Source organism: Pyrgilauda ruficollis, unplaced genomic scaffold (assembly GCF_017590135.1).
Source record: "Pyrgilauda ruficollis isolate IOZ18807 unplaced genomic scaffold, ASM1759013v1 scaffold8, whole genome shotgun sequence".
NCBI lineage: Eukaryota > Metazoa > Chordata > Aves > Passeriformes > Passeridae > Pyrgilauda > Pyrgilauda ruficollis.
The window spans coordinates 6,890,332-7,034,510 of NW_024529932.1; the positions used below are offsets into that span (position 1 = coordinate 6,890,332).

Consider the following 144,179-nt stretch of genomic DNA (forward strand, 5'->3'; position numbering starts at 1 on the left):
CTTTTTATGCTTGTGAGGTGGAAAAAATTAATCTGCTAATATCAGCTCAGCCTTCTTGTTCCTAAATTCCCTCAGAAGTTTAGAATGTCTGTGGAGTTAAAACCTTGTACTCAGTACGGGCAGATTAACTCTGAAATAAGCCAGTGATTTCAGTGGAGGCATAGATCATTTAAAATAAGAGAGGAATTGTATTCAGTCTCTTGCTACCTATTTACATAATGTCAATGCTGAGATGTTTTTGGGGTTTTTTGCTATTTTTAAAGCAGTTTCATGATTAAGATTTAGCTGAAAACAACTTTGGCAAAAATGGCTTGAGGAGACTGTTGTGGAACATCCCCTTTAAAGAGGCAATGGAGTTTTTCCTCCAGGCATTTTTGCATCTTTTGTGATGCTACTGGAATGCCATCAAAAATGTCCCACATCCGGAAAACACAAACCTATTTCAATTTTCACTCTTCCCCCTCCCTCCCCCCTCAATATATATAAGAATTAAAAAAAACTTCCCATACTTAAAAGAGGCTGGATTTGTGAAAAAAAAAATATGTACTTCTATTTTGAGGTTTTGACATCTGTATTTTTGTAAAACTGGGAGATGACAAAATGTTGAGAATATATTTTGCCTGAAAAGTTGTAACACTCCTTCTATGGTTTTGCTTATTTCTACTTGTTAATAAAGAAGCAAGTAAATGCAGTAAAATTAGAAGGGACTAGGACCTAAAAATGGTCCAGTGATGGATTCCTAGTAAAAAGTTCTGCTTTTTATTATGATTTTATTTATTCACAAAGTTTATGGGTGTCTCTCAGAATAGTGTACATCCACCTTAGAAGAAACAAATAAAAAACCCACAAAACACAAACCCAACTATAACATAACCCCAAAAATATTTGCTTTGGCTCTAACAGGTGTATACATTTTTCAAATTTTCAAACACTTGCACCCAATTCCCTGGTAATCACATTAATTTTTTTGGGTTTTTTGCCTGCAGAAATAGATTCTTCAAAAAAGTTGTCTGGATTGATGTCTTTAAGTGCTTAGTACATTACATAGTATTTATTTTGTTATAACATTATTTTGCTGAAGTGAATATGGTTATCAATGACTTTGGTTTCCAGTGCTATGGACATGACACAGCTACTGCCACAATCTATCTAAATAAACACCACCACTAAAAAAACAGTGCTGTCACTGCAGAACAACTTGTACTTGTCATAATAATTATAACTATGAATGAGATAAAAATATTAAGTGGACGCAAGCAGGAACTGCAGCTAAGTGTCAGCTGTTGGATGACAACCTTATGTATCAGTGAAGGCACATTTGGGTGACACGACACAAGAGCAGTGACATACAAGAAATCAGACAGCTTGCTTCAACCTTAACTGCAAGCAGCTTTATTTGTTAACCTGTCTCTTGTGCAATTACTGAGGTTAAAAAAAAACAACAAACCATAACATTATAAAGGTGATTGAAAGATTGAAATAATAGATGGAATGTAAGTGCTGCATAATACACACTTGATGTACAAAAGTTAAATGAGCAAATTATTAACAAGTGATATGAATACTGATTCACTTAGAATGAATTGCTGAGATCTATATTTGGCACTTAAATAAACACAGTCCTCTACAAGTGATTCTGCTACTCCCTGTCTTGAGTAGAAAATGTATTAAGATTTGACTCTGCGGTAGGTGGACACCACTATGGTATCTTTGCTGTAGTACCAGTGACTAAAAACCAGGGAAAAGCCAAAAATCTGTTAATGGAAGAAGTCACCATGTGTGACAGACCCTCAGTGATAAAGCCTTTGGGCTTCTTACTCACCTGGGTCTTAGGCTTTGGGTGAGCACAGTCAGCAAGAGAAACAATGTTCTTAAATCTTACACTGGCAGGAATTGATTGGGCTGCAGGACAAAGCTTTTTAAACAATCCTTTGGATTTTCAACGGGAAAGATATGTGCTGGCCAGCCAGGCTTCACAGTCAATATCAGAGGCTAAGTCTCCTCAGCTGGGTGATCAAATCAATGCGTGAAAGACAGAGCCAGCTGCCAACACTGCGGCTCAATCCACCACTGATTTCACTGTTCTACCACTGTTGTTCAGGTGTTTTGTCCAGGCTTTCGGGTGCTGATCTGTCTCTTCTGTTCACTGTGTGTCTCTGAAGAGGAGCATTCCCCTTCCATGTAGCTTTCTGCACACTGCATCTGTCCTCCCTCATTACTTGTGCAGGGGATTGTCCTGGACATGGACTCCTGGCCTCCTTCACTGGAGCTGTGCCCAAGTGCAAGATCTCGGCCCTGGAGGGCACCTAAATAAACTTCACATACCCATAGTATTTCAGAGAGGGAAAACCCAAATTCCCCAGGATCATGCCATATTTTCCCTTTTGAACTTGATCAAAGCTAAGACTGTACATACACATGCAACGAAGGCAACTTGGAATTCTCAGTGTTGCTACTGGAACCCTTTCATTTTTATTGGAATCTGGTATGTTAATACCATGCATGAAAAATAATTTTTGGAATTAGATACATTTTGTTTTAAATGACAGACAAATTTAACAAGAGACAAAACCTACTACTTTAGACATTTATTGTAATTTCACCAAATATTTAAAATATCTGTGAATTGGATTTATCTGATGACCACAGAATACTTTAAATTCCGTTTGCTTCTAGCAAAGACTTTAAAGGGCAATCTAACGTACTGTTTGGAAAAATAATTATTAATGTCCATTAGGCAATGTATCCTTTTAACAAAAAAAAAAAAAGGCAATTTGGTTTTAGACCATGCAATTAGTAAGAGTAAAATTACCCTGCAATAATGTTAGACAATGTCAGGTCTGCTTCTGTAAACATATTAATAGCTGAGTATGTGTGTTGAGTCATATGTATAATTATTCCCAGAATGGCTGCCTTCCAGGCATGTAGGCTGAGTCCATGTATAACTCTTCACGTTAGGGGCATGGTATGGGTAGCACTACACTTCTATCCAGGCTGCTGGCATAAATCATAATTGAATTAGGTAAGGTCAAGGTGTTTTGCATACCATTTTAAAATAAAAACTCAGAAATTTCTCATGGTGGTTTTTGGGATTTTTTTTACTTCTCCTTTCCAAAATGCCTTGTCTAGTAAGTGCCCCTTGAACTGTACATTTGGCTTTAATAAAAGTAAATTCCGACACACAACTGGGTATTCACTGACTGGCGCTTTATGCTTTTGCAGGTGCACTGAAGAAAAGAGACCTTGGCCCAACAATCATTATTTTCTAAAAGGATTCTAAGATTGATTTCGCAGATCAGGCAATAGAAGTTTAAAATCTGTTTTTTAATGAAGAGCTGGGTTTTGGCATTACTGCTGAAAGACAAACTTTTATGTCTTGCACTTAGGGCATTCTTATCATTAGCTTTATCTTTATAACCTACCTCTTAAAGAACTGTGTAATTTAAGTTGATAGGGGTATCTGAAAGCTCTCTTTATTGCCTGTAGTTCTTTCTGTAGTTTCAGTTTCATGGCTACAAAGAATATGATCTCTAACTACACTTCTGTTTTTACTGCCCTGTTTTATCAGACAAACTGCAATTTTACACCTTGTTAAGGAAGCAAGGTGAGAAGAAAACCACATTATACTGTTGACAAGGAAGATAAGACTATTATTTACCTTGACATTTCTGAGCAATAATATTCTTCATGTAACAGGATAAGAGATAAAGCATGTCCTGCAGTGATAATGCACAAACTGAAAGGAACTGGCTTCCACAGGCTATCAACGCCAGCAATGAAACCGAGCCCTAGTGCAATAATCCTACATTTGAGCCCGTTCAGAACGGACTATTTGAGAAGAAAGCAAGCCTTTAATTCGGTCAGCTAAAGTAAACACATTTTATCTGTGCACTCCAGTGAATCATAGCCAATTTATTTAAGTGGCTGAATGAAACAGGGTTTGTTTTTCTGCATTTTGTTTGTTTGTTTCATTTCCCTTGCTCTGACCTGCAGGTAAAGGCCATCTGAACGGGGAACAGTACAATGCACACTAAGGGTGGCTGGTCCGTGAAACTGTGTATCTGCAGACACTGCAAGATGCCTTAGAAGTTTAATGTGCTGCAAAATACCGTTTCACACCAGGATGTTCTTCACAATGAAGAACAGAGACAAGAAGGAATTGGCCACCTTCACTTCTCCCTTGGAGCAAAACGGCACAAACAAAGCTGGAAATGAAATTTAACCCATGTGAGGAAATTGAACATACCTTTCATAAACTGAAATGTTCAGATTCTGTGATGATGACTTAAGATAAATGCCGGTTTGAAATATACAAAAAATGCATAAAAATATCACAAATTAAACTTAATGTTTCCCGAAAAAGTAATTATGTTCAACCTTATATTAATAATTAATTTTATAATAGTTTGTATTATGTTGTCATTTACCTTATCAGAATGTTCTTTAATGTTCTTTTTTATTCTTTTTGAAAATGAATGTTCTTTTAATTCTTTTTGAAGCAGCTTTTAATTGAAAATTCCTCACAGTTCTTCCCCCAACTTCTCTTTATCAGACAGCCAGAGGGTGAGGTGTATTAATAGCAGCTGCATGACTCAGAGCTGGTAGCTCGAGTGGATCCCTTTGCACCGAGCTTTGCTGTTTGGCCTCCCTGCTTGGGCTGCCACTGAGCTCCGGGAGCACCTTCACTTCCTTGCAAACAAAAATAAACTGAGAAAGCACAGTGGGGGCTGGGATTGCCTCAACCTCTCTGTCCTTCAGAAGGATTCTCCTCACTGCTATTTCTTCTACATTCCCATTGTGACTGTATGAAAAAAAAAAAAAAAAAAAAAAAGAAAGAAAAAAGAAAAAAAAGGTGCGATCCCATCCACCAGCGTGACTGTTTCACACGACTGAGTGATGAAAAGAGAGAACGCCCATCGCTGCGATGATATGGAGAGGAAGAGGTCAGTGCTCTCCACTCAGACTGCATTCCACGCTCTTTCCCTGAAGGCATCCCTGTTCTCACGAGCCACCACAGCTCGACCCTTCCCAGCCCCTGGCTCACCGCTCACCCCGCTCCTGCCCGCCGCACCCCGGGGCTGGTGGCATCGCCCGCTCCGAGCCACCCTATCAGGGGAGGCACGCGGCCTCCCACCGCGCCCCGGAGCACACGCCTGCCAAAGAGGCGGCACTATGCCTAGCGGGGAAAAAAACAAAAAAAAAACAACAAACCACGCCGCCAACTCCCCCTCCCTGGCTCAAGCCTTTTTTGAGATTGTCCTTTCCCGCTCGCCCGCGCTAACGGGAGAGCTGCTTCTGCTCATCCCCTCCTCACTCCAGCGAGCAGGGGTTTCCTGGAGGGCAGCTCCGCCGCTGGAGCAGCTGCCACAGGCCCCCACGACACGGGCAGGGCTGCGCTCGGGTGGGCTGCGCGGGGTCCCCGAGCACCGGCTCCGCCGGAGCGCGCGGAGGGGCGCGCAACTCCGTACGGAAGGCCCTCCGTCTCATAAGGCGAGCGCTCGCCGCCATCCCCTCACGGGAGCTCCGTGCCCCCACCCCCGCCGGGAGCCGCGCTCCCCGGGCCGTCCCCGTCCCTCACGGGAGCCCCTCGCGACCGCCGCCCCCGCGCCCCTCCGGGCAGCGGCTTCGCGCCGCGCATGCCCGCCCGCGCCGCGCGTGCGCAGTGCGCGCGCAGGAGCCACATCTGATAGGGGGGAAAATCCGAACGGCGGCGCCGGCCGCCATATTGCGGAGCTGTCACAGCGCCCGCCGCGCTCCGCGCCGCATCCCCGGCGAGCAGCGCGGGGCGGCCTCGCAGCGCCTCCTGCCCCGCTGCGAGGGGGCGGCGGGGAGGACACACCGCCCCGAGCACCCTGCCCCGCGGGCTCGTCGCCCCCTCGGCTCGGAGCCGCGGAGGGAGCGGAGAAAAAAAAGAAAGGGGGGCGCTGAGGCGGGGGCGCTGAGGCGAGGGGTGCGCGGGCGGCTGCCGGTGGGGCCCCGGGGAGGGCAGCGCGGGGGCGGCAACCCCGGTTGTGAGCCCGCCCGCAGCCCTCGGTGGGCGGGGGGCACCGGGCGACTTGTTGCGGCGGCGGGAGCGCGGCACCGCGCCGCTCGTGTGCGGGACACCGCCTCCGCCCGGGACCGGGACCCGGCTCGCCGAGCCCCGGCTCGCCCCGCTGTGTCGGGGGGCCCCGGGAGCGCGCCCCGGCGTGCCCGCGCAGCCTGCGCTGCATTATTCATGTCCCCGAGCGGCGCGGCTCGGGAGGTTACACCGTAGTAGACATGTGGCAGTCGGGTCGGGCCAGCTGAGTGCGGCGGTGTGGGAGAATAATAAGGAATTACTTCATAAACAAGTGCTGTGGAGCATCTGTTGCTGTCTATTGTTTTCGACAAATGCGCGTTTTTAAGAGTCCTTAAGTACTGACCGACGTAATGGGCGCAGCGGCCCTGAATGAGCCTTTGTGCATTGTTTTTTTGAATGGATTAATGTTTTGTACAAGTCGTGGGCATTGGTAATTAACCTTGTCGCTTAAAGTTTAGCGCAGATAAGGGGTTTTAGTTTCAACTTTGTGGAATTCACTTGTCTTTTGTCAGTTTGTTAATCTGAACACGAAAAAAAAAACCCTCTTTGGACTCCATGCCAACACAACTAATCACTTTGGTTGTAAGGTGCTCTTAAGCTGTCTTTTCCAGTCTGTGTAACACCCTAGACAAGTATTTCGTGTTCCTCTTTCTAGTACAGACTTTAAAAAGATTCCATTTTTCAAACTGAGTTACGGGAGTGGCATTTTCTGAGTTTTAAGTAGTTCAGTCTCTGTGGCTGGTTCGTGTCAGCCTTCAGATCTATCGCTGCATGTGGCCCTGGTTTGTTTCCATCGGAGGTGCCTGTCGCCCTGTCTGTGCCGCGGGAGCATTTTTGGGGATGCGTGTGCCTGCGCAGCGCCTCACACGTGGAGAGGATTGTGGAGATGCGGTTGTTGCTGTCAGCTCGGGCTGCGTTGGCACAGCGCTGCTGGGCAACCTGTGCTCCCAGGGAAGATGTGGAGTTGGTGTACAGTAACATTATGGCTACTGCAATGAAGTTGTTTTTTAATCACTGAAGATGGCACAAGTTGGAACTGTTGGATTAAAAGACTTGCCTCTATTGATCTATTGATTTAGCATGAGGGACTGTGAGAAAAATAAACTGCGAGTCAGTGCAATGTTCCCAGATAAGCAGACTCCCAGCAAATGGCAATTGCAAAGCAGTGGCATATTTCCAAGCTTTGTACTGAAGTGACACAGTTGTTCTACTAGGTTGGGAAACTGGAGAGCAAAAGCAAAACATCTTTAGAAAATGCATGAAAAAATGACATGGTGTGACATGTCTGGAGCTGTCCAGAGAGTTTTTGTTGAGTGCTGACTCAAAGAAAAGGGGTGAAAGTGTGTGTGGAGATGACAAAAAGAGTTCTGCTCTGGCTGTTTCTGCCATTGCAGGGCTATGGTAATAGTACTGCCAGCAAAAGGTTGTTTCACAGAAAATTGGGTAAAGCTGTAAAGAGAGTGAGGATTTAGATCCACCTACAAGCTGCGAAACCAGGAGGGTAAGACATGTAGATGTTATGACGTGAGAAGGCTGTTCCTGGCAGCGTTCCTTTAGGCTTTGCCAGGATAGGTGAACGGCCTTTCTTCTTCAGCAGCCTCGCTCCGCTTTTTGAGAAGGGCTGCCTCTGTTGCCAGAGGTGAAGAGGAAAGTTGTTGTAGGCATGACATCTTTCTGTTGGATGTGTTAAATACATCAAAGCCGTCCTATCGCTTCATATTGCTTTAGAAGTCTGTGGGAGTAGAGGAAAGGGAGGATTTTCAAGTTTGTAAATGTAAACAAAGCTTTATACAAACTTCTGGAGAAAGAACTGATTGTGGAAAGATACTGATCCATTAAAGCAGCATCCAGTGTATCCTGCATGCTCAGCAAGTTTACTCCAGAGCTGAAGGAGCCTAGGTAAACTCTTTCATTTCAACACTGAAGAACTGCCATTGGCTAACTGTACCAATAGGCTAATACTTAGCTGTACTTTGAATATAAAAAATGGTTCTTTTTTCCTTTCTGCTTTAGCTATTTATTAATCACTCCGTGAAGTGAAACCTTCAAGTCGTGTAGTACAAAGAAAAATAAATATTACATTGGCCCAAAACAGCAGTTAATCTTCACACTAGTACATTGCAGTTTAAGAACTCTAGCTAGTTTATATGGAGAATGATGAGTGGCCAGTTCATAGGTTTCCTTTATTTTATGGAACTAGTTGTTAAACTAAACAGAGATTTAACAGCATCATTCAGAAAATACCATACTTGCCTTTAATATGAGATATACCCAAAATTCTGGGTACATGTCCTACTTCTTTGCTAACTGTATGTTTAGAGACAGGATTATTACACTTGGAAGCAACAGTACTTCTATCAGTTTATATTCATGATTTCCATTTTTGATGGTGCATCCAATGGTAAGATTGGCCGTTCTATCATTGTCGGACTCTTCAGAATCTTTGAATTATTTCCTGTAGTGCATTTGCGGGTGTTTGAAGTTAAGGTTACTAAACTCAATAAATATTAAGTGTATGTAAATCATGTAGCACGCCTAAAACATACCAGTTAATAAACTGGCAAAACTGCAAGTAGTGCACCAATATTCTTTGACTGGTATGAAGTTGCTTTTAATTGAATACTGTGTTGGCAATTGCCAGGTTTTCATTTTACTTCTGAAGTTCGTAGGAAGTCCAGTTTAAAAGAAATACTTAACTCTTCAAAATGTATTTTCCTATAGATACGTTGAATACATAATCTGTACTAGTTCTATTGCTGTTTTTTTCAGACACAGCAAGCCTATTTCAGGTGTTTCAGAGAAGGGTGGGTTGGGGGAAATGGTGGTTTTAAGAAGGGAAGGATACAGTATATAAAAAAAGTTAGCATGTAAAACTCTGCATGTGATGTCTAGCACTGGTCAAATGTCAATTTTTGCATATTGGGTGTACAGTTCAGGGTTGGGTTTTTGGTTGGGTTTTTTTTTTTTTTTGTTTTTTTGTTTTGTTTTTGGTGAGATAAATGTCTTGTTTTAGTTCCCGCCCTGGTTTGCTTATATTGCAGACAACTGTGTAGGCGGTCGCTCTGTCCGTCTGAAAAAGATTTATGCAGAAGTAAAGTCTGTGGCAAATGAACTTCTTTATTGGATTGCAGCAAGTGTGTCATTAGGGAGCTGTTAGTGTGAAAGATGATTGCCCTGCAGACATTTACAGACTGCTTTGGAGTAGAGACATTTTTGTAGAAATCTGAGACCAGTTAGTCAGGTCCAATGGCCTGTGAGTTGCCTATTGCTTCCCCCGCAAAGATCTAAAACTTAGGTACCACAAAAAGTGGAATGAGATAAGACTTTGAAAAGAAAAAGTGTATTATTTTTAAATAAGTTTCTGGTAATAAATGAGTGAATTATATTGCTGTGGGTAAAGCTCTGTGGTCCCTGACATCTATCTGTATTTAGGGAAACAGATGGTAAACCTCTTGCTCAAGCTTAGGAGTGATGCTGCTGGAGGGACTGCTTCTGAGAGAAGGCCCTAAGCTATTAGACAGGGATCCTGCTTTTGAGTGTTGCTTCTCTACCAGCCGAGCATCCTGCTCGAGCTTTCTGCCTGCTATCCCATCCTCACCTGACCTAGACCCATGGCTGTGTGTATGAATGTTTCTTTTGAAAACAGCTGCTGCATAAATTATTTGACAGAATTTTGGCATCAGGCATTTTATGCACCATCATTTTCTGAAGAAAGCTTTCATTGTCGTCTTTCAACAATTGCTTTATTTGTTGCTTTCTGTGGCATAACTTGAAACTTGGATGATACTGACTTAAAAATCTCAACTGCCTTGTAGTGAAACTACTGTAATTGAAATCACAGCTTTTCACTTCAAGAGAGTTCTTGATGTTCTGGATGATTTTTTATCTGTTTGTGATGTGGAGCCTGCTGATACTTTTGTTGTTTTGGTCCAGAGTCCAGATTACTGCATACGCTTCTGAATGTCCGGAGTGTTGTAGCAGTAGGAAGTCAGCAAAGTCACAGCCTTGTTAATGCTGACTTGGAAGAGGGACCTTTAGGATTTTAAATGCTGAAGTGATGAGCCTTTATGCCTTGTAGGTCACAAGCTGGTTTCAGAATGCAGGAATCAAAAGGAATAACATTCCCAATCCCAGTTGACTGGGATCTTTCCCCCCCCCCCCCCCCCCCCAACTATTTGCTATGCCATTTCCCATGAGTGTTAAGATTAAAGTAAGTGTAAGTAATTAGTTGCTTCAAAGTTAAGAATTTTGCATCTGCTAAATACAAATTTTTCTGAACTGGCATTAGTAGCAAAAGTGAACTGCCACTCCAGTAATAACAGTGGAGATACACGATATTTTGTCTGGCTGCAGTTTTTGGTTTCTTTTGGCCCAATGTTTCCCTCATGTTTGTTTTGTTTTTAATGTTAGCTGGTGCCAATGATTGGGAAAGATAGGGTGATTTTCTGTTTTTATTCAGTGCTTATTTGATGTCAATGTTTGCAGTTTTAAGATCTGTGAACTTCTTGATTTGTATATAAATATAATAATTACAAAGCATTCGTGTGAATGTACTGTTTCAAAATTGCACAATATTTTGAATATGTAAGCATATTCAGGCTGACACAGTAAGACTGGCACAGGTTGGTTTTTTTGTATTATATATAAAATGAAAACAATGAAAATAGGTTCAGCATAGTTGACTATAAATTTATATTTGGCTAAATTTTTTAAAAAGAAATTATAGATTTTTTTTTTTACATTTGTGAAAGATACTGCAAGCAGACACTTCAACAAAAAATACATGGGATGATGTTTGTTTTGCATAGATTTTAATTTTTTTTTTCCTGTTGCTCATATGCTATGATAATTTCTCAGGTCCATGAGATCTGTGGAACTAACAGGGAAACTTAATTTTTATTGAGTTTTACTTAAGAGCATTCTTACTTTTTGCTGATAACTTTGTTCTCTTGCATGCAAAAGCATGTCTCCCAATTGTGCTTTGATGGCATAGGATTAACCTGTAAAACTCTGTAGTAATGTTTCTGATTTTAAAAGTTATCTTCAGGTATTAAAGTAAGTTTTCAAATAAATAATTTATGGTTTGTTGGTAGTATTATAGCAAAATGTTTGAGTAAATCCCAAAGCAAAAATCTGGGACATGTTTATGAATGAATTTGTGGTGATAAAGTGTGTGAGGATATGACAGTCATTGCAGAAATTGCTAGATGCGTTGTCTCTTAGAAAGACCTCAGAAAGGAATCATTTGATAACACAGCTCTTGGTCCTGTGCCATGTGCTGTCATTGCTCTCCTGGAGACTGGACTCCCTTATCAGTCATCTTACCGTACCCCTTCTTTTCAGTGCCGTGTAACTAAAGGCACAGGAAGGTAGCTGTGCTACTTTCTGTTCCTTTCGGTACTGTTGAGTTGGCACGCTTACAAAATGGTGGATGAGAATCTAATTTAGCTTTTGCATCCTTAATTAACTGAGTGTAACTCTAGGGCTTCAATCTGCCTTCAGTTTTTCAAGCACTGAGCCTTTGCTGTCAGAGGTGAGGGCAGGGATTACTACAGCTTGGAATCCTCCTAACTGTTAGCAGATATTAGAGCCAAGCTTGTTTTGCTTTCTGTTATTCTCTTGAATTTTTCCAAGGTGTACATTAGGGAAAGAAGGGAGAAGAGGAGGCAGTCTCTTCTCTGAAAGGGAAACATATAGTTGAATTTTTATCAAAAGCCATTTTTTTTCTTCCTCCCTAGGAAGCTCTTGTGGTTAAAAGCAGGGGAGAGGAATAGAGGAAAAGAGCATTCATAATGTTCAAGGATATAGTTAACAGTATCGTAGAACAGTAGTCTTACTGCTGATGTCCAGTTGTTAGAAAGATAAATGACTTGTCAGTAGAATTGCCTTGTTAAGGTTTGGGGCTTGACATTCTTCAACCATCTCAGACCCGGGGAAAGTTAGCAAAGTTTGGAAGAAGGATATTTCATTGATAGTGGGCACAGGGAATGCAGAATTCACGAGCCACAAGGACATTTGTCAGAACTTCCAAGATATGGAAGAAAGAAACAAAGCCAACTCAGCAACTGTGTTGAATCAGCTCCAAGTGGAGAAAATGTAATTCTGGCAGGAGGTGACTGTGACTACAGCTCCGGGCCCGCTGATTCCCTGGGCCCACGACTCCAGAGAGCAATGGCTGAGCATGTGGCGTGATTGGCAGGAGAAGTGAGAGAATCACTGAACCAGTAGAAGGTAGAATGTTGATCAAGAAGAGAGCCATGTGACCTGTAGCCAATAAAACGTGACTGCTTTGCTTGCTAAAATGTATGAAAGGTGTGAAATTTGGATGATTGGGGTGCCAGCCTTCGGTGGGTTCCCACCCAGCTCCCTGCTCTGAGCAGATCAGAATAAAGAAATGGAAATGCCTTGGCTCAGTGCGTAAATTGGCACTGCACATCAGGCAGTGAGCCTGCATTTGGGACATGACTGATACTGTCCAGTTCTCTAGAGTATCTTATGTAATTAAAAAAAATCTAATGGGATGTAATTGTCTTTATGCTAGGCAAGCAGAGTATTATTATACCTTTAGAGTTGGGCTGGATTAGTTATATCATAGTGAATGCAACTGCAAGATAGTGTTTTAATGCTTTCAGGCTGATTGTTCATTAAACACAGTTTTGTTTCGTATCTGAATTATGCTGTTAGATCTCTGTTTCTGTAATCTTTAGTCTTTACATTTGTTTTCTTTACCAGCCAACAACAATTATGCTTCTTAAATTCTGTTTTCATCCTTTACCTGTTTTTTTTTTTAGTCTGTTTTCAAACGTATCTCTACAGATTAGAAGAAGAAATAAAGAATAAAGTGCTAGTGCACCTTAAATTGCTGTGCAAATGTTTCTAATATTTACTGTATTTTTATTGCCAAGAAGCAAGGAAAATTTTCTTCTGTAATTTTTTTGGTAAAAATACTTTATTTTTTCATCTTTCTTTATGAATGAAAGATCAGTTATACAAAAGCTTGTTTTTCATAACTGGATTGCTCTCAAGTATTCTGTTTTTCTCTTGCTTTCTTTTAAGCACTTCTGAAGATTTTATTCATCTCTTGCAGCTGTGGGGTTATAATAATGAAATCTCATATTATTCTGACACTAGCATGTCACAGTCATTTTTTTTAGTATAAGTGTAATTCCAGTTAATATTATTTTTGAAGACAATGCAGTCTTTGATGCTCCTTGCAAACCAGCAACAGTCTGATTTGTGGAAGTCATTACTGTAAATGTGTGCAGGAAGGTGACTAGCTGCTTGCTCTAAGTTAGAAGGAGTTGAAAAGGAGGAGGTAGGATGATATCTCCCAATAACTTTGCAAGCATATGTTTTCAAGATGTAAAAACTTTTTTTGGAATACAAAACAATAGTGAATACTTTCATCACCACATAGATATAACTTATAGCCTTCTGCTTAAAAGGAAAAAAAATCAATGTTATTTTAAGTACAGCAGAATTTCTTCCTTTTTTTTCCGTTGGTGTATTTGCATTTCTTTTCATTTGGGAAAAATTACTGTAATTCCTTTGCTGAGAGAAAGAAATTATTTTATAGGCAGGAAATAAAAGTTTTGATGCTTGAAAATTATTAGAGTGGGATTTTTGTCTTCATGATGTTTCTTATAAATAATGTTAGAGGTTTTTAATAGTCGATGATGTATGATAACAGAACCTTTAAAAGAATTTTAGCACTTGGGGAACTGTTGTCTCTTTATTGTAACATTACTGCATAAATGTTCTACAGAAAGTAGGAAGGATGTTACTGCTTAGAGACCTGTAGATTCTGACTCTGGCTAAATTAGTTGGTCTTTCTATATGTCACCTATTGAGAAGTGTATTTTGTACATGTAGAGCACTTGCATACTTGTATAGGAATTTTTATACTATTTATACTATTTACTGTGATTATTGATTAATTTAAAAACAACCCTTTTAATTTTTTTTTTGGCAGAAGGGGGCAAACAGTTTTTGGAAGATTTAATTGGACAGGAGACTACAGAAAACAGGAAAAATGCCGAAACCAGTAAGTAGCAGATTTATATTCATCTAAAATCTAGGAAGGTTTTTTTACATTTTAGAGAGATAATCTTATAACTGTTCCAGTTATTTTAACTCTGCTCTTTCTAGATTTCATAAGATTTGATCATGTACAATTGAAGTTGAGACAGTTTAGTACCAACATGTGGAAAGAAAGATCAAGAAAGCTTGGTACTGCAAATTGCATGGAGGACAATTGGAAATGGGAGCAGTACTTGAAGCCCATTTGGCTGGCAGAAGGAGTGACTTTTCAGGAATTGTTGACTTTGCGATGAGCTGACTGACAGTAGTTACTGAAGGCAAAATTTGAGCCTGACTCAGTATCTGTGGGAATGGGTGGAAGGGTTTGCTGCAGGATTTGGCAGGGGAAGACAGAACACGTGTAAAGTGTCTGCACTAAGTTAGTAGTTTTACCATGGTAGAGGGTATCACATAAAAAGTAAGTTTGAATGGAGGAAATAAGTAGAGTTTGTGCTCTCCTGTTTCTCCCCTTTCAGCTAAGATAAGGGTTCATCCTCTTACTACCCAGGGGGAAAAAAAAGATCTCCATCTTCTGTTTTGGTAATAATTCTAGAAGTCTTTGAGGAGATAATTATTCAGTAGGTTGATTCTTTTTCTGTTAATGTTATATTGCTACCTTAGGATTTAATCTGCCATGTGTTAAATGACTTTTGCTTGTCTCTTCCACTTGCATCCAGTGAGAAAAGCACTCACAAAGGGAACTGAATTGTCAGATTATTTCTACTCAACTGGGTTGGTTTATGTAATAACCTTTGGGCTTTCTTTGTTTACTGATGTTTCATTTTGGTAGCAGATTAGGAGCAGGGCAGGTCTATTGCTAAGAATAAATGTGTCTATGTGCATGTGTATACACATACATCCTGATATGTAGATACAGAAAAGGTTTTTGCTATTAATAAGAAATTACCCATGTAAATAATCAGTTTTGTGTATTTGGAACTGGTTAAGCTTGATGAACAATGTGAGCATGGGACTAAGGACTCGAAGTTCTTTCTGAGCTTTGCAGTTGGTCTGATGACCAACTGGTCATACCTTGTTTCTGTAATTTCTTCTTTTCCTGCCAGTGGATTAGGGGCAGTATCTTGGCACTTTCTCCAGCTGGAAGTAGCTGTCTGTATCCTGCTCATTGGTGAGAGAAAGCTGCACTATAAAGGGCAGGAAAATGAATTAGCAGTGTACTGTTTTCTGACCTGTTTGAGTGCTGGCTATGAGAATTGAGTACTGCCTTTGGTGGAGCTTCTCAGCTTTGGAAAACTGTGTTTTAAGAATGAGGCAAAAAGTCATGGTGAGCTCATGCAGTTTCTGAGGCCATCAGCTCCATGCAGCGGGAGACCCATGGAGCCACAGAGGTCATGACTAGGAAAAAAAAAAAGCCTGGGTGAGGTAACTTCTTTTTTAAATTCTGGGATTGGAACCATGAAATTTAGGCAGGCAGGGTTCTTTCTATTTTAAGGACCAGAGAAAATTGAAGGAAATAAGAATTTTAGGGTTGTTCACGAGGAAAGCAATATCCTTAGAACTGAGATTGCAGGGGTGTTGAAAGAGTGCACAATCCACCCTAATACTGGATATTAGCTACCAGATCTTGGCAAAGAAGCTGGCCTTGTGCCAAAGATAATATTTTTCTTTTATAAGGGACTTTTTATAAAGAGTTCATGTGTCTCTTGATGATGTAGGTGCATGTGAAATCCCAGAAGGAAGACAAGCAAAAGGAGCCATTATAAATGAAATTGATTACATTTCTCAGTGTCTTCCTGTAAACTGCAGGTTGCTGTAATTATAGTTGGTAATCAGTGAATGAAGAAGTAGCACACTTGCTACTTCAGTAGTATTACCTATAAAAATCAAACCTCAGATTTTGTTCTGGTTGCTTCTTAAATGACAGATGGCTGTGGCGCTCTCTTCCTTCCCCCTCTTCTTTTTTCCCCCCCCCTTCTTTCTTCTTTGGAGACTGTAAGAGCCTAGCCATGGTTATGTTTAATGAATCCGACGTTGTTCTTTGAAGACTCTTGCTGTTCTGCTCAGATTTGATAGTACTGGACAGTAGGAGGTCTCTTGCTATGGGTATTTACTGGAGCTCTTGGGAGCTGTCTTTATGGACAATCCACAATAACCAAAAGTACTTCTAGTCCAGAAACTATTTATGCTTTAACTCCTTGTTGCTTTTTTTTGACAGCTGTTGCATTAAGACAGGGTTCTGTAGCTTTATTGCTGGAAATCATTTAACCTGAAAACTAATGAAATAATCATGGGGAAGAGCTAAGAAAACCCAGTTAACATAAGTGGTGAGATTTTTGACAGTGTTATTTTATCTCTTCTGTATTACTGCGACCTATTTAGGTTTTCTTTTTTCAGACTCTGCTGTGATGATCCAATTGATTGTTTTCAGAAAAGTCTGGTAGTCTTGTAAATATGTAAACCTATGTAGTACAACTATAAATTCTTCATGGGTTTATGGGATTAATTTTTGTTGAGAAAATAACAAATAAATAAGCCATAGATCAATTTAAATGAAATCAGTACCCACTGAACCACAGAGAAGGCAATTAAATTGGTTTTGGTTTAACTTTTTTTTTTGTTTCACATTGAAAAGTTACATAGTATTCCAGACAAAGTAAATGATGACCAGTGGAAAGCCTTAGTGTATTGGAATTGTATAGCAAACATCTTTCATTTTTCTTGGAAGTCTCAGTCTGAAATAAGATTCATGCCACTGTGAATGATTCTTTTACATGGCAGTAAAAGGTCATGTGTTTCAGATTTTCTCTCTTAGAGGCTAGTAGGTTAAATAGTTTGGGTGAAGAGTCTGTTTTGAAAAGGTAAAAGCAACTTTATATATTGTCCTGGGATACTGAGGTAATATGTGACTGAAAAGTATACATAATTGAAACATTTTCATTTTTGATTGCTTCAGTAGAAAGTCTGTTCCTTCACTTTGCCTGGGTTTGTGACAAAGTGGCTTTCCAGTTTTTCAACTGTTACTCAGCATCTACTCTGATTTCACAACCAAATAGGTTGTTTTTAAAAGAGGCTTAATATTCTCAGTTCTGCCTAGCAGTGTGAATTTTAGTTTCATGTAGCATGTTGTGATCCCTCTGAATAAAACTGATGGCTTCTTTGTTTAATTACATCTTTGCTGCTGTAATCAAAATTTGAGCTGTTGCAAGTGCTGTTCTCAGTATGCTTAGTTCTCAGCTTGTGGGAGAACAGAATATTTGTTGACTCTTATTTTCAGTGCTTTCTTCCTAAAAGAATAGATACAAAATGTTTCTCAGCTGTGTGGCATTCTCACAGATCTGCACTGAAAATAGAAACATAGAAGCTAAAATTAGACATCATGGGTTACATAACTGTTAATCATTTCATACGCTAAGAAGATTAGATTTAATTGACTGAAATACTGTATTTATAGGGTGTGGAAGGAGTTAAATTATCATCTGCTTTTGGTGATAATTTTCAGTACTTTTGTACGAGACTGCAATGCATGAAAGAAAGCAAGCATTACACTAGGGAATAACAGACAGATATCAAAGTTACTGAGACTAAAAAGGATTTTTTAGGTTTATTCAACATTTTATGATACGGCGTATTCAGAAGGATTAAATAACAAATTCTGGAATAATATTGTGGTTTAAAATTCTAATATTTGCAAGATCAAACTAATTTATGTAAGGTGGTTGAACCAAAACAGTGTATAATTTTTTTTACTACAGTGCTGTTATCCAGGAAAATCTTTGAGTCTGTGTAATGCAGTATTTGAATTATGGCTTGAATTTATTATTTATGTAGTATAAATAGACAACTGATCTCAGCTTGGAGGACTGCTTTCTTGATTCATCTATTAGTAAAATCTGTTTGGCATTATTCTGTAGCCTTCTGTTCCTAATGCTGTTTAATCCTTACCTTTTTACCTTCTTCATAAAGTCTTTTTTTTCATCTCTTCCTATATCTACTTTGATGTTGGTATGGAGGGAGTGCTGTGCAGTCTGTAAAGCAGTGGGACTAATACACTGCTGCTCTTAACACAATTTAATATGCAAACTTGAGATTATAAATGGCTGAACCAGTGTGAGGAAGCTCTTTGAACAAACTTTTTTTTTGCAATATGCAATTTTCTTATGAATCAGACTGGTTTTTGTGGCTTTTACAAATGACTCATTTGTATTGCATTTATTAAACCAAAGCAAAACCTCTGGAAACCATTTCAATGTTATTTTAAATGGCTTTTTTTTCCTCAGTGTTGGTGCCTACTCAGTTTTGGAGTTTATGATGAAGTGCCATAACTAATATTTGCAAAGGATGGCTGAAGTACAGTAATAGAAAGTTTTAGATTATTAAGCTTACAGCCAGGTTTTGTGCATGTTTCATGGACTGTATCTGTTTGAGGAGAGGTTCAAAGGTTAATGTAGTAATGGTGTAATAGTCCCATAAATTGTGAAGGGTTGAAGTTAGGTACTACAAGAAAATGTAGACATACTTTTTCAAGTCCTTAAAGGTGAAAGAATGCATGCAATAAAAATAAAATTCCCTTATGAAGTGCGTGCTTTTATAAAGTGCACATCTGTGTTTGTTATTCCAGATATTTTCAATGACTGTACTCTTTATTGGTTTTGATAAATTATTTATTAGATAACTTGCTGTGGAATATTTTTCTATAAATAGTAGTTTGTGAGCTGTGGCAAATATTCTCATAACCCATTAGCTACATTTGTTATCAAAACATCAGTTGCTCCCTTGGCAAAGAGTAATCAAAGTGTAATTCTTTAGTGTGTGTTCTTCCCTTTCCTTTGGCCATGTTTAATCGTTCTGAAGCAATCGTCTGGTAAAATACAGATAAACTCAGCCTGCTGCTGATGCCAAGGATATGGACAAGCTCAAGAAGTGGGACAATGTGAATCTCCTGAGGTTCAACAAGGCCAAGTACAAGGTGCTGCACCTGGGCTGGGGCATCCCCCCATGTCAACGCAGGCTGGGGATGAGCAGATGTAGAGCAGCCCTGCTGAGAAGGGCTTGGGGGTGCTGGGGGGTGAGAGGCTGGCCATGAGCTGTCAGTGTGCTCTCACATCCCAGAGAGCCAAACGTGTCCTGGGCTGCACCCAGCGGTGGGCAGCAGGGCCAGGGAGAGGATTCTGCCCCTCTGCTCTGCTCAGACCCCACCTGCAGGGCTGCTTCAGCTCTGGGGTCCCAGCACAGGGAGGACATGGTGTTGTTGAAACAAGTCTAGAGGAGGATCACAAAAATGGTTCGCAGAATGGAGCATCCCTCCATATGAGGAAAGGCTGGGAGAATTGGGCTTGTTCTGCCTATGGGAGAGGAAGGTGCAGGGAGACCTTATTGTGACCTTTCAACACTTAAAGGGAGCTTGTAAGAAAGGTGGGGACAAACATTTTACCGGAGCCTGTTGTAATAGGACAAGGCTAATGGTTTCAAGCTAAAAGAATATAGATTTGAACTACATATAAGTAATAAAGTTTTTATGTTGCAGGTGGTGGAACTCTTAACAATTGCCTAGAGAGATAGTAGATGTCCCATCTTAGGAAATGTTCAAGGTCAGGTTGGATGTGTCTCTGGGCAACCTGATGTAGGGGAAGGTGTCTGTGCTCATTGCAGGGGGCTTGAACCAGATGACCTTTAAAGGTCCCTTCCAAGCCAAACTATTCTGTGATTCTATTTAATATGTAAACTTGAGATAGTAATTGGCTGAACTATGTAAAGAAGGGAGCTGTCAGATTCTGTAAGAAAGATGTGGGATCCTGGTGAGAGCAAGTTTGAAAAGCAGGCACTGAATGGATCTTGTGGTATGTGTAGCAGTAGCCTTCCAGTACTTGCTACAGGAAGCCTTTATGTGTTTCTCTTGTCACCATTGCAAGAGCTCCTTCCTGTTTCCATATTTGTGTGGTAAAGTTGGTTCAGATTAGTGCCTGTCCTCGTAATTTGTGGTTCAGATAATTTCCCCACGTAAAGAGCATTGCTTCAAAGTATGTATATACCCAGCAGAGGTTACATGAGTGACTGACCATTGCTGAAGCTCCTGGACCTTCTTTCTCTGTCTGTTTTCTCAATTCCATGCTGTATTTATGATGTGGAAACTTCCCCAATGACTCTTGTTAATGTAGTTTGCTAGCTTTATTTTACAGACAATGCAACTGATACCAGAGGTTTGATTTTTGTTGAGAGGATGCTCTGTTGCCATGGTTTGAATTAGATAAGTAGACCTTCAGGACTCTTCAGGTTTACGTAAGAAAAGTAACTTTCTTATGTTCCATGCCCAGAAATAATTGAAGGTGTGAAATAATGTTACAAGTTCATAGAAGCCTGGTATTTGTATGCCAAAAATCAAAGTCGGTCCAAATTCCTTCAGAAAGAAAATGAACTGTAGTGTTAACTTTTGTCTTTTCTTAAGTAATTCATATCACAAAAGGTAATGTTTTAACATTGCCATCATTTAATTTTCAACTTTGTTATTAAAACTGAATGTGTAAATACTGTTTGGCAGCTGAGTGATCTGTTAATTGGAAGTACAAAGATAAACAGAAATGCTGCAGGCTGAAGCAGTTACTGTAATGTGTATAAGTGGCTAGGTACTCTTAAGTTCTGTTTGTACCTGTTGGAGGTGTAGAAGCTCTGTACTCTTAGAGCACTTAGATTTTTTGGGGCAGTAGCATCCAGAAGCAGACAGAATTTAGAGCTGTATTGTGTTTGTCTCTGTATTGCAGCTATTATTTTACTGTTTGGGTATTCTAGTTCTTGTGAAGGATAAACTTTCAGGTAGTATTTCTTGCATTTGTAGATGACGTTTGTTGTAAGGATGTTTATATAAGAAGTTTTTGCTGCTGCAATTAGTTTTGAACTTGCTGTGCTTTGTAGATCTGTGACACTTCTTGTTTTGGCAGTAGTGTTGTTATATAACAGAGCACTTTGGCATTTAATAAAATTATTTTTTGGCCTTATTCTTTGTAACTTGCTTACTTGTGACTGCCCTAAAGAAGGCTTCATTTTTTTAAGTAGAAAAACTGTTTTCAAAAGTTAATATTTTTAAATTAAGGGGCAATCCCTCATGCTTAAACTAGTGTAACTGGCAGTGAGTTAGAACTACCATTTAAAATTAGTTATTTTGTTAGATGAATTCTATTCTGTAAGGTTGTTTTTTTTTTCTTCTCTTGAAATAGAGAGACTGAGAAGATCTACAGAAAACATCTTTTTCCCCTCTTCCTGACACACACCCTCTATTTTTAAAATTTTTTTTGCAATAAAACTAAACTATCTTTTACTCCAAAGTCTTCAACTCTTATTCTTTATCAGTGTTTGCACGTGCAAGTCTATGACCTAGAGGTCCTTGGGCTCCTGCTATTCTTGTCTTGTATACCCCCCTCGTGTTTGATGCTGAAAGGAGCACTGGTCAAGCTTCATCTGTTGCTTGAAGACAAACTGCTCTGCAGTTTTCTTTTCCCCACCTTAGGTTTCCCTTCCATGTTTTGTCTTTCCTTCTTTTCCAGACAATCACTTCTCAAAGTATTCCACCTGGTGGCAAAATTAGGGAAATAGTTAATGGAAATGGTTCTCACATGCATAGATCAAGTAGTGTAAGAACCTGTAATACAAGTCCTAATTTATTCCTGTGCCGTTTTTTACAGTAGAGAGAAATTAGAGTAGATCTGTGTGAGTTTGGTTTTTCTGCATTTATAGGTAGGTGTATTTGACCTTTAATACTTTATATTTTTATGTATGAAAGATGAATAAAATGTGACTGATATCCTGGCAGTAGGAGTGGAGGACTGTTCTAACGCTGAGAAGACAGTGGTGGGCATTTAAAACTTTGTTCTGTTTCGTGGAAATTCTCACTTTTGTATGTACCAGATGAAGAGAAATTGGAAAAGACTGTTGTATTTACAAGTAAGGCTTTCAATTATCTCCTGCAGTAATTTGACTTCTTGTTTTATAACAAATAAACCCAGTGGTTGTCAGGAGTCATCTGGAAAATGGTCTTTCCTTTCAGGAGAAGGAGGTTCATTGAATGGTGGCGACTTTTTAGTCTTGTATTAAGGGAGTTGAAGGAGGCTGGCACTAAGGAGAGCTAACTGCTGTAGTTGTCCTTTCTGTTGGTGAAAACCTGTTTCTTGTCTGTTCTGAGATGTACAAGCTCTAGTCCTAAATACTTTGACCATCGAACTGCTTGATTTTAGAGATGGCAAGCAGCAGGCTGCTTGTCTTTTTATATTCCTAGCCATAAATACCTTAAAATGACATATATGTGACCAAGAACTTTTGCATGCATTTGGGAAGCCCTCTGAAAGATAGTGCCCAGTAGCTGAATATCCCAATGTTCTTCAGCTGTTCAGTAGTGATGTCAGCTTCCCCATTAAATCAGTTTTGAGCTATGTTCTCTAATTTACCTTCCAACCTACTGGTAAGTACTATGCTGATTATGCTTTCAGACTAAATAAAGATGAGAATTTTTTCAGATTCAAATTTTCTGTTTTTCTTACTGCTATGTTCTGTGTGTGCACATGACCATTAAAATTGTTGAGCTTATTGTTTCTTAACAGACTAATCACAGGATATAGAAGCATTACACTGTTACAGTATGATTTAAATATTTCCTTATGTTCTGTAGATCAATGTCAGAGTAACAACAATGGATGCAGAGTTGGAATTTGCCATCCAGCCCAATACAACAGGCAAGCAGCTCTTTGATCAGGTAACTTACATGTCTCTACGTATATATGAGTACAAGCACATAAGAGTATTGTGGTCATTAAGGCATAGTCTGAAAAAGTGGTAGTGTTCTCATGTACAGATTGTTTTTCCTTATGTTATCTAAGCTATGCTCTGAGCTAGTGTGAATTTCCTCATTACTTCTCATGGAACATACTGAATTCAAAGACAACTCTCTAAATATGTTAGCAGTGAGGCTTTGGATAAATTGTGTATGGAACTGCTTTGAAATGAATTGGGGTTTTTATGTCTAATAATATTATAGTTGCTACTGCAATATAGTTGTTAGAATTGCATATTTTAGAAATATGTATATAACAGTAAATTCATTAATGAAAGCTAACACAATTGCTTTCCAACAATAGACACTGTAAGATGATTTTCACTTCCCAAATGTCAGAACTAAATACTGTTGTCCTATGAACCAGTTTGGAATTTATGTTAAAAAAAAAAAAAAAAAAAAAAGGAAAAAATAATAGTTGAAAATTATGGCCTTAATGTGCTTACAGACTGTGAGTCTATCACAACTGCACACTGTCTCTTGATGGTGTGTTGTACATCGGTCAAATGGACCAAGTGAACGATTTCTTAAACAGGGCTGTTCTTGCACTCATGTGATGTTAGTCATCAGAATCTTGAAACAAGTTTTTGACCTGTGTTGTGGGATGTTACAGGAAACCTTAAAAATAGTCACAACCTGTCAATGTGTTGTGTCGTTTTCCAACAAGATACCAATAAATATGTTTTATTATCTAGATCCAAGATGTATGCCTTTATTTAGGAAGTGTGGAAATATCTGAAATTGCTCTTCAAAAATAGTTTAAGTAGATCAGCAATTATGTCTAGTAATTGTTTCTGTCCATTCCACTGTAGATGCTTGAAATATGTAATGATGAGTACTAAGAGAAAGTAACACATCAAAAAAGTTCTTTAAACTTTTAGTTGACCTTTTAGAGTCAATTAAATGTCTTATTATATAAATAGAAAAGAAGAGAATGTTTATTGTTTTAATACTGAATTTCAAGATGAATGAAATCGCCTTTGCAGTTTTTGTTTGAAATGACTGACTCTTAACACTTACTGCCTGCTCTTTTCTCTAATATCAGTAGCAGTATAGGGGTATACCTATGAACTAGGTCTTCAGCCCCTACATAGGAATAAACTTCATGACTCTTAAAAAGATGTCTTGAAAAAAGAGCCTGTCTTGCTTTTTGTCTAACCAGCATCATCAGCATCAAATAAAAGTATGGTATTCTGTGGCGCAGAAGGTTCAAGCTGTTACTTGTCTTTTGCCAGCCTTTGCTATCTTCTGCCGCTCACTGTTGGGTGGGGTAGCATTCTGCTGTGTAATGTCTTGTGCCCAGGTAATCAGGGTCATCCAAATTGGAGCATTTGCAAACAGGGAACAAAGATACAGTTCTGAATTTGTCGTCATGCTCTTTTCTTTGTTCCTCAGCTCTCTGTGTGGTGTTTGACATCTCACCAACTCTTACCTCTGGAGTTTTAAATTGAGAAAAAATATAGGTTAAGAAAAATCGACCGGAGTAGTGGTGTGTGAGAAACACGTTTTAGCCTGATCTTAAATTCATGTGTGAGTTCCACTATATAATGTCAAGAGCTGAACTGTATTGTGAAACCAGCATGAAATTTCCAGACAAAAAGTTTTCTCCTTTCTCTATAGAAATAGAATTGAATAGCACTGTTACTGAAAGGATTGGCCTTCAAGGTTTATGCAGAAGTGGTGAACATGACAAGCAGGTTGGTTATTGTTTGCAAAAAATAACCTCTCTATGGATTCAGCTGTTATCTAGTGCTGCCCTACATTTTTGGTGAATAACCTTTTACCAGCCAGTGTTCTTTTAGGCTTTTAAGTGGCATTTTCTGGAGTTCTTTATTTGTTTCCCATTCCATATCTGTGTTCTCATCATCTTCATCTGCTAGCAGGCAAGAATGCAGCATTTGAAATCTGTGGCTTTCTCTTTTCTCTTCCATTGTCAAACTCAGTAAACTTCTTATTTATTGCACAAGCTTTTTTTTTAAATTTACTTGATTACTTGCATTTTAGAAGGTGTACTAACATACTTATCATTGGTCCCTCTGTCTATCCTGTCAGTGGTCAGAATAGGCAAGAGGAGATCTGTCCTCCTCTAGTCAACCAGTTAAGCATCTGTAGCTTTCCTGAGAGAGGGAGAACCCTGTGAGGGATGTTTCCACACACTGGTAGTAATTGTGGGGGAGTTATTTTGTTAGCACTGTGCATTAGTAGCTTTTGGTTGACTGTAGCTGCCATCCAGAAGGAATATGAGGGTTGTCTCCTTTATTTCATGTTGTAGCTTTCCTTTATCCTTTTTCCATGGTCCTTTCCAGATGTCTCCAAAGCCTTCTTTACAATCTTGTGGAAGGTAACCATACGAAATCCTTGTTAGGTTGTCGTACGTGTATGTTGTGATTTGCCCAAACATACATTGTTCAGGTTGCCTTTCTTCTTCAAGAAGTTTTTAGTGCCTATTAATAGTCAAGTTGTAGGATGTGATGGTGGATAAATCTGTTTTACAGATGGGATGAACACTTGCCTGAAGCTACTTAATAGAATTTTGGCCAGAATCAAACTCTAAAGTTTTTCATTCTCTACTTACTTTTTTATTAACATGCTACTGCAGTGCATAAGTGTACGTATTATCTTGGTACAAAGTTTCAGAAAGGTTATTTCTCTTTCCTTTGAGTTGAGAGGCAATGTAGGCAATGTTTTTTCCTTATTTGTACATTCTGCTGGTTTTAGTGTTGATTTTGCAAAGCTGTGTAGCTCTGCATTGCTGTACCCAGTTGTCTGTATTTAAATCATGTGCATGTCAGTGGCCATAGTTAGTGGGTTGAGAGCAAAATGTTTTGACGTGAGCATAAGCACTTGTCTCCTTATGCCTTACAGGCAGAGCTGTTGAGCATCTGCAGTTCTCTGCAGCTCAGAGAGCTGATAAGGTACAAGGGCTCATCTTGGACAGCTGCTAAGTAAAGAGCATTCTCAGTCATCTGATAAAGCCATAAGTAGTTTGGTCAGCATTGTATAGGAGATCTGTGCCAAAAGAAACAGCAGGTCTGAAATTCCTGAGTCGGGGCACCAAATTTAATGCTGTTTGGGACCTTACTAGTAACATACATCTGTTCTAAGCATTTCTTACGGTCTAAAGTAAATGATATGGGAATTCTAGAGGAAATAACCGTGCTTACTCAAGGCATCAATCAGGTTGGATCCACAAACATTGTCCGTTTTGTGCTTTGGAGTTTGAAGGTGAAATGATAAAAGAGGAAAAAAGGTGCATACTTGAATGGTTGTTAAGTGATTATTCAAATATGCAAGGCAGCAGAAGTAAGTTTGCATAGTTATCCTATGACATTTTCTAATTTTCAAAATCTTAATTTTGCAACCCGATAGTACTACTTTAAAATGGAGGAGGAACTATGTGTAAAATTCTATTTACTTCACATGCATCTGAATGCTTCCATAAAACAGCCTTCAGTAAAGCAGCTTGGCACCATGGTCCAACCTGAGGACATATGTAAGTACTACCATACGTGATCTTTGGAGCCAGAGTTTACAGTCATTTAATAATCTTTGCTGGACCTTTCTGATTAATTGCTTATTAAATCCACATATGCTCTTGCCGTGCAAAAGACTTGTGAAACAGTTCCACAGTTTCATTATACTCTGTAGTAAAAGTGCTTCTTTTTGTTTGCTTTGAGCCTGTTATGTCATGATTTCTGTTGATTCTCTTGATTCTTACATTATAAGAAATAATGAACAATCATTCCCCGTTTTCCTTCTACATGCCATGCAAATTTTATAGACCTGTACCATAGCCTGCCTTATTTTTCTGTCAGTAGCCCTAGTTCGTCTTAGCTATGCAGAAAATGTTCCAAGTCACTGATCATTCTTTTCAATATTTCTGAAACATTTCCATTGCTGCAGCATCCTTTTTTATAAGTTGATGTGACCAGTCCTTATGTAGAGATTTGTGAATACCATACGTGTGTATAGTAGTGTAATAGCTTTCTTGCCTTTTTGCTTCACAGCTAGAACTTTGTTCACATAATTTAAATTTTTGTCTTTTATGTACAGTGTTTTGCTTCTATTAAATATGATCTTTTATTGAGGTTCATCTTTTTACTGTTACTCACAGATCTTTATGTAAGGATTTTTGCAGCAGATTTTTGTCACATCACTTTCATCCTTTTTTGAAGTCCTGGGGGGCTTCCCTAGTGGTTACACTACAATTCTATTATGAAAACAGCTTGTGTTTTTCATCCATCTTTTTAAGCAGTGTATCCATAAAACAACCTTTCCTCTAGTCAAGGACAATTCTGCTTCTTTAGTGGCTTTTGGTGATAGACCTGGTCTGAAATCTTACAGGAAAGTCATGTATGTTAAATTAGGTCGATCATCCTTACCCCTTTTATCAATAACTTTTAGAAGCTGGCAGAACTATTTGAAGGAAGCAGTTCATCCTCATTACGTTATAGTTGTCCACAAATATTACTCTTTATTATCATTTTACCGGTTGTCTTCTGTTGAAGTGTACTCACTTCCCCATTGGGCTGTAGGTCACTTCCCAGATGTGCTTTATAACCTCAGGGTCCTGTTACTACCTTCTGTTCCTCAGGTGCTGATCTACGCAGTGGGATGCACGCTCCAGTTGATAGCTTGGAGCGTTTGAGTTTATTTAGAGCTCTGGGGTTCTCTGAACCTGATGTTTTGCTATTACTTTATCTTTTTTTGTTCTTGTAAGACTTGATTACATTTCAGTTTGAAATTGTTCACGTGGCTTTATTAAGCTACACAATGCCAGTTAAAAAAATGTATTGTAGTGATTACTGATGATTATGGCTCATTTATCTTTAGGTGGTGAAAACTGTTGGTCTTCGTGAAGTCTGGTTTTTTGGGCTACAGTATGTGGACAGCAAAGGCTACTCAACCTGGCTGAAGCTAAATAAAAAGGTAACAATTCCCTCATATTTAGCCAAGTGTACAGTTTGAATATATTGTATAAGTTTTACCGATTTAATATCTTAAGTGAGGTATAGCTGGTTTCAATTTTAGTTGAAAAATTGCTTTTTGTGTGCTTTAAATGACAAAATAGTGTTAAGTTAGATTAGTTATAAAGAATGTGCAAAGCTGCATCAATATTTAATTTGAGGAGCTAGTTTCCAGTACTGTGGAATGCATGCATGCATTAAGAAAGCTTGAATTCGTATGATTGTCCCATTTTCATGTAGCAGAACATAGTAGAATCATTGTTTTACAGTTTGAGCATGTGTACGGGAAGTATTTCAGCTTCAGGAATTTGTATGCATACAGCTATGAATCATTAAATAAGGCAAAATAATTGGCTTCTAAACTTTAGGTGTCCGATAGGTAGATTATAGGATAATACCATTTTTTTTTTCCCAAACGGCATTGAGTACCTTGTATCTCCCAGTTATTGGGAACTGGGTAATTTTACTTTAAATTGTATTTGTGAATTTGAACAATCACTTCTTATTTTAATATTGGCTGTCAGATTATTTGTTAATGTCACTGTTTAGAGTGGAGATACTTGTTTTTTAGTTCAACCTAATCAAGAATACCTTTTTTATCCTCAATATAAGGAGGCAAATTGGGTGGGTTTTAGGAGCAAGTCCCACTGTCTGCACTTACGTAATCTTTGCTTCTCCTCTGTGGTAAATCCAGTGAGTTAAGCCTGCTAACCACCAAATCCGTCTCCTAGAATTTCATGTGTCTTGTTTCATCCACAATAAACATTGTAGTGCTACAGATACACAGGGAGAGGAACAAAGCACATATATTTATTTCAATAGTTGAAAGACTTAAAAGAATCCAACTTCATACTCACATTGAAGAAATGTGCTGTAGTTCTTGCTGAAGAACCATTGTTAGACCCTAATTTATTACTTCCTGCAAATCATCCTTGGATACAGTTTTGATCTTTTTAATTTCTTGCAGCTTCTTAGTTTCCAGGTCTTTATTGTGATCAATAAAAATTCACACAAGCCTACAAAAAAAAAAATCTCTTAATCAGTCTTTTAGTATTTCAGAATTGTCTGGTTTATTCAAATTGACAAACTTGTTTGTCAATGTGAACCTTTCAGTGAGTTCCACAGTGGGCTTGTCTGGAAGCTCTGGGTTTCAGTGTAGAGGAGCTAAAGAGTTAAGTACTATTAAATCACATTTAATTTACCATTTAGTGCTCTTTTTTATTTTTCTCTTTATTCATCTCCCCCAGGTAACACAGCAAGATGTACGGAAAGAAAATCCTTTGCAGTTTAAGTTCAGGGCCAAGTTTTTTCCAGAGGATGTATCTGAAGAATTAATTCAGGAAATAACTCAGAGACTTTTCTTCCTGCAAGTCAAAGAATCAATCTTAAATGATGAAATATACTGCCCACCAGAAACTGCAGTTCTTCTGGCTTCCTATGCTGTCCAGTCCAAGTATGGAGATTACAGTAAGGAGATCCATAAACTGGGCTACCTAGCCAATGACAGGCTTCTCCCCCAGCGGTGAGTGAGAGGGGTTTTGCACCAAGTGCTGCACGTAAACTTAACTATAGCACGTTTTTTATAAATAAAATATTAAGTGATAGCATGCATTTAATGGTGGCTTTCTTAGAGTTCCTCTTTTTCCTGGTAAAATGTAGAGATCCTGATCTAGACTTTAACAAAGAAGCATCACAGCCACGTATTTCTGGAGATGTTTTTCCTGTCCACAAACATCTGCACAGATTTAATTTTACACATTTCCAAAGTACTCCAAAATAATTTAATGTTAGTGGAGGCCTGCTTCTGCTAAATTAAAATCCAAATACTGCAATACAGAAGTAACAAAAATTAATTTATTACTCTCTCCTTTTCTTCAGTTTTCATGTTTTTGCACACTTAAATGACAATCATTTCCTGAAAGTAAGTGTACTGCAAATAAAATATATTGCAGTGCTTGAGTACAACACAAATTCATATACTTAAGATGTTCCTTTTCAGTAGACAACTGCTCAGGTGATCTTTTAATTGTCCTTTAAAACAGCTTCTCTAGAAACACCTGAAATGCTGGGTGCATGGAATGAAAGCATAATAAAGTCATCATATGCAACTGATTTCTTCCTGCAGTACTACACTGAAAGTTCTAGTAGGCCAAGATATAATTCCGTCATTGCAGCCTCTTGTAGATTAAACATGAAATAGCTTTCTGAAGCTGCTTCCCTATTGATTTTATTCAGAAAGGAAAAATAAAAAACCCCAAAACTACAAAAAAAAAAAACCTCAGCGAGGTTGTCTGCTAACTTGTTGTAATGTCTTACCTTGTCTTTCAAATGACAGCAGAATGAAAGCTTGGGTGTATCTTTGCATACCTAGAGATTAATTAGCAGCATTGTTGCCAGAGGATTTTATAGGTGTGCATTTTCAGCTGTTGTAAAGATTACATTTTATGACTTAGCTGAGGTATGCAATGGTGTGACTTTTATATTATAAAGAATATAGAATACCAAGAAAAAATAAGTTACTTTCACACTATTTTAGTGTGAAGGTCACACTAAAATTTTAGTGTGGGAATTTGGAAATACAAATTAGAAGGGAATTTGTTGAAATACAAAGCTTTTGTTTCTGTGCTGAAAATATGAGCAGTATGTAGGAAGTCATCTTTTAAGTTTATTCAGTTAAAGCATATGTTGTGCTGTGCAACAAAAGAGGTTAAGTTTGTTGTCAGTGTCATTTAAGAGCAACAATTTCTATTCACAGCGTGTTAGAACAGCACAAACTGACAAAAGAACAGTGGGAAGAAAGAATACAGAACTGGCATGAAGAGCACAGGGGAATGTTAAGGTAATTATGTAAAAAATGTTCATGACACCTTTCATTATTATTAGGGTGTATATGGGGAGGTATTTGTTTGGGAAGTGGCTTTCTTTTATTCTGACCATGGTAGGTAGTTATGAAAGACTTCCATGAGAGTTGAGTTTCCAGTTAGGTTGTTGGTTTACCTATATGATTTCTGGTAACACTGTCAGCTGCCTTTGTCCACAGTTGCCTGCCTCTAAAATACATTTAGTATTTGCTTAGCTCATGGGGCAGAAAGACAAAGTGCAATGATTGGACTCTACACGGATATTAGAGTGAAGAGCTCTTAAAAATATCTGAGCCAAACTATTTTAGAGAGAAGTTTAATTCATAACTAATTTTACCCTAGCTGTTTGTCTAGTTCCCTTATCCTTACAATGTACTTATGATTTGCTGTCTAAACGATCCCAATTTTTCTTCTTCATTAGGGAAGATTCTATGATGGAATACCTTAAGATAGCACAAGACTTGGAAATGTATGGAGTCAACTATTTTGAAATAAAGAATAAAAAAGGAACTGAATTGTGGCTAGGAGTTGATGCTTTGGGTCTGAATATTTATGAGCACGATGATAAGTAAGTGTGAAATACTCATTTTGCAGTTCTGTCCTAAGAGTTGCTATTTGAGATTGTACAACCCCCACCTTGCTGCATGTTCAGTAGGACCTGGCAAAACAGGTTCTCCTTGTAATCTAAGAGGTAGCAAAAGAGAGAGAGAAGTTAACTGCCAGAATGTTTGAATTTTCAAGATAAGAGATGCAAAAGAAGGGAAAGGAAGAGCAGTTCTATGGGAGTTTAAATATACATTGCTTTATATAGATTACTACAGCTAGACCATCTTTATATGATTTCTTCCAGTACTTTTCACTCAAAACATTCCCTTGGGTCAGGATGAAAAGGACTTTTTAAAGCTGAACAATGTATTTAATGAGAAACATTTGTAAGAGCCATAACAAGGGTTATAGATGTTGGGGCATGAAAAACCTAGATATTTATATGTGAAAGCTTTTAGGCACCAGAGAAAATAGATCATTCACGTGTCCTGGTAAAGAGATCAAATCATCTCTTCTACTTGAAGAGAGAAGAGCTGAAATGTAGGAAATATGAAGAATTTGGAAATACAACAACAGACTTGCTCTTTTCTTTACAAGCACTTGTTAGTAGTCAACAGACCGTTCACAGTGATTTGAAGTCACATGTGATATGTCAAATTCCAGATGGGAGCAGTCAACTTTAAATGTATATACTCTAACAAAATTCTGTAAGCCTTAATTGCCATTAGATGGCAATATAACTCCTGAAAGCAGGAAATATTCAAAATGTTCAGATCAGATTGAGCTGTGAGGCAATTTTTTGGTATTTCCTGTCTCCTGATAGTTAGCAATCAAAAACTTAAATATTTCCTGATATTTATAGTTAAGATAATATGAATTGAAAAAAACTTCTGTGCTGACAGAAAATATTTACTGTTATGTGGTTGATGCATAACATTGTAACAATTTCTGAATTTAATGTGTTTTGCTTAAGATGCAAGGGAAATAAATTTAACTTAGAATTCTGAAAATGTAAGAACACAAATCTAAGCTAAAGAGAAGTGCAACATGACTGAAAGTTACTTTAATTTCAGTATTTGGAATGGCAATTTCTCACATTTCAATTGTTACTCTTTCAAGTGAAAATACAGTTACCAATGCTACGTAAGGAATGAGTAAATGATCGTGATGTTTAGCATCTAGGTAATAGTAGTAGAATAAGTCACAAATCAAAAATTCTATTGTTACAATGCCACGTAATTTATTAAAATGTAATTAATTTAATGGAATATTTGTAAAAAGAAAAATCTACCAAAATATGCTTGAACTGTTGTTAATGTTTACATTATAGCATAATGTTGTAATATTCTAAATGTTGCTAAGTGTAATAGTGAGAATGGTGGAGTCTTAAGCCTTATTGAACTCATATATATAAAGTGCACATCCTTGCTGCCTCTAATGAGAACTTTTTCTCTCTGAAGGCTGACACCCAAGATTGGTTTTCCTTGGAGCGAAATAAGAAACATCTCTTTTAATGACAAAAAATTTGTCATAAAGCCAATTGACAAAAAGGCCCCTGTAAGTAGTGTGTACAATAGTATCACTTGCTATATGAAGGGATTTAAGCCTGCAGGGACTTGCTCTGGCACTAAAGCATGAGTAAATATTGGTGACATTTATTATTTTTGCTGATAGAATAGTCAGTAATCAAAAGAAAATGTTCATTTTGAAATATGGTGTGTTTGTTTTCTCTCTTTTCCTTCTCATTGATACTTCTAAATTGTTGAGGGGTTTTAAGTCAACCAATACTTCCTGATGCATTGACAAGGCAGCATAAGATACTGAATTCTCTACCTCTTTCCTCTATTGTTTTTATTTTTGCTTTTTTTTTTTTAATTACAACAGCACATTTCATGATACTTTCTAGGTCAAATGACTTCAGAATAGAGAATAGTCTCATTAAAAAAAATATTTTATATAAACCAACTAATTTCTGGAGTATTCAAGGTGCAATTTTGAATTTATCTTATAAGTCTCTGACAGTTAAGTGGGTTTATAGATTATGGTGTTCATTTGCTCAAAATATCAAAATACTTGTAAGTTTTAATTTAACCAATGCAAGAATGCAATAATGCTTTGAATCCTGCCTAAGTGTATTTTTTTAGGTTAATGGATATACTGGAATTCGTTTTTTCCTAGGATTTTGTTTTTTATGCACCCCGTCTGAGAATTAACAAGCGAATTTTGGCACTGTGTATGGGAAATCATGAATTGTACATGAGGCGGAGGAAACCTGATACAATTGAAGTGCAACAGATGAAGGCCCAAGCTAGAGAAGAGAAACATCAGAAACAATTGGAAAGGTAATTAACAAACTTCTGTGAAACAGAAAAAAAATTTACCTTTTTAAGAAGTTATAGAATATAGTATATCTTGGAATTCTAGAAAAGAGAGAACCGCTTTTCTTTCTGCACTGTGTAAGCAGGTTTGTGAATTGGCATGGCTCTCCTGTCTTAATACAAAAACGTATCTTTTTTAAGCTTTCAGCACAGCAATAGTAGCTGCACTGTTGTTCCCTGCTATGTATTTTGTGCAAGTCTTACCTCTCTGTTGCTTGATTCTTAGGGAATTTTATACCCTACGGTGAACCCTTAAAGCAAGTTCAGTGAAGAATGTCCTGGCTTACCTTTCGTGTATTTAAAAAATACTGTTGCTATTTCTAGCCCAGATGAAACATAATGCCTAAAAAATGCAGATATAATTGTGGGTTTACCTGGCTGAACCAAAACCAAGATTGATTATCAGTAATGTCCATAAATTGTTCTTCTCTACAGTATTTTGAAGCAGAAACAGGATTAGAAGCATTTAAAATTGTCTGTCCTTGCTAGCTGAGTAAACTGAAAAATTGGATACCTGCATCCAAAGAGTATCTTTTAATATGTTGGAGAGTAAAAAAAACCTTTTCACTATTTTTTTTCAGAGCACAATTAGAAAATGAGAAGAAAAAAAGGGAGATAGCAGAAAAGGAAAAGGAAAGAATAGAGCGTGAAAAGGAGGAATTAATGGAGCGCTTAAGACAAATTGAAGAGCAGACAATGAAAGCTCAGAAAGGTGAGGTCATAGATTTCTTAAATCTAGTGACAGTGTTTAGTTTAGCTGGGTCGTTCAGTTCCACAATTCTTTTTGTATGTCAAAAGTGTCTTTTGTTACTTTGGGAGGGGGATAAGTGTATTTTACTAATAGTGGCAAGAATTTAGCGGTGTTTTATTTGATATGAGAGATACTCTTTTTCAGTGTTTAAATAACAGTGTGCATGCTTTTGTCTGTATCTTTTTAATATGAAACCAATTTCTGATGTAGCGAAGGTTTTGATTTAGAAAAAAAAAATTCATACATAGTTCAACTCAGAGTTATGAAATGCTTAAAGTGCTGAACACCTGGAGTTGAAGGGAGCAGGGAAATTAGAGGGGAAGGGTCAAAGTACTTTTTCTGGGATTTTTTTAAATTTAGCTTTTAATTTGGAAATTCCTTGTTCCTTCCTCCTTTCCTATTCCCTTGTAAGATTTGAGAAATTATCAGACATGAGTGACAAAACATGTAGTTTCACCAATCACAGTTCTTTTATCATTAGAGCCAGCAAAGTGCTTTAGAAAGACTTTTTTCATAGTCACCTAGTTTTTCTCATCAGGGGAGGAGTATAATTTTGTCTGTGTAAACCTAACCTTGCAGTACTCCTAGATTATTACTTCTTCCTATTTCGCTAAGGGTTCTGCCCTTTAGGTTTCAATATTTTGCTATGCAGGCAGCTGGACAGCTATTATCTCTCCCTTGATTTAAAATTTTTCTCCTCTGATATACAAAGAATTTTTCTGACCATTCCAGTGGGTCTTAAGTCATTTTGCTGGAGGCATGTGCCTAAACTTTCAGCTGTGATTAAGAAATCTGTCAGGCATTTCAATAAAGAAGAAGAGTTTCTTTGCTTTCTTTAAAAGAGTGATTTAATGTACATGAAATATCCTTATGGCAGGACCACGAGCAGGTATATGTATGTGTATTTGGGTGTGTTGTTTTATCAGTGAGGTGACACTTTTCTGAAACACTAGGCTTTCAGAAGTGTCAAGTGAGTTGAAGGATATTCAAAGAATGTCTTAAAATGGGGGGGAAACCAGACATAGAACGGGGTAAATGCTCAACAGCTTTTCTTAGCTGGAGGTAGTCTTGTGAATCTTGGTTAGTGTTCTAGGTTACTTTATTTTGGGCATATTACAGCTGGTATCTGTGATAGATATGAGGAAGAGCTAGGTAGTAATACCTTGTCTGCAAACTTTCCTCTTGTCAGAGCTAGAGGAACAGACTCGAAGAGCTCTAGAACTGGATCAAGAACGGAAGCGTGCAAAAGAGGAAGCAGAACGCCTGGAAAAAGAGCGTCGAGCAGCTGAAGTAGCCAAAGCTGCTCTAGCCAAGCAGGCAGCTGATCAAATGAAGAATCAGGAGCAGCTAGTAAGAAACATTTTTTCCTCAAAATAGGATTAAAATTGGAGAAAGTTGGAAATTTAGCCTTTGCCCTTAATTATGTCAAATGACGAAGTACATTGAAACACAAAAGTACTTGAGATACTGTTTACAGAGTGTTGTGGGAACTGTTAGAAAACTGCATTAGACTTGCCACTACTTTGCAAGGCAAAAATAAAACTCTGGATCTGTAGGAGATTAAAAGACCACCACCTTTCAGACTGACAATACTCATTACATTCTCTTTCTAATAGTCTCAGGCTTATGCAGCTGAGAACAAGAGTAGCTTCCTTCTGCAGCCCTCTGGGAAGCTTGTTCTCTGAGGCAGGTTTGTTCTGAACCTTGATGGTGATGGTGGAGAGCTGGTGACACTGGGGTTTGTTAGGGTATTTTTGTTGCTTTTCCTCTCCCATTGCCAGTATTTGCAGTGTCTTCTCACATTGTGTTAGACTACTTCTAATTCAAGATTTGTGCATAAGAATCAAGAAAGCCATGAAAACAGAAGAAATTATTTCTCAACTATAAATGAGCTTTTGATCTTTTGATCTTCTGTAAAATTGGCACATAATTCTGATGACAAGATTTAGCTTAATAGTACTGAGATTATGATCCAGAATCATAATCTTAATGGTGGGACCATTAAAGTTGTATTAGACTGAAACAGCCTGAAATGCTAGTTTGTAATGACAGCTTGCTGTTTCCCAGGAAGCTTTGGAAGTGCAGGAGAGAAATATTTTTTTTTCTGGATGTATTTCCGTTAGGCAAGAGTACTCTGATTCATTCCCTCTGTCATGTATGCTTGAAATTTCTATTTTTCACAGAGAAGTGGTGGATGGTAACTAACTCTTCTCAAGCTGGATCATAGCAAAGGCTCTGCTTTCTTCCATTGCAAAGCCAGACTGATACCAAATTAAAACTTCTTCTTTGTTCTTTTGTTTGTTTCAGGCAGCAGAAATTGCTGAATTCACAGCCAAGATTGCACTTCTAGAGGAGGCCAAGAAAAAGAAAGAAGAGGAAGCTTCAGAATGGCAGCACAAAGTAATGAGCCCATGCTGTGTGCAGTCAGAACTTCAAAGAGGCTAAGGGAAATGAGTGCGGAAATTTCACTAGAAGTCCATGGGGTCAAATCTCTCTCTTTCTGTTAGGCTTCAGAAAAGTCTTAAAGGTTTTTGTCCTCCAGTCTGCTGAAGCCAGCCTGTGCTTCTGTTTAGCTCATCTCTTGATATTACACAATCATGAAGGGGGGGAACATTCTCATGACAAAGGTATGGTCAAAGATTAGAAATTGCTTCCTTTTGTGTGATGGTAAAATAGATTGGAGCTTTGTAATAGAGAGGAAAACACCTCAGGATAGAGGTGTATAAAATCATGAGATTTGATGGAAAGCTGAACCAAAACAGTTAACAAAGGCATGTGAAATGCAGCTGGGCAAACATTTAAAGCAAAATAATATATCTTAATAAAATCTGTAAATAGCTATGCACTGTGAATAGTTATTGTGCATGGGTTCCAAAAGGGTTTGAACAAATTTTCTTAAGTTCTGGTTAAATATGAAATTTGAAGTCATCACCTTTGATCTAGGAAATCCCTGAGCCTTAAATTAGCCTCCTTAAAAGGAGACTAGGAAAGTTGGAAAACAATTGGTATGATTGCCCATTCCTTCACTCTTTTGTTTACTGCTGGAAATGGCTGGACCCTAGTACAGCTTATTTTGAGCCATATCTGGTGGTTTTTACTCTGTCTCTATTTGACAATTTTCAGTGTGTAAGCTAGTCATGTCAGTTATGAAGAACGGTTTTGTGTGTCTGAGAACATCTCAAATTTTTATTTTTCTGACTCTTGAAAAATCATTTTAAAAGATGCTAAGTACTGTTTACTGTATTTAGGCTTTTGCAGCCCAAGAGGACTTGGAAAAGACCAAAGAAGAACTGAAATCTGTGATGTCTGCTCCTCCTCCACCTCCACCCCCACCAGTTATTCCTCCAACGGAGAATGAACATGATGAACATGACGAGAACAATGCTGAAGCCAGTGCAGAACTGTCTTCTGATGGTGTCATGAATCACAGGAGTGAGGAAGAACGGGTAACAGAAACACAGAAAAATGAACGTGTTAAGAAACAGCTCCAGGTAATGAAGATTCATAGTTGTATGAGCACAATTCAGGCTTTGGGTTTTCATCCTTCTTTTCTAAGAAATTTCACTGATGTTATGGTCTGCCAAGGAAACGGCTTCTTTGTCATTTATTAGGTTTATTACCAGTTTACTAACCAATATCGTTCATAGTGTTCTAAAAATGGAGTATGTAGCAAGATTGAATGTAAGATTGTGCTTTATTAAGTGTAAGTATGCTGTTGCATTGGCCAGTAAGTGTTTCTAATAATTATATCATTTCCAGAACTCTGCATGTTAAAACATAATGCTTTCATTTTTCAATACCAAAACTAATTAAGTGGTATGAACAGATGCTTGCTTGGTAGTATTTATGTTTGTTTGTAGTCACTCATAGGTGTTGTAAATGCAAAAACTCAAATTACGCCCATTTTGGATTATTCTTATTTCCCTAAAATTGAGCAACTCCTCCCAGGCTAAGTCTTATTCCTCGAAGCATAATAATCTGTAACCCTTTTCCTGGTTACAAAATGTTTATTTGGGAAGAAAATAGAAGAAAAGGAAAGCTGCTACTTTATCTGGCAGCATTGTCTTAGTAGCTTGTATGTGTAGTATTCTTGCTTGGTCAGTCACTGACCAGATGAGGGAGATAAGTCTTTAGTTACAGAAAAATTGGAAAGTAAGGTGGTTTTCCTGCTTTATCCTGCTGGTCCCTTTCTGCTTGGATTTTATGGTGTATGAGGCTTTTTTTTTTATATAGTTTGATGTTTACAATCATGTAAGGAAAGAATCCTATGCTCTCTTTATCTTTCCTTCTGCATTCCTTCTGATAGACCTCACAACCTGAGTTACTGAGGAGCACAACAAGCATTCCATAGGTTGGCATTTAAGAAATTCTTATCCACGTTGCAGAATAGTTGTTATCAGAAACTCCAGAACTGTTAAAGGATTAGTCAAAGCACTTAAATTCAAATATTTTATTCAACAGGCTTTAAGTTCAGAGTTGGCCCAAGCCAGAGATGAAACCAAGAAAACACAAAATGATGTCCTTCATGCTGAGAATGTTAAAGCAGGCCGCGATAAGTACAAGACTCTCCGGCAAATCCGACAAGGCAATACAAAGCAGCGTATTGATGAGTTTGAAGCAATGTGAGAGCTGGTATTTTGCATATATGTTCCTCGTAAAGCTGAACCACCAACAGAGAAAAAAAGCAGACCTTTGCAGAATTTGATGGATTGCACCCCACTTTGCCAAAGCACTTAATACCAGGTTGACTACAGTGACTAGAAGACAAATTTAGGGGAAGCTATTCAACAGTAAGGCAGTCTGTTAACCCTAGGTTTTGGGTGGGGGGAGGGTGTGGAGGTTAAGAACAGGTTTTTCCCCGTTGTGTTTTCAGTTTCATTGTTTGTTTGGGTTTTTTCCCCCCTTTGGAAACAGATGTGAAGTATTTAATGACTGACAAGTGTATATATTGCTTAAACATTAAAAAATAGAAAGAAAAATGGAACTGTACCTAAACTGGATAGGTACTATTTCAGTATGAAGTTTGAAATTAGTTTTCAATGTAGCTACTCCATTAAGAGCTTAATACTGCTCACTTTCAGTTTTGGTTGGATTTTTTTTTCTTGTTTTGTTTTGGGGGGGTTTGTGTTTGTGGTTTTTGTTTTTTTTTTTTTTCCCCAAGTGAAATTCTTTGGTGTTTCATGTCCTGTCATCATTGATGGTTTTCTTTGCCTACCTGTTCACAAAGGTCTGGATGGCAGGTGGTAGTTCCAGAAAATGTTTTTAAATGGAACACTACCTGCGGGCAGCACATGGCTGCTGATAGGCTTGAGTAAGTATTGCTTTTCCTAGCTGATTCTTTTAGATGTGCAAAATGTTCCAATGCAGCAAAGAGGGAAAAAAATAAACAAAGCTTAATGTGCTATTTGCTTGTAATTATTTTATTTGCAGTAGGGAGACCTGGACCTTTCTGGCAAGGGAGCATATGAAAACATCAGTCCCAGGGAGGGGACAGTATCCTACCTCACTACTATGTACATGATGACTGGTCCTTCAAACACCATGAAAATAACTGTTTAAATTGACTGTCACTACACAGTAGCATCAAAGATTGCTAGGAGCCCTTACTCCTAGGATTTTATTTTACTTTATTATGGATTTATAATGCTAAGTACTGTCTAACTGCCTTCTGTTGAGTTTAAATTGTAAAAGCATCTGGTGTGTTTTAAAGCTGTAACCTGTCACTGGTATACTATATTCTGGGAGGGGTGTAGAATGTGTGTGTCAGTCAGTTTGGGTTTCAAATACAAAATGAAACTTCCCAGAATTGGAGTAAAAGTGTTTGTAGCTTCAGTTTTCAGTGAAGCTAGTATTGTAATTGTCATATCTGATGTCAGATTATTAAGACCTTTCCCTCTTGAAAAGGAAACCTGCTCTTTTGAGAAATTTGCTTAGAAATTGAACTTGAGTAATAACTTTACAGTTAGTGTGGACTTCAGTTACTCCCTGTGTTAGAGTACCCTAGTAAATATCGACAGTGGAAGAATCTAGGTTTCTCTGAGGATGGTTCAGCTTTTTTTTCTGTTTGATATTATGCACTCATAAATTTACACTCATCTATTAAAATTTGCCATTTTATTAAACCTTTTTTTCATGCACAATAGGTCTAAATTTCTCATGAACAGTCCAAATAAGTTTTTTTTATTTTGCGGAGTAAAAGTTTGGCTATGTGGGGTGACATCATGAAATTAAATAAAGATGCATTAATATATTTTTGGTTTGTGGGGCTAAACATATCTGCTTGACCTTGAAGACTGATGTGCAGATGCTGTGCACATGCTTTAAAATGCTTGGTGGAAGTTGGTGTTTCAACTTGCAGTGCATTGTAAGAACAGTTTTTGTTTCACAGGCTTCATACACCGAAGCTTAAGCAAATTTCTGAAGTATTTGAACAGTTTGGCATGGCAGGTGAAATACTGTGCTTCCAGTGAGTTTTCATTTTTCCCTGAAAAGTGTGCACTAACACTGATCCATCAGTTTCAGTGTTTGGAAAAAACACCAGTAAAGATTGTTGTTCATAAATCTACAACATGTAGAGTAGGACTGAATGGATTAGATCCATTTATAAAGCTGTGTGATTTTTTTTTTTTTTTTTAAATTCAAACAACCAGGAACAACCATTTGTAATACAGGTTTTCACAATGAACAAAGTGGTAATAGCTGCTGTCACCAGCAGTTGGGAACACTTACTGGTGCAGAAATACTAAGAATACATCTAATGATTACTCGGTGAAGTAATTTTCCAAATGCTTTTTCTTTTAGCATCATGTTTTGTGTTGTACAATTAAGCTACAATTACATCTACTATTTTGGATAACATTCATTGGTTAACAATAAAGAGATACAGTTAATTTCTCTGAGGTCCATTGTTGTTATTTAATGCCCCTTTTTTCTGACCGCTTTACTGAGCACAGTCCAATAGCCTCTCTTTCCAGAGCAGTGTAGAAATTTTGTTCATCTTTTTGTTTCACTCTCTGGTCAGAATGAAATTTAAAAAAATCAAATTGTACCCCTAGAGAATGGTATTTTGCTTAAGAAATTAGCACATACAGTTAGGAGGAAGCACTGGTGTTTGTCGATTCAAAACAGGATGTGAATCATCACAACAAATTTGCTCTCTTGAGAACAGAGGGTAATTTGGCCATATAAGAGCTCTGTGGGTAACGTAAGAACTTTCAATCACTGCCTACTTATTGCATAGCCCCAGGTTAAGTGAAATTTAGTTTAATGGGTCAATATCTTAATTATTGTGAAATCTTGATCTGTTTGTTTTTTGGCTTTTTATTTTTTTGATACTGTGCCTTATAGTAGACAGTGCTGTCAAACACATGCATGGCCATGTGTTTTAAACAATGGCAAGTTAATGGGCTTTTCCTGTTCTTTATGCACTTGATAAAGACAGGAACAGTCACATGTCAATAGGTGTACAAGTAACCTGCTAAAATGTTCTCACATAAATTAGACCTCCTCGCAGGTGCCATTCCATTCTCTCTTGAATTTGTTTGGCCTTGCACTTGATACAAGCACTTGACCCTATCTGTTGCTCCATAGGGCAGAATTGCCATGAGGAATTAAAACTTGGTACTTGTAAACGTGCATATTTCTAGTTTGATACCTCCCTCTTGTTGGAGCCCCTCCTGCTGAATCCTTAGCTCTGAGGTTTCTCACTTGTTAGAGGGGTTAGAGAGCTGCTGCATAGGTATGTAGCTTCCCAATAGCGTGGTTGAAAGGGGAGGCAAGTGCTTTGCAAGATGATTTTTTCAAAAATATGCTCTTGAGTTGGAGAGAAAAAGATGCAAAATAGTGCCACTATTCACAGACTATTACAATCAAACAGAATGCCTCGTTGTGCAAGAAGATGTTCTGTCTTCTTGAAGTAGTCCATTCTACACATCCAAACCTACATTTTCTTTCACTTGTGCCAGTTTGGAAAGAGGTATAGTGCTTTTGCATTTTTCTTAAAACATGTTCTCTAGGGTTTTTCAAATTACCTACTTTCAGCAAAAAGGAGAAAAAAGGAGGTTTGTTCTAAATGAGATATTTCAAACTTCTGAATAAAAGTACCACAAATATTTTCTCTAAATTTTTGAAGAAAATATAGAGATTAAAATAATTAATTGAAACGTTTTGCTTTTGAAGAGGAACTTATATGCAAGCATTTTCCATGTCTGTTTACTTATGGATAATCTAAGGAGTTGTTCTGCCCAAGACCTCAGGGGTTTTAACAACGATGATGTATCCAAGTGGCTGAGGTAGTTGATCCTGGTGTTTGTAAATATACTTCGAGTAAAAATGGCAACATGAAATTGAAAGCTTCCTTACAAAAGAGCAAAGTCTGCTTATTAATAGAAGTTGTCTCATGCACATAATTTATCTTGGCTGGGAGATAAGATTTTTCTGGAAAATGTAGTACAGAAAGTGTCAATGTATAAGCATACAAATGGTGGTTATTTCTTTGACCCCCTTGGGGCACATTCTGCTGTTTGTGCTTGTAAGTGAAGGGTACCTGCTTCCCAGTGGGAATGCTCTGCTGCCTGGGTGGCTGAGGAGATGCTTCTGGCTGGTGGCCATGGGCACCTGCCAAGTGCCGTGTCCCACTGCTCCCTTCCCAGGCAGCACAGTCCAGTGCCTTTCCTCCCCACAAAATTGGTCTGCAGGCAGGGGAGTTCTGCCTGGCTGCTCCTTTTCCCAGTTTGGGGACCCAGTCAGCAGCAAGGGGCACCTTAAAGCTGAAGGGCTAGTGTGATGGTAGAGGGCTCAGAGAGGGGGAAAACCCCGAATTCAGATGTGCACTAGATTCCCTTACTGGCTCATTTATTTACTTGTGTGGAGGACTCCTTTTCAGCATAGTCCTGTGGCAGGTGTGTGACCAATAATCTGCTTAGCAAATTTAGCAGCCAATTTTCTGGAGCAAGTTGTACTTTTCATTTCACTGAGCTGAGTCTCGATCCATAGGCATAGGCCAGTTGCCTGATTTTGTTTTGATTCATGGAGTTTGTCACCTGTGTTCGCTTTACTGTCTGAGTTGATAAACTGCCACTTTGGAGTGCTATTAAAGAAGCTTTGCTTTGCTTTGCTTTTTTTTTTTTTTTTTCCTTCCTTCCACCCAAGAGATTGCTGCCGTATCAAATGTATATGTTTTGTTCAGTGTGAATGAAGTGGACTCACCAAGCCCAAAAGACTTTCTCACCAAGCTATCAAATTTCTTCAGAAGGGATCACAATACTTGCAGCAGTGCCTCAGGAAGAGACAGATTATGCCCACGTAGCTCATACTTTAGGGAACAACAAAGTTAGCAGGAGGAAACAGAGCATTTTGAATTGCTGGTATTCCATGAGGTGTTTATATTGGCTTTTGCAAATAATATGTCAAGAGTGTTTCTGTTCACAGCAGTAGGCTTTAGGCAGCAGAAGAAACGAGGGGAGATGGAAATGCACATCAAAGGAGGCGGCCTGGTTGGTGCATATGTTCCTAATGCACGTGTGCATAAGAGTTAAAGTTTCCTGTGCTATGGATAAGTGGATCAGGTGAAAAGATCAAGCTCAGAGGTAGGAGAATTGCACTGCTTTTTCTGCTTATTTGTTTTTGGTTTTTTAAATTTGTTTCTTTGTTTGCTTTTAAGCTACCTTATTTACAGAGGAGGAGTTGCCATTATTTGAAGGCTTTTAGAAAACCTGCTGCCCAGCACTTAAAGGTCTTGGAGTTCTTAAGGCCAAGTGCTCCCAGCCTGGCCTCTGTGTTATAGTTATAACTTCCTCTGCAGTGTGGTAATTTTGCACATTTCTGCAGGGCCAGGAGCCATGCGCATGCAGGGTTCTGCTGCCCCACTGCTTGTTCCAGCAACACAAAACCCATGTGTGCCCCTGTGAAACAGTAATCCCTCCACAGCCCCGCGGCTGCCTACACTCAGCTCAGTGGGATCTTGTATCCACAGCTCCCTACAGCCTCAGCTTTCACACCTCTTTTTCACCCTCGATTTCTTCTTTAAACTTGATACAGTATTTAACTTCTTAATCTGTGGCTTCAGTAACATTCTGCTGAACTAAGCTTATGGTGAATGGTTGACTACTGTATCAAATGCTTTCTTAAAATATATCAATGATCCACACTTTTATTCAAATACCACTTCTGATTAATTAATGATCTCTGTGAATATGGTAATTGCAGTTGTGTTGCCAGAAATAGATTCGTTTGCATTGAGACCATGGCGCAAAACTTTTCTGCCAAGTCCATTTCAGTCTTCAGCGAATTTGAGAAATAACATCGAGAATCCACAGATGAGTCAGTCCTGATCCCAACTGCCTTTACTGCTGGGAACAAATTCATTTACTTCCAAGTGAGCAGATTCAGTGTTTGAGATTCAGGTAACCTTGTTCACACATCAGAAAAAACTCTAAACATTTTAAGAAATCTTCACACCATTAATCAGCACTCCACTGTTTGTTTCATGTCCTTAATAGTGTTTCTTCAGTTTTATTCACCTTTTGAATTCTTGGATCTTTTCTCTTGTGAGCAGTGTTCTGGGCATCTGTCACTGCTCAGTGCCAGTTGTACTTTTCCATACCATTTGGAAACACAGCTCTTTCTTCTTTTGCATTTGGGATCTTAGTGTTGTTTTCAGCAAAGCCAGTGAACTCATCATCTTCAAATTTATAACTATTACTTCTGCTTCTCAAAATAGTCTTTGGATTAATTTTGCATGCATGTTCTCTTACCAGACATGCATGGCATATGCCACCTTATAGCATAAATAATTGTATTGATTAGGTAATAATTGCTGGTAGCTTTCTGGAGAAAATGTCAGAAAACAAATATGTTAATGTAGAATGTGAATCATGGTGTTTATACCCATGAGGCTCAGCTTTGAGCCTAGCTCTGCTCACATGCACAAGGGAGTATGTGGGAGAGAGAGAAATTCTGTGCTTTCATTGTGTAGCTCATCTGGCTGTCTGGACTAGGCAGGAGAAAGCACTGGGGCAGGATGGTTATTCCTGCTCAAACAGCAGAGCTGTCAGGCACAACTGCATGGTGCTGCAGCTTTGCTTGCTTTGCTTTTCTGCACAACAGGTGTCCTGGATAAAAAAAAAAAAATAATAAAAATGCAGCCATGAAATAGTTGGCTTTTCCTGTGGAGTCCTAAATTAACTGAGAGCAGGAGTCAGGTATCCCATGGTTCTTCAGCCTGCCCTGTTGTCCTGATTTAGGGCAAATTTAGGAGAAAACGTCCAAAGGGGCTCCTCTAGAAAGCAAATTCAAGTGGTCCCTGCCATCTGGTTTGGGAAAATATGAAATATTTCCTTGGAGAAAAGTGGAAAAACCTGTTTATTTAACAGGCAAAGCTTTCACCAGCACAAAAAAAAAAAAAAAAAAAAAAAAAAAAAAAAGTATTAAACAATAAAACTTCTCGCCACTCCAAAGAGATGACAAACTCAGAAAGTTCCCTTCGTGGGCTGTAGCTCGCTATCTAAACCTAACTAAAAAGCAAAAGGAGAGCTCTGTCCTGCTGTCTGTCTGTCCGTCTGTCCACAGACAGCCCAGTCCAGGAGCAGGAATTTGGAGTGAGTGCAGCTTCTGAAAACAAACTGCACACTTCTTCTCTCCCCCAGCTTTGCTCTCGGAACCAGTCTTTAAAGGTGCACAACTTATTTCTGGGTTACAGATGAAAGGGAATACGAGCATCGTAAAGTCACCCCAGGACATCTGTCTGTAAAAATAGCAGCAGGTGTGGGGGAAAACTACCTGTCTCTGTTCATTGTAATAGAGGGCCATGAAAGTAAATTCTGGAATTCTGCTTCTTTCTGGCAGTGGCTTCTGTATGCTTTGGGATGGTCCTTTCATGTGTGCTTCTCCCAGTCTTCTTTGAACTGGCTCTTACGTCTCGCTTCTCTTTGCTGCTTTACTGCTTGGTTTTGGTTTGGGCTTGTCTTTGTTGTTTTCTTTTTTCTTTTCCTTCTTGCTAACGTGTCATGCCTTTTATTTCATCTGAAGAACAGATTTCAGTTTACATCACCAACAGTTTCAATGCAATTAAATAACTTTGTTTCAATATGAGAATGCAAATTAAGACAGGGAAGGAAAATGTTGCATAATTATTAGTTTAAAAACCTTGTGAGGGTAAGTTTAAGCCTGAAGTCCTAGCAAAAAAATATGGTGCACTTAGCTAACTAATTAGACCTTAGACTCAAGGTGAAAAATGGAGGCAGACAGCTAGGTATGACAAGGTGGACTTCTCAAACTAAATTCATGATAGAAAAGTGTTTTGGTAAAACTCACGTGGCTTTTTATTTATTTGCACTTGCTGGATTATTTTGAGAGCACTGGAGGAGAAAATACTGACTCATTCTTCAGTAATATTTCCCTTAATTACTTCTGTTGTGTCTTATTCTACTAATTTAAGAGTAAAAATGCTTTTTTTCCTCTCCAGCAATTTTGTAAAATTATGTTTTGCCTATGACACTGAAATTATCTTTGCAATCTGGAGCTTAATGGAAGAAACTATTTTCTGAGGAAGAGGTATCATGATTTGTTTTGTGTTTAACTGAGCTTGTTAATTTATATGAATGTATATATATGCACATATATATAAAAAATATATAGATAGCATTGTTAAACTGGCGATTTCTAATACAGCATGTGGCCTTGTAATGGCTGTATTAAAGTGAAATGTACACATTGCTACTTATAGGAACTTTGATCTTGAGTAGTTTTAAAAATGAGACTTTTTAAAACTGTGTTTAAAATACAATTTAAAAAATGTCACATCAGACAGAGTGAATATGGTTCAGTTTTATTCTTGATCTCAGAATCAAATCTACTTATCTGCATGTTTGATTTTAGCCACCTGAGAAGGACAGCTGTTCCTGGGGATCCCTTAGTACCAGGAAACATTTCACTGGTTTCAGTGGTGCCTTCCCAGACTATGGTTTCACTCACTGGCAGAAACCTGTTTCTTCTCCCCACCCATGTCCAGGAATTGCTGTCTGACTTTTAAAACACCAGTATTAACCACATGCCTTATTTGCTTATGGTCAAGCCCTGGAAGTTCTTGCTGACTTTCTGAGCCAGAAAATGATCTGTGAGGGAATCAGGCTGTGGCATAGAATTTTGATGTTCCTACACGTTACATGCTGTACCTGCACTCATAAATTAAAAAAAAATCCCATTGAAGGCTTCATTGTTTTGAATAGATGCTTATTCCCCATGCTTACTAATATCAAAGAAATTTTGCTTATTTGCTGTTTTTCCTGATTAATTTTGTAGAGTATTATGATATATTGCTACTTATAGCTGAAGTGTTTCTTTCTCTAAAACAATCAGAATGAGATGTTCACAACAAAGGAAGGTTCACATAGGAAGGTTGAATACAAAATACAGGTTATTCTTTGCCTAGTCATAATATATTTAAGTGAGACATTCTCTGAAAGGAAAACAATTTTCAAGCCACTTCAACAATGTTTTTCTCTACATGGAAAGTATAAACTTTTGAAATGTGTCTCCACTCAAGTAAGTTTTGACTCATTGTAAAGATTTCCACCAGAGAACTTTAAACTTTAGGAGAGAAATAAATTTTAGAGAGATTCTTTATGCTGTCCTCACCTTTTCTCCAAAAGGCTCATGCAAAGGAACAAATGGAATCAACTAAATGCCAGAGCTTGAGCAGCAAACAGCACATGTGCTGTGCTAAAAGGAAACTATGTCTGAAATCATACTGGCTGTGATTGAATGTTCTACAAATATGTCCTATATTTGGTGTATTTGTGCACAAGGCATTTTATTTCAGCCATCTTTGGGAGCAGTTTTAACACAATATCTGTTGCACTCACATGTGGTTTGTGTTACCTGCAAGAGCGGATTGGTTCTTTAAAACTACCCTGGGTGGATTTTCAGTTAGGTTCTTTGTAATGCTAAAATTCGATACCAAAACTGAACTGCTATGTGCAAAAATTTGGCATAGAAGAGTATGTAGAGAGTTGGACCTGCTCTTCAAGATGAAAGCTTGTGAAGATGGGTTCTGGGTGTCCCTGGGTGCCTTGGCCACAGGAATCGTGTGTTTCTGAAATCACTTTGTTTCTGATGCTCCCTCGTTCTGTTGACACCTTAGGAAAAAAAGTTCAGTCAGAAATTAAATATGGAATAGCTGCAGGAAGTGAAGTATGGCTCATATGATGTTGCTGCATATTTCTGTCTATTGTTTGGTATCCTTTTGCTAAATCTGTTTGATCTCTCTGTGTCTTTCTGTGCAGGTTACAAAAGTACGATCTCTTGCAACCCTTAGGATAGGAGCAAGGTAAAGATCTGCAGAAGACCTGGGGTCTGCCAAGGCCTGCTATTGCACTTCTGTAAATCTGGACAGTGTACAGTGCTTTAAATTAGGTGCCTGGTCTGTGAAGAGTTTTTGGAAGGACCAGGAAGTGCTGTTACAACATTTCATTAGTGTTTGATTCTCTCATGGTCTCTAAATCTTTCCTTTGTCGTCTTTTCCCAGGAGAAAATTAGCTATTTGAAGTATTTAAGCTGTTGTTCTTTCCAGGAAAACAGGAAATAATACTAATGTGTTAATCTTTAACTTGTAATGGGATGTGCTAGAGTAATGTGACCCTCCAAAGTGCTTGGGGCATCCTCTAGGCTTTGTCCACAAGTGATGTAGTGTGGGAAGCCTGAATTACATCCAGCCTGGGTAAAGTGAAATGACAGTAGATACTTTCCAAGTTTTATTGGTTTTCTACACAATTTCTAATAGCCTTGATGATACCTGAACAGTGTCAGATAATTTTCTAATGTAAAAATCCCAGTTTAATATGTCTGTATATACATTCCCAGTGTAAGCACCCGTTGCTCCTTGCCTTTTTGTATGCTGTCAGGATGTGCATACTGTGTATACGTAATTGCTGGACTGTGCACCCTGCACAAAAGCCTGAATAAATGGGTTTTAACATTCATCCAAAGAATCACTATTCATTTGATGATCAGTGGTGCTAGTGGATTTTCTTTCACTTCTCTGAGAAGGTTTAATTCATTTTGTAGCACCAATCCAAAGTGGAGTTTCCAGATAAATATCTGGTGCTATAACCAGGTAAGCCAATGAGAGACTTTATTTACAAAGAATGGATTACTCTTGAAGGAAAAGACAGCTGTTAATTAAGGAAGCTGTTAACTGAGTAAATAGACACCCAAATTGTTCTCAAATCCAGCTAGCAGCCCCGGGAATATGCCAAACCTTGGTATATTCCTCAGAGTGAACTTTGTGTTCCTTGCAGTGCCTTCTTGCACAATGGCCTCCTGCGCTGGGAAATGTGCCAGTAGATCCCTCAGAGGACTTGGATCTGAAGCAGCAGCTGCCAAAGCCTCCAGCATATGCCCAAAATCATTGGGTGGTAGCTGCCCAAGGAGGAAGCTGGCCCGGGACTCTGTAAGCATCCCATGGACCTGGGACCTGCCTTGGAGCTGCTGCTGTGCCTCCTGTAGGCAGAACCTCTGGCAGCAGCGCTCCAGCTTGGCTCAGGGAGGAGGGGCTGTGTGCCCTGGACCCTCCATCCTGGCAGGATTGGGAGCCACATCCCCCACAGCTCAGGGCTGCAGGTGGGTAGGGTGGGCAGTGGGTCGTGGCCAGCCTCCTGCTGAAACCCTTGCAGAGACAGGGGCTGTCGAGCAGGAAGCCTCCCCTGCCTCTGACTGGCAAACCAGCACACCACCAGCTGAAACAAGGCCCTGGCTCAGCCCTTGGAAGACAAAGTTTGGGTTTAGGATGTCAAGAGGAACACAAAATCCAAAGCTGTGGAGTTTTAGGGTCTGATTTGCACACATAGGCCAGCACTGGGGTCGGGACTGGCTCAGCACGTGAGTGATTATTTAAAATTGTTTCTGCAGCCTCCCTCTCCCTGCATGACTGCTCTCCCTGTGGGACCCATGTGGGGGCTTAGAGATGTTCCTGTTGCTCAGGGGACCAAGGCACAGCGGCCTCCCTGGGTTTTATGTCTTGCAAGTGTTTCTGCAATAGCTGCTGCTTGGAGCAGCCTTCGTTAGGACTGTGCTTGCTTCAGGTACCAACAGTTAAAGGTAGTAAAACCCTTCTGTGCAAACATTTCTTTAGTACCACCATGAAATATTCCTGAGGATTTTGTCTAGTGCTGCCCTGGCTGCCTAGGATGCTTTCTAGCTTCTCTAGTCAGTGTTGAAGTTCTCTGGTGGATGTCCTGCAGAGCGGGAAATGGGCAAGATGAAGTGTACCTTAGCAGCCAGGTTTAAAACCAGAAGCATGAAAATGGAGTTTGTGATACAAGGAGAGCTCTGGGCTCCCTCTCACTGTTGATGGTAGCGTTGCTCAAGCTGGCCTGGTCTGGCTCTGACGGTCGGATTGGCAGCTCGTTAGCTGAACGTGCAGGGTCGCACCTGCTGCTAGTAGCCAGCAGGAGCCGGTCTGGGAAGGGGTGGCAGCTCTCCCCGGCAGCTGCTGCAGGACCCAGCCTGGGAACAGCGCTTGCCCTGCTGCGGCAGCTGCTTTGGATGAGCAGGAGTGGCCGGCAATGGCCGCAGTCTGCCCTGCTGGGGAAGGGGATGGGGACGCGGTCCTGCCTCTGCTCAGACACAGGAGCTTTCTCACTCGCCGCGGCAGTGAGGATTTTGCCCTGGTTAGGATGTTGTTGGAATTGCAGATTGGTAATTACCTGTAGGTAAAGGTCTGTCTGAAATGATGTAGCAGAGTTGCACGATGAAAAATGCTATCCAGCAGGGCAGGAGAGAGTGAATTCAGTCGTGCCTGAGAATGGCTGGCAAAGAGCGGTGCCTGGTCTGTAAGGCAGGAAGCAACTTGATTGCCACTTGAAACGGTGGTGTCCTTCCTTGTCCCTCTCTCCTCCATGCTATTTCCACATTTGATGGCTGGCCAGCAGCTTTGCTTCCCCTTGTAGTTCATCCTGGATCTTTCCTCTAAATTCCCTGGTGGTCTTTGCATCTGTGCCTGCAGCAGGGTGTGGATTTGGAAGTAGCAGGTGGCCCTGGCTAGGTGGGCAAACAATCGATGGAGTGCAGACACCCTGAGTCTCACAGCTGAGCCACCTCACTGCCCTGACTGCAGAGGGCAAGGTTGTAAACCTGCAGCCATTTGAGGTTTTCTTCCCAGTTTTTGTTGTGGTCTGACTGAAGTTCTGCTGCTGCTTGGCTTTCTGTAGTGGATGTGCACTGAGGAGTTAAGACTGGAAGCCTGCCCGCCTCCTGGGGCAGCACTTGCTGGCCCTCAGCTGGGGGCGGGTATTCCATTCAATTCTTTTAAATGGTAAAAGGTGGGGTGAACAAGTTAACTTTCATTAGAAGTCTGATCCAGGTTTAGAATAGGGTAGCAGCCCCATTTCCTGGCAGCACATGGCACGCTAACACTTTCCATTTTTATCATGCTGACGTTTTCCTTTTTCCGAAATCATTCTATAGATGTAGCCCGTGCCAGCCGCGAGCAGCTTTGCCGCATCCCGTGTGCGCAGCTTCAGCGTTAATTAAATCGCTTTGTCGCAGAGGAACCAAGGGAAGCTCATTTAATCAGGTATTAAATGAACGAACAAACAAACATAACATCATCCCTCTCTGCAGTTCCTGGAGCGCTCCTTGCCATTGTGACCGTGATGAGACCAGGGCAGAACATTGGGGGCAGCTCAGTACTGAGGACCACCATGGTCTGCAACTCCCAGAAAACCCAAAATGTTTAACGGGGTTTGAGCCCCAGCAGCTCTGTGCTTATAGGCACTCTGCAAACATGTGACTCTTGCCAGAGTCCCCAACAACTGCTGGAGGTGGCTGCAGTGGGAGAGCAAGTAGCAAAACACTGCCTGAGACAGGCAGTTCTGTCATTGAATTCAGTTCACTTTTTCCCCCCCACCACGGAAAATAGACTTTCTATTCCTGAAATTGGTAAAACATAAGTTAATTCCAGGTTTGTGCATGCCTGAAAGTTTTGTAGAGCTGGATGAAACCCAAAAATTCCTTGTCCCAGGCACCCTGGCCAGACCCCAATGCATTTTTCCCCCTTTTAGGCCACTTCCTGAGGGTTGGAATGTTGGGTCACCCAAACCACCATTGCAGCTCTGGTTCCAGGGTACAGTTGGGGATCTCTGTAAGGTGAGCCTGGCTGGTGTAAGGAACCTGCCTGGAGAACATTGCCAGCTCCTTATCCCCCACACAAACTTCTCTTGCTTACACTTCACCCAGCTCATGCAAATTAATAGCAGCGTTGAATTTCTGTCATATCTACCTGCTGCTCCTGGCACTTCAGCTGGGAAAGAAAAAGCCTGACTGTTGCTATAGAGACCATCAGATGGAGTGGCACCAGAACATCTGCACCACTGCCACCGAGTGCTCACCTGTGTCCCAGCACCCGACTGGTGGCCATGCTGGGAGTGGGACACTCCTGCTCCTCGAGCCATCCCTGTCCCGCCCTGCAGAACCCCAGGGAGGACTGATCTCCTGGGTCTCCTACAAGCTGGATTTATGCAGGTCCTCCTCAGCGTGAAGCTTCTCCCAAGCTCTCCTTGAACAGGCTTGTGGGTTGGACATGTCCCCAGGGATGGGCAGGGAAATGCAGGGCAGCAGCTCCTTCTGGTGCTGGTTGTAAGACTGTGGGAGCCTTTTGGGAAGGCTGAGTGAAACAGGGTGTGTGACAAAGCTGGCTGGTGGAGGCAGCTTCAATCAATTCCTACACTTGTGCTGCAGGCTCTGCCATGCCGGGTGTCCCAGGAGTGGTTACTGAGCACAGGTCCTCTGCTGTGACACTGAGGAGCAGGGTGATGCTGGTGCTTAATGCACGTGCTCATAATGGGCCCAGTTCCGTGCCAGCTTTTTCTTTACAGTTACAGCAAAGGGGGCACTTTATGCAGCAGGACACCAAATCTCTAAATGTCCCTTCCATTTCTTCACACAGAATGAGCTCAAAGACCCTGTGAGGCTGGAGGATGCTGCCCAGAGCAGCCCAAGTGGCACTTTGTCCTGCTTGGAAATGTTCTCGCAAGGAGCATCCCTGTGTGTTTGTACAGCAGCCTCTCCTTAGCTTCTCCAGACAAGGTCATGCAGGTTGTCAAGTTCAGGTTTCAGCTCCAGGATGAGTGACAGAGCCCTTTCATCTCCAGTGTCACAACACTTCTACCTGCATCAGGGCCTGCTGTGATGCCTGCCAGGCTCACAGGCATTTTGTTAAAGCTTTTGCAAGAGAAATTTGTCAACTGGTGACAGGGTCTCTAGGCCTGCCCTGCAGGTAATGTAGGCTGATCTCGTGGGATTTAGAGAATTGACTGAACTGGGGAAACTCATGGTCCTTGATCAGCCCAAGGGAGAAAGCAGAGCTACAGAGGAGAAGCCTCAGCCTCATCCAAAGAGACCAAACCAGATTATACAAACACCAGCAACTTGATGTTTTGAGAAAAAAATTGGCTGTATTTGGCATTCTTGAAGCAATCTGAAAAACTGAAATCCAACCTGTGCCAGCAAATCACCCATGAAGAAACCAGCATGTTCAGGGACGTGGCAAATCACAGTTGTGGCTTTATAACTCCTAGTTATCCAGCACACCAATTTCTTCCAAAATGAGGAATGAGTGTAAGCATGGTAGTGGCTGTGAGGTCTCACAGAAGACAAGAGTTACAGCTGGAATACGGATGTTTAAAGCAGTTCATCGGTCAAGATCAGCCAGAGCACTTCTACTGCCCTTCCCTCAGAGTTTAGCACTGCTGCTGCCGCTGAACACCCTGTGTGGAACAGAGGGGGTGAATCTTTACAACCACTTGTGTCTGGAGGCTGGGCTCTGGGGGTGCTTGGCCCCCTTGCAGGGGAGAGGAGCATGCTGGTCAGCCAGCATCCCACAGCTCAAGAGCTGGAGCCTCCTATAGCTGAGAGTCAGGGAAGTGAGCAGCTATTCTTTGGAAAATAACTTCAGTGTGCCAAACACCTTAGTAACAGAGAACACATCAGATGATAATCTGCTAATTCCATTTTGTATGGTTTTACAGTCCAAACTCTGGACACACCCCAGGCCCTGCTACCTCTCACTCTTTGCAGGGACAATGAGCTGATGGTTGTTGTTGGTTATCCACCCAACCCCACCATCTGCTCCTCAGCTCTCAGGAGTTACAGCTCTGAGCTTTGGAACAGCACTGTGTCAGCAGCACTGTCAGTTTCTTCTGCATCTGAAACTGATGATGTGTTTTTTCTTTTCCTTTCCCCATAAGCAATGCCTTTGAGAGAACAGGGATTTGCAAGGAAAGCAACACATCTTAACTTGCTGGAGTGGAGGCTGCAGAGCAAGTGGAGCAGGACGGAGCATCATGAGACATGTAGGGCCTTGGGACAGCTCTGCTCAGCAGGGAAATGCAGCAGAAGTGATTCATAGTCCTGAGCCCATAAAGTGAACCCTTCCTTTACTTGTGCTTTGAGGGATTTTTGCCCTCTGAAATTGCATTTTCTTGCCAGGTGAATAATATGACTTTTAAAAATAATTAAGGAAAGTACACAGGAGACGTTATTTGATTTTCTCATCTACTGCAAATAGAAGGTTTCTGGATCCATCACGCAGAGGCACAACAAAAATACTTTAGAGACTTTACGCACTGGGCCAAAGGAACCAGCAGTTCTGGGCTGTGCAGATCAGCAGCCAAGGAAACCTCACCTCAGACCGTCAATCCATCTCTTTTCACCAGAGATGTGATCATCCACTCAGATTCCTTTCTGCACAAGCTCCAAGCACTGATTTAATGAAAAGTAGCTATGACAATTCAAACAGCGTAATTCAGAAAAAATTATGTATTTCCATGTGGAGAATATGAGGGCTCAGCTGAGCTGGAGGCAATGGGAGCACCTGGGCCAGCACTTCCCCAGCCTGAATTCTGACAAGGCGGCAACAGAGGTGCTCAGTGTCCAGCAGCAGATCAGAAAAATGCAATCTTTGCACTCACTAGAATAGTTCTTAACCATTCTACTCTAAATTCTATTCTGTTCTATTTATCCCTGCAGCATCCAGAGCTAGGCCACACTAACAATTATGCAGTGGAAAACAAATAAATATGGAGGAGTACCTAAGAGGAGACTAGGTCCACTGGCACAATGTCTAAGTCTAAAATTTGCTACTATAAATGAGTGATGTGTCTTCTTAACCCCAGAGCCTTTTTTCTTGGTAAATAAGATGAAGGGAAAGAACCTAGTAAGTACAAATTACTACATTAAAAATGAACTGATAATCTATAATCATGTATGTTAGTGTATGGTCCCATGTGACACTCTTTGCTCTCAATTAGAGAGATGTGTATTTGATGGCTGGACTGTTCAGGAGGTAAGGAATTGGCTGGATTGGTGCAGCCAGAGGTTTGTGGTCAATGCCACAAACCAGATGAAGGCTGGTGAGATGGGTGGTGTCCCTCACAGCTCTGTCCTGGCACTGGTGCTCTTTAAGACCTTGGCAGCACCCTGAGCAAGTTCACATGTGGCACCACGCTGGGTGGTGCAGCTGACATACCTGGAGGATAGGAGGCCATCCAGAGGGAAGGTCAGCAAGTCCAGGTGCAAGGTAGGTCAGAGCAACCCTAGACATGAGTACAGACCAGGAGAATTTAATGACAGAAGTCCTGTGGGGATCTGGGGTTGCTTGTGCAAAAACTGGATGAGTCAACAACGTGGCCTCATAGCCCAGAAAGCCACTTGTATCCTGCCTGTGGCCAGCAGGGTAAAGGAGGGGATCCTGCCCTTGTGAGACCCCACCTGCAATGCTGCTGCATCCAGCTCCGGGGTCCTCAGCTCAAGAAAGATGCTGACCTGTATGAGCAGGTCCAGAGGGTCACAGAGATGATCAGAGGGCTGGAGCACCTCCCCTGTGCAGACAGCCAAGAGAGCTGGGATTGTTCAGCCTGGAGAAGAGAGGCTCCCGGGAGGCCTTACAGCATCTTCTGGGAGCTTGAGGAGGATTACAGAAAGGAGGGAATTGGACTCTTTGTATGGGCAGACAGGACAAGGGGCGCAGTGGTTTTGAACTGAAAGAAAATAGGTTTAGATTAGATGTTAGGAATAAATTCTTCACTGTGACAGTGGTGAGGCACTAGAACAGGATGCCCAGGGAAGCTGTGGATGGCCCATCCCTGGTCTTGTCCAAGGCCAGGCTGACCAGGTCCAGTGAAAGGTGTCTCTGCCCATGGCAAGGGGGTTGGGACTGCATCATCTCTGAGGTCCCTTCTAAACAAACCTTTCTATGATTCTGTTTTTGAAACTGTTCCACTTCACTCAAAGTGAGCAGCTTTGTTGTAGGTTTTGCGCAGGTAGGAACACAAAGCTGTCTATAACTCACTGCTAACTGCTCTGGAGATTTTTTTTTTTTTTTTTTATGAAACAAAACCAGCCCATCAATGAGGAAAATGAATCTTTATTTTTTTTTTCTCTAAAAGCAGAATCCACGTACATGGTTTTTTGTATGGTTTAGAGGTGGTACTAAGATGTGAATAGTCACATCACAGAAACAATACAGAACAACCAGTGAAGGAATGAAGAGCCAGTTTGACAATTGCTTTATCAAGTAGCCCAAACATTTTTAGCTAATGGTTTTGCCACAGTGGACTTCGGGACAATATTAAAATCTCACCTACTCAACACAAATACAGAGATAATGACTGGGAAAAGAGCTACAAAATACAGTTATTGCTGCTGTATCTGCATTGCTTCCTCGCAGGATACTCTACTGTATGCTGGGAAAGCAGTTCTTAAATTTCAGTTTCATTAAGAAGGTCATTTAGATAAATTAAAAGTAATGAACCAGCCAATCTCACAGGGTTAATTTATCTGAGACCAAAAGAAAATGGGTTGTTCTACAAAAAAAAAAACAAAAAAAACCAAAAACAACAACAAAAAAAAAACGCAGAGAGGTTTTGTTTTATAAGGCGAAGAGTAGATTGTTATACTCTGAAAAAGAGAGGATGGATGTGCTTAGATATTTAAGTAAATTTGGTTTGTAGGTGTTCCCAAAGCCTGCAAAGGACAATCCCGGCTGAATGACCTGCCAGCACCAGTGAGATCTCCCCTGTGCTCGGGAGGAGCGGCTCTCAGCTGTGCCCCTCAAGGTCCCAGCCCAGTTGCACTTACACACACGCCAGTCTGCCTCAGGTCTTCTCTCACAGGACTGAACCAGCCCACACCTCTGCTCTGCTGAAGTCAGGCTACGTGCTGGTGTTTGGGAGACTGGGCCCTCCCATGGCTATTGAGTGAGAGAGGGAACGAGAACTATTGCAATCATTTAGCTTAAAGAGCAGACAGAGCGATAAACACTCCAAGCACAAGTTATGACAACCCTTTAAGACCTGAAAATGGAAGGTGGAAAAGCACACTGATAACTGTGAACCACACATGGTATTTGGAAGTGCCTCTATAAACATCTGTGAGAGACTTGATGTGCACCAGCACATTTCCCTGTACTGCATGGCAAGGAAAGCCCAGCTCTCTGTAGGATGCTTCCCATGCAAATGTGCATTTCCCCGGTGATTGGGTGCCTAGGTCAGCAGCTTCTGATGAAACCTTGAGAAATGTATTCTAGAACACCTAAAGATGAAATTTGAACATCTCTCGTGTTACCAAGCAAAAGGTTAGCTGGAAAAACCATTTAATACAGGTGATTCTAGGTTTAGTTACATGATTAGTCTAAACAATGTGCCCAAACATACTCAATTTGAACAAAATTCTTAAACTATGCCTCTCTAAAATTTACAAAGTATATAAAACATGTGATTTGACATTTATAAAACCTCAGCCCTTTTACAGAAAACAAAACAAGGCCATAGAATTTTAAGTTTAAATCTATTGGTTTTTCTTCTCAGCAGTTTTAGTTCCTATGATAAAAAAACTTCAACAAACAGCATTCCACCATGGCCTTATAATGCAAGGAATAAATTAGCAAGTCACACTGTAAATAAAAATAAATAATTTCTAAGTTCGTTTTTTTTTTTTTTTTTAACATGGTCTTTTTAATTGCACAGTATTTTAAATTTTCAGTAGCAATGAAAAGTCAGTTGGGTATTTTTCTAAATGCTCCAGAGAGCAGGAAAGCATTGTGTCTCATTTTTCAAGCTTTACACATTGAAAATGCCTTGGTCAAGCCATCAATTGATAAAGCTGGTAGATGTTTTGGTAGTCTCTTACTGTGGCAAGACGCTGCAGTATCTCTCCCCCAAGGCATTCAGTCCCCCGGCGCTCACCCTGCTGGGGCAAACGCCCCCAGTGTCCCCTTCCAAGTGAGGTACTCTGGTTTACACTGGCAGCTTCGGTATTTTTGGGAAGGTGTTCACCATTAGCTACAATTTCACAGCAGAAGTTCATCAACATCTCAGCTATATTCTGCACCCCCGAGGCGGCGGGAGTCTCCTTCGAGGGCTTCCCCAGCCCGGCACACCTTCTCTTTTCGGGGCGTCACACGAACACATCAGGGTTTTGGCTCTCCCCAGAGCTACTCTGCAATGCAGGACCAAGCTACAGTTCAGCCATACCAAAGAAAATGGGACACCTGGAAAGGTGTGATCTTACCTCAGACCATTAGCAGTATCTTAAACCCACCTGCCAAATATATGTGTGTATATATACAAATATATATATATTACACATATTTGAAAAAATAAAAAACAACAAAGAGATTAATACTGTCATAGCCTGGGTATATTTAGCTCAAAGTTAGTTACCTACAGGACATACTTAAAAACTCTTAAATATTTGCAACATGTTGTTGTATTGAAAACAGCTGTGGGAAGATGCCTAATGTATGTGCATTAAAAATACTGTATATCTATATACTATTACTGATGCAGTTATAACAGCTTGGGATTTTATCTAAAAATACAGAGTTTCTGCTAAGTATCAAAACAACTCTCAAGTACTGAAGACTTGGGAAAAAGGGAAGTTCTGCCCTCTTCTTAGGTGAGGGACAGCTCTAACTTGAAGGTACTAAATCCTTCATTGCATCTCTGGCACTCAGCTGGGGCCAAGACAGTATCACTGAGTTAGCTCTGCTGTTTAAGGATCATGGGAGGTTACAGCCCAGTTATTTGCATCAATGCAATTACACAGACAAAGGTAGTATTTGACCAGCATCACTGCATCCGTGTTTGTTACTGGTACACTCTTTAGAAGTTGTTAAATATACAAACTGATTTCATCATGGAGAAGTTCACACACAATTCCTCCATCTGTTACCACAGCAAAACAAAAGGAAGTATCAAGGCAAACATTTTGTCCACAATAAATTTCCTTTACCCAACATAAGCGAGTCTAAGGGGAACTAGCACATCATTGCACAACATTAAAATCCACCAAATTACTCCTGCTCTTGTATTTTTAAAGCATTTTCAGTGTTTGGGTGCAAAGCACAGAACCTATCTCAAGAATTCCCTTTGGGGATGCAGTACTGCCCTGGCTGTGTGCAGAGGCAATGGACACGGGTAACTCAGGCCTGGGCCGTGCAGCTCCTCATGGATATCCCAGTGGCTGAGCCTGCTGAGCCCCTGCTCTAGGCCAGACTGTGATATGTGCATGGCAGGAGCATCCTGGTGCCCACACCACAGGAAAAACCACAAAACACTTCTATTACATATGCACGTTTCAGTTCATGCTTAAAGGAATTGAACTTTTGGCAGAAGTAAATACCTACTAATAAAAAATAAACTTAGAAACCCATTAAAACTACAAACACAATAACTGCATTATTAAAACAGCTGCACCTACACTATGGTGTAGTACTTCAGTGTAATTCAGTTTAACCAAATCTTAGCATACAACTAAGATGAGACCCATTTCCCAGTCCAAACCTCAGCGTCAGCGCTGCATCAGTCTCTACATTAAAACACGCTCTACGGATGGCGACCAACCAAATCCAGGGAAAAACTGTTGCCACAGGTGAAGAGGTCTTCTCCCTGAACAGACAACGCAGGACAGATGGTGTAGAGCCCCTCTGGCCATGCCACGGGGACAGGCAATGGCAGAACTTGCAGCGCTCCAGCAGTGGAAGCTGCAGGAGCTCCACGTCCTGAATTGGTTTGCTGAACATGGTTCAGATTATTGGATATGTCTATAGCACAATGCTCTTTAGAAGCATTTACTGTATACCCAAACCCTACTTGCTGCAACACATGGTGTCACACAAGTAGTGAAAATGTCTTCGTATTCAAAGGTGCTTGGACATCATTTTCAGGCAGCATTTTACCTTTATTTTAGTGAGTTCCCACTACAAAGATTTTAGAAGGAAGATGCCAATAGCCTATTTTTTCGTTTTAGTATGTGAAATTGAGACAGACACCTAAATAAATACCTACTTTTACTTGCCTATATCTATTCTATGTCTGAAATCCCTAATTTTTAAATAAGGGATAAAATGTTGCCCAAAAGACTAGTTATAATTTTACATTTGTGTTTCTAATCTACAAATCAAAATAGTTCTCAGTTAAAAAGATACAATTTGTATCAACAGTAAAAGGTACTTTCTGGTTCTTCAGGGCCTTACTTAAAACTCCAGCAAGTGTACCAAAATTATCAGCTGTAATAGTGTAAACGAGTGACGTTTTTTTAACACTGAACATCATTGCAATGGATGGAAACCTAAAACTGTCGGCAACTGATCATGTCATGGAAGTACATCTGACATCAATTGCAAAAACTACTTCTATTTTTCATATATATATATAAAAGCTAAAGAGGTGCTAGTAAAACCCATGACTTTAAACCAGAAATATCCCTTACTAATGCTAAAACAGACTTGGCTTGTCTGTTTCTAAAACTACACTATTTGTGGCAAGAAACAGGCCTATACAATGCAAAAAGCGAAAAACTAACTCCAGGAACACATATGGTATCTTCTCTCCCCAAAACTCTCCCCTCCCCAGCCAAAAAGGAAAAAAAAAAAAAGTTTAAGTTATTATTTTGAGCTACAATATCATTACCATAGTGCAGATAATAAATGTTGCATATCCTGAACACACAAAACCTTTTCAGGCCAGCCTTGATAAATAGCAAGAAAAATCAAACAGTATCTTAAATACAAAACTTGCATTGAGATAATTAAATTCATTTAAAAACAGGTAAATACTTTATGAAAAGCATATTTTATCCAGTACAGTTGTGCAGCAATACAAAGGAAAAACATACAAAATAACTAAACAGGGCCCTATGATTTCAGGTCCCCATCTACTGACCAGAAATACACAGAGCTGGGCAAAAACACACGGGAACTGAAACAGGGTGGCCTGGTTTTGGGTGGTTCTGAGCATTTGCAGCTTCTCTTAGCTTCCAAAGGGGCTGCAAATTCTCAATACCTCTGAAATCAGGCAATAAGGCTTTCAACATATCCATAAATAAGTAAAAAAAAAAAATTTCCTCCTCTGTTTGCATCTGATCTTACTAATTGACTGCATCAACAAAAATGTGTAACTATTTAAGCAAAACAAAGAAAGCAACGAAAAGTGCCATACTATAAATTACCAATATATTGTTACCCATTTCACTGTTAACTGGTAACTTAATTATTTGTTTCAAAAAATGAAGTCAGTGCTGTAGGAAATCTTTGTTTTCTACAAACAGGTGATTACAGCACAAAAAAGCTCACAAAACCAAACAAACATACATCAGACATACTCGTGGCAGTTTAAAAACTTCAGAAACTTGGCTTGAAAATTGCCTGCCAGAAGTAGCAAAATCCTCATTCTTCAGGTTAATATCTCACAGCCCAAGGATAAGCATCCAGCAAGTTAAAAAATGAAACCAAAAATCCCAACAAAATGTAACAATGATAAGAAAGTGCTGCATATAAACCCCTGATGCACCAAAGATTATAACCAGAGACCACAGATTTTTTTTAATATATATATATATATATTAATTTAAACTGGAACATCCCTCCAGATGTGAAAATAGCCATTTAAAAATTTTCAAACTAGAACACAAAACTTATCTGGTACTTCCAATGCATGGGGCTATACATACAGACTCCATGATACAGTATTTCACATAACCGGATTACTATATAACCTCCTTGCTGAGAAGGAGATCCCAAATGCTATTGTAGCAAACCTCCCTCAGCCTTAGAGCTGAGCTGAAAACTACGAGACACCACAAAGATGCGTCATCTCTCAATAACCTAGCTGAGATTTCTCCACTAAGATGGCAGCAGCGAGCTGCTGAGCGTCCGTCACGTGAGGGTTCTTCTTCATCACCATCCTCACGAGATCGGGGGGGAAGATGTTGCAGAGGTTAACGTAAACCTTCTCCCGGGTGTCTTGGAGCCTTGGGGGGTCTTGCGGGATTCCACAGTAAGGAACGCGCCAGGGCTGGTCCTGCTGCTCGGGAAGGCTTTGGAAGGCGAACTGCTCGTAGCACGGCTGCGTGGGGTTGCTGGGCAAAGAGTACGTCTGGCGGTAGCCGTAGGCATCCATCCCGTAACTCTGCCTATCCCAGCCTCCCAGCCCCTCCTGGCCAGAGTAAGGCTTCCTGTGTCTTAACGGGGAGTTTTCGTACAAGCGCGAGTCGGAAACGCTGTCTATTCTCGTGGACACCAGGGCTCTCCCCAGATGCAGCGTCTTGGAATGAGACGAGCTCTGAGGCGCGGAGTAGTCGTTCGGACAACTGGAACGAGCACCGACTGCTGGGTGCTGCAGATGCACAGCCATATACGGAATGGGAGATTTGTGGTGATGCTTTGGTTCTTCGTGACTGTAGCTCTGCACTCGAGTGAGGGGCTCGTGGTAGCCCTGCAGGAAGGGCTGAGCGTTAAGGCGGCCGTGGGCGTGCATGTGCTGGCACTTCAAGTTCTCCTCCAGCTGCGGGTCAGGCGAACTCATGTAGGAGCGGTCGCTGTAGCCCACGTAGGAATCGCTGCTGCCGCAGCTGACGCTCCCCTCGCTGCTGCAGTCGGAAGCTACAGAGCTAATCCGATAATCTGTGTCCAAGGAGAAGCGCCTCTCGGGACTACGCGGCCCAGATATGCTGAGATTGGAATATGCACTCAGCATAGAGTAATACCCTACATCCACCGGAGACTCACATTTTGGATACTGGTCATAAGGCATTGGTGTTCCATGATTTTTGGTTGCCATCATCACTGTAGGATACTGTCCCTGTGGTCTTTGATCCTGAGGTGGGAAGTGAACTCCGGATGGAAGGCCGTTAGTTAAAGGTGCAGTACTTTGGGGTTTTCCAGCAGAGGAACTTGGTATGCTAACTAAAGAAGGTACAGACCTGGTTTCCAATTTGTTTTTGGTGGGAAGCTTTTCCTCCAAGTCTTGATAGACTTGAGTCCTTATACTAGGATCAGACTGCCTCTTTGGAGCAGCACGCTTCAGCTCTGAAGTGCCATCGCTTTTAGTGCTACAGGGAACGCTATTGCTTTTTACCAGTCCTCCTTCACTTGTAGTTTTGGCAGCTGTGCTTCTAGACATGGCACGAAGTTCATCAGCTACGGATCGCTGAGGCTGATTTCCTCTTTCTGGATGATAGTATTTGCATTTGTGTCCATAGGTACATTTCTTCCCTATTAATACAAACATAATCAGATTTTAAAAACTTCAAACAAAATCTGTTAGCCATCAAATAACAGAAATGCCCCTAGTTTGAAGTTTTACTGTTGATTTGAAAGATCTCACAAACAAGATTGGCTTCGTGCAACACAGGGTGTGCTCTAAGAGCTCCCCTCCTGTTTTTTGGGGAAAAAGGAGGTGGTAGTGTCCTGCAGCTGGTGCTCTGGGAATGCAGACCAACACTACCAGCCATGTTTTGAACTGGATGTGGCACTGCCAGGGAGGCTGTACACACCTGCTGTGTTGGGCCAAGGCAATATACAGGGAGAAAATTTAATTGGGAAGTCCCACAGCCAAGGCCAGCAGGCTTCAGCTCAGTCAAGATGCCTGTAGGAATGCTCAGTAGCTAAACTTCAGATAGCTCAATTTATTCTCTGGAAGAAAACCTCAATATCTCATGACACTAGAAAAGGGCTTCTGGAACCTGCAGAATTTAGGTGCTGATTTGGATTTATTCTAATGAATGATTAATTAAGTAGCTCCTTTAGTTCAACTAGTAGACAGAAATGGTTTTTAAGTGGTACATGAAAAAATCGCTTTAGTTTCCACCATCAGCTCAGCATTTCAACCCATCTCAGGCTAAGACAACAACGTTAAAACCAGTGTTAAAGAGTTTTAAACACTTTTGGCAGTGTTAAAATAAATATTATGTACTGGGACTAGTTCCCAGTCCCAGTACATAAAAGTGATGGGTTAGACCAAATTACCATATGGACATGGCTGCTTCTTATGTTCTGGCACAATCGGCTTCTTCCTAAGAAAATTATCCAGACTTGGACCATGGCGGCCAAGAGGATCATCAGGAGGCATAAATCTACAATGAAAGAACAAAGTATTATGGAAGCAAACAAGCCTTTTCATACTTCTCATGCAATGACCAAGAATCTCATAACTATGCTACACCATAACTTGCCATCCTGTCATTTTTAAATCTGGGAACCTCAAGAGCAGTTTTGGAAGGCCATCTTTCTGCTGCAGGTGCTGCCTTAGAGGTAGGTCACAGGAAGAGCCTGTGTGGACACCTCTAGACTGCTACAGACACCTTTGGTCCAGCTCAGCTGATGCTTTGTGGCAAAGCAGGGCTGCAAATAACCCATCCCCAATTCCAAAGTAAGGGCTGCAATACAGGCAGCCGTTTCTTAAAACACCACTTCTAGCTTTGCAAAACTGTGCTGACAGCCTGGGATTCTTGCATCAGCATTCAGGCACCTCAGCACAAGTGCCCGCTTAGGGGAACACTCCCACCACAAGAAGTAACTGCAGTTGATCTGTAGGCTGGGGTACAGTTACTATAGATGGATCTAATCAGACATTTGAACTACAGACCCCCTGAAGTTCATTCCAATTTGGGTTCTTCTATGACTCTAGGACTTAGGAGTCTAACCACAGGCACTCAGAAATGTTGGTTCAGTATATCAACACAGTTGGAATATTACACCATAGCATACATCAAATATACATTGGCATACACCAAAGAGGAAAAAATAGCATAAAAAGACATAAAAATGTTGCTGCAAAAGCAATTCCAAGTACTTCTAACCAGAAGACCAAATTTATGATTGACTATTCCTCCCGTTTTCCTACATATACCTAATGATCTGGGTGTAAGATGAAAAATTTGCACAAATCTTCAAACTGTCCTTTCCTCAATTATTTTAGTGGCACATGTAAAGACAGAATGACTTACTTGTCATTAACAAAAGAATACATCAACAAGCGTTCATCTATGAACTTCTTCCATTCTGGCTTTTCATTAGCCAGGTCCCTGTAGTTATCATTAGAGACAATGATGCCATCTGACTCGAAGGCCAACTTCACTATAAATCGGTCATCGTAGCACACCACCCTTCTCCCTTGCACGCGCCGGGAAGGTGTGAACACGAGAATCTTCTCCTTCTCTAATTTGCGTAAGATTTCTTGATCTACAAGGAATAAGAATCAAAAGCCAAACAAGAGAGAAAAGAAAAAAGTTTGTTTAATCTCTAAAGATATTAGATTCGAGGAAGAAAATCCAAGCATTTAGGACTAAAAATGTCTTATATGTTATAGTCCACATATGATATCTGAACTTATAGTCAGAAATCAGCTGCCAATACTTTCAAAAAACCCTAAAAACAAATCAAAGCCTCCTGCTCCACACCATTTCTCTAAGACTAACACAGGGGACCTTCTTCATGTTCCTGTGGCTCAAAAGAAGAGCCATTTTATCAAAATGCCTGTGCAAAACTCCTCCAGCTGAAGAGGTCATTTTAAACACCACTGAATACAAAGACTACACCCTAGTACAGCCACAGTTTTCCCATAACTGAGATCCTTGGTAGAGCCCAGCAAGAAACATCTTTTGAAAGAATTCCAGTAGCTCTTATTAATGGGACTGTCTCATATTAATGGGACTGTCATGAAAGTCTCTGCCCATCAACAGAAGGGGTACTCACAAGGACTAGAAAACCCACATTCTGTACAAGCACTCAGGTTCTCCACAAATACTAACAGCATTCCCCAGAAAGGCATCTGATTTAATTTTGTAACCAAGAGCAAAAATGGTGGTGGTTTGTTTTAGTTTGGTTTTTTTGTTAACACCAGTAATAGTTTTGATTGTATCTTTCCTTGAATGGTTTACACATGTATATATAAATTCTTATCAAAGCCAGACAGATTTCTCTTCAATCCTTCTAAATAAGCATATTTAGCATTTTATGTAGTTCCTTCTTGTTCTACACAATCTGTCACTCACATATCCCAGAAGTATTTTATTTTCCCTTTTCCTGTGTAGAACCTGGAGTTCCCAAGGAGCTTTGAAAGACTGACCTCAGGCTACTAAGGAAGCTGTACCTAGTACTGGGGCACCTACCCCTTACATTGATTCTCCTACCCATACCCTGGAGCAGAGAAGCTATGAAAGAAAAATACACTAATAAACTGGGCAACATCTAAAACAGCAGAAGATGTTTGCATAGTGAATATGAGTCATGGCTATTAGCAATGGTTAAGATCTCAACTCAACTGTTTTGTAGCATAAGAAACTTGATAGGGAACATGTTCCATCTGGGAAAAAAAAAGATTCCAACAGGGAGAAATGCAGCATTAATATTACATATAAACAATATATTTAATACAAGCATTTATTTGCTTAGTAGAAAAAGCACAAAATTTTACATGAAACTACCACCTTTTTGTATTCAATCCCCAGCCCAATAAGTGAGATGGAAGGTGATTTTTTTTTCCCCTGCTAAGAAAGAATAAAAAAATCTGCCATGTGATTACTGGTGGGCACTGGTAAGAAAGATGAGGCTGTTGTTTAGTCCAAGAGGCTTCTCAAGAATGCTGACAGTCTAGAACCATCCCCATACTAGTCATCGATGGCCTTTTCAAAACTCCAGCTGGCCGTGTATTTCAGGTGCGTATCTCTGGAAACAGAGTGTCAGCACCAGGTATTTTACACGCCTGGCAGCACACAGGTTTCCTGCATCTTTAGAGGAAAACAGAAGATGCAATATTTTTACAGAAGATACAATAACCTGCTCTGATCTTTCTCCCATTTTCAGGGTTCATGATGACACATGGAAAATTGATTTCTCATTGCTAAATAATTGACCATTGCTAGACAACTGACCATTGCTAGGTCAATTCTAGCTCTGCTGCTTTCTTGAAACACGTTTTGGGGCATTTAGCCCTACACACACTTCAAGCAGATGTCACAATTAGAAGTGGTCAAATTTTTATTACTTAGCCAATGCTCTTCTCACACCCCAAACACTAGTAAAGCAAAAGAGAATGGCTTCAAGAGGAAGGCTCCACACTGCGAGTGCCAACAGGGTAACAGCAGCTTTCCAAACGTTTCCTTGTGTTAACGCTCTATATTCTAGTAGCAATCAAGCAAATGGAATGAAGTGTTGAGAGGATATTTCCAGATATTTGAAAATGCATGTGGCAATCAAAACATGCTCTGTATTCTTTTAGAAGCAATGTATATTAGTCTCAAAAGTTTTCCCACCTTTAATGGCAGCTGTGTTGCCCCCAGCTAAAATAAACAAACCCTTCCTCCTCTTTAACTTCTAGGGGGTTTTTTAACGCCCAATTCCTTTCTATTTCAACTTTAGGGCAGTTGGAGGATGTCTCTCCAGCCTTCACAAAAAACCTGTTAGTTTAATGAAGGAATAAATACCTCTATACCAGATTTTTTTCTAGATAAACACGTTCAAAATCAAAATTTTCAAAAGTTGTCTATCTGCTAATAGTAATGACAAAGAGGGGAACCATGCCCTTTCTCTGTGGATAATTCCCATAACCCAAAGCATGGGCAGTGTCAGGCCAGCCTGGCAGAATCTGCTCACCACAAGAAGTAACACCCAACAAATTACTAACTTCAAACGTCTTTGCTACTAATGCTGCATGGACACAGCAGATTTTAAAAAAGGCAATTACATTCCTCAATAAGTAAGTAGCAATGGTATAGAAACTTAAGTACATGATCAGAACAGGAGGACTTGGTGAGGGCATTGCTTTGTCTTTTTCCTGCCTATAGATCACAATGAAATTACTGCACCAAAGATACTTTCTGTTACAGCCTTGATGAAGATTTACTCATTTGAACAGCAGCACTCCTCCTGGGCAAAGCACTGAACAAACAAGCAAAGATGGAGCTTACCTGTTATAAGAGCATCTGGTCTCGACTGCTCTTTCCTCCATGCTGGCACAAACACAGTAACATCCTTGTGGCCTCTTTCCAAAAACCAATCTACTGCCAACTTGATTCCTCGACAAGAAAATACTTCTTTGTTCCCATGGCTGAAACACACACATTAAAATTCTTTATTAGATGACTTTTTCTATGACCATAAATGGAGCTCAGTAAAATGCAGATGTCATAGCCATGCTCTTCACTTGCTCCATGGTTTCTAAAGGCAGCTGGGACTCTGTCTGAGCCTTGCCCAAACACAGCCATCATTTCCAAAATGGTGTGGGAGAGGGCTGCTAAATCTTCCAAACATATTTATTACCTGTACACAGATTTGACATGCAAAGAAAAATATAAGTAGGAGTTTTTAACAATCCTCAAAGCCCACCCAAAAGTATGGGGTGTAACAGGCAGCTGAAAGACTTGCTGAAGGAAAGCATGAGGTCCAAAATACCAACATGAGAGTGCACCGTGCTTAGGAAATGGTAGCAGATGAGCATAGGTGTGCACAGCCGCAGGGGAAGGGACAGCAAAGCCAGCTGCTGCAGGAGCTCCACAAGGTCCTGTGTGAATGGGGAATGAGAGAGGAGAAGGCCTCCAAGCCCAAGGGGATGGGATGGCAGGCATTCAACAGGACAAATTAGGCAAACTGGAGAGACTGTCCAAAATCAACACTGGCAAAACTAAGAATGTGCTTAGTATGTACTTCAGAAGGAGAAATTAATGTGTATTTAAAATGCTGTGTAGAGACAATTAACTGTGATCAGACAAAAGCAAAACAAAATATGTGTCTGTTGTGCAATAACTGTCTGGGGTAAGGCAAGAGACACAATTATGTCATGTTCTAAAGGCAGACAAGTCCTTGCCCTACTTCCACATCCAGTTTCAGGCATGACATTATAAAAGGCATAGATGAAATAGAAAGGATTCAAAAGAAAGTGAAAGGAGACCTATGGGGAAAAGCTGAATGAAGCACATTTAGCTAATCTGGATAAAAAAAAAAAAGCAGCTTGTGGAAGAACAAACCAATCTTCCATCTATAGGAAGTAACTGAACGGGAGAACAGCAATCAACCAGTGGGTGTCCATAGGAAGGTTCTGGGAGTAGGGAGCTGCAGGGTGGTTGCTGTGAGAAAAATCTGGGATTGCCCCAGGATGGGCACACCCAGCTCTAGCCAGCTCCACAGTGCAGGAGATGGGAATGAGGGAACACCACGGCATGAGGATGTGGAGCTGCTTCATGAGGAGCAGGTACACCCCCAGAGGGACTTGCACACTAGAGAACAGGAAATGTGTAAGAAGGAAAGAGCAGCAGAGAGAAAATGTGACATTCTGACCGTAGTTCCCTGCACTGCTCACAGCTGCTCTGAAAGGACTGACTGCCACCTGCAGCTGTGACAAGGTGTAAGAGTGATGCCGTGGTGAGGTAGTGAGGAGGACACATGTTTGGAGTGAAGCAAGCCTGGAAAAGGGGAGACAGTCTTTCCCCTAAATATTTTAATGTTTGTCTTTTTTGTTTCCCAATATCTGATTTGGAATTAAATATTTATATTAACAGGCTGTAAATTAAATTGAATTGCCCAAGCTGAGTCTGCCTGACATAAAAAATTACATGATGAGTGACCTCCCTGTCATTATTTTGAGCCATGGGTTTTCTTGCTTCTGCTCCTCCTGTTTTCTCTCCCATTCTGCTGGGAGGCAAGCCACAGCCAACCCACTACAGTCCCACTGGATAAGGACAGAAAAGTTCTTAATTAGAGCTAGGAACAGTTAAGCACTATATTAGTAAAAGCTTTCCCCCTGATCTGTGGGACAGTCTGGCCATGGATTTTGGGATCTCCTCATTGGACACTTTGCAGAACGAGGCAGACAGCTCCTCTGAGGCCTATCTAGGTTCACCATGTACAGAAGACAAGCAACTTATGTGATGTCCCTCCCAACCCTGCAGCTCTGTGTAGCAGAAGAAACACAGGGGCATAGAAAGAAGCCATCACCTTTCACTTGGCTGGCTTGTCATGTATAGCAGGTATGCCACAATCTGCTTTCCAGAAGGGTAAAAGACAATTCTTTGTCTGTGATCAGTGAAAGGGACAATATTATGACAGATAGCCACAGGAATTTTAGAAGTCCCTTTCTCCTTCCACGCTTTGGGGTAAATAGAACACCAGAAAGTTATTTAAAAACTTTTTCCCCCCTCAGTAGGAAAGTAAGTACCTACTTTTTCCACCTTTCTAAAACATAGCACTGCTGTGTCTCTCTTGACACTGGGAGCTTGAGTAATTGCGCAACAGACCAAGTGCCAAACAAGTGAGAAAACTTTTGCAAAAATGTTCTGATTTCAGAAGCCTGTGAAGGAGGTGGCGTGCACTTGCACCTGAGTCAAGAGAGAATGAGTCATGGCTAACACTCCTTACAAAGCATCGTTCTCAGCAAAGGCTGTGTTGAACGTCACAGATCCAAACAAAAGGGGAAAAAAAAAAGAAAAAGGAAACGAAGGGCCCACTACCATTAACTGGATTTAAGTGAGGAAGTGTCCTACTTCCTCTTGTAAAGAAATTGGAGACAGTACCTGCAAACATAAGCGTATACTCTGATATTGCAACTGTTGCCATAATGATCCAAGCTTGTAGATTTTAGCTGCCATGGGGCACTCAAAGGATAGTTTAAGCCCATCCTCTGTGCCTTTACAGCTACACTAGGAACACTGTCAGGAACAATGTATCTATGTACCTCAATATCCTATTCAGCTACAGTTATGGGCCTCTGCAGTAACACATTCCCTGTTTTCTATGATCACATCACACAATATTGTATTACATCATAACAACACTGTAATAATAAAACACAGACCACTATTTTTTCTAGGCATTGTTTTATACTATACCACTATTCTCCTGCTTGTTTGGCTGCAAGAGGTATCTCTGTGTATTTCAGAACTTACCAGGAATAGGAAACCAAACCACACACAGATGTGACACACTTAAAGTGCACGTGCACACAATGCACAGCAAAAATGGCCAACAGTATTTAATCCATGCCCTAATTCCATCTTCCCTTGACAACACAAGATTGGGACACTTGGTGCACATTGAATGCCTGAGGGGCAGCCATAAGGGCTCCTTTGCAAAGCCTGAGACAAGAGATTACTGCTCATGCTATCAGCAGGCTGGGTGCAATCATAAACATATTGTAATCCATTTTAAAATAGTCAGGAAGATCTTGTTCCAGCTATTAAATTCCACTGGAATCACTGTACTTTGATTACGCTAAACAATCTCCATGGTTTCAAGTGGATAAATCCACTTTTCACTCCTGACAAAGAAAAAATGGTGTGTTAGACTACATTTTAGCAGTGCTATGTTTCTTTCGGCAAATCTGAGAAATAATTTCAGGAAAAAATCCTGGACTCTTGGGAAAAAAGGGACATTCTTGCCTATTGCTTTCCATCAGGTTGTAGTTCAGTCCATGCTTTTTAAAGGCAAAGGGAGGACCAGTCAGTTCAGCTCCTTAGTTTTCTATTGCATAGTACAGACTATTAAAATTCTTTCATCCAGAATAGAAATTTTAAATATACATAAACTGTATGAAACAGAAGTGGGGAATGCATTACAATGCATATCAGCTATTCTGCACTGCTGAACAAGTGAATTTATAACTTGTATAAATCTTCACTCTTTTTTCTGCTCCTTTTCAGGCACATGCCTAAGCTTGGATCTGAGTGGATACAAATTCCAAGGAATTGAAATCATTAGTGAGAAAATCTGCGAAAGAGATATGCAATTAAAATTTGTTCTTTTGTTTTGTTGTTAGGCAGATTTGATGCTCTTCATTTTGTGATCTTTGTGCTTCATCAGCTTTATCATACGTCATATGATGAAAAGACTGAAATCATGCTGCTGCTTCTGACTTTTTTTCCTTCTTCTTAGTTGTGAAAAAGATGAGAAATGTTTGTACTTCTTTGTCAAGAAACTTCCTTTTAAAAATCTCTTTCCAGTCATTAGGAATATGAGAAAGCTCAGACCAGTCAGGCTGACAGCTGTAGCCCTGGGTTACATACTGGTTTATAGTGCTTTGGTTCTGTTTGCTGACTATTTTTCATCCACCACTCTCAGTTGCAAGATAAAGTATATTCCTTTAGAAGTACCTATTTCTTTTTCACATTGTGTATGAACGATTCCTTTTACCATCATATTTATATTTGGTCTGTTGATAGTTGTAATTTTATTTTTAAATGAAGGAAAATAAAGCAGCATGTCTCCTAAGCAAAAAAATTAACCAAGCATTTTCTAAGCCAGAAGAATTAGTAAAAAGTGTAAAACTTCTGATGAGAACACTTCACTTTCATTTTCTGTTTCCTTCCTAGACCCCAAATTAGATTTCCTAGTGACCGTCTTGGAAAGACTTGTGGTATACATGCTTAAAAGACTATTTAGAATTACCTGCAAGACTTCTAGTGTGCTCTAACACAACACCCAAACCAACGCTCAGATTCTGGAAGCTACAGAAAACATGCACATTGATGACAAGAGGTGAGGTCTACAATAATGTCTGCTGCATTACAAGTTTTTATACAACTGAAATCTGGACACATCCACACACCTACCATGTAAAAGCATATTGACTAAAAGCAAGAACAATACTACAACACATACCTGCCCATTACAAGTTATTACAGAGTTACCAAACTATTTTCTTCTACCATATCATGGGAGGAAGAGTGTTCAGTCCATAGCATGGACAGAGAAGAATTTCCATCCTGTATCATACCAGTGACTCATAACCCTGGCAGCCTGGCTTTGTAACTGGCCTCATCCCTTTTTAATTACTTTTTTTTTAAGCTCTACTAATTTCCTCATCACATGATTCATTTATACCATTTCTCATTAACCTGAGCCCGCATTTGCTCCCTCTATATATGTATATTTTGGTGCTGACATGAAGCAGATAGAACAGGTGCCAAATGTTTTTTGTGGTTTTTTTTTTTTTTTCCCATTAGCCCAAATTACTTCAATGCTTTGAGGTGTTTTAAAGAAAAAAGCCTTGGAAGCTGTCACATATTTCAAGATACCTTTTGCCTGTAGGGCTTACAATGCTGGAGCACTCTCCAAGCGCAGCAGGTGCTGTCTCCAGCCAGAACTGCACGTCAGTCTTTGTTGGAGCACGAGCCACACACTCAGCACTCCAGGTCAAAACAGGCAAAGAGAAGCTACGCTCAAAGCTGCCAGTGACAAGCTCCTATCCATATGATTGTTACTTGCTGGAAGAATATTTTTATCTATTCCTTACAGTGACTTCTCAAAATAAACTAAAAAAATAGATAGATAGTGGTACTGAAAGATGAATGTCTGAATCAAGGTACCAAGATACAACCACATCTACCAAACTCAGCAAAACAATCTGAGGAGAAGTTAATGCAGCTACACTGCTAGTTTGTTAAAATAAATGAGCAATTAAACTGTCACATGAAAACTCCACATGGCATAGATAAGACAAGTGAGCCACCATCCTGACACAAAGGATGTCGTTGTGGAGAACCTTCTGTGTCAGTAGGGTATCAGTGAACCTTTTAGTACAGCCAAATGACCTGCCTCAGGGTTAACACCCGGGACCAAGGCTCTGTCTGAACAGAGATGTCTAACACTGGTTAGACACCCCAGTGATACCTTCTCCAGCAGAATGCCACTCTTGAATGGCACTGGGGACTCTGCCCATGACTGTCAGGCATGGGTGTGTGTTTCTGATGCCACCAAGCACCTACAACATCCACAGCTGGCTGGATGGCTGGGCATGAAAGCTGGAAGAAAATTGTAAAATATCTGTCTTAAAACTGGGACTGTATTTAACTAACAACCAACTCCCCAAATCAGCATCTTCCTCCTCCCAAACAAAAATTAGTACACTATTTATCTCAGGCTGTGTTTTCCTTTGTGCAATGATGCACAATCAAGGACCACTTAAATACACAGGCCAAGGTTTCCCAGAAAGGGAAGCTGAAATGTATAACCTCCATGGTCTGAGAATCCCAAGGGTAAAGTTTTCAGAGGAATCTAATTGACCAAAACAAGATCAATTGATTTCAATCTGAAAAACAAAACAACATGATCAAAATACTTTGATTCCTTTGCCCATAAACTTCTGGAAGTTGTTGTCTAAAACTAACAATAAAGCAAGTAATCAAATAATTTTATATCACTGTTATCTTCATGTTGCACTTTCTATAGGCAAAGCAAACTTATTTTCTGCCAATAAGTTTTCAGCATAAATTTATATATATATTTGAAACATTCTTTTCACAGTCAGCAAAGAAAGTCTGAAGGCACCCAGGACACCCAGGGAAAATTATCAAGGTCCACAATAGCTCTAGGGGATTATCTAATTTGGTGTTCAGCTCTGATTTTAAGTTTATATACACAGAAAAATCAGTCTCATCTATAAGAGTATTCTAACAAAAAACCTTGATGTTTAAGGCTTAAACTGTGGGCATCTTTCCTCTTCCGAAAAAGATTAATTCAACACCAAGAAAGGTAGAATAACTAAACAAGACCAGACCTGAAGTATCCTATAGGAAGCTAAATAGCAATTCTTCAAGTCATAGCTTGCAAAAGCCTCCTTTCTGCTATTCAGTTGAAAGAGGGTGTTCTCTTTGTTTTTAAAACTTCAGCCAATTCATATTATTTAGACCATATTATAGCTTTAAACTTGATATACAAAAGATGCATTTGATGACTCACTTACAGTTTAATGCACAAACGATAAGCAGTGTCATATGAAAGTTTAAGGAAAGCTTTCCAAATGATACCAAAAGGTAGAAAAACTGACTGTTGGGTTTCTCTGAATCTACAGTTTGCTAAAACAGCTTGTCTGTAACAGGAGTAGTCACCAGACGACTGGCATACACGTGGGCTCTGGCTTGCCAGAGTAAGTTGTTCTGACCCAAGCCTTTTTCCGTGCTGCTCAAAAGAAATTCATGAATCCATCAGCTCATTAGTTGCAACCAGTTCCACAAATATGAACATCCAGTCACATAATCAGACATATTCTTCCGCCTTTGTGTCGGATCAAGTTGTTCTCCCAATGACAAAAACATCAGGTTATGTTAACTGGTCTAATGGAAAAATAATTCTTTCTGATTCCCCTGGTCTCTGAATTAGGAAGGTGAATCAACTCATTTTGCAGCCACCCAGTCACTAGATGAGATGCAGACAGGAAAGCAGCCCTGGCAGTGGGATAGAGGCAAGCCTAAAAGTAAATCACTCTGTGTCACTCACCGGATGTCTTGTGAAACTACATCCTTAATTAGTCATGGAATGGAGACACCGGGTAGCACAGTGTTTGATCCTTCCAGAAGAGGACAGTCATCTCATCCTACTTGAATTATTGAACATCAGTCACCCCAACCTTCTCCATAAAACTTTCCCTCCCCATCAAATACATCCTTTAAATGAAAATTAGTAGCTCTTCTCTAGAATAGTTCTAATAGCAAATGTTATCATCAAGTATGTGCATTACAACAATATGTGAGTAAGAATATAGATCACAGTTTAACCATTCCTGTGATAAATTGTGAGAAGGCTTCCAAGAACACATCTCAAAAGACTACCTACGGTCTTGCTTAGGGCACAGGCCCATTTTCCTTTAGCAATTCCAGAGTGAACTCATTGGCCACAGCTTGGAAGAGCAAAGACAAAACTATGACAATTTATTGCTATACATAACAGGACCCTGGACATTTACATACAGAAATCTGAAGAAGATTGAACTGCAAGTGAACTCCTGTCTCTCCTGCATGTAAAAGCTGAAATCTGTCCAGTATTTGAAGTGCTTAGTTACTAGTACTTATTTTCTTGAAGGAGAAAGGACAGATCCTGTGGGCAAACTGGTTGCACAACAGACGTCAGCAGCTGAGACTCATCTTTCACATAAATGGGACTGGCTTTCCTAACCAAGGACTGATTTCTAGAAAAAGGTGGGATGCACTGGACCAACCAGCCAGTTGGCAAAGATGCTTTTGTTCTGACCAACACAGCAAGGCATCAGTAATCCAGGAAGTTTCTGGAGTGCTTTTGCAGTAACTTCTTAACATGGGTGACTGAGTACCTAACAAGTGCACCAGCTGGGCCTCATACCTAGAAACAAGGGAGGAGACTGAGACGGGAAGGTCAGGGGCAGCCTCTGCTGCAGTGACCGTGAGAGGCAGATTCAGTCAAGACAGAGCAAGGCAAAAAGCAGGATTATAAGATCAGAATTCTGAAAAGCAGATTTTGGCCTACTGAGGAGTATCCCATGCAGAGAAGAGTGCCCAGGAGAGATGGTGGATTTTTCAAGAATCACCCATGCCAAGCTCAAGACTGGCCCACAGCAATGTGCAGGAAGTTGGGCAAAAGTAGCAGGACAAGACTTTCCCTCAGCTGACTTTTGGGAACAGTGAAATGGGATATTGCCAAGCTTCTGGGCCCTGGCTGATAGGTGTTAAGGGAGCTGGCTATTGACATTGTATGGCCTCTCTTGGCAATTTTTGAAAGTTGTGGTGATTTGGGATATTCCTGATGTCTAGAAAAGGGAAATATCCTTTCCATTTTAAAGGGGGGAAAGAAGGGTAATTCAGGGACCTATAGAGCTGGTCAGCCTCACCCTGATCCCTGCAAAGGTGATGGAGCAAATTGTCCTGCAAACCATTTCTGTACGTAGACTGGATGAAGGTGACTGGGAACAGTAAGCATGGATTTTTGAAGAAGAAATATGCTTGAGCAGCCTCACAGGCTTTTATGGTGAGATGACTTGTTCAGTGGATAAGGAGAGCAGCAGACACAGTTTATTGTGGCTTTAATAAAGCTTCTGACAGCTTTGTTCTTGTAGCAGCCTTCTCTTACCACAGCGTCACTGACAAACTTAGGGAAGTAGGGACAAAGTTAGAGTACAGCTTTGTTCTTGTAGCAGCCTTCTCTTAACACAGTGTCACTGACAAACTAGGGAAGTAGGGACAAAGTTAGAGCAGAGATGGACTGAAATCTGACTGAACTGCTGCACTCAAAGGTGTTTAGCGGCATAAAGTCCACTTGAAGGTCAATCAGTGTCTGTGTACTTTAGGGACTGGCGGGGGGGAATGCATCGGTTAACATCTCCATAATGGCCTAGATAGAAGAACAGAGTCATGCTCAGCAAGTTTGCAGGATGCTCAGCTGGGAGGAGAACACCATATGGGTGTACTCTCATTGAGAGGGACCCTGGTCAGGGTAGAGCAACATGCCAACAGGTACCTCAGCAAATTCAACAGAGGGAAATGCCAATCCTCCAGCTGCTGAGGTCTAATGCTAATCATCAGTACAGCCTGGGGGCTGATCACCTGGAAAGCAACTCTGAAGTGAAGGACAGTGGGGTTCTGGTGAACACCAAGCCGATCATGAGGCACCAATGTGCATTTGCAGCACAGAAGGCCAACAACCTCCTGGGCTGCATTAGGACAAGCACTGCCAGCAGGTCAAGGGAGGGGATCCTTCTCTACTCATGCATATGGAGTGCTAGGCTCATTCTGGGCTCCCCCATACAAGACAGACATAGCCAACACTGGAGAAAGGCCAGTGAAGCACAACAAAATTAATCAAGGGACTGGAACACCTTTCATACAAGGAGGAGGGCTGAGAGATCTAGGACTGTAGCCTAGAGAGGGAAGATCTTATCCATGTGTCTAAATACCGGATTGGAAAAAATAAAGGGAACAGAAACTGATTTCTCACTGGTGTCCAATGACAGAACAAAAGGCAATGGGCACAAAATAGAATACAAGAAATGTTGCTTTAACATAAAATAAGGAAACTTTCTTACAATAAGGGCATTCAAACACTGGCCTAGAGAATACGTTGACTCTCCATCTCCTTAGAGACATTTAAAACCCAGCTGGACATGGCCTTGCAATGACACAGCTCTGTGTACGGATCTCCAAAGGCCCCTTCCAAATGGAATAATTCTGTGATTACATTTGGCAGAAAACAAGTAAAGACCTGATAATTTGATTATTGGATACAGAACAACCATTCTATGAATACATTTACTCTATTAAGGTCCTGCAGCATGCATCGCATACATTCATAGTTGGTTCATTTGATGCAGGTGGTCAAGAAAGTAAATTTAACATAGGAAGGCAGATCCTAAATATTTATGCTAATAGCTGAATAAACATTAAGGAAAAATTACAGATCTGGAGCTAATTTTGGAATGTGTTCAGTACAGTTTGTAGGAGAAGTTGAACCTATGTCCACCCACCAAGTCTGAGCTGTGCTAACTAGCTAACACACAACCATTTGGGATTTATGTGAAGTATAATAAAACCCCATTTTAGAAGTCGCTAGGTAACTTCTTGGTTGAGTGCCACAATCGTGTTTGTTCAACTCCACATGCCTCCTCTACAACTCAAGTTGAACCAAGCGATAAGGAACCACACATCCAGCAAAAAGAACTCACAGGAATATAACATATTAAAAAAGTAATATCCTTGCCTTATTGTGCTAACTCCTCTACTTAAAAAAACCAAAACCCATCATATTGGCATAAATAAGTCATATATTTAAATTTCATTTTAAAAAGCTTCATTTAAAGGTAATTGACTTGATTAGAAGCTAAAAAAAAGTATCATGGAAATGCCAGGGGTTTTCTTTTAGCCCAGGAAAGTCTTGCATTAACTTTTATTCCTGAGGTAATGAAAACCACATCAAGTCATCAGAAAACTAAAACCGACCTCCTAAACCTTGTTGTTAGTAATCAGACAATCTTTATGACTTACTGAATCACTTACCAATCAATTTATCATTTAATCATTTATATTGCCATAAAAACCTAATCTCTCAGCATTTCTCTCTGCCATTTCCTTCTCTCTTTAATTACTGATGAAGCATGAACCTCTCACCATCACAGGCAAGTTTCTTGTTATGCACCCAGATGACTGGGTCAGGATCAGTGAACATGGCAGGTAAATGTGCTATCCGTGGGCATGTAAGTGAAAGTAATCTTTTATATACCAATCTCAACAATTAATGGCAACAAAACCTAATTCCAAAACTGACAGCCAAGACCAATGTTATGGGCAGATCAGTTCTCACAGATTAGCCAGCTAAGAAGTATCCCTTAAGCTGCTTAATTCTACATCACTATTTTATAATCTTAAGGAATCTCACGTTTGCTGTAACTTTTTGTATGTAACTCCATCCAGCAATTGCCTGTAGCAATGGTGACTACCAAAAATTAAGGACTAGAGTGGCAGTGAGAAGAAGAGATTTGCTATCTGCCTACAAAGGGACAATGGCATTAACCTCTGGTTGTTCTAACAGTGACTAGTACACCACTGAAGTCCTACAGACCTGTGGCCTTATTACAGTATCAGCACACTGTGTGGTTGACAAAGACACTTAAAAGAGACCCTGCATACAGTTTAAGGCAGTTACACCAAACATCAGTGCTTGAACTGATGGTAAGAACCTTTCGTTTCCATTTAAATAGAAAAGCAAAACCTTCATGGTCACATACCTCATTGCAACATTGCTGCCATCAATAACTATTGGCCTCAGGTTGTCTCCATCCTCTGTCACATCCTCCTGCAGTGGAGACTCTGACCTCTGAGACTCTATGGAAGACGCTTCACGCATTACACTAGTGTTAGCATTAGTTACAGTCTGATCAGTCTCAGTTTTATTCCCGAGTTTGACAAGTTCTCCCAAAATATCATTTATTAAAGCATCAGTACCAAGTTTATTTAGTACAAGTTGAACCTGCTCTTCAGAGTAACCCAACTTAAGTGCAAACTCCAGTTTGGTTTGATATTCTTTCACCACATCAGGAGGCTTTTTGACTTCCTTAGGTACTATGTGAGCCTCTTCTATCCTAAAGTCTTGCAAGATTTCATTTCTTTTTAATATATGAGGCTCTAAGCAAGGAGATCGGCACAGCTGTCGATGAGTCTTAGGCAATAAATGTGACTCTGATGCAGAATTATTCAGTCTCTCTGAATCATTATCAGAATTTGTGCTTTCTTCGGAGTCACAGCTGGAGCTTCCAGAAGTCTCTTCAGATGTCTCCTTTTCTCTGTCTTCTTTCCTAGAATTAATCTTATCCATCGTTGGCTTCTCCGCCATTGACCAAGGTACAATTGCATTTATTTGTGTGCCAGTGCTCCCCACATAAAGGTGGCCTAAGTCATGCCCCAGATGATCCTTCAAGCCCATGAAGCTGCTGCATGCACTTGACTCCACTTTGCTGTTTTTCTTGTATTCCTGAATATAAAGTGTTCCGTATTCCTAAAGAGAAAACAAAAATGTTGCAACTGGTTACATGCATTACTTGTTTTCTATTTTCTTGCTGCTTCCTCAGAACTGCATTTATTCTCTTGCAGCTGAGAAATAGAACTTCTTTTTTTTTTAAACATGGAAGGCTTTTTGTGGAAAAAACTCTTCCTAAGGAATATCTATAGCTAGGTGGATAAATAACTAACCACCTGTCTTCTGAATGTATCAAATATTTTTACTTATACATTTCTAGAAATGGATTTATGAAAGAATATGAAATCAAAGACTCCAAGTTTACTACTGTAATGTAGAGACAGGAGTAAAGTAACTATTTAAAAACTATGAGATACTTCTGTATCTCATATACTATGCTGTAACAACAAAAAAAAGGTGACTATAAAATACACTAGAAAAGGTTTTCGAATGAAATACCTTGCAGTATGTTGAACAGAAAGAAATTAGCATAGTGCTAGATTCTCTGGCTTATTAGTAACAGAAAACATGATTAAATAAAAACTTACTGGCCCTGAAAGACACTATCAGCTCAACTGAATACACTCAAACTATTTCTGAATTCCCTTATAAACTGATAATTAAGTCAAGAAAGACTAATTGCTCTCAACAGAGTGTTGTATTACTAACACATACAGCATTTAGGGACATGGATTGATCTAATGGCCCATAAAGCCAATGGAAGTCTTTGCACTAATTCCAACAGACCATTCATCAAGCCAACAAAGCAACAAAATTAAAAGCTGTTTTCAGCTCCTGCATTAGAATTCTGCAAGCTTTTTGATAAACCAAAATTATACGTGTATAGATATGAGTCATTTAGGAAGAATGGAAGAAAGAGGTTGCAGTTTTCTGGACTTCATATACTCTCCATATCAGATTTTCTTAAGTAATTCTGCATAGCAGTAGTTATACAGAAGTTAGTTACCCATTTCATCACAAACATTACTTCAACACCCTACATTTGAAGGCAGATTGCTACCTCTTTCCCTTACTTTGTTCTTTGAAATGGCAATCTTTGCTAACTGCTTCAATAAAGAAAATAAAACATAAATTATTTCTCATAAATAAAAATGGACCATATGGACCAATTGTACTGCAAGGTTACCATGAAAAAGAAGAATTTAAATTAAGGAAAGACTATGAAACAAAGAGTTCTTTCACACTTCCATCTTGTAAGGCAGAATATAAAGCAAGAGACAAAGGACTTCACTTGAACTTAAAATTTCTGTCAGCAAGCACATTAACTCTCCCATTCCCTTACAGGTGACCATTTAAAACTGATGGGGTATTTTTAATATCCAGTGTACCTTCCTCTTCTTGCGATAATGATGTGTGAGTGTGCACCAGAGAAATTAATCCAGGTTTACGATTAGAGAGAATCAAACAAACAGTCCAATCCATGGCTCAGTAAAAGTAGATTCTATAGGCAGGGAGTGCCAAGACATCACCATTGTGGTAGAGCGTTCTGGTTATGGGGCACAAAAATCTTACTTTACCTAAACATTTCTACTTAAAATAAATATATCTTGTCTACCATCAGCACTTTCATCTCCAACACCTTAATCCTATCAAGGCCAATAAGGAAGAAAACAAAGTTTTATTTAGATCTTATCTTGCTACAAGGCAGTAGGGCTGTAGTTCTCAGGCAGTGCATTAATGAATATTGCCTTCTCTTAACGCAAGGCTTTAGGATTTCAAGCAACCCAAAGATTAAACACCACAAGAATTTAGGAAATGGACCTTTTCACACGGTGATTTATTAAGTAAGATAATACACTTAATAGCACAGAGGTAGTAACAAATCACAATATTCCAATAAAAAGATACAGTCAAAAAACCAACACTGTGGCCTTCATAGAACTGACACACACACACACACACAAAAATTAAAACAAATCGCAAACAAGCAGCCCCTATTGGAAGCCAGGCTGCCTAGCAACCAGCCTCTAGTTGCTAGGATGCGCTCCTTTAACATACCATCATGAATACTAGCACAGCCAAAGAATAATTTGGTATGAACAAAAGCCCATGAAAGAGAGCGGGACTTAAGTGCGTCTGGTTTCCCCTCGGAGAACAATGCAGCTGCCAAACCAATCTGGAAGCCCCGACATCATTGTTCCACCAACCCCACAATCTGCTCTGACTCGAGGAAGTCTAGTTAATGGGCAATACTTTTAAGCTGGACTGAAAAGTTGAGCTGGCTCATGTACTGCTGCTGCAGAATACAGGGAGATAATGGGTCACTGCCTAAATCCGTGTACTGTGAAATGTCATTTTAGTACTGAACTAAAAGTGAAGGGAGGGTTTTTTTGGAAGGGGGGGAAGAAGAGTTTGCATATTAACAGCATCAAATACCAAAAGCCTGAAGTGCATAGATTAGACAGAGGATTTTTTTTTTTTTTGTGTTAGTTAAAATAATACTTAAGTCATTCTCCAATCACTTCTTTCTTGAAGTTTAAGTGCTTTACAGCAACTACAATCATAACACCCTCCAGTGTGATTCAAAGAAGTCACTAGCATATGAATGTGTCTGAAGATTAGGCACCATATGAAACGTACTTTAGATGATTTGCACATCAACTGCATATGAAAAATGACCATAGCCTGAGCTTGGTCCATTGTTAGGAATATATACATAATCAGCCTCACATCTATCTGCTTTAATTTCCCTGTCAATCTCCATTATGCTTCAATATATAATTGCTTGTTTTGCAAAGAACTCTACTGTTTTTCAGAAGCTATTTAAAGAACAGAATAATAAAAGCAGCAGCTTTAACATCTCCCACAGATAATATATAGTCACTATACTATTGCTTTAAAAGCATAGTTAAAATTGTATTTGTACTGTAAATCCAAAGCTAAATATTTCTGAAATAGTTTTGCATAAGCAGTACACTATTCCTGCCATTTGGCCTAAACCCTGCATGAAAATTGCATTTATTTTCAGACAAATTTTTACAATGCCTGGAAACTTTGCATATTGTATTTGTGGCCAGTAGCCTATCTTAGAAACATTACACTTTGGAGCTCCCATCATGATGTCCTTTATGAGATTCACTGACTAGAACCATGAAAATCAGATGTCACTGTTGAATGCTGCTGATTATTTTGTCTTGGTTTGGTTAGTGAAGAGCAACATGCCAGGCAGTCAATTTGAATGAATTTGTATTCCAAATAAACACTAGTGTACCTATACAGGACAACGAAGCTCATGAAAACCAGAAAAGGTCACATTTATCTAAGGAGCAACAGTAGCTAAGAATTCCTTTATTGACAAGGAGCTTTTGTTACACACATATGGTTTTAAAGCATGCTGACTGATACAATGCAATATAGCTAAGAAAAGCGTCTACTATGAATTCTGACTTAAATGAAAGATAAACAAAAATCATCCAAAAAATTCCAGTCATTAAAGTCTTTCCCTTTTGGTTATGCTCACCACAACTCAGTAAAAGAATGTGCATTTATGAAAAGGTTAATAAAACAGGTAACTCCCAATTTACACATATCTATGATAATATAAGTTTTAAACTGTAGCCTATTTGAAACGACAGTATCACACACTGCGTTCACTGTTAAAGGCTTAAAGTACTGCAGATACATTTATCAGGTATAAATATAACAATCCAGATGATCACTTCATTATAGAAATATAACATTTTACCATTTCTTAGAAGTTGCCACTATTTTCCACTAGCCATTAACAACAATCAGCCCATCGGTTCACCTCCACACAAAACAGAAATATTTCTCAAAGGGACGTGGGCTAGCAGATCACCTCATCTTTTACTGTGTATTCAGAATACTTTCCACTTACAGTTGAGCATAAAAGAAGTCATTTAATGCAAATTTAGTTCACAGAGGAAAATAACAGAGAAAAGTAATGTCACGTGGCACAATATAAAAGAAAATGTTTATTCTCAGAAGACCATCAACAAGTTTCTGAAGATACAGTCTACAAGGAAAGTGTTCAACATGTTTTCACATAGGTAGATTTTTTCTAAATCTCCTAAACACAAAATGTAAAATATTGAAATAATTTTGTTGAAACCCTCACTGCTTGTCACAAACAGAAGTGCAGAGTTGATCAGAAAAGAGAAAAAAAGAACGTATCTGTTATCCAAATGATAAAGATACTGCAACAATGCAAATAAAATAATGAATATGTAATAAATACCTACTGCTGTAGTTTCTATGTATTTAATTACCATTGTATTTGAGCGAGTGCTGTTGTCTGCATCATTCTATCCAACAAAGGAGGGATGTCCCATTGAACAGATTGGTTAATGCTCTGGGGCAACAGATGTCTACTGGAACTGCAGGAGACCAGCAACTGGTGGCCTGCCCATCTTCTGAAAACTTTCAATAGACTCATGCATATGTTCACACAATAGGGCATGTGGTAGAAATGCAAACCTCTTTTTAACCCTTTTATATGCTCTCTTTCCCTCTCAACTGATATATGAAGGTCTTTGTTTTGGACTTTTTTTTTTTTTACAGGATCCTTGGAACGTAGGCTCATGTGTGAGTACAGAGTGTTTGTTCTTCAGCCTAACGTCTGAATGCAAAATATAAACCAAAACAGATCAGAAACTTTATAAAAACAGCCAGACTAGATCTGACATGCTGATAACCAGTTTTAAAAACTCAAAACCTTTGACTGTAACACATTCCTATCTGAAAGCACCCTCATGCTCAATCTTACATGTCAGTCTCTTCAGATAGCCTATAATGGAGCTCTTCCTACTTCCACAAACATGGCAAATTTCACCCAAGGTGTGGCACAATGGAAAAGGTGTCTAATTCTGTTCTTCATTCTAAGAGCTTTTTCTACTAGTCACAATTTAAATAACAGCTTATTTGCAAAAAAGGGTAAATATCTGTAACTTAGAAGTTGAAACATCTCCTTCTCTCCATTGGGCTAGAGAATTCATTCTGTTGATGGCTACTCCTACCATTTCCAAATTCTGGGAAATGCACCATTACTGATGCTTTCAAAAGTTCCTTAATAGAATGCAGTGTGAGTCAATGCTCTTTAATATACTTAATCTTAGCACATAACTGTTTTTCTATCCCTCTTTTTCCAAGAGACACCCAAAGTGTGCAAATCTCAGCTGACACGCAGGCTAGCTCGTTGTCCAAATGCAAACTGATAAGGCTGCAACACCAGAAAGGTGAACCATCCCGTTCGTGCAGAGAGAAGCCCCCATACTTACGTTGGCTGGAAAACACACAGACATTGGTTTCTCTTAGCTGTTCCAGAAGCAACTCCTTAACACGATTTCAGCTGCAGACTTCAGGCAAGCAAGCAGAACAATGAATGGACGAACAGATGGACCCGCGATGTCTTTGCTTAACCTACTACTGAGCGGCCGCGGAGCCAATCACGGCCGGCAGAGCTCACAATTAGTTGGCTGGGCAGATGCAAGGCAACCTCCCCATCCTGCATCAGGTTCGGAGGTTTCTAAGATAAGCAAGTTGATGTCATTCTCAGGGTCTGCCCCGGGCAGCATGTGTATTAACGAGGGGTGTGCAGCAACAATAGGCCATACAAAAGAGACTAGCAGGCAGCTGCTGTATGAGAGCCAGAGTCATTAGGGAGCAGGCTGCCAACAAGAAACACCTGGCTTGGGCAGACTTCAGCTTCTCCTCATTGTTTCTAATTCATGAAACAAAGAAAAGAATTATTTTTTAAGTAGTAAAAATTCTAAGTTTTCTATTAAAATATATAAAGGAATATTACCCCTTCTATTATGGAAACAAAATGTTCTTTGTAAGGAAAAATATTAAAGAAAAATAAACTAATCAGGAGCTATTGTAGTCCCTTTTCTTGTTAGCAAAATTAATCATAGTGGTATAAAGCACAAGGAGGTAAGAAAGGAGCCCACACTAAATACTAAAATGCATTCAGAAATTGCATTCTGAATTTTCTGACACTTTTCTACATTAGTCAATAATTGCAACAAACTTGCATTTACACACAACTCTAAGAGTACTTGTGGATAATTTCAGTGGAGGGGTGAAAGTGTTTAAACTAAAACTACATAATATTAATAAATGGAATAATGGGTATTTTTAAGCAGTTGGAACATTAGCCCACTTGACAGAAAGGAACTACAAACCACCCTTTTGTTCTGGAGTCCCTTATATTGGTTTGCAACACAATTGCTTTCCTCTTTTACTTTTTCACAGATAGGTTCTAGATGCCAAGATCTTTCCATCTCTTCTCGATGAGAGAATATTTGAACAGAAGTCTGGAGCTAGGCTATAGCCAGCTCTTTATTGCTTTTATTTTCAATTGAAGTAATCCACACAGAAACTCCAGTGCACATCTCCCCTCACTGCCCAATATTTCCACTGCCCAACAAAAACATTTAGCAACATAATTGTAGCAAGGTTTGATGCTTGATTAAAAAAGGTGGTACACTGTGGACTTTCAAATAAGAATTTGCTACTGCTGATAACTTCAGCTGAAGACAGGTTAACACACAGAAGGAAGAGATTCTGCATTTGCAAATGTTCATCTGAATGACTACTAGAAAAGTGTATTTACTGAACTTCAGCATCATTACATGACTAAAAGCAATAATGAGAAACACAGAGCCAGCTGTCCCCCTCTGCTTGTGAGGACAGGCAAACTGCTGGGAAATATCTACTGTGATTTAACAGAAGAAAAGAAGGAGAATAGGTTTGTTAGAACTGTTTAGAGTAACTTTCCAAGCTTTATGTGGATATTAAAGCAATTCAACACATTAAATGAAATTACACATTGTCATGCTATTACACTGATACACCTATCAGGTGCCTAGATATTAAACTTCAAAGAAGAAACCCCAACCATAGTTTCTCCACACTGTCCATTAAACACTCCTAAAAACAACTACTAACACCACAATTTTGGAGCTTTTAAGTCGGAGGCAGGAGGAGACTCCACACTAATTTCTGCCACTGTGAACACAAAGACTGAGAGAAAGCTACCCACGAGCACAGTGGGACGCCTGATCCCCAGCACTGGATTAAGCCTCTTTGCAAACAGCGAATAAAAGCAGTGATCTGAAAAAGCTAATCAGTCCCTGCTGTGGTATTTAGACTACCTCAGTTGCCGGTATTGGATAACGTTAAGCATATTAAAACTTCTGTAGGCAAAATGGGAAGCCAGACCAGTTCACCTATGTCCAAGAACTGCACTTAAATGCAAGTAGGATCACTTGGCTATTTGTTATCACTAGTCATTTGTTATCTCCCTGATTAGAGCCAGGCATTTCTTTTGCAATACAGAGATGCTTACTTTGCAGAGACACATATGATACCCTTTACATACATCTATAACAGAGAACTCTGTGGCAGAGAAGTGCTGCACTTATGGCTCTACAACCACAACTAGTGCGAGTGTATTGCCCAGCTTAGAAAACTGCCTTAAAAAAGATGCTGTAAGAAGTTCACTAGCAAAGACCTGCCCCCTCTACATCTTCTACAGTAACAATAAGAATACCACCCTGTTTCATGTACCCCCAAACTCTCCACATACCAAGTGCATGTCCTCAGGGAACCAGGGATAAACTTTAGTTGCAGATTAAAGTTCATGTAAACACCATGCTGCAGCACTATGACCAAAATAAGAATGGATGCAACCTGAAGACTTATGTTATATTGTTAAATTTACAGAAGATGCTCTAGTAAGTTATAATTGGGTGAATTAAGAAGACTAATTTCTAATTAGTCTTCTCAATTCTAGAAGAATTTTCTAATTCTATCTTATGCACAACATCAGTTACTTAAACCAGATGCCTCTTCTGGAAGCATCTTCTCAGCTTTTCCCTAAAAGGTGGGTTGTTGAAGGTTTACAAGGTGTCAGATCACCCTATTAAATCATGCTTGTGATGACAGAAAAGCATTCATATTAAGGCTTATCAAGTACATGAAGCTTCCTTGTGGGAATGATGAGCTCACCTGTATGAAAGACACTGTATGAAACAGTGGGGCTGTGCCATCACATCTGTGAAAGGCAGATGTGCCTAAGAGCATCACCAGAAGGTACAAAGCAAGCACAAGGTACACAGCACAAAGGGACAAAGCAAGTTCTACTTTTTGTGCTAAAACCTCCAAATCCAATAATGAGTTCAACAGCTTCCTATTACGATACTCAAAATACAAAAAGGTAGTAAATTAAATCCAGATCCAGCAAATGTAACAGCTCCTTCAAATTTCTGGTCTTGCAAGATGAGTAAGCTATAAAAACTTGTATTTGTGGCTGCTAGGTATGGGACATTTTGCACACTGCTTATCAGGTCCTTAGTGCCACTTGATTAAACAGCAGGCCAGCACAAAATCCTGAATTGCCTGGAGGTGATGGGCTTGGAGACTCCATGGTGGAAGGAGATTTCAGAATGGCACAGTGAAGGGGACGGGATGCTGCAGAGAGAGACAGACCAGGGCATCTCTTGGTTTGGGTGAGGGGTGGGAAGGAGAGCATCCCCTTTATCCTCCCTCCCACTCCTGCCCAGCGTGGTGTGAAAAGCACACATGGAAGGGTCAGAGAGACCAAAGCGGGGAGAGCTGGAGCAGCTGGGAAACTCAGACAGCAGAGGCTGAAGATATTGGGGAAGCAATACTATAAGGCAGAAAAAACCCTCTAAAACCCTCCAGAAAAGCTGCTAGTTCCAGTCAAATATTGTTTCAAACACATTGAAAGCAAAGCCTTATTTAAAAATAAATTATTTTATGCAAGCATACAAAATGGTCATTCTGTAATTCTGTAATTCCAGTGGTATTACTGCAGTAATTAGAAAGACAATTTGTCCCATTAACATCTTTCAATTATCTTTTATTTTACAACTTTGTGCTAAGCCTCCTGTAATAAATGATGTTCTCTGCAAGAACACACTGCACAAGTTAAATCAATCATGTACCACTGCATTTATGAAATAGAAATTAAGGTTATAGACTACAGACAAAACTCAGCCCAAAAAAAGGTGAAAAACTTATGTTTACTGTTGGACTTGGGAGCTGCAAGGGAGATGCCTACCTTCAAAATTACAAGGTGGCAATAAAAAAAAAAAATTATTTTCAAGTTATATGAATAAATAGAATATCTTAAGTAGAACACTTGAAAGAAGTTCACCTAGTTTTGAGGAGTGGTAAGTGGTGCTCTAGACTGGATCTACTCATAGTCAAAACCAGACAAAAAAACCACCACTCTACATCCATACAAAGGACTGAATTAAATAACCTGTAAAGAGTGCCTAGAATTCAGAAAAAGAACTGATATTATGATAAAGATGGGTAACATTTTGCCTAGAGAATGAAGAACCTTTCAAAATCACCATATTTGAAATTAATGTTCAACTGTATTTTCAAACACAGTGCAATTGCTCTGTAGAAAAATACGCATTTTCAAATACATTAAAACAAAGTGATGAAGAGTTCTTTCACTCTTTGAAAAAAGACTCATCTCTCTCTAGTTATCCTTAAAATTAAAAAAAGCAGAGATGCATTTTCCAGCAGGGCATCATCTTAAAACAAGGCCAGAATGTCTACAGTTTATACATACATATAATCCCATTAGATCAACAGTATATTGGCTGCATGCAAGACCTGAGCAAACCATTGCAACATTTATCAGGATGTTCTCTGAAGTTTTGAAGAGAAGTGGAAAACCCCAAGTGTTATCATAAGTAGTGATTACTTTTTTGCTAACCATGGGTAAAACAGATCCAGTTTTCATTTTTCTGTTGGCAGACAAAGCCAGTGACCATGAGCTGCTCATCACATGACAAGGCACCAGACTGCAGCTGCACAGTTTGCCTACATGAGGAGCCCAAGAGGCTTGAACTACACCAGCCAACTACACAGAAAGCATAAATCAGCATTCTGTGACACCAAAAAACACTGGCATCACCCTCACTACTACACTGAGATGTAGAACCTGAAATAAAATACATTTTCTGAAGCAGATTTTAATTCTAAAATTAAATAGTTTTGATCATGTGACAAAAAAAGCCTCCACTGTTTACCTAAGAGGATGATGATATCCTCAGTACTGTAACTTACAGATACTCACTGTAGGCATGGATTCCTAAGATGTGCTCCTTTCACAGTGCCACAGAATCGCTGAAGTTGGAAGAGACCTGTGTAGGACATCAGGTCCAACTCCCCTGCTCCAGCAGGGCTACCAAGAGCCAGGTGCTGCACCCTGTCCAGACAGCATCTGAATATCTCCAACAATGGACACTCCACAACCTCCCTGGGCAGCTGCCAGCACTTGGTCATCCTCACAGTAAAAGTGCAATTCCTAATGTTCAGAAGGAATAGTCTGTGCACACTGCTTCTGGTCCTGTCCATGGGCACCACTGAAAAGAGGCTGGCTCTGCCTGCTTTGCACACACCCTTCAGGAATTTATATGCATTGATAAGAAACCCACAAGTCTCTTCTCCAGGCAGAACAGTCCCAGCTCTCTCAGCCTTCCCTCCTACAGATGCTCCAGTCTCTTCATCATCTTTCTGGCCCTTTATTAGACTTGCTCCATAACTCCATGCCTCTCTTCTACTGGAGCGCTCAGATTTACCTCACCAGTGCCAAACAGAGGGGAAGGATCACCTCCCCTGCCCTGCTACATAACCCCTCTTAATACAACCAGGCCACTGCTGGCTGCCTCCAGCACAATGACATACAGCAGGCTCAAGGATTTCCCATCTTTAAGTGGATGCTCCAACTCAAATGTGGTTAACTCCAGCACAAACATACAAGCCACTGTAAGCACACCAGGGCATGCACACAGATGGACAATCCCAGAAGTCTTGTTTCCAAGGGCAGTAAGTCACGTGTCCAGAAATTCTTGGGGGGTTTTTTGGGAATAGACACAAAGCTCTGCTGGAAAGTATTCAGGGGTTTGCAAGCCAGAGAGCACTGAAACCCCCTTCTACACATTAAGGTGGCTGTTGAGCAACTGCACTTATCCACACCATCTCATAAACTTCAAGTGTGAAATGCACTGCCCATGTCTGCAACAAATGGGGGAACAGTGCTTACTTTAAGATTGCAACTGTTTATTTTATTTTTTACTTTTATTATTTATGAATTGAAGGAGACACTGAGCTACAAAACGTTCAAGGGGAAAAAAAAAATTTTCACCAATACAGCATGTTATATTTGATCTCCTCTCACTTCCAGAAAGAGTCACGTTGTCTGGATGCTTTCTGAGCATGAAAATTTGAACTGTCTAATTAACTTTCCCTGTGACAATACTGGGTGGCCAGACAATGCCTACAACTGTACAAAGTGTATACCATCATGCTTAGCAAAGTACTTTTATTCAAATTTGTTCTGTCAGAAGAAAATCCTCTTACAAAACTAACACGGTTATGCAAAAAAAAAGTATTCTCTTCATTTAAATACACTTAGCTAGTCAACTTAATATCTTTTATCTGTGCCACAGACTATTGTTAAGAGTTTGAAAGGTTTGTCAGAGGAAAATAGGCTTCTCAAACTGTCTAGAGACATGGCCACGTTGTGTTTCAGGCCATGTTCCTGGCAATAGAGCCCCATAATCTCCAGGGTTCCTGGACACAGTTCAAGGTGTAGGTTGGACTCTGTGTCGCCCTAAACGGCTTCACAGTGTTATGCTTATTTGAGACACAATTCCTATGCCTGTACCACACGGCTGCAGTTGTCTTTTTGGCCTGGAGCCTTCTGCAAGAGAGCTGCCAGCAGCAGATTTTCTGCACGACTTTCAGCCTTGCCATTTACTCTCTACTGGGATGAAAGAGTCAGAGAATGTGTTAAGGTTCAATTTTTTACCCGGATTTAGTAAGCTAACAATCAGAGAAGACAGAGATGATCATGTGGTTTGTCGAGACATACTGAGCACATAACTGTTTCTTTCTGAGGAAGCTTTTAATAGACCTCACAAGTGGCAACAATACCCAGATCTTACACAAAGTGGGTTACTGTAGCTGCAAATCTAAGTTCCAAATGAACTCGGATTCTTGGAATGAAAGAAAATAGCTGCACAGACATCTATCTTATTACCTGTCATTTAAGTATAGCTCTTTTTCAGATTTCCTGTATTCCTGAACTCAGGAAAGACCATCAGAAAGTCTCCACACTGAGCTACATACTGGCTTGGAAATCCTAGTATTTTACAAGTTAATAAAACAGCTTGCTCATGTTCTATAACCTAATACATCAGAAAGAGACAAACCGTGTTAGTGATTTCACATAATTTTTCCAGCTATTTGCAGTCTCAGAGTCATTCTGGGCTCAGAAGTCTGCAGCTTTTAAAGTAGTAATTAATATTGCTGACCAAATTTTCTTGTATTTAGTTGAAAAGCCAGCTATATTTTAGACTGTGCATTCATGCACACATTTCTATATTAGGCTAATATTTTGAGCCCTTCTGAGCCCCCAGTGCTCATACTTTGCCCTTCAGAGTCCTTGTCAAGAAGTTAGATCTGATAAAGACAAACAAATGGGAATACTTCATTCAGAACTGGTGATGCTATTAACATTTAGTATTAAATAATTTAGTTTGGAAGGAATCTCTGGAGGACAACTAGTCCAACAACCCCCCACTTCATACAGTGTCAGCTATGTGTCTTTTTCTTTTGGGCATTTCCAAGGCTGGAGACTCCACAACTTCTCCAAACACCTACCCCAGCATGTAAGTATTCTCATGGTGACATTTTTCTTCATCTTCAGCCACAATTTCTCACTACACCTTGCCAACTGCTGCCTCTTGTCCTTTTGTTACATGCCTCCAAATAGAGTACATTGTCTTCTCCAAACCAGTTACAGAGCTGAAGACAGCAGTAAGATCCCCTTTGCCTTTTCTTAAATAAGGCTGAACAAACTCAACTCTCCCAGTGTCTCTCCTTGTCACACAATCTACTCCAACACCCTAATCAAGCTGGTTGCCATCCACTAGACTGTAAGGCAGTGTCTTCTCTGTCCTTTAGAGACCAAAACTGGAGTCAGTGCTCCAAATACAATTTCACCAGTGCCAAAAGGAGGTAAATGATCACTCCACTTGGCCTGGTGGTGATCCTCTTGCTAATATGCCTTATCTAACCTTATTATCTATTTCTGCAACATATCTTACACTCATCAAGGGATGAGGCTTTGCGGTCCACAAAAGGATCCCATGTCAGCAGATGAACTAAAATCTGTTTACAATGCCCACTGGAGGTGTCTGTTTTCAGTCTGCCCACTACAAACATTTTCTCATCAGAAATCTCACAGGCATAATGATGAGTGCATTCAAGCTGCAGATGAACAATTCAAACTGCTCACAGAAGTAGCAACAAAGATCAGCTTTAAGATGATGATGCTTACTTCACACTAATGAGTTTGCTTATCTGAGGTCTCTCTTGCACCATATGTATATATCAAAAGCAAATTGATTTGAAACATACTAATGTCCAAAATTTATCAAGGTATTACAAGTGAATTATAGAGAGTCTACCACAGCCTTATAAAACTTTGGAGCAGCCAGTTTTATGAACAAATCAGATGTCAGACTATCACCAAACACTGAATAATACTCTCCTCTTAGGGAGAGACCATGCACTCTACCAACACCATTAAAACTTATCAAAGAACAATTATTCTCAGTCCTGAAAAAAACTGGCTGCATAACTTCACAATGCAAACACACACTACATCTCTGTGAGATCTGTAGTTTAGCTTCTCCTAAATGATCAGGCAAGGGTGGTTTACCAAGTTTCACTTACAAGCAATGCTCAATTCAGAGAAGACGACAAAGAGCTCACACAAAACTCGTGACTTTGAATGAGTCCTGGCAGTAAGGTCAAGCTCCAGGAAGTGAGCACTAAACACATTTAGCCACACAGTATTTTGCTAGAACCAGATGAAAGTCCCATCAACGTATGCATGATACCAGATGTTATTTTCTTCCACAGAACAGCTACAGTAAAAAGCTATGAAAAGAGAAGTGAACAAGTGGCTGGGGAAATGTAGCTGAAGCAGAAAACTCTGATTTTAATCTTTCACCAGAAAACATGGGCTATAGCTCAACAACTTCAAGAAACCCACACTGCAATCCCAACATGACAGTTCCAGTAACTCTAATGAGTCCAACTCCCAGCTCGGCAAGGATGGCAAAAGCCTAGTTGGCAACCCAGCAAGAAAGGCAGTACAAACCCCAGAAGCAGCTGCTACTGAGACTTGTGAACCCAGCTGCACAGCCCTGGGCACTTGCACATCACAGTCCTTCCCTAGCCAGGACAAACCATTTCCAGAGGTGTATCTGGCATTACAAATAGCACGTATTGGCACTATTGCTGAAGGAAAAATCATCTGAGGTTTCCAAATTAGTTGAATGTTTTAAGGTGGAAAAGCCTTAGGGATTGTTGCTGCAAGCTATGAGGCTCTAAGGCTCTCCGCTAAGATAAAGTTGAGATCTCCATGTAAGTGTTTATGGCACTTCTTATAAGAGAACTGTGTCTCATCAGTAATGAAGCCATGCCCCGAATCTGGAAAGACAGATAACTCAGCATTTATGTATTAGCTTTACAGATGACAAAGGACTGAAGAGACCCGTTGAGAGTCAAGCACCAACTATAATGGTAACTATGAGAGCAGAGAAGAAGAATGAGATACCAGCTACTTACATTAACAGTTTAAAGAACAGTTTAAAGAACAAAAGTAGACTCGGAAAGCAGCTTCCGCCAAAAGAAATGCAATTTGTCCCTTTTCCAGACAACCTCTGCCAAACCACCAAATTTCATTAATCCAAAGATAAAAGGTCTAAGTCATAGCAACACTGAAATTTTCAGTTCATCACAAAACTTCAAAGTTTCATGGGACTGATTCACTGATTTCACAACTTAGCACATTGCTTTTTACAGCTCATAGGGGAGCATGGCTCACACAAATGGTCATTTAGGAATTATCATGTGAGCTTCTGTCAAGCAGTAAAGGGCTCAAGGATTTTACTCCTTAAGATGCTCCCCAGACTCTGAACTTTACCTACCCACAGCAAGCAAAATGCTTTCCAGGTATTTGCAACAACCTGTGTCACATTTACTGAAAACCTTCAGCTTCACTGATTCTCCAATCTCTGGCACTCCTCTGCAACTTTCAACCACCTCCCAAGACATTCCTTTCATACCAAAAGGAGCTACTCTATTCCTTCCATTGGGAGGATTAATAACATCCATTAAACTTTTCTGCACTCCCATCCACTGAATGTCTTGCCCCTCCCTCCTCTCTACCCACTCTTTTCTCAAAATACCAACCTCTCATAAAGTAAAATCCCTCCTTCTTAACAAAGCTTTAGTCTCCTCATTATCCACCCTGAAGAAAACTGTAATTTGAAGCAAGAATACATTTTAAATACTTTGTATAATACTGCAGAAATTTTATGCAAAGAACATCTTTATCCTGAAAGAATTTAGAACCAAATCACTTTGGTCTAAAACAGAGGTATTGGGAGCTACATTTATGAGCACATAGAAGGTTTCTACATTTAAAGGACAGCAGAACCTGGGAGGGTCTAGCATTCTATTCTGCATCCATCTACATGTACACATACGTACAGATAAATATAAAAATAGACACCCACACTCCCAGGGAGGAGAATGACGTATGTCAAATTTTAAAGTGTTACACTGGTATCATAAATCAAGCAAATATTACCTTAAAATGGTCAAGCCATCAGGAGAGGTAGTCTGATGCTTGCTGAGACATAAGCCTGGAAGAATGATGAATCTTACAATTGCAGAGGGTGAGCTACATTACTCCCCAGGGGAAACTTCGAAAACATCTCATCTGGACCTTTTGAGTTGGGAGAGTACAGGTGCAAATCTTAAAACTGAGGTATGCTCTCAAAGCATTCTCATTCAGCAACTGCAACTCAAGAATGAATGGAGCTTGAGTTTATCAAAGCCCTAAAATAATTCTTTAATGGGCAGTACAACAGCCTAGCAGAATGTGAAAAGTCGGTGTCAAATGTCAAGCCCAGTGCTTCATGCTGAGGAAAAAGCAATTTGGATTTTTGGCAGTGCAAGCTAAGCTTTTTACATAAGACGTGATCTAACCTGAAGTAATCAATCCTGATAGGTAAAAGAGAAGTGCCTGGTTCATCTAAGCAGAAAGCCCCAAGGTTATGAAAACCTCTGTCAATTTCTACTCACCACTAAACAACTTGGTAAGGAACATGCTTTTTGACAGAGCCTCAAGCTGTTACACAGAAACATTTAAATATGAAGACCTTTTCAATGAAAAATCTCCTCTAGCTCTGGAGATCTGCCTATTCCACAAGACATACAGAGGAAAAAATAGAGACAGTGAGAAAAAAAAATTTAAAAAAAAGCATTAAGAAAAAGGAGTGGGGGAGAGGGGAAGAAGAGAGAGTGAAATGCCTCATAACTCTACTAGAAAGGCAATTATGAGCAGATTACAATTGATTTTCTATCTATTTTCTGACTGAAAATAACTGCAATTTGAGGCCAGGAAGTTAGAAAAATGACTGATTCTTATTACACCATCTCACCTTTGCTTTTTTAATAGTCTACTTTTAACATATAATTTAGCAATTAAAACGAAGTGTCAATTCTTTCAAGCATAAAAATATGGGCTTGTTCAATTAATGGGTTTCTTGATTCAAACATATGGTAGAAGTAGGACATTTATTGTAAATATTTAGCAAGCTTGGAGACATGAGGCATTTTACACATAACTATACATGATAAGAGATATAAAGCATCACCCTACAACTTCAGTCCTAGGACAGAAATTATTCAGTCTCTTCATAGAAACAACTCACTGCAATATTTGTACAACATCTGTTTCTTACAGTAGCTCAGTTTTCAGTACCCCAAGTCAAAAAACAAGGTGCAATCACCTCGATCATTAATAAGGCTGCTGGCTAGCTCCCATGGCAACAAACACTATGGAAATGACTGAATGATGAAATATCTCTTGAATAACTTAGAAAAACTCTTATCTATGACTACCTAGCTGCATGTGAGACATTGCTTCAGAGAACAGCAAAAGCAGCAGAATAATATTTACAAAAGAGGAAAAGCAGAAGTTTTACATCACACATTTTCTACCCTTCCTCCTAGTTACTATAAATCTCTCTCCCTACTATTTACTACTGTTATTGCCACCGAGGCATTCCAGTTTTTAAGAATTATTTAAAATACAGATTATGAAGAGATTGATCACTGGAGGCTGAGGCTACCAAAATCTAGATTATGGTCGGTTTTAATTAAAAAAGAAATAAAGGACAATTAAGGAAAAAGTAACAGACTCTTTATTTCTCAAGGGCAGAAATTTTAGTAAGTGGTTCAAGACAGACGTTAGGGAGATGATGCAGAAAATACTAAACAAGATTTTATGACTCCTGTAATGAAAGAAATCAAACTAAATCACACATCTCTTTTCTACCAAACTTGCTTAGTTGTAGTTGCTTAGCTGTAGTCATTTCTGAGTACAACCAAAACTGACCTGAGCCAAATAAGTTCCTCATTTTACTTCACACTGACTTTGAACTGCTTTTTCTCCAGCTTGCTTAAAGAGTACTTTCAACTGCATGTAGTATGTATAAGACCTCACAAAATAAAATTTCCTAAGGTTTTTGATTTACCTATGTAAAACTGAGCAGTAAATATCTAGTCAATAAGTTTCATCAAATATCTAACTGCATCTCAAATATTTTCAAGTCTCAGCAACTGCAAGCCTAGTTTTCCTCAAAAGTATCAACAGCTCTGGAACACCAACAATGTTTTTAAAGGCTGGTACAACCCAGAGAAGCAGGCAGTGAAATCACTGCAGCAGAGTGTTGTTCAGCACAGCAGTCAGCATGAAATGCACAGTCTGCACAGATGAGTCAAGTCTGGATAATCCCTTCACGCTCCGTCAAGTTGAGAGTATGAGGTTTGTTTTTAAATTGCATACCTTCAATAAACTCCACTTCTCTGCATTCACATTTTAAAGCAGTATTTTTTAACGCGTGTTTTGATTTGCAGATGTGTAGAAATACAGTTAGTGGAGTTTTGTCTATCAGGATCTTATAAATAATAACTGCCTTTTTAAAAGGATTGCAAATGGTAGTGGTAATTGAAGCTCCACTGGGTGACTGCTGCCCAGAAGTCTGGTGTAGTAATAAAGGTGTAATAACCATGGTAAGATTTGTAGAGAGATGAAATACTCCTAACTGGTTCAACTACATCCATTAGGAAAATACAAAAAGTAAGTTTTTGAATTTTCAAGAGTAAGCGGTCTAATTAATAAAGAAAGAAGAGGAAGCAGGGAGAGAGAAAACAGAAAATTCTCCCCTGAATTCCCTAAAATAGTTGCAAATGTGTTTTACACTGACATAATAAATTCTCTTTAAAATGCCAACATGCTTGAGTTCAGATTCATTAATGACAGATTACACTCTGTTGAAGTGTAGTACCACCCTGGAGCATTGCCAGTTAGAAAATTCAGTTCACTAAGATATATCTAATATAATCCTTGAAGAAGTCTTATTGTCAGTTCACTGACTTACTACACAGGCAAATGTTACATGGTAAGGAGACAGTGGAAGAGGAAGTAACCTGCCAGTTTGAAAACCCAGACATACTTGAATGGTTTATTTTCCTTCCAGATCAAAAGACCGTGCTACTGCTATCTTAAGTATGCTGTTAATTGCATAACCCTAAGAGCTGCAACTATGCGTTATGTCTCCGCTTTGCAAACACAGATCAAGAGGACAAGACACAGTAAACACGACATTTCAATCCATCTGCTGTTCAAGAAATGTAGCCCGCCGTTCAGTGAGATGCATTTACTTAACCCAACTTCTGGCAACACCATCGCTTATTTCGCCCTGTCAGATGCACCAAACCAGAGCCAGGCACGGGAGTGCGAGCCAGGGCCAGGTCCGGCTGCAGAAGGTGCTGCACAAGCACAGCCCGGCGGAGTTTCCTTCCCCGGGGGCATTATAAAATAGTGTCACCGCTCCACAAATACAATCCTACACGCCCGGCGCTACTCAGACATGCCTGCAGAATTACGCCTAAAACACACAGGTGATTGAAAATTAATTTTTACGAGAAATTACGGCTTAGAAGCCACAGCCAGATCTGAGAGCAGTGAAACCAACACATATTGCGGTTCAGTTAGAGCAAGCAAATTATGCAGCCTGTCCTCTCACACAAAGCGGAGGGAATAAATCTACACCCTCCTCACAGAATTATTAAAAACAAAACAACCACAAAAAACAACCTCAAAAGTTAGAAGCAGGGGAACGGCAGGGTAGGTAGAGTACCTGAAACAAGTTTTAAATTCCTTGTCAGGCTCCCGGTGCGCGCGGTACGCGTGTCCCCCGGGCCGGCCGCAGCTCCGGCACGGCCGCGGGCGGGGCGCGGCGCAGCGGGCGGGCCGGCCCGGCGCTCCCCCGCCGCCATCGCCGGGGCCCGCCCGGGGCCGCTGAGCCCCGCGGCCCCGCAGCCACCCACCTGCGGCCATCGCCGGCAGCCGCCGCTGCGGGCGAGAGCAGCGGCCGCAAGGTCGCCTTCACCTCGCCCGCCGAGGCGCCGCCGGGCCGCCCCTCGCCGCCTCTCGCCGGGCACGGCCGGGGCGGACGGACGGGGGGCGCCTGGTGCCGGGGCGCCACGAAACCCGGCGGGGAAACCGCCCGGCCCGGCCTCGGTGGGTGGCGGGCAGGAGAGGGACACGGCTCACCCCCCGCGCCGTGGGTTCCCGCCGTGAATTGCGAAGATTGCCCGGTGCCCCCCTCCCTAAACGCCGCTACGTTACCGGCTGGGGCCAGCGGGAAGGGCCTGGGCGGCGCGGCCTGGGCAGCTGGTCCTCCGGCCCGGCAAAGGTCCTGCCGCCATCGGAGAAACCTCCCGGTGCTCACGGGCGCTCGCTGTGCAAGTGTCCCTGTGCCCCACCGCCCCGGCTGTGCAGGTGGAGAGAGGGCGGTCGGAAAGCTTTTCGCCAAGGATCACGAACTCCCTTTGTGACAGTGTTGGGAGAGACCTTAATTTCCGTCCCGTGTTCTAATTACGAGATGTTTCCTCCCACCCCGCAGTTACTTTTGTGCAGTTGAAGTAATCTACCTCTCACCATCCCACCCAGCCTTCTGTGCTTCTGCCGAGGCGGCTGAGCGCCAGGAGCTGCTTAGAAGATATGAATGAAAGTCTGGTGTTGTGATTACGGCTTGTAGCTGATGGAGCACATCGTATACAAGATAAGACATACAGCCATTGCTACTCACAGGCTGCAAATGTGCCTGTGTGTGTGTATATATATATTTATATGTATATATGTAATTGTTACCCATTGCTATTCTACTATTGGAATTTATACAAACCTCTTCTGGTACCCACCAGAAAATGGGCTAATTAAAAAAAAAAAATTACATCCAATTTACACAAATTCTACACAGAAATGTGAGCCCAACGTGTCACTTTGAAGGGATTATTTTTTCAATAAAATGTGATAGATTTGCCTCAATAAAAGACTGTGGAGGGACAGGGCTATGTTGCTTTCCTGCATGTTTCCACAAACCCTCCCTCTTAGAGCTGACATAGCCTGTAGAATGACGTCATGATTTTGTTTGTTTGACTCATTCATTAAAAAATCTGTTGAATTTTTCAGTGGATCTCATCCCCATCCTAGGCAAGAGTTTGGAGGGTTCAGTTCATGATGCAAAAGGCCACCTCTCTCCCCTGGTTAGTTTACTTAGCTGTATGGAAGGAATTTGAGGCCTCTACTTCAGAAATTAAAATGCTTGTTCCCTCAGTCCCATATGCTGATGCTGTTTCAGAGCCAGAGTGGTGTCCAAATGTGACTATGAATATTAATTTAGTGGGAGAAATTGGTGAAAGAATGAGACACTTGTAGTGCTACTTTGCTGCTTATTATGGAAGCCGGTGATTGAGGAGCTTATGAGTCAGTTAAAAGCACTGCAGTGCTGGAGAAAATGATTCTCAATTATCAGAATAAGAGAGAACAGAGCAATATGGAATTGATTTTGAAACTACTTAAAATTACGAGAATTTCACATTAACTTCTTTTTCTTAGTATACTATACCTCCTCCTGAGTTTGTCTAAAGGGTCTTTTTGACCTCATATCCTGTTTAGAAGATCTTGTGATTCTGTCAACCTACAGTACCTTGTGAGTGATTAAAACATGCCACTCATGGGCATCATTATGTCTGCTCAAATGGGAGGGCTACTCAAAATGAAGAGAGCTGCTTGATGTCACTGTGCTGCTCGTCGGTAAAACCTCATTTCCTCCTTATTGCCTTAGGCAACAACTTGCTTCTCAATTAAAATAGAAACAGGATTCTGACTTGGGGATCAGAAACCAGGATTTTTCTGTTCTGTGACCACACACCCACGATATGGTAATCGTACTTTTGAAGGAGGGATTGTAAGTGTTAAAAGACTTTCTTGGGGTAGGACAGTCAGAGGCTGGGGATTTATATGCCTTCAGAACTTTCCGCATCTCTTTCTTCCTTCCCCATTGTATGTCCCCAGTCATTCCTACATCACTGCTCTTCAGGTTTTGCTGAAACTCAGGATTTCCATGGCTTTGGGACTTTTACATGGCTTTCCATTTTGGGACTTTCACAACACTTTCCTGGTCAGCTAATGAAATAAAAAATTGTTAATAAATGAGAATGTACTTGCAGGATTAGTCAGTACTTAAAAGCAAGAAGAGGGAAAGCGGGATCAGCTGCCCTCTTTGGAAACCAGAACCTCCTTTTTTTCCAGAATCCGTATTGGCATAACTACAACGTAATATACAATACCAAAAGTTTATAAACAATACTTTTTCTGTAAAACTGATCTTCTGTGTTAACTCTGATTTCCCATGTGTTCCTTACCAATCTCTATCAAGTCAAACTTCCATTAACAGATCATCATTTATCTCTATTTTTAGTATAAGAAATGTACATTCATCTTTTCAGAATTTCTTTACCTTGTCAATTATGTTGTGCACTTCAGCTATTTTCTATTACTTGAATATTTTCTTACTCAGACAGGGAATGGCTCTTTTATTCCTTCACTTGTCCAATGCACTGGCCAGCCCTTCTAATTGAACCTACTCCTCACCCTCTCAGGCTGGGAAACCTGTGTTTTGTGCTTCTATCCACAACAACCTGCTTCTAAGGTAACCCCCCAAACTCTCTTGATCCACCTTGTGCTTCAGACTATCAGACATGCCAGAGCAGATAACTGACTTCAGCATAATGTCATCAGTATCAATGCCTGTTGCTTTTGTCCTCTTAAATAACTGCTGCTTTACTTGAAGGTCCTGAACATTAAGTGTATTTTTTGTTGGCTTTCTGCATTGGTTGTTTGAATACCTTTGGTAGGTAGACACTTATCCTTTCCTTCCATTGAACCACAATCACGATGCCTGATTGCAAATGGACATCCTTGAAATATCCAGATGGTTTGTCAGCTCTTTGTTTAGCCTTCACCTAGCATTTTTTAACCTTTTTTAGTCATCGCATTTTGTCCAGATATTTTTTCATCTGAGAATCTTGTGCTGCTTCTGCCATTATTTGTGTGGAAAAGCCTACGTACTTATATGACAAAGCTGCTACAACAATGTACATTTTGTTAATTTATGTTACCACAGCAACTGAGTCATGCAAAAATGTAGTGTTTCATTGTTTGGTATTGCACTTTGGCATTCTGATAAAAAGCTAGGGGAACGTAGTCTGTGTGCAGCTGCTATGGAACTGGGTCTTAACTAGGTAGATAACTGTGCCTATTGAGGAGGTATCAATAGCTGCTGTCAGAATGGGCTTACCAGGTAGGATCCTGTAGGAATCTACATCCAGTTCTGTTCAGTTTTGTGAGAAATTGCAGGCATGCTGGAAGAGGGGATTAGGATTTGACATGTAGAAAACTGGTCTAGAAAACATAAGACGCAGGTTGGGGGAACAAAAGCAGTGAGCCTGGACAGGTATAAAAAATTGCACAAATTCAGGAAATGAGCAAGGGGTGAAAAAGTAATCTTCCAGAAAGGAATCTGGAGTCTACGAGAAGTCACAAGCTGAGTATGAGTCAGCAATGTGTTTTCCTGGCAAAAATGGTAAACATTTCAGAAAGATACAGATGTGGGGAGAAGTCTGTGGGCTCTGTGCAATATTGGTAGGACATCAGTGGAAGGGCTAATTTTGTGCACCACAGCTCCAGAATTACGTGAGCCAACAGGAGTCAGTGCCGGGTGGACAGAGGACTGGAAAGACTGAGGAAGCTGGAGTTGTTCAGGCTAGAGAAAAGGAGGCAGAAGACAGACATGCTAAGACTTTTCATATACTTAAAAGGCCATTGCAAATAGAAGGGGAATCATCTATTCTTGGTAGGTAGGGTAAGATGTAATGGACTTAAATTGCATCAAGGAGGAAAAGCTTTTCTAATGGTAACATTAGTGAGGCACAGCTTTATATCACAGGGTGTAATGGTGGCTCTGTTACCGGATGTCTTTAAGTATGTACTGGACAAATATTAAGTGCTATTGATCTGGCATTGGAGTTGGAGGATGGACTAAGTGACTAATCAAGCTCTGTTGCAGACCTATTTTTCTGTGATTACATATAATCTGAGGCTTCTCATTAATCATTGTTTCTTTGTCTAGTCCCATTGTACATTCTGTTTTCTTTTCAAGTCGGATCCCTGGTCATCTCTCTGTTCTCTGAAGGACAAAAGAATATTTTGTCCCTTTTTTCTTTCTGTGTAGTTAAAGGCCAAAGCTTTTCTTGGTTTTTTGGTAACCCACAACAGACACAAACTGATGAGTTACATTGCATTTTACTGCTGAGATAATGATTATAATTACATGTGAGTCAAACATGCAATAAAAATTATTTAGATGAATGTTGTTAGTCTGTACAGACATGTTCTACATAAATGTACAAAATGTTAACATAAATCTGAGATTCTCTAGTCATATACTAGAAAAAATTACTCAATTCATAAAATGTTACTGTGGTTCAGACCAGTCTAATGCACGTAATCCCAAATTTGCTGATCTACACTGACAAGAGCCCATAAAACAGTTTTAAATGTAAACTGTACTATGCTACTTTTTTTTTTTAGGCATGATTTAGTTTTGAAAAGTCTTGTATATTTACTAAACTCCATTCACTTCTACATTTCAGTTTAAAATAAATAGCTTATACCAAGAATAATTGGCATTTGTTTACTTGGCAGATCTGTTCAATGGACAACATTCCTGACAGGTTTTTTGGGTTTTTTTCTTTCTAATCATTACTTTTTTCTAAAAACTTTTGTATTTATAGCCTTAAAGGAGCATCTCTTCAGAGCAGACCCATGTGTGTTTTGGGCATAAAAAAAAGCTGTTGCAATAAATGCCAATGCTAAATACTTTATTTGCTGAGCTCTTAAAGTGAATGCTCATCAGAAGTTTAAACCTACTCTTTTTCACCTTAAGGACGACTTCTCAACTGTACAGTCATTTTATCCTGTCAGAGAATGAGAATTTTCTTTCTGTAATGATTTTTTCTGAAAGACTAATAATGTCCTATTCTACACAGAACATGTATCACCCATGTACCTGTGCTGATGCACATATTCATAGGTGATGGGGAAGAATTAGGTGGGGAAAAAGGTGACAAAATTTCTCAATACTTTCTACAAAAGTATTATAATACAGGACTTCTCAAGGTCCTAAAACCTAAATTCTAAAATGAAGAACCATTGGCTTCATGTAAGGCCAAGGATATTGGAATTGTAATGAAAATGTCAATGTGGCTGAAAGAAATACATATTAAGAAAAGAATAGGAAACACACAGTATCATTATGCCCTTATTTATGGTGCTCCAGTTTTTTAAAGCCACAGGCAGTTCTTGCCTTCACATCTCAGAAGAGATACAGTAGAACCAGACAAAAGTAATATGGATAATCAGGGATATGGGATATCTTTTCCATGAAGTGTGGCTGAACAGATTCTTTAGCCTGAAAAGGAGACAGCCAAGAGAGGGTATGAAAGAGACCTCTAAACCATGGATGGCACAAATCCCATGAATTGAGTATCTGTCATAACACAAGACTGCCACAACATGGCTCCCTCCACATCTTTCTGCTTCACACCATACTCAGCCCCGTGTAAAAGGCTGCTTTTACAGCTCTGCCTAGGGTTAGGGTTCAGAAAACCACAGAGCCCAGAGCTCCATGCCCACTTCACCTGCAAAGTCATGCCAAGGAGCGCACAGGACTGCGACAATACGGCTTCCACCTCCCCTTTCTGCTTGGCACCAGTCTCATGCCCATGAGGATTTTACTGCTCTGCCTAGGATTAGGGTTCAGAAAACCACAAAGCCCAGAGCTCCAAGCACACTGCAACTACAAAAGTCATGCCGTCAGGAGCACAGGTCTGCCACAACATGGGTCCCTCCACACCTTTCTGCTTGGCTTCAGCCTCATCCCATCGCCGCTTTTACTGCTCCGCCTAGTGTTAGAGTTATGCCTAGGGTTAGGGTTGAGAAAAGCAGAAAGCCCAGTGCTCCAGGGACTCTGCAGCTGCAAAAGTCATGCCAAGTGGAACACAGGTCTTCCACAACATATTTCCTCTGTCTTTATATCGGACCTTTGGAGCATAAAATAAAATTGTCAGATGCAGTTTTCACCAATAGAAAAGGAAAAATTCCCTGAAACGATCTTATTTTTCAGAAAGCAAGTGTATATGCCCATGGAATAAAAATCCAGCTAAGGTGTAGAGATCTGTGTTTCAGTATGTCCCTAAGCCACCCCCAACTTCCAGCCTTGTATGAGCCTTTTCACATTTGTTTAATTCCTATGTTAGGCAAAAGGCATCTTCATCTGGCCACTGTCAGAGAGAGATTGTGGGCTGGACTTTGACACGTGCCCCAGTGTGAGCATTTTTACTTTGTTGTTAATTTTCCTGCTGACTGAGAAGTCTCTGACACCCTTTGAATTCTATGATTCTGTGAGTCTACAACCTTACAGCACTGCAGGAGACACAGCCTGGGAAGTGATCAAAAGAATAAGCAGGAGGTAGGAATCTGCCTTTGATATGTAATTTTTTTTAAAGTGAACTAAAAAAGGGGAAAAAAAAAAGAAAAATATTACTTCTCGAATCCTTGGATACAGTCAAGCATGGACTGACACCATTATCACTTTCTCCTGCACCCTGATAAAGCCAAGCAAACTCTTAAGGCACTTCAAGGCCACAAAAAGGGTTAATAATGCCGGGGGTGGGGGAAAGAGTGAAGAAATTCTCTTGCTGTGCCTTCCAGAGAGTGAATTAGGTGAATGCAAAACTACTTTCTGCAGCTGGGAGACATCACAGTGCATCCCTGAAGTGGGTCAGGGCAAGGGTCATGCTCACTGTTATCAAAATTTTCAGAGCATCAGCAAGAAGGAGAAGTATCCATTGTCATCATATCTAGCAGTATGAGTGAAAACTAGCATGGGAGTCTTCTTCACTGCAGAACACAAGAAAGTCAGAATTTGATGCTTGAAAAAGTCTGACTGACAGGAATATTAAACAGGGTTTCAATTAGCAGAGTGTGTACGTGTTGGGTTCTGGAGCCCAGGAAGGGTGTAAGTCGCCTCAAGCAGCAGCTTACTGGGAAACTGAGACTGTACAGGCAGAGGGGAAAGCCAGTGCTCAGGCATTCTTCATACCTGTGGAGAGCACTGCTAGAGGGTGATGGAGTAACCCAGCAGTAAGAAACCAGTTTAAGGAGGTCTTTATTTACCCCATATAGTTCGTCTGTTGTGACTGTCATGCTGTTGTTTAGTGAACAAGGAGAGAAGGATACAGGAGTGTAAAATCACCTCATACCATGTATTTAGTATTTGTTACTTGTATTTTGAAGCAATGAAGAAAATTCAAGCAAAAGTAGTTGCTGCAGCGTTTCAAATTTTGAAACAAAACCCTTAAAATATTTAGCAGTTTTGTATTAATTTGTTTTACAGAATTTTTGTTAGTTAAAAAAAATTGTGCTTCCATCTTTAATTGGGGTTTTGACTCTTTGATTAGGAAGAAATTTTCACTGAAATTTCCTTTAGTTCTTCTGAAAATATTTTAAATGCTAAAGATTCAAATGAAAGACCACTCGGGAGATAACTTTCAGATACTCAAATGTTTTATTTTCTTCATAACTGGCAAAAATTGGCAGAGAATTACAGAGGAACAAGCTCTTTTCTGTTCTTCTGCAGCCAATATGGCTCTTAGTCACATTCTGCTGTTTCACCAGATAGTATTTTGATTGTAAGTTTTATACCTCAGTATTGTGAGAAGTTGGTGTTTCTTTAAGGTGAAGTGATACCATTTTGTTTCCTTCATTCTGGTGAAATCTGATCTTACTGATGCAAAAAAAAAACCCCAAACACCAGTGCTTGTGCTTTTTTTTCTTCCTGGAGGGGGTTAGTGTTATTTCCTATAGAGTTCTGTTTCATAATGGCTCAGAAATGAACGTAACAGTTCCCACAAATGAACAAAATGGCTTTTTGGTTGCAGTGAAAATGTATTTTTTTTTCAGGAACTGTGTAATTTGCTCAAAAGCTGCTAACAACATGCTACTATTTTCTTAGTGGTTTTGCATATCATTAATGAGAAAGCAGTAATATCTTCTCTCCTAATGATTGCTGTTCTTTATACCTCATCTCCTTGGAGATGAGAATCTCTACTTTCTTTATTCTCTCCACTTATATAATTTTCTGCCCTCTTGTTTTGAACGAAGACCTGAAAGCAAGCAAATTCAAGACAACTGAATGGTCTCAGTATTTATTAATTCATAATATTTGAGACAGAAATGCTATGATAGTTGGGACTGAGCATCCATGTTGTCAGACTTTGTCTGACTTTGATTTCTTTAACAATTTTTGAACCAACAGAAGAGTTTCCAATGTCTGTATTTTAGTTGAGGGGCAATATTGACTTTAGACACTTACCTTCACTCTGCTCTGGTCTTTGAGTCTCTTTTGGAGGTTTGTTTTTTTTTCAATTCCTGGCCACCTTTTTATGTTCCTTACTGTAATAGTGGTGAGGCACTGGCACATGTTGCCCAGAGAAGTTGTGGATGCCCCATCCTTGGAAGTGTTCAAGGTGAGGTTTGGTGGAACATGGTCTGGTGGAAGGTGTCCCTCCCACCAGAGGGATTTGAAGTAGATGGTGTTTAAGGTCCCTTCCCACCGAAACAGTTCTATGATTGTGTGATTATAAGCAGAATTGTAGAAATCATAGAAAGTAGTATGAGATGTTATTTGGCCCATCATTATACTCCACAGCAGGATCATCTCCATGTAAATTAGTGATGAAGGCATTTGTCCTACTTCTAGATAATGTGTGTTGATGGGGACACTATATACTCTGTAAGAAAAATTCTCTAGTACTGACTGGTCTGCACTGTTTTCATAGTTTCCTGGGAAATACCTTTCAAATAATCGTAATGGGATTAATTGTCTAATTGTACGTGTCAATAGGTATATATCTACAAATACTGTTAGCTTCTAAGTTTCTGCTAGAAGAAGTGGAGATATGCATTGTTCTTAGTTTGTCTACAGATGGGCCTTTAGACCTGTCTGAGATGGAAAGAACAGTCCTAATGTCCCATCTGCATTGAAAAACATTCCACTCTGTCTCATCCGTAGGACAAGGATGGAGTGCAATTCATTCCTTTCCTCCTTGTTGTGCCCTTTACCCTTATTTTTTCGTGTTGCTTCTCATCTTTTAAAGGCTAAACCAGTTGCTATTTCCTTAAACACTGTTTATTTCCAACTCATCCTTTTTGTTCCTCTTTTGATCCTTTCAGCTGGTTCACACAGTTCTCATAATAAGGAACTTGAAACTAAGCACGTGGTGGATGAGAGACTGCATGACATGAAACGTCCTCTGTGAGAACCTCGGCTTCTCTTTTAGGAGTGCGGCTGGGGAACTTGATCAGAGGAAAAGCCCTCTCCAATTACATCACCACCAAAGCAAAAGCAGTACAGGCAGCTCTGCATTGCTTACTTCAGGCTGTGCTTGCTGTAGAGATGAGCGCTGCATACCAGTGAGCCACAAGGCCTGATAGGAGAGTATAGAAATCAGCAGGCACCACAGCAGCAAAAGAGTCTGACTCTTTCTTGGTGTTTTATGTCTACAATGCTTTAAAAAAGATGCATGCAAAAGCAAGATGCCAGAAGTGCTCTTTTATTGTCTTTATTGCAGGTTTAAGAAGGTATCACCTTCATTCTTGAAGTTGTGGAGTAAATATTCAAATTAATATGTGAGGGAGGAATACTGAGAGGATTTTTTTCATATATCTGAAAAGCAAGTTGATCTAAAAATATGGTCCATTTAGTTAAGTATTCAGAAATATTACTCTTTTCAGTTCTATTTTTATAAACGGCTTAAATAATAGTTCCTTAAAAAACATCCTTATTACTATAGTACATCCTATGATGGAAGATAATTGCTTCTGAATCTTCTACTTTTTCATATGTCAATCAATCTATATGAAACTCAGAAGAGTTTTGTCAGAATTACAGAACAAACTTCAAGTAGAGTGAATTGTCTGAAGTCAAATGAAATACAAAGGAAAATGAAATACAAATGACCAGACTGATGTTGGGACTGTGGGAGAATGCATGAATATCTGCAAAGAGCATTTGGGATAAATCCATGCTACTTTGATCATACCCTAAGTTTAATAGCATTATGATACTAATAATGAACATAAGGCATATGTAACCTGGGATTCTGAATTTCATATGATTATCATTGGTTTAGAGAAATCATCAAAATTTCAAGGCTAGGAACTAAGACAGAAGATAGAAAATTTTATTTAATGGTTTCCAGTGTTTGTTCATCTGGAAACATCGTATTTAGCTCCTGCTTCTTTAATATTTTGGGTTCAAAGTCATCTGAGAGGAAAGATAGGACATACTTGTCTTTGTGAAGACAGAGATTAATTAATTTTTCTGTCCTTGCCCCTCCAGATCCCTATTGCAGAGCCTACTGGAATAAGATTTTTTGATCAGCTGTTTTGATGCAGATCCTGGGTGGGTCCCAGCTATGGGACCTGACAGATGGACTGAAGGCTCTTATGTAAAAAACCTGAGAATTATTTGGTTTTGGGATTCTGAAATTGAAGATGAATCAACATCTTGATAGAATACCTTCTGCTTAGTGGTATTATCTAATAATCCTTAAGATTTTCCACTAGCACTGTAGTGCTTTGAATTCATATTGCTATTCATTAACAAATCTCTCCTGCAGTGATCTCTTACTATTCTTACTGCTATTGATATAATTTTAAAATTAGGTTATCGGCAAATGAGAATCAGTTTATTCATAGAAACACAGAATCACAGAATATTCTAAGTTGGAAGGGACCCAGAAGGATCATTCAGTCCAACTCCTGGCCCTGCACAGCACCATCCTTAAAAGTTACACCATGTGCCACAGAACATAGTCCTAGTGCTCCTTGAGCTCTGTCAGGCTGGTGCTGTGACCACTTCCCTGGGGAACCTGTTCCAGTGCCCAAACAACCTCTGGGTGAAGAACCTGTCTCTGATAGCCAACGTGAACCTCCCCTGACACAGCTTCAGGCCAATCCCTTGGGTCCTGGTACTGCTCACCACAGAGAACAGATCAGTGCCTGCCCCTCCTCGTCCCCTCAAGAAGAGGCTTCAGACTGCAATGGGGTCTCTCCTCAGTCTCCTTTTCTCCAGGCTGAACACAGCAAGTGACCTCAGACGTGAGAGGGGGCTTTCCCTTAAAGGCCGTTTACCCATCCTCATTGCCCTCCTTTGGACACTCTCCCGTACCTTAGTCTCTTTTTTATATGGTGGCACCCAGAACTGCCCCCAGCACTGGAGGTGAGGCTGCCCCAGAGCAGAGCAGAGCAGGACAATCCCCTCCCTTGCCCGGCTGGCCATGCCGTGCCTGATGCCCCCAGGACAGGGCTGGCCCTCCTGGCTGCCAGGGCACTGCTGGCTCTCTGTGATGTACAACTGCTTCTATGTTTCTCCCTGGCTTTTGGGGTATGGGTTTTGTCTTTGTAAGGCTTTACATTTATCATGACTTGCTGACATAAAGGACAACCTGTTTCTTCCAGGTTGTTTATTCAGTTATTATTTATTGTTTGTATTATTGCTATACTTGTTAATAGTAACACATCAAGGACTTGTTCTGGATGTTGTATGGGGAATGAAAATAGGATCTCTGTCCCCTCCATAGCACACCTAACTTAGAACAAGAGAAGGCAGTGCCGCAGTCAAAGGCATGTGATCTGAATAACTATTGGTTTTGGAGATGTGAAATGAGAGATTTCAAGATTCACATGTAGACAGTTCAATTTCTCTCATTTGAAAGTGACTTTTCTACTGAAACTGATGATGAAAAAACCCCAAATCATCAAAACTGAACTGAAATCTGTTTTAAACTCTGGTATTTTTTTTTCCCTGATTGATGCAAACACTGCTTATCCTGATTAGGGGTGGAGAATTTTTCTCAGTTCCTGAAAATTATTTTCAGGTGGGAAAATCATTTGCGATTTGCTTCTTCCCCAGAGGACCATGGGATGATGGAAGGCTCTTTGGGTCTTTTAGCATAGACTTCACAAACACAAGCTTGCATACTGTAAACTCTACAGCTTTGGATCAATATTGAACAATTTTATAGTCAATCTCCCTAATTTTGACTACTTTCAAGTAATACATAATAGCAATTACTAAGCATGTCACCAGTACTTCTCAGAATTTAAAGCTAACTGTGCTGTGGGTCATCTGTGTTAAAGGACATCTATTTGGAAGCACAATGAGAAACGAACTGAAACTATGGCTCACTGCCTAGCATTTGAGAGGTAGGATGTAGAAAAGGCCCTGACCCTGTTTCTCTTTTATTTTCTTATCAAATGTCAGGATAATTTTAGTTACCACTATTGTTTTTACTTGATGTTTGTCCCATCTGTAGTTGGTCTGAATTTGTTTGAGCACTGCAGGCTATTGAACTTAAGGCAGAGTGACACTTAGTAGGGTTGATTCTGTGTTAGCAGAAGATTTTCTATTGTTTGGGCACACTGTTGGGGAGGTGAAATCTCACCATCTATTTAAAAATAGTGGCATGCAAAGCTGGACACCTTAGAGAGGCATAATCTTTTCCAATTTGATGTTTCACTATGTCCTACTGCAAAATTGGCTCGCTGGCTTGATTGCTCTGCAGGCAATTTGTCAAAATTACTTATGCAAGGGTGGCATCTTAGGCAGTGGTGAAAAAAATGCTCAGAAAGCCTTTCCTAACCCAAATATCCTTGCCCTGTGCTAGGCCTGCCCTAAAAAGGGATGATTAGTCTTTCACGTCTTCAAGTCCCCAAAAGTATTCCTGCATTTCACTGTATATAGAACACATTAGCTACAATATATTGTTATTTCCTTCATGGTTCACATAAAAATAATAGTGCAATTGTTTATTAAAACACAGGATTGATTTAGCACAGGTCTAGAGGAATGTACATAATGCTAGATGGAAAGCTGCTTCTCTGAAAACCCCCAGCATGTGGGTTTTCAGTAAACAAGAACATTTGGTAAAGTTTCAGTTTTCACAGATGAAAGGTAAGAAAGATTTACATTTATACATAAACATTCACAGCAGGGGGAAGGTTCGTCTGCCTCACAGCTTGTGGCAACTCTTCAAATGAAAAAGAACACTTCTGAGGAGTTCTGTTCTGGGAAGAGCTATGAGTCCATGCTGCTCACTGTGCCAATGGCCCCAAGAGCAATACACCTTAGATGTACTGCACAACATGGCCTGGCTATCAAGCATGTCCCCAGCTTCAAAGGGTTATGGAGTTCAACATTTGTTTATTGATCATACATGAAAGAGCTCAGCAGCTCGTGGCAAAGGTTCCATCATATACCAGAAATACCCAGACTTTGTCCTAGGGAGAGACACTGGTTGGTAATGAAACAACATTAGTACGATTATTAAAGCAGCAGGAGCTGGCGAGGCAGGAAGAGTCTGAGCTGTGTAGCTGCCTTGGCACCAAAGCACTTGTATTTCTCATTTGAAACAAGTGCTGCCCAGTTTGGGACAGGCCTCTCTTGCAAAATCCTCAATGGATTTGTCTTACTGGAGGTAAATCTGCCTTGATGTTTTTTGAAGGGATGAGCACAGAGCTGCTCAGTTCCTGGGATAGATGGGATAAATGGTGTTCCAGATTCATGTGATGCTGGAGGATCCTCTTGTTGGGGTTGGGAGGAGTTGCTTGATGGCAACATTAAACAGCTTGGATTTTAGCTCATGTTGGTTGGTGGGTTTTGCCACAGCTAACAGTCCTGCTTCAGGGGTGTGCTCAGGGAGCTGCTACCTAGGTGTCCTGCGTGAGATTTATGTTCACTTTGAGTCCTTGGGTAGCCTTTGATTGGCAACCAAACTGTGCCTGTTTATTGAGCAGGAGAATCACTCCCTACCATGGAGAAAACAAATCCGCAGGCTGCTTCTTAGAGCCATAACCTGTTAGAGCTCTGTGTTCCTGGAACAAACTCATCATGTGAGAGGGAACCAAGTACTATAAAGAAATCACAAGGTCTTCACCTCATCCAGGTCTTACTCAAAAGGGAATAATTTGGTCTCATATTTGCTGCCTTTTAGTAGGTAGCAGCGAGACTTTAAAGTAAGAGATAGTTGCCTGACATCAACCAGGCCTTGAGTTTAGTCTTGCCTCCTCCTGCAAGAGGCATTGCTAACCAAAGAGTAGATGCTTGTAACCCAGGCTCAGCTTAGCTATCTTTATAACAGTTTATAGGTGTCTTGCCAAAAAATTAGCATAATATGTATTAGGACTGGCTCGAGACATATTGCTGCATGAAGGAAGCCTCTTATATGCTTCTCCAAATGTGTTGCTGAAGGCTACAGTTGCAGGAGGATGATACTCCAATAATGGTTTGCATAAGTTAAATTTGTGTCCTGTTATCTGAGAAGAGCTTGCAGCAAGCCTGAACAAAACTTGCTGTTCTTGCTTCATTTTCTGTTAAAACATTTTCAAATCACCTTCTAGTGTTACTGCATGTATGTTTGCATTGTAATTAATCAGTGTGATCCATCTGCCAGTTTTGCACAGGTGACAATATTCTGTATTAGGAAGATGCCTAGTCCTTGCCTTAGATGTCTCAAGAACTCTTCCTATATCAATTCTTATTTTGAGGATTAATTAAATTTTATTGAAATGATGTCATATCTTGGGATTAACACTTTTTATTTGTGAGTAGATAAATGTTTCCTTCTCTAATGTGATGTATTGTTTGCCTGAGCGAGAGTTATGTGTTTGGAAGAAGGCTAACCTGTGTCTCTCCTCCCACTCCTGAACCATCTACGAGGCTTCCAAGGAGTGTAGAAGGGAATCTCTTGTCTTCAGGATCACTCCTAACTCTGGTGTATTTTAGTCTCTACTTTTCCAACTATCCTTAAATCATACAGAAATATGTGAGGTTATTTCTTTTTTGCGCACCTACAAAGCTCTCAGGTTGCTCACTGGATCCAGTTCTTCAATGACTCACCCTCACATTTGCTTGTCTTGATATGGATTCTGATTATTCTGTTTCAAACTTATATCACTGCTTTTTTCCAGAAGCCTTCAAGGAAGAATTCAAGGAAGCCCTCAAGTGAACCTCTGTAAATATATTTGTGGACTTTTGGAATACAATTTATAACTGTAAAATCATAACTGTAGCCACTGAAAATGAAATTTTATGTGAGCATATTATTTAAGTATTTGACAGAATGTTTATGTTTATAAAAAGGTGAAAAATGTAGGTGATTACTGGTGCTTTATAGATAATACCTATGAAGATCCCAAAATTAATCTGTGAGCAATAACATTGGTGGCAAATAACTCTCCTCTTTCCCTATGGTCCCCCAGGTCTGGCTTTCTAACACTGGGATACCATGCCGTGTACTAGAAAGTTGATAAAACGTCTGACAGTTCTGTGCTGGTCATTGCAGATGAAATAACATTTTACCCTGAGCAGATGTTATCACAAAGTTTTTACTTTGGAGGTGCCCAGTTCAGCTGAGGGAGCAGATTCATGGTGCAGTTTCTCACTGTTCATTGATGGCCTGATGGCACTCATACTTCACTGCTCTGTTGAGGGGATGTGGAGGAAATGGAGCCTTTCGGCAGTTTTGTATTTTTTTTTAATTTTATTTCCATTATTGCAAACTGCAATAACTCCAACTGGTGCTTGTGTGTTTTAAGACCTCCAGCTATTGCTTGCAGGAGGCTATATATATATATATACTTACACATATACAAAAATAAGATTAAATACTTTCTGCATATTCATCTTTGAACTCCTAATTTATTAATTGAATAGAAATCAAATTGGGTATGTTTTAAATTTTTTTTTTCACTGTGCTCTGATAGCTATGTAGTATCAGGGAGGGTGGCATTACTAACCTGTATCATGTGATGTTCTGCACCTGTTGATTGTGCTAGTTTTTACTTTTCATTCTCAAGAAGTGCAGTACTTAACAGATACCTTGAAAAATTATTCTATCTTGCCATATTTTTCTTCATATTTGAGGAAAGTGGTTTCACCATGAAAGATTTTGATAGAGGATTATTTTTTTCTCCTCTGCTTTGTGATTTTGTGCCAGGCTTTATGAAATGCTGATGTGTTTTTCTGTCCAGAGAAAGCATTGAATAATGATATTAACATTTAAGGGGAAAGTGACTGATCACAGAGGATTCACACTAGTGGCTATGGGAAGAGCCTTGTTCACTTCAAATGCTAATGGGCATTGCATCAAACTAAAACAAAGTTATCACAGGCTTATTGCAGTTATTTGCAAACCAGCTGGGGTAAGACAGTCAGTTAGTCAGACAAGAGTCCCTGAGCTGTTCTATTTAACTATACAGGTGTGCTGTAACAGATAGTCACATGAGCCTCATCATCTGTGTTTATTCATTGTCTATAATTATTCTCTGTCATGTGAGTTTAGAAAGTATTACAGAAGTGCTTTGAGATAGAGCATATATTGAGAAAAGGCTGAGATCCTGAGAAAACCTGGCTCAGGACTGCCTAAGCACTATTGATTAAGTGAAGCCCAGTATTTAATTAATCTTGGCCATTTCTTTTTCTACCTTAATGTTCTTCCATGCTCAGCATAGGTAACACTCAAAAAGCATGGGGGAGTAAGTGGATGGTATACTGCCTAAGCACTATTGATTAAGTGAAGCCCAGTATTTAATTAATCTTGGCCATTTCTTTTTCTACCTTAATATTCTTCCATGCTCAGCATAGGTAACACTCAAAGAGCATGGGGGAGTAAGTGGATGGTAAGCCCTCCTCAAAATAAATGATAGGAGAAAAATACCTTTGTCATCAAAGGCACATATTACTCTACTGCAAAGCATGTGAAAACTTAAATTCCTGTAGGTGTGAATTTTTCTCACCTATTGTGACTCTTTTTTATTCTCTTTGACATAAAGAAAGGCATTTTTAAAATCTCTTAAAAAATTAGGCAGTGTGCTACATGCTACTATCCAACAAAAGCATCTCTTTCTGCATCCAAGGAGTCCTTTTGGTCTCTCCTGCAGTACTTTTCAGACAGAGCCTGACTAGATGAATACAGCTTGCTGCTCTATCCCTGCTGTCCCGAGGGCTGCCCCTGATCCCAGAGCACAGCCCCAGCTGAGATGTGCCATACACCAGAGCTCTTACATAGGTCTCAGTAAGCTTAAAGACAGCAGCACTTGATTGTGCTAAGTGACAGTGTGTTTGCTTTGTGACTGTGCTCTATCCTGTATTGTCTGTCCTCCCAGCACAGTGCCTGCTCCATGGACAACATGCCCTGAAAGCCCCTTACACCCCTAGCATGAGTCTCCTGGGCACCTGTGCTGGGGTGGTGTGTGATGGAAAATGATGTTTTCTTCTGGGGGGCATTCTGGACTTCTCCCATAGCCAGGCATACTCCAGCTTCCTCAAGGTCAAAGGCATTGCCATGCTCTGAGGGTGGTGTACTTGAAGCCCTGAGTGTGCCGGAGCTTGTTTCATGTCAGAGGAACTCACACATACTAGCAGCTAAATAAATACCAAACTAACTGCAGACTCACAAATATGGAAACCCCTTTCAAGCTGAGCTTTTAATTAGGAATCACCATTCCCAAAATACCCATCTAGCTTGTCCCATGGGTCATCCAGCTATCTACCATATTAATGAGGTGAGGAATCACTCTGTTTCCCCAGTTAAAATATGTAGCAGGTGTCAGCATCCTTTCCAAGGCAGAAGGCCAGGCTGAATGTTACCTTTCCAAATTAAAGGTCAGATGTGCCAGCAGAGAATTGCAGGAGCCAGAACAAGATGCCACTAATCAGATCTTTGAAGCATCTTGTTCCAAGATGAAGCACGGGATGAAGGAGCAGGGATCTGAAGTCCTTATCTCTTCTGTTACACAAGATATCACGGCTCTGAGCTCCAGCTCTCTGTGTTCCTTGTGGACACTGCCCATCAGATTCCTTGGTCTCTGAGCAGCAGGTTGTCCATCCCTCATACTCAGCAGGGACTAGCTGCTCGTAGCCCTTGTAAAGTGTATTCAAAATAATTTTTGAAGGGCAGCAGCCCAAGGGAGGCAGGGTAGCATTAAGGATTGTAAAGATGTTCACAAAATTACTAACATCAGTTTTTGAAAAGTTATGACTTAGATTCCTACATCCCTCCTCCCCTTCCCTCTTCCCCACTCAAATTGCTGCTTTTTTCTTTAAAACATTTACTTATTTTTTCTTCTGGCCCTCCCTTCCCACTGCCTGCTGATGTCTCCATATTTTATTCCTACACAGTAAGAGTTAGAAATGGAATTAATTTGTCCTAAAGGCCAAGCTCCTCATGTGACTGCTGGCACCAGGCTTTAAGCTGGAAATGGGCAGGAGTTCAAATAACAGCCTGGCAGCTGAAACCTTAGAATACAGCCATAGCTGAGAATGGACGCCCCACTCCCAGGCCTCAGGCAAATTCAAAGGGCTTAGAGAAAAGGTAAAAAAAATGCAGGAAAATGTATTTTAACAGGGTCAGAGGAGCAGGGCTGAGAATGAGGGACTCAAGGATGAGTTTTGTAGTTCTATGCAAAAAAAAAAAAAAAAAAAAAAAGCATTAAGGAGCGGCATCCGAGAGGTTGTTTTTTTTTTTAAAAAAAAAAAAAAAAAAAAAAAAAAAAAAAAAAAAAAAAAAAAAGAGCATTAAGGAGCGGCATCAAGATATTTGTCTCAACAAATGTTTTTCCCTGCCTTCCCGACTCACTAGTGGGATTGCCTATGGCAAGTGCTTACCTTACTTTAAAATTGGTCCAGGACTGGGACTTTCTTTCCTGAGAGTAATTAAAATGCATAGAAAAATATGGTTTTCCTTGTGTCTTTAGTGATGACTGCTGTCAGCCTGTTGCAGGCATTTTGGCCTGGATATGTCAGGATTAGATCTGATGTTAGTTGGTGTCCTGCGTGGGCTTACTCTGAGTCCATTTTATACTGATCCTGCTATCTAGACCTCAAAGACCATTAGGACAAACTCAAAAATAATTTAGGTGCTGTGCTTTGAAGGGGACACTGGTGGTTGCAGCCAAAGATGTCAGGATGTTTCTTTTCCACTAACTATTAGTGCATAAAAACAGTGCTCATTACACATCTTTTGCAAAATATATCCCTCAAATATGCCAAAAATTTGTACATAAAATAAAAATTTTAAAAATCAGACTATCATTCATTATGCATTTAGGTTAAGAGGACTGTAAAAAAGAAATGTAAAATGGGTAAGCCCTAAAACCAGAATTTTTGCCCCTGTCATGAAACATAACTTCCCATTAGCTGAACTCCTCTCCTGGTGGGTCAGTTCCAGCAGCAGGGCTGAACTCTCCTTGCATTTAACACCTCTGAATGCTCCTGTGGTCATTACTTGCAGTAATACCCAGAACTAATTTGTAGAAACAATAGGCAAGAGAGGGGAACTGAACATTTTATCCTTGAAATTACAGGAAAAAGTTAATAACATAGCTAAAACCCTAATTAATATTATTTTTAATCTTCTTTCTGAAGCAGAACTACTGACATCTCTGGTGTAATCTCCTGGACACAAACCCATAACAGCCTTCACCCACATACCCCATATTGTAGGAACCAGAGCACCTGAGCATATCCTTGTTTGTTGTCCTGTTCAATCAACCTTATGTACCAGCAGCTTTGCCTCAGTGGCAATGCCTTGGGCATGATTCCCCATGCTCTGTGCCCTGACTCAGTACCTTGCACTTCACCCTGAATGTAACCTTCCTTTTCTTTCTTCAGAGAAATTGAGGGCAAAAAACAATTTTCTGGTAATAGTTCTGCTTTTATACGGATAAGAAAATATCCTATCTATTTGTGGAAATGTACATTTGCCTTTAATGTGCTTATCCTGTTAGCTAAAAAGATATTGCAAGGGATTCTTTTTTTCCCTCAGTGGATTTTTCCACATAATTAGTGAGAAATGGCAATTGCAGTGTTCACCATGTACTTGTGCTGTGAGCAAATCACGTGCAAGCACAGTGAAAAATGTAGCGTCATTTCCCACCAAACTTAGTGAACAATACTGTGCCACCTACTGAGTGGCAATCCCTAAAGCACTGTCTGCTCAGAAGCTGATGCAGAATCATAATTTAGTGGCTGACATTCTCTGTTTCCTTACAAAGCCTAAATAATATAAATTTGTAGTCCAAAAGATTATGCATAGCACATAAGTTTTATTTCACGGCGTCCCTTCTTGAGGGACTGTCATGGTTTTGGTTTGTCTGAAAACTGTCTATAAAGCAGCCTCAGGTGTAAGGGCCATACAGGGCTAAATATGGGCTAGCTTTAGGCAGCTCTCTCAGGTACTGCTAACAGGGTAGCAGTGATGCCTGGCTTGTGCTGCCCATTTGCTCTTTGTCCCAGCCGGCTGACTGAAGCTGGCAGCTTTGGGGGTGCAGATAAATTCCCATTAATAGTGGAATGGGATCAGAAACCTAGTAATTTCTTCAGCCTGAGAGGACTGAGATAAATAGGCAATCTTGGAGGATAAAAAGTCCTCAACCCCTTCATTGAAGCCTTCCAGTGAATCCACCTAGGCTTTTGTTGAGATGAAGCAAAGAAACACTCACTGCCCAGTTCACTGTCTTGCCAAGCCAGCCAGGAAAATCTGAGGACTTAAAGTAAAGGAAGGTCATTAAGTACAAGACACTATCCTGGTCCCTCTAGGGGGTGTAGTGTCCCTTAATTCAGTTCCTCAGCTGGTATGCAAGGGCACATGCTGCATAGCTGGAATGAAATAGTATGCAAAGCTGGAAAAAACCAATTCTCAGTCATTTACTGTTACCTGGTTGGCAACCCTAATAACAACAATTTAATAAATGACTCATTATTTTTTGTACAGGAGGCAGTAAAAGGTCAGTTTTTAACTGTTACAAGAAGAAGATTTGTATTTCCAGGTGTCTGGGGTGCTGTACAAATGCTGTGTGCAACACCCTGAGCATAAAATCTGAGTTTTGCTCTCCTGGCCAGTTCCTGACTCTGGAAGAGTACAAAGGCCTGATTTCATAGTCCTTCAAAAACAAGGAAATTACTGAAGTGGACTTCCAACCATTACCGAACATGCTCCATCATGGATTGTTTAGGTTGACTTCATCCTCTGTTGAACTCAGTGCAATTGCTAAATATTTACTTGGGTATAGCAGAACAGGAAATCCAGCAGGTTATTTATGCAGTGAACCTTAGTTCTCAAGGCTGCAAGCTCTCAGCCTGGTCATAGGACACATGCCTTACTATGTGCTTAGAAATCAGTGCAACAGAGCTTGCTTTCTACTCATGCCTTTCATTGTAAATCAGTTACAGTATTTAACAGCTTTCAGCCAGAGAAATCTTTCACACTGTATTGAAGAAGCCACTTTAACAATTACTTGTTAGATTAAATGGAAAAGCATAGGAAACCAGGTGCTGTTTGTTTTAAATGGAATCAGAATCAGTACCCTTTTAAACAGATGTTTTTCTAGCAGTATCAAAGCTGGGGATGCTGTGGGACATGCTGTACTCCCAAGTACCATATGGGAACCCAGGTGTGATATTGGACACCCTGGCCCCTTTTCTTGTGCCAGTTTCCTCTGTGACTGAGAATTATAGCTGAAAAAAAACCAGGGCTGGATAGCTCCTTACAGGTCACCTACTTGTCTTTTTACCCAAGGGAAAATAAACTGGAACTATGCCATCCCTGAAACATGTTTATCCAGTAAGTTCTTATGAATGATGGGGATGAGCAGGCCTCAGCTGAGACCTCACCTGCTCTGAGCTGGTTGTGAATATCTTCCCCAGGTTTCCTGCTGGCTCATCTTCAGTGTATTCACCCATGAGGTGATTTATGTCTCTTTGAAAAAATTTTCTTTATCCCATGCTTCTCTCTAGCTTTACCCTATCCTGAGCTGTCCTTTGTCTTTCTGCCTGCATATAGCATCTGTAAAAGGGAATTATGGAAGTATAAATATTATGCAAAGGAAAAACGGAAATATTTTTTCTCTTGTTTTTCAGGAGATTGAGAAAAAAAGGTAGCACTTCTCATCTTGTTTTGGCTAATGCATAGCAAAGTTCCCAGCTGTACTAGGTCAAAGCCATTACCATGCCTCTTGGTTGCTTGGATAATACAAATCAGCTGGATGCATTGTGGATGCATCAACTCTCCCGTCCCCCAAGGCAGGAGAAACATGGAAAGTGACTTAGCTTTTTACTCAGGTATAAGCCTGGTCCAGACACCCTAAGTTTGAAATAGTAAGAGAAAGTGTCACTTGGGGCTGGTTCAATAGATGAATAAAGAATTTTAACATTTGCAGCTAAAGTTTGACATGGTCACCTTGCACCAGATTTATGAAGACATGCACACCCAGAGAGAACAGTATTATTTATAGGCGAGTGTCACAGATGGAACAGACTAACCGAGATAATGGTCACATCTTTTTAAAATTCAGTAGGAGACCTACATTTCAAGAGGTAGCTCCTTTCTGTTTCCTCTCAGCTTAATTTCAGCAGGACAGAATTCCTGTTTTGAGACTGGTTTGCACAGACAGATTATCTGGCAGAACATAATAGAGACACTTGAAGAATTAGATTTCTGTAGCTTGTTGCCATAATTCACAGCATACTTGAGCCTGTAAAATTTTGCAGCAGAAGGAAAATAGAGAAGAAAATATGAGAAGCAGAAGAAATTATGCCAAGGTCATTTGAAGATCATTAAAGTCATGGAAAGGAGATTAATTCTTTTCCATAGCCTTTGGTTTGGGCCCATAGAAGACAATTTATGAGAGCCCAAGGGCTTTGGAGTGAGTTTGTCTCTGCAGTTTATTACAGGTTGTGGGATTACAGCAAGACTGAATTTAGTGGAGTCATCAATCTCTCGAACAACTCCTCAACATGCCTCCCCTTTCTCTCCTTCTATTTTGCTGTTCCTCCTTGGCAGCTCAGTTCTGCAGCATGTGGAGTAAGAGGCAGATGCCTTTCAGGTCAGACTGGGTTGGGGTATTGAAAGCTCACCTGATTAATATGCTATGGGGAAGGAGAGTAGGTCAGGGGAGAAGAGCTGACATGAAGGAAAGTTTACCTAAGAGTCTCCTGCTTGAGAGCTGCAGGCACTATCTACTTTGAGAGTTCCCTGCACCTGTGAAAAGAGTGGAAAAGAGAATTTCTCCAGGACTTTTGAACCCATGAGTATTGCTAAAGTCCTGAGTATTAAAAGTCTCTAGAAGCCACCCAATCTTCTTTGGCAAGAGAGTTAAAGACAAGACACAATTGTCCAACATTCAGGGTAGGACTCAGTTTGAGATTACAAAACCTCAGTGTAGGGGACTGAGAGCTGTAGTGCCAAGGAACCCATCATGGGTCATGGCATCCCAGCTGAGATATCCCTGGGAGGGAGGGGTATCCGTGCTCAGTGGCCATGCACTAGAGACCTGCACACCTTGCACACCTGGTAGGGTGCCAGCACACAGTGTCATTTAAGTTGCCTTGCCTCCAGCAGGCCATGGTCCTTTGTAGGTTATGAACGATGTCTGCCAGCTACATCTTGGGTGCTCCATGGCATCCCAAAGAGCACTGCATCCTTGTGTATGCAGAACTTAGTCAAGCAGCAGGCAAATATACCAGGGTGAACTGAAATGTTTTCTGAGGTCTTCTGGCTGTACTTTCTCAGGATTCAATCCAGTTGTTTGCATGTAGGTGCCTATGCTGTTGAGATATGTTTGAGTATCCAACACATCCATGTGGGCTGGTACACATGGCATAGGCACCCATAGGAGATGAATGCTTTATGTAGCTGCAGTTGGGGACCACAAGTGTCAGATGGCACTGAACACCTAATCTGAACTGAGCTCTGTATCTCCACTGAAAACAGTGGGCCCTTGCTGCCTAATTCACAGGTAGACTTCTCTGAGTAAATTCCTAAAATTACAAGGATACTCTGCAGCTGCTGGCTATTCTGGGCTAGCCACTCTCATCACCTTCACTAACCACACCTTGAGAGAGGGATGTCATCGGATAAACCCAGAAGGCACTTTCACTAATTAAACATTGTTCTGTCTGTAGAGTACAAGATCCTTACCTTTGAACAAATGAGGCAAAAAAAGTGAATATGGATCAGAACTTTTATTCTTTGCTTGAGCAAAACAATGTTAAGGGTTGCTGGCAGGGCTGGTGAAGAGCATTAATTCATATTGAATAATTATTTAGTACTGTGCAATCATGCTGAGATATTGCAGTAATCTCCCAGGCACTAATCTCTAACCACAGAGAATAATAAATTGACTAACATCCATTGATTTGTTTGTGATAGTATTTAAAAAGTAGAAGTTATCAAAGCACTGTTTAGAGCAACACGATTTCACTGATTATATATCTCATCCATCTTGCTACGTTGATTTCCCTCTATATTATTAACTCTGAAACTTGGTTTCTTCCAACAAAGAGTTATTCTCAACCCAGTTTTTCCATTACACTGTTATTTCCATCTAGTTTTTGCACATGTACTGCTAACAGCTGAAAAGTCAGTGTTGGCAACATGGTGTTATGTGAAATACCAAATATAGGAGAGGAGGTACCCCAAAATGCTGACTCATTAGTGACAGACACCCTTCATATACTGCTAACATGCTTGAGAAATCAATGTCACAAGGACACCACATCACCTGGAACATTTTCTTCACACCACAAAGACCCTCTGTGTGGGGTCTGTACCAGTGGGGCCCTGAAGCTATGGCAGACTAACTCCAGTCATCCAAAGGTAAGGTCCAGGCTGAGCATTTGAATAGGTTCCATCAATGGCCAGAGAGGCAGAGGAAGACATTTCAAAGGGTGATTCACTTCCTCCTTGGCTAAAGAGGGAACTTAATCTCTAACTGATGCTGGATGCCTTACTTTTAGACAGCTGAAGTTATGTGACATGAATACCTCCAAAGTCCAAAATCTGTCAGAGTATTACTCTGGAACCTTTTGCTCTGTACTTAGAAAATTGCTGTGTCTGCTATGATTTTAAGTAAAGGTCTTTTGTCAGTAAAATTGAGGCTTGAGTAATAAGCTTGACATTTAAAATTGTCTTAATGAATGGTGAGACCTGGAAAGACCATTTTAAGTTCTATGTCTTTCCTTCTGTGCACTGAGTAACTAATGCTGGTTTGGTTACTAATTTCTGCATGGTATAGCAGGTTACTCAGCCTATTATCTTACTTATTTCATCTACACCAGAATTTGAGACGGACAAGTATCACTGTGTATAATATTATCAATCACTGCCACTCATTTCTGCAGTTGCCTTAATTGTGCTTCATTACATGTACCTGTCTCTTGCATTCTAGGACTTTAAATAAAATAATCTTAGTGTTAAAGGTGCTAGTGGAGAGGCTGGTTTGGACTTCGACACCTCTGAAGACTGTTTGACAGTGAAAAGTTTGCCAAAAGGCAGAAAGCTTACAATTCTTTCTCCTACCTGATATTAGCTTTTCTATAAGTGTGATGTAAACACTTATTTTCCATTTCAATGAATCATATGTAATGGACTGTATTTTGATAATCAGCTTTGATTTTAGAGTAAGACTTGAATCTCCTAAAAAGATCTTGATTTTCAATCACATGAGCCTACGGCTTTTTTATGATAGCACCAAGAACCTTGATTTTACACCTTGAGTTGCCTTTTACAAATCCAGGGTTACTGTTTTAAATAGGAAACCATAACAGAAATACAAAAAAATGGGCAATGGTTACCAGCAGCACCCTAAGTTTCATTATGGTTACAAACTATTTTAGGATTCATTGAAATGATCAAATTTTGAAATGCAGATCTTGGCCAGTACCCTTCAGAGCTGACAAATCACTTAAGACATCTTATTTCCTAAGTAAACACCTTGACACCTTGACAAAAATTGCTGGATTTGACAAATGTGCCAACTCTCAGCCTCTGAAAATCAATTCTTTTCATTCAGTCAAACTAAAAAACTCCAGAAGCATTGACTGCTAAATGTACTGATCTTAAGTTTAGGAGCAAAAGGCACACTTCTAGCTTCCCAAGCTATTTTTTCAATCAATCAGATTAATGACCTATCTTGGCTTAGAAAGTATTTTCTGTACAAGTTTTCTTTTGACCTTGAATATTAAGTTTGGCTCTGACAAACAACACCAGTCAGAATTTAAATATATAGACTTGAAATTTCAAGGTTTGTTTTTATATTTGTCCCCTTTATCTTGTGCCAAAAAGTCTTTTATTACAGAATTATTTCTTTGCTCCTTTTCAATGAATATGTAAAATTCAACCTATGGCAGAAAATGATCTCCTTTTTGATAGGTATGTTTGTAATACTTTTTGCGCACTTCCTCCTCTCATCCCAATTCTACTGAATTTGAACTGCATAAATTTGCAGTTATGATCAACAACAAAAGTAATTCAGTTTTCCAAATGCCTCACCGAGGCATCTGATTATTTCAAAACAAAAGAAGCAGGAGGCTTGTATTTACAAACTGTGTCTTATCAAGATGAGAGAATAGAGTTGTGATATTAAGATGATAAAGGCTGCTTATGATACAATCTCATATCCAAGACTTAAGATTTCCTTTATTGAGATGAGGAAGTATTATGATGTAACCTCAGCCAGCAGCCAAGCCACATGCAGCCTCTTGCTCATACCCCTACTGGTGAGACTGAGGAGAAAATTGGAATGGTAAAAGATAAAAAACTTGTGGGTTGAGGTAAAGACAGTTTAAAAGAGAAAGCAAAAGCCATACACACAAGCAAAGCAAAACAAGGGATTAATTCCCTGCTTCCCATGGGCAGGCAGGTGCTCAGCCCTCCTCGGGAGAGCAGAGATCGACCAAGTGTAGCAATGACCTGGGAAGACAAAAGTCATCACTCCAAATGTCCCTTCCTCCTTCTTGTCCCCAGCTGATACACAGAGCATGATGTCAGATGGTCTGGAATGTCCCTTTGGTCAGCTGGGGTCACCTGTCCTGGCTGTGTCCCCTCCCAACTCACAAGTACCTCCAGCCCCCTCCCCAGCATAGCAGTACAAAAGCAGAAAAGGCCTTGGCTCTGTGTGAGCCCTGCTTAGCAATAATAAAATTATCCTGACATTATCAGCACTCTGTTCAGCACAAATCCAAAACAGATCCACTGTCAAGGAAATTAACTTTACCCAGCACAGGAAGAAACTTACTACCTATGACTCCAAAAAGTATCTTACACAGAAAGACATATAATTTAGCCTTCTTATTTTGATGTGTAAGTCTGAGAGCTCCATCAGACACTGATTCTTTTAAACCCATCTTTTTCTCTCCTTGTTGCCGCTAATAGCTGATGGGAATGTCACCTTTTCAATGCCAGCATCAGCTTTTGTGGGAGAGCTTTATTCTCCTTTGCTGATGGGTCATCCTCAGAGAGCTGCCTGTCTCAAAGCCCATATAAGGCACCACTTCTACAACACTGAGAGCTGCAGCATCCCATTAGATGACATTCCCTTGCATACCTGAGGTCACGGCTGATGGGTCTATTTGGCACAGAACACCTTGGAGGAGAGGGCAGATGTGGCAGTGTCCTTGCCCTTAGGTATGAAGAGACTCTGCTGTCTCCTGAGTGAACAGGAATTGAAAGGGTTGATGTGATTTGGAAGATTTTGAGAGACTTTATGGGCTGGTACGTAAAAATAGGCTGCTCTCTTCTCTTGAGCTTTCCTTTTCCTACTGCCTGTAACCCATCCAGCAATAAAAATGACAATGCAGAGCAATCAATCAGAAACAACTACTCTAGGATTAGACTTGGATCAGAAAAGTCAAGAAGAATTTGTCTGATTTGTAGTCGGAGGCTCTATGCCATGTGCAAATCAGACCTTCTATCCAGCTTCAAGTCAAATTTCTCAAGCTGGTCCTCAGATACCAAGGTCACCAGAATCAGCATCTGCTTTTTAAAATGTGGACATTAATCCCAAATGTTTCATATTGAGATCAGAGTATGCAAATGAGATTTGGTGGAAGAGACATGAATATTAAGAGACTAGGAGATGATTTAGTGGATTTGTCTGATGTTACTCAGAGTGCACCGCTTAAGTGAACCTACAGTTTCAGCTTACTTGAGGAATTTTCATCGTAATGTGAATGAAGAGGTCACAAAACTGTTTTGCTAGACATTTCAATAAGCTTATCCCTTGGAAGCACAAGGAATTGATTCATTGACTCAGTGAATTAAATCATGTTTTAAGCGTTAAACTGGCAGCTGCTAAGCAATTAAAGGATATGCCTATTTCCAAGTTCTGCTATAAAGAATATAGCCAGCATCTTTAAAAAAAGTGTACCATTACAGCATACTTTATGACAGGTTTCAGTCTCTTACACTTCATGAATTATTTGCAAGTTTGACAGTGTAGGAAGGCTTTGATCAAACCAGTCCAGAGCTACAACATTTCCCCAAAATTGCAGACATGAACTCCTGAAGAAAAATGAAATAACTTTCCTCATTGCTCTGGGCTACAGTGAGGGGAGTGTAATTGCTGTTCCCATATTATTTTGTATTTATAATATTGAAGCCTTTTTTTTTTTTTTTTTTTTTTTTTAAATCACCAAGGAGCCAGTATCACAAGGAAAGACGAAGCTGTTTGTAGGCATCCCCTTTGAACAGGCTGATTAGGAGCCAGACACTGTCTGCCAAAGCCAGAGCGAAGCCTCCCTCTGAGCCTCATATCCCGCACTGGTACACGAGCACAAGCCCCAGCATGGCATGGGGGTGACAAGTGCCCCACCAGCCTACACCCACCAGAGACACTCCTGCATCTTTTTTGTTATCACAAACTTTGGTCATGGGGATGAACTTTCCAAACGCAATACGTCCTAACAGTATCTTGAAAAGATCCTGTATCTGCCTGCCTGTTAGGTTCAAAATATGTTTTTGCTATTAATTTTCAAAATGTTTTTCAGTAATTGTGTCTCTTGCCTTCTTTTCCTTGGCATTTCTTTGGTGAAATAAAAGGGTCTGTAGCTGTCTGCATGAAGAAAACCCCTTGCCTGCTTCTGAAGACAAGCAGACTGTACTTTCGGTATAAATTTCCTGTGTTAAACCCTACTTTTGAAGAAGCTTATGATTCACAAGACATGTATAAATGCTACCTACCTACTGTTCACCACCTCTTGCTATTACACAATCTCTCAAATCTGATAAACACTTCTAGGGCTTTGTCATATTCTCTTTGTTCAGGTACATGAACAGTCTTCTGTAGGATAACACATAATTGATATAGTTTGACTTTCACTGTATTGCAGATTTACATCCCCCTGGAGCATCCTAGTTTATCAGAGGAGAGAAGTCTTCCATTTGGGAAAACGGGCTTAGTTCAGTACAAACTACTCTAGTCAGGCTAAGAGGGAAAAAAGAAAACTAAGCTGGAAATAAAAAAAACAAACCGTTAATCATCAAGACCTTGATGCAAATAATAAAAAAAATCTTACTTCCAGGCCAGTTACAGAGACTGCTGCAGAGAAAACACTTTAATGGCAGAAAGACAGCAAGCTGCCAGAGTTGGAATTTATCCCACTGGTAGATCCCTTCTGTCCCATGAGGACTGCACCAGAGATACTCCATTTGGGAGTGCCATGGGAAATTTATCCTCATGGATGGGAAGAGGCAATTTAAAGTGGAAGATGTCCAGCATGTAGCATATCCAGCATCTCCAGTTATCCATGTTAACTGGATTTTTGATGCCAACTAGATGCAACAGTGGGAGATCTTGTAGATCTCTGCCTAACTTTTAAAAAGTAGCTGCACAGTGGTCAGCCTTTTCCCATGGCTGTCTTTGCTGAAATGCTCCCAGTGCCATATGTCAGCACAGAAAGCCTGAAAATCAGTCTCAGGTTGTGATTTAGGAAATGAGGAAAAGAAATATGCAGAATTGACACACTTAGGAAGCTCTTGAAAATGTGGGTTCTACATTAATAAATGGTAGAAATGGAAAGTGGTATTCATAGTGGAAAAAGTTGTATGGGAAATAAATAAACAACTGTGAGAAAGCAAAGAGCTATAGCATCTGAAAAGCACATCCTCTGGCTCAAAGGCATGAAGAACAACATCTTCAGATGAGTGGTGGTGTAGAGGCTGATAGCCCAGGAGAGGAACAGTGAATGTTATTCTGAAGAAAAAATTCCTGAATTCCTATTAGAACAAGGTGCATGTGCATGTGATCTCACACACACACACACACACACACACACACAGAGGTAACTGTATCAAGGGGTGTGTGCTTCCCTGAAATACTAGAAGTCTAAAAGCTGAAATTATGGAACAAGTATGTTTGCTTTTAAATTTGAAAGTTGACATAGCAGACACCTCAGAAACAGAAAGTAAAACAGTAATTATTAGGATATTGTAACAATTAGGAAAAATTATTATTATTATTAAAAAAAAACATGGAAGGAGTGGCTGCCCAGCTCTAACAGTGCATCTGTATATGAAAGAAAACATGCAGTCTAACCAGGTAATTAGTTTAAATGATTGACTCAAAATGCAGCTGCCATGCATAAAAGCTCCAGATCTAAATACCAAAAATGCAGTTTTATGACTATACTTTAGCCTGGGATGGATAGATAGAATAAATACAATGATGACTAATGTAGAAAACCCAATAAGAATGAGACACATGAACCTCTTTATATAAATGAAGTATGTGCAGTTTAATTGTATATTGTATGTATGTATATATAGTATATATATACCACAGAGGAGCTAGTCAGAGAAAAGGCAGGTGGAACAGAAGCTCCAGACTGAAAATGGAGTTATGCACAGGCCTGGGGTTAAAATCCTACTGTCAAAGCCACAATGGTCAATTAAAAAAACCCTCAAGCAGCAAACAACAATATAAACATTAGATTTGGAAGGAAACAAATGAAAGGGTGAAGTGTTCACAGGTGACATAAGAATTGTCTGACAATACCACAGATTTGAACAAAGGCATGATCATTCAACAGCAGGAAGGCAAACAAAAAAACTCACCATCAAGATTAAGGCAAAGCCATCCTTAAAAAATTATCATGGGATCTAAGGCAATCTGGTTCACATACTTGGGTTTCCAGAAGGCTTTCAGGAACAACAAAGCAACACTAAAGATTCTTCAAAGATAATAAGTTGCCAAGGATCAAAGAACACATTTGCTCATGGATTAATAGCTCATTTAAAACTAGGGAAAAATGAAGACATGAATACAGAGGTATTCAAAGACTTTTGAATCTTTGTGGGAGTTATTAAATCTCTTACTGGAGGTGGGATGGTATCAGACAAGTATTTTGAGGAAGTTCATAGCTGTACTTTTATGTAACAGCGTTTCCTTCTAGAGTGACATGTGATAAATGAAACAAATGATTCTTAGTTGCATAAAAGCAGCAGCATGTCAGGACCTCACAGGATTTCATTCAGTTTCTTCTTTTCCTGTCAAGTCTTTCAGTGAAAGTGATTCTGCACTGTGAAGACTGGTGTTTCTATTTTTTTCTTCTAATGTATTTGGCTAAAAAAATAATCTTTCCATAGAATCCGCAGAATCATAGAATTATTTAGGTTGGAAAAGACCTTTAAGATCATCAAGTCCAACCATAAAACTAACACTGCAAGTCCAGCATGTCCCTAAGTGCCACATGTACGTATCTTTTAAATATCTCCAGGGATGGTGTTACCACTGTTTCCCTAGGCAGCTTATTCCAGAGCTCAACAACCCTTTCCATGAAGGCCTTTTCCACCAGGCAACTTCCCAGCCACTGTCCCCAGCCTGCAGCAGTGCCTGGGGTTGTTGTGACCCAAGGGCAGGACCCAGCACTTGGCTTTGCTGAACCTCATTTCCTGTGCTGAGCCTTCCAGCAAATCAACACTCCTGCCAAATGTGGTGATATCTGCAAACTGACAGAGGGGGCTCTTGATTCGGGTCATCAATGAAGAAGTTTAACAGAGCTGTCTGTAAACCTGATCCCTGGGGAACACCACTAGTGATCAGCCCCCAGCTGTATGTAACTCCATTCAGCACCACTCTCTGGATTTGGCCATCCAGGTAGTTTTTTGCCCAGTGAACAGTGCATGCATCTAAGCCACAAGCAGCCAGCTTCTCCAGGAGAATGCTTATGGAAACAGTTTCAAAGGCTTTACTAAAGTTTAGGTAGACAGCAGCCATAGATTTTCCCTTATCCACTAAGCAGTAGAAGTCACTTTGCAGGAGAAGTTAGCCTAAAGGAGGACTTGCCTTTAACAAACCCATGCTGTCTGGTACTGATTCTCTTGTTGTCTTGAATGTGACATGTGATGTCACTCAGGACAATCTGTTCCATGACCTTCCACAGCACCGAGGCTAGGCTGACAGGTTTGTAGTTCCCTAGATCCTCCTTTTGATCCTCAACATCGATGGGTGTGACATTCACCACCAGTCTCCTGGGATCTTCCTGGTTAGCCAGGACTGCTGATAAATTATTTGGCTTCTATTTAGGCTCCTGAAGGTTAATACAGTAATTCTAAAAGCTGACCTGTCCAGATGTCTCAATAAGAAATGTACATTGATAAATTCCATATCTCAAGACAGAGGAGTGCCCTGCAGGGGTGCCTCTGGAACTGTAGAACTCCTTTATGCCTGCAGCTCCTCTCAAGGTAGAGCTTTGGCTGCAGCCTTCTCTGGTGCCTGTACCCCTCTGAATAAAGGGTCACGATGCCTCTCAAGGCTCACATTGATCTCCCAGAGTCTGTCCAGTGTGTTGGTGCACCTGGGGTGTGGAGGTGGCTGTGATGAGCACCCTGCTGTGAAGGCTCCTCTCAGGTGGGTGCTGTCCTGGGCAGGGCCAGCCATGCCCCAGGCACTCTGGGGACATGGTGCAGAGGCCCCCAGTGCTGAGGGCTGACTGAACATTTCCTGATACTGCAGGGCCCACAGGATGAGCTCCCATGCACGAGCCTAGGCTGTCCTCCAGCTGCAGGAGGGAAGCCACCAATTTGGATATTTGAGATTCATTGGGTTGAAAATGGGTCTCTTCCATGGTTTGCAGCAAATGATTCAAACTCTGCTTTGGGCCCAGAAAGCCTGAGGGCAGGTGACCAAATTTATCCCCTCAGTGCTGAGTGCTGCCATGGGAGGCAGAAAAGCCGAGGCTTCACTGACTTCCTCACTGTGGGCTACAATCGGTGTAAACCAATCATCTGCCATTGCAAATTTTAAGAATGATTTAAAAAATTCCAGATACATATTTTGTTATTAATATAAATCCCTGAAAAAATACAGTAGGTTGTGATGAAAACTTTCAAAATATATTCTCTTATTTTGTGCAGCCTACATCATGGAGCTAAAAATGATACTTGCGTTTTCAGTGTTGCTGTGGTTACTGATACTATTCTTCTGAGTCTTCAGAGGAAATGAATTGATTGTGTTAAGAAGGGGGCTGTATAGAGGAGCTAACCTTGGACCTTCACAATGGTTTCATTTATATTGGTTTAATTTCAAACTTCCATGGCCTAATCTACACTTAGCCAAAGTAACTGTAGTTTAATTTTTCTGGTTTTGTACTGACAAGTTAAAACTTCTGCAAACAAGGCTGAAAGCTTTGGCCTGAGCTCCCAGATGACAGAATTTATTTTTCATTTATTATTGCTTCCCAAAGCACTCCATGAGATAAGTACTTTGTTGAACGTTCAGGTAGACTTTCCCTTTTAATTTGATGAATTCCATATATTTAAGAATGGATAAAATACTTTTTTCTCTCATAGTAGGGATGATGTAACAACCAAAAATATTTGTTCTTTGAAGTATTTTCCATACTGTTTCTCCCAAACTCGGACTAATTCTATGTGCTATTTGATGTGAATCACAGCACCACAGGATTGCTCACGCTGGAAGGGAGCTCGGGAGGTCTCTGCTCCAGCCTCTTGCTCACAGCAGGTTGGCTCTAAGATCAGACCAGGATGCTCAGGGCTCCATCCAGTTGAGCCTTGAAAACCTCTTAGTGTTGGTTCCTGTCTCAAAACATTTGTGACTTCCACATACAGGAGAGACAGAGGCAGAAGAGGAGCCAAGTCACTGAAAGGGTTAGGACCATACAGAGGGCTGGTGACAGAGCCAGGCGCATAGGTCTGATCTCTGGTACTCGAGTTAAGTCAAGAGAAGCCAACAAACTGTTTCACCAGTACTGCTTTTAGGTAGTTCCAAATTTCTCCAGAAGCAATGCAGCTATGCAGCCCTTCACTGTAGGCAGGTCTCTCCCTGGAAATTGCAGTCATGTGATAGTTAAGAAGACAAACTCATAGCTCTGTGTCAAAACCACTCAGCCACATTTAGCTTGTGGCTGTGCTGGGAGAAGATGAGAACATTAAAGCAGACAAGATTCTGCATTAATCTTGCTACCTGGTTGTGCTGGATGAAAAGTGGATTATGGCTATTAGCATGTGATGGTGGAGTAATGCCCCAGAGGAGCAAAGATAAGAGGTGCTGCTGCTTGATGATAATGCCTCTCAGCAACAAACTGCAAGTGGTTTGAGTATGAGGATGATTTAAAATCAGGAGCCATGCAGGACTGGCCGTGTTCTCGGTACATTTGTGCTGTGAGCACGCTGTGCTGATGACACTCATCTTCAGCTAACACATCAGCTGCATTCAGAGCCTGCTCATGGCAGCTTAGAGCACGTCTTGTCCTACAGTCTCACTTACTAATGAGACCATTTGTTTCTCCTCTGGAGAAGGTGAAAGCATATGCAGTGGTTTACAACTAACATAATATCGTAGGGACAGCTTAACTTTATTGAAACTCAGTTCATCTTAAATCAGTTGGGTAGTTGTTTGAATTCACATGCACAATGCTTGTATTGTTTTCACTAACTCTGTTTGGAAATTGCTCTAGCTAAATCAGGGCATCCCCTGGTGTGATATAATGAGGTCTCTCCACAGATGAGTTACACTGATATAAAGAAGCTATACAGGAATGGTCAATGCAGCACAAAATTGTTTGTAAATAAGCCTTAAGGCACAGCAGATTTAGATAGCCCGCTCAGGCATTTGCACTAGTTTAATTAATTTGCTTTGTTAATTGAATTCCATTAAATTACAGAAAGTTTTGATTTTAGACAAAGCCTCAGGCCCTGATCTTCTGTTTGGACCTGTCAGTAGCACTGGGTGAACAGCTTTTGGTGAATGCTTCATTTGCAACAGCACAGTGTTGGTCATCACCAGGCTATTAGTGAGTATGACCCAATTTGCAAAATGGTTTCCCCAAAAAGCAGTTTCGGGGCTGATGATGAGGTGGTTTCCTGTTTACAGTCTCTGAACTCATCTGGGTAAGACTCAAGTTCACTTTGAATCATCTGCCCAAGGGGATGTGAACTGATAGCTCCTCAGCTGAGCAAAAAGGTTTTCTTCTTCCTCTGCCTTGAGATCCGTGTGTCGTGCTATGCCATTTCTTGTAGGGTTGGTTCACAGAGAAACTTGGAGTATCTTGGTTGTGGCTGCTCCTACACTAAGGAAAATTAGAGAGAAACAATGGGAAAGCAAGAGGAACATTCTGGCTGAAGTAAGGAAACACAGCCTTGTTGGTGCTCCATCTGGAAACTGTGTTAGATGACTGTGCCTTGTCTGAGGAAAAGCTGTGGGCTGTGCTGGCTCCTCCTTAGACACAAGGTGACATTTTAATCTGGAGTGGAAGAGACTTAAAAGGGAATTTCTCTTGAAACTACTATGAAGATCTGATGCTGAGATTGAACCCCATGTTCTAACTCATTGTGTTTCCATCTCTGTTTGCTTATGCCATGTTAAAAACAAAGAAGCAAACCTTGGAGTTTTGGACAAGAGGGTAAGTCACTCAAACTGGGATGGTGGTATAGAGCATAACAGGTTTTCTTGTGAATTGCATGGTTGTAGAGATGTAAGATGGGACCTTCACATCACATAAAAGCATACAAATGTAATGTAACTTAATGAAGCTTCTTTGTGAAGGGTACATATTTTCTTAGAGTGACAAATATGAGCAAAAAGAGATAATCCAATGAGTAAACTGCAGCATTTTCTTGGAAATGATTCCCTAATTCCTGCTTCAGATTTCACTGGCAGTGATGCTGGCGCCTCTTCTGAGGGTCTAGAAATTACCTGTGCCTCATGGGAGTAGCAATTTGGGTGACTAACCCTTGTGTTTTCCTCCTCAGGTGTGCTCTGTGCCTCGGTGACGCTTTCCTAGGGCAGCACATCTCTAGGGATGCCTTGTGGCAGTGGCACAGCCACTTGCCACTGAAAAGGAGATGTGGTATATCCCAGAAAACACAGCCCCTCCAAACAGCCAGGTTCAGGGAGAAGGGAGCCGAGGGCCCTAATTTGGGGGTTGTGGTACCTCTCAACTTGCTCATTTGGTGCCAAGTGGGAAACACTTGGCATGAAGTGATAACCACTTTGATAACCAAGTTTCATGTGCTTGCAGCTCTGAGATGCTGTCAGGATGATGTGAAACCCTTTCCTTACCCTGGAGCCTGGCACTCTGTGAGGAGGGAGAGCCCTTCATTTCACCAGTGAAGGGGAGATGGGATGAGGCACCAGGAGGTGAGTAGCAGGTGGAAATGTTGGGTATTTCCTGGGTCGAGGACTGGACTGCACACAGGGCTGAGCTCTGCACCCTCCAAGGAGTTTGTGCTCTGCCAGCTTTGGGAGTGACTGTGCTCCTGGCCATGGCATGCAGGCGCATCTGGGTGAGGAAATACACCAGCACTTCCTTGGAGATTTTGCTCATCTGGTGTGACTTGCCACTCTGGTGTAGCTTTGTTGTTGTTGTTGTTGTGACTTGCCACTCTGCAAGGAGACGTGCCTGGCTGCATCCATTCGGGACTGAGCGGGGCACCCCGGCATCCCGGCATTCCCGGCCTGCTGTGGCATTCCTGCCGTGCTGCCTGTGACCGCCAGGCCTCACGGGTGGGATTCGGGATTCGGGCCCGCAAAGGGGTCTTCCTGCGGCCCCGGGCGCTGCTCCCGCAGCACAGCGCCGGTGCCCTGGGCACACGGAGGGCATCTTCCAGGAAAAATGCTGATCTGGATCCCAGCAGCGAGGGTTTTACGCCTTTAGGACGGCACCGTCTAGCGGGCCGTGAGAGAACTGCTGAGAGCCGCTGGAGCCTGCTTGGCGCAGGTTGGCGAGGGGAGCGGGGCAGAGGAGAAATTGTGCTCCTGTGCCTGCACAGGTGCTAGGCAGGACGTGGAATAGTAGTTTCAGGGCCAGAGGATAGGCGACAAAAGTTACTCACTGAAAAAATCCCAAATTTGTAAAGCCCTGAGCCACTTAATCTTATTTTGAAGTTGTCTCTGCTTTGAGTAGACACTGGACTACATGACCAGCAGAGGTGCACTGCAGTGTAAATTACTTTGTGATGCTCATTTTGCTCTATGTCTGCATTTTAAAGCAGAATTCTCCTTTGATGATGTATGGTCTTTTGAGAATCATATTACTGGCATTAGCTTCATAAAACTGACCATTTACTTCTCTAAAGTACTGACACATCTGTATGCAGGAAGACACATTTCAAGTGTTACTGGGGTCATCTCCCTTCCTTGGAATTACAGACATTTTCTGCTAGCTTTGGAAAAGAAAGACTATACCGCAGGGTATAGCTGTCAAATTAAGGCTTGGAACATTGACTGCGTTCTTGAAACTATGTTTTAAGAAGGAGAAAAACATATCTGTTGATCACAAAACTGGCCCCACATGGGACAGAAATGAAACAGTTTTAGTTTGAGGGCAAAAAACGCAGTGGATATTTCCTGACTCTGCAAAGTTTGTAGCAGTAGCATTACTCCATACAAGCAAGAAGATGTGCAGATTTATGATGTGCATGTTCCAGGAACACTTACAGTAAGTAATAATTGAATTTCTGAAAAAAGGCTGCAAGGTCAGTTAGTGCCTTCTGTTAGCACAAGCAATAGGTAGAGGAAAGGCTTAGTTAATTTTTGAGATCAGTGAACTTGAAAGATGAAAGTGCAGGTGACATTGCTTGTTTCCCCTGCCTGCTGCAAAAGTGGTCCTGCCAGAGATTTTGTTCCCTGCAGTTCAGGGTTACTCATGACTATTTATGAGTGCAGTGACTGAGCAGTGCAGGCACACGAGAGTGAGCAGGGCTGGGCCGTGTTGCACAGGCCACTGTGCCCTGCTCAGTGCCACTCTCCTCCCCTGTGCACACAGTGGGTATGGGATTTACCGCTTCCCCCACATTTCACAGCAGAATTTGGAATAGCTGCCTAGGCTTAAGTTCATAGAGGCATCAGGAAAAGAAACTGTTGTGATTATTCTGCATAACCAAGGCATAAGAGGCTGGGAGAGGGAAAGGACCCATGTCTGGAGCTGCAGTGTTACACAGCCCGCTAACTAAAAGCTCATTTGCCCTTCAGTAATTTCCATGTGCTTAATGCTTAGGAAGAAAGGGGTGAGCTCTGCAGAGATCTGTGTGATGTGGGGCATGGCAGGTGCCCAGATTTGAAGCCCCATCAAGTATCAAGGCAGAACCACACCAGACTTCCAGCCCTGCTGGCTCTACCTGATCTCCAGTGGCTGGATTTTCTCGGGGGTGTCATATGGCCCTGTGTGCCCCCCAGGGCAAAGTAGCCCCTGGAAAGGGGGTCAGGGAAGGAGTTGGTGTGAGACTGGTGCCTGAATCCCAGTGCCAGTGGCAGAGCTGGAGCTGTTGGACACATGTGCCATGGTCCTGCATCCCCTGTGAGCTGCCAGACTGAAAACTGGAAAAGAAACAAAATAACTGAATTTTATTAAAGAAATTCCCTCAGAGGCAATATAAAGAAAAGGATTTGTGCTCGCTTGTGCCTTCTAATATAACCATGAAACTGAGCAATTTTGCATACGTATACTTCTATTCCACAGACACCTGCTAAATATTTATTATAGTAATGTCTCTAGTGCCTTTTTGTCTGTTCATAAACAGCTCAATACCAGTGTTTTGAGCATTCATTGCTTTAAACTGAAACAAATAGCTACTGAAAATGCTTATTGCACACAATTTCCCCACATCTTCAGCAGAAAAGGTGATTAAGGGACAACTGCAACTCTAGAATATGATAATGATTCCCTGCCTTTGGGAATGAGCCATAATTAATTACCTGCCTTAGAGTGATTTGATTCTTGCTGGTGGGTTCCAGACAAGCCAGCTCCCAGGTGCACTTCTCATTTTCCTTGTAGGAGGAATAGCATCTGTGTAGTTGAACTCAGCATTCCACAGCTGGAAGTCCTGGATCTCTAATGGTCTGGAAGTGCCTGTAAGCAAGTGCCTGTGAGTTAAGAGTGAGGACTTACCATGTTTGCATGTAGGCAAGGGAAGAAACCAAAGGAGTGATGGTGAGTCACTAGTGATGTGGTGCCCAGAACTGCCCCAGCACTGCAGGTGAGGCTGCCCCAGAGCAGAGCAGAGCAGGACAATCCCCTCCCTTGCCTGGCTGGCCACGCTGTGCCTGATGCCCCCAGGACAGGGTTGGCCCTCCTGGCTGCCAGGGCACTGCTGGCTCATGTTCAACTTGTCACAGACTGGGACCCCCAGGTCCCTTTTCACAGTGCTTTTCTGCAGCCTCTCATTCCCTGGTCTATACACGCAAGCAGGGTTGCCTCATCCCAGGTGCAGAATTCAGCACCTGGCCTTGTTAAATATCATATGGTTGGTGATTGCCCATCTCTATTTTATTTTTTTTTTTGGAAGTAAGAACTTCACAAAAACTGCTCACTCCTTTGCTTGGGCTTCACAGTTCATAAGTCCTTCTCAGTCAGATCTGTGGGATGAGGGATGCTGATGAAGGAACCCAGGCCATGGAGCATGTGCTTAGAGTTGAAACTTAGCTGGATACCTGCCCTGAGTTCCTGCTGATTCCCAGGGAGGCAGCACCTGAATTCTGGAGCTGATCTGGCCATGGGAGCACATGCTCTCTGGTTCTTGCTGGCAGAGCTCCCTCAGGATGCTTGTCCTGATCACTCCATCAGAGCAGTGACCTGCATTATTATGGGATCTTTAGTTAGAAAATATCACCATCTCTCTTGGCCAAATTTCTTTCTTCTCAGAATGCATTTCCTCTAGGGCTGTAGTGGTTTTGCCTGCCTTTTCTTTTTAACATGGGAAGGTGAGAGGAGGATTGGTGTAGCAGATAAGGCCAGTGGATCCACACCAGGACTATGACTAGTTTTGGCTGTCTGTTCAGACAGTCTATCTACTTTTTCTTGGCTAAATTTTCTCAAGAAGTGAGGTTTATTTAATCAAGCCATTGTGCTGTCCCTCTGTGCTTCTCCCACTAGTATTTTTGGATTCAGTTGCAACCCCACTGGACAGGAAAGTAGATATATCAGATAACCAAATAATGCAAAATGTCAGCACATATTTAGTGAAATTAGTTGGAGAAGCTTGGTTTCTCATGGAGGGAAAAAAGGAGGTCCTGTCTTACAAGACACAAGAGAATCCAGCCCAGGTGGCTAGAATTGAGAGGGAAATGCTGGATGCTGGGACATCCTGGTTCTGCTGCTCACACAGCTGTGAGAGTGAGTCAGTTCAGCAGTGGGAAGACACAACCCAGATCATCTCCAGTCCCTCACCAGCAGGGCACTGCTATGAGCAGCAAGTCCTGGTCTCTGCTGCCATCTGTGAATGGCTGCTTTGGGCAGCTGGGGTTTAGAGGAAGGTCTGGCCCCACTGCTTGAATAGGGGTGGTCAATGTGATGCCTTAGGTTTTAGCTTATATATTTTTCAGATTCTGTACTGTTTTAGTGTCTACTTCTGAGCCTCATATAAGGGATGGTCAGTTCCCTTCACAGAGTAGCTAGACAAAACAATTTATTCTCTAGCTGGGGACCAAGGACAGCTGATCCAAATCTCAGGCCCAAGAGCACAAACAATGGTGGAATGAAGAAAGAAAAGAATGGGACTTCATAACCTAAAGCTATAACTGGACAATTAACTCCAATATGCAAATGGATCAGAACTTATAAAAGTGTGAGACCCCATGATCGGTCATTCATTTTTGTGACCATTTTGGGTTCATCTTGGGTGTAGCCCTGCCTGTGCTCTTTTACTGCCCAAGGTCTATCCATTGAGGCCTTTTAATAAATACCTACTTTATTCTTTAACTCTGTCTAGCCTCTGTACTAGGTCAGCCTTCTGAAGGCATCAAATGACTGGGCCAACAGTGCCCTCAGCATCTAGTGGAAGAGACTGCTGGATCCTAACTGGGAGACTGGATGGTGCAGCCTCGGCCCAAACACTCCTCTGCAGGTGTGGTTTGTGATAATACTTGGGCACATGTGTTGGCTGTACCCATTTTTTTCAGGAGAGACAGTGAGGCAAGTGGGGACAGTGTCTTTCAGTGCTCCAGAGGGGATCATCATCCAGCAGGACTCAGAATGTGCCATTGCAGAAAGGGAAGTAGAGCACCAAGCTGTTAATCCTATCACTGTGCTCAGAAAAATGCAGTAGTGTTTGAGTATGGTGTTCACTTTCTTTTTCCCCAAGCTGGGTGCAGAACTGAGAGAGAAGGGTGCAGTCTGTATTGACAAGGACTGTCCTCTCTAAGGAAGAGTTTTGTTCATCCATCCATCTGCTTATTGTCCATGCAACAGCAAAATGGAGCAGCTCTTGCATATTTATACCCTTGTTCAGCCTGCAGCATTACGAGAGCCAAATGACACGATCGCAGGGGCGTTTGCCCATTTAGAATCACTACAGCAACCATAGCAGGATAAATGCACACTGAATGTTATAATTTAACTTTTGTTAATCAGTGGTGGAGCTGCCCTTCAGTACAAGAAGTGGTTCACACGCCATATTGAAGCAGAAAGCACAAGGCCAGGCTAAAGACAGGATAGCCTTTGGCAGGGTGAGAGTGGCTGTGAACAGCTCATTGAGAGCATGGAGATAGCCAGGGATAATCTCAGGGCTTCTGAACCTTTCCCATGAAGAGACAGGTTAAAATGACTTATATGGATTGTTCCCAGATGCAGTGTGGACCTGCTAAAATATTTGCCACTATAGCCACTACTGTGTAAAAGAACACTATGGCTCACTGGATTTTTCATGCTACGGCAGGATGGGTATAACACACTTTTCTATGTGTTCAAGATACACGCCCATATACATGTTCAAAAGAGATTATGGTGGATAGAGGCAAAGCAAACACCATGTGCAGAGGCAGAAATGGCACATTTTTTGGAAATTGCCTATGGAATAATGTATTTAAGAAGGGGGAAACTGCTGCTCAACTGCAGCCAGAGAGAGGAGTGAGAAAATGTGAGAGGAACAGCCCTGCAGACACCCAGGCCAGTTCAGAAGGAGAGGCAGAACATGCCCCAGCTCCAGAGCAGAGATGCCCCTGTTTACTCTAGCCCCCATGCACACATTTTCCTCAAAGCTTGAACTAAGATTGAGGACGTATCTTATTGGGGACTATTTGCCTTCAATTTGTTGTGACTGGTGCTTGAGTTGCTGGTTGCCTGACAGAAAGTATGGATGGGTCTGGGCAGCAGTAGCTAGAGGTTTTGAGCAGGTGGGCATCCTTACAGGCCTCACATCTCTTTTTGGGTCAGGCTTTACAGTTTGTTCCTTTTCCAGTTCTTGTGGTTTAGTTAATTTGGGTTATTGTTCTTAAAAGGCACTAAAGTTTGCCCCTCTGCCAGCATTTTTGTTTTCACCTTAAGTCCTCAGCTCCATGATCTGCTGAAATTCCCTTTCTGTTTCTGCCTCCAATGTTCTGCAAAATTTCTGGCCTTTGTCTTAACTTTGAAATACTGGTTTTCTCCATTAACCTTCTTTTTTATGGAGCAAAAAATTTGTGACATTGTTGCTGCTTGAATTGTTTCACAGACCTTATTCTTTCTCTTTACGTCTTCTAGCTATCTGTGCCTGGTAAAATTGTTCTGCCAGAATGATTTTTCTCTTAAGCTAGAGCTGAGTCAAATGCTGTTGATTTACGGGTTCAGTAATTGCCCTAGCAGCTGGTACCAATTCATCCATCACTGCAGGTACAGTTTTGAACCTCAGCATTAGGTTGGTGTCTCAGTACCTCCTGAATGAGAACTGCTCTTGTATTCAGTACCTCTTTCTTGATTAAAACCACCCCTCTGGTCCTTGCTCAGTTTTCTCTTCTTCCAAACTGAACACCTGCACTGTGTTAGGGAGAGCAACAGTGCCTCTGCAGTCCTCTGCAGTGGGCCCTGCTGTTCTCCCACAGCTTCTTTCCCCCAGTGCTGCTGACACTGGGACAAGGTTTGACAGTGCTGCAGTGGGGTTGTGATTGCTCCCAGCCATTCCCAGGAGTCTTGCAAGTCTCACCACTCCTGTGCAGCAATATCCACACCCGGTCCCAGCAGACACCGTGCAGCTCTGGCTTGTGCCAGGCTCTGACTGCAGTCTGGGTCAAACCTGCTATTGCATCTCCTCAGCAGCAGCTCTGTGCCAGTGGTCAATGGGGACATGAGGAGGCTCAGGGGTCCAGAGCTTTGCTGAGGAGAGGTCAGAGGGAAAAGAAGGACCTGGTAGCTGCACATGAGGCACCCTGGGATCAGACCACCTACCTCCCTTCCCTTGCCCAGGCGTTAATATCCCCCCTGGAATCTTGGGCTGCAAACCACAGCCTGGACAGTTATTCCAAAGACTCAGTCATCCTCTGGCAAACCAAAGCTTCAGATCCATGTAATTTAGTCTCTCTTGCCACTGTCCTCACAGGTGCTTGTTG

At 40.7% G+C, this 144,179-nt stretch overlaps 2 protein-coding genes across 5 annotated transcripts; one reads left to right on the forward strand and one right to left on the reverse strand.

Moving 5' to 3' along the window:
* The first annotated feature begins 4,812 nt into the window (after window positions 1-4,812).
* RDX (radixin) lies at window positions 4,813-41,309 on the forward strand. Of its 3 annotated transcripts, none has more exons than XM_041487146.1 (14): window positions 4,813-4,943; window positions 14,034-14,105; window positions 22,755-22,838; window positions 27,750-27,845; window positions 29,131-29,405; window positions 30,639-30,722; window positions 31,166-31,312; window positions 32,751-32,847; window positions 33,469-33,632; window positions 34,250-34,380; window positions 35,609-35,769; window positions 36,727-36,819; window positions 37,668-37,910; window positions 38,881-41,309. In XM_041487146.1, exons 2-14 carry the CDS (start codon window positions 14,094-14,096, stop codon window positions 39,043-39,045), a joined length of 1,752 nt encoding a protein of 583 aa, XP_041343080.1. In that variant the 5' UTR covers window positions 4,813-4,943; window positions 14,034-14,093; the 3' UTR covers window positions 39,046-41,309. The 3 variants fall into 3 exon arrangements, with proteins under 3 accessions (XP_041343080.1, XP_041343079.1, XP_041343081.1); XM_041487145.1 differs by lacking the exon at window positions 4,813-4,943 and adding an exon at window positions 5,679-5,907 and having other exon boundaries at window positions 14,031-14,105; XM_041487147.1 differs by lacking the exons at window positions 4,813-4,943; window positions 14,034-14,105; window positions 27,750-27,845; window positions 29,131-29,405 and having other exon boundaries at window positions 22,780-22,838.
* A 17,089-nt stretch (window positions 41,310-58,398) lies between these two features.
* On the reverse strand, window positions 58,399-101,395 carry ZC3H12C (zinc finger CCCH-type containing 12C). 2 transcript variants are annotated; one of them, XM_041487223.1, is made up of 6 exons: window positions 100,746-101,395; window positions 80,208-80,974; window positions 68,662-68,801; window positions 65,701-65,935; window positions 64,721-64,827; window positions 58,399-63,967 (listed from the first exon to the last, which is right to left on the reverse strand). In XM_041487223.1, exons 2-6 carry the CDS (start codon window positions 80,900-80,902, stop codon window positions 62,571-62,573), a joined length of 2,574 nt encoding a protein of 857 aa, XP_041343157.1. In that variant the 5' UTR covers window positions 80,903-80,974; window positions 100,746-101,395; the 3' UTR covers window positions 58,399-62,570. The 2 variants fall into 2 exon arrangements, with proteins under 2 accessions (XP_041343157.1, XP_041343158.1); XM_041487224.1 differs by lacking the exon at window positions 100,746-101,395 and adding an exon at window positions 100,255-100,380.
* Window positions 101,396-144,179: the final 42,784 nt, after the last annotated feature.

Bases quoted from the DNA above. Each gene is read 5' to 3' on its own strand.
- RDX (XM_041487146.1), top strand. The intron at 32,848-33,468 runs GTAAGTAGTGTG...GTTTTTTCCTAG, and splicing joins CAATTGACAAAAAGGCCCCT to GATTTTGTTTTTTATGCACC. The intron at 34,381-35,608 runs GTGAGGTCATAG...TCCTCTTGTCAG, and splicing joins GACAATGAAAGCTCAGAAAG to AGCTAGAGGAACAGACTCGA.
- ZC3H12C (XM_041487223.1), bottom strand. From the start codon at position 80,902: ATGGGCTTGAAGGATCATCTGGGGCATGACTTAGGCCACCTTTATGTG. The intron at 68,802-80,207 runs GTATGTGACCAT...TGTGTGTTTCAG, and splicing joins GGCAGCAATGTTGCAATGAG to CCATGGGAACAAAGAAGTAT. The intron at 64,828-65,700 runs GTAAGTCATTCT...CTTTCATTGTAG, and splicing joins TATTCTTTTGTTAATGACAA to ATTTATGCCTCCTGATGATC.